We start from the raw sequence: 130,199 nt of genomic DNA, 5'->3' as shown, positions 1-130,199 counted from the left end.
GCACTTATATCCAGCCTCAACTTCTCTCCACCAGCACAGTAAGACTGAAAAAGCCTTTTCAATGCATCTTCTTAGTGTCTTCATGTCCTGAAAGTCATTCATTCTACTGCTCTCCCGAGGCCTTAGAGTTCTCGCCATGTACCGCAATAGCACATTTAGAAATTTCTGGAAAAAAGTAGTTTCTGGGTGGTCATGTGTTTACTGCGCTGTCGCTAAAAATGTCTCAGTGAAATGGATAAAAATCAACTTTCTCAGAGCAATTAACGAAAAAATAACGTTAAACATATTGAGTAAAGTTATTTATTCTGTGAAAAGCCTGACTGTGTCTCTCTCTTGATTCACACACAGCTGTACTGATCTCCTGCGTGTAGACAATTTCTCATGTATTAAAGAAGTGTAAGACTCTCTGCACTTGCTCCTAACTTTGAGTGGCCTGTTCTTTTTTTTTTTCTCTCTAAGTGGTGGCAGATGCCCGCCATGCATTTGGCCTCTGCCCAGGTGTTATTGCAGAGCTAGTGCTTCTCGATCCTGTAATGTCCACAATCACTTGCCAAACAACTTTCACAGTTATACAGAAAGAAATAAACTCTTGTAAGGAGCACAAATTCCTTTAATCTTATTCATTCTTTGTTCATATATATGGATGTGACATTTGCTCAGCAATAGCATTTATGAGTTTATACTTAAGACTAATGCTACTGCAAGTGAGACATGAGCTGTAAGTGATTAATCAAGCTGACTGATTTACTAGATGGATCATAAACACATAATTCCTGGTCTAAGAAGACCTGGGATTTCTCCAATACTAATAACTCTGCATGTGTTTATGGACTGTTTGCTGTTTTTGAGGCTAAGTGCTCGCTGTGAGCTCTTAATGTCTGGATTCTTTGATTGTTTTATTGGAACTGGCATTCTTTTTGAAGTTCATGACCAAAAATGACCTTGTTATATGGCCTGTTCCATGACTACAGAGACCATGTTACAAATAATTTTGTTTATTTTACAAATGCGATGTCTAGACTGTTACATCTAAAGCTGAAATCTACTGGCATTTGACTTTTTAACTGGCTAGGAAATCTAAGGAGACTGTGCTTTTTTTAAAAGGTACATTAAATATTTTCATCACCATGTCCGGTAGGGCTCAGGAGTAGAGTCACTTTATGTGATCAAAATAATCCGAAATTTATATAAAGTCAACCTGAAATGAAGATGTATGTTTTTCACACTGTGACAAATCTATGTTCTGAAATAGTTGGAACAGTATGTAAAATGCTAATAAAAAGACATAAAGTAGTGATATGTAAATCAACATTGACCTATATTTAAACAAAAATAATAGAAAGCCATGATATTGAAAGTTTTTTCTTCAACTTCAGTTTTTTTGTAAATACACTCTCATTCTGAAATTGATGCCTGTAACATGTTCCAAACAACTGGGATGAAATGATTTAAGACTAAGATACAGCATCTTAAACAGGTGATGCAGTCATGCTTTAATATAAAGTGTCCAAGAAAGTTAGGAGGTTGATGCTTTTTGAGCATATATGGGTCAAGGCTTGCAACAGCCAAAAATATGTGAATAAACCAACAGTTTATTATTGCAAAGATTTTAGGTATTTCATCTACTGTGCATAATATCATCAGCCCTCAGAGAGCTCTGCAATAAAAACTTACATACTTCTATGATGGAACAGAAGAAAAAAATAGCAAGAAATGGAAAAAAGCGAAAAAATCTGACTTTAAAACCTATCCTCACCTATCACTGAGTAAAAAGACTCAGCTACAGCTACAGTTTTACTATGAAATAGTCATGATAAATGATAAAAAAAAGTTATTATTTCCAATTCACATTGACTTTAAGCTTTCTCATTACACTCCTAAAACTCTCAGACTGAGTGGGTAGCCATGTCCATATTGCATGTCACTGCTTGACAAAACTAGAATCCACCAAAGAACAGATCTCAAAATGAGATAAGGAGTTGTGGTTCATTGCGTGATCATGTTCATAGGAAACTACTGTCTGAGTCATCAGGGCCTCCACAGTCATTAATGAGAACTAATTAATTCATGGTAGAAGGATGCTTCCAGTTACCATTTCCTTTAAGAGTTGGCACATCATATTGGGCTTGACTGGTTTCAATGACATTAGGGAAATAAACAACCACAAACTTGTAGATGTCACACATCCATCGGGCTCTAAACCACACTTGGTCTCCATCTCCCAGACTCCTCTGGGAGATCACCTTATGAGGTATTGTATCGCTATTTGATCTAGTGCGCTTTCTATTGTTTGTTTGATCCCTGTTTATGAACATTGTTTTCTGTTTTTGGACTCTGCCTTTTGTCTTACCCCTTTGAACTGTTTGCCTTTCTTGTTTGACTCCTGTTTTTGACCTTTTTACCTGTTTACCCTGATACTGCAATGTTGCTTAACCCTCTTGGATTGTTTGACCTTTGTTATGATCATCTGTTTGTATTTGCCACTCCTTTTGGATTTGACCCCTGCCTGTTTTGTAACTATGAACTTGGATTCTGATTCTAACTGTAAAGCCTCATTTGTGTTTTCTAACTGCGAGCGTCTTGTTGGCACATTACAGAATACCTTGCCTAAGATGCAGACAGCGGATCCAGAGGCTTTTCAAAAGGCGGAGCAACAAGCCCAACTAGTACAACTAGTAGTGAGTGTGAAAGGACTCACTAGTCAGCTGCAGAATATAACCTGGCAGAAGCAGAAGTTGGCATCATCAGTCTACCTGCTCAAGTTCCTCACGCTGTGTTTCTCCATAAGTAGGCCAGACACATTTGAGTGGGATCCTGATAAATATTGTGGGTTTTTGCTCCAGTGGTCTGTATTTTTGAGAACTCCCCAGTAAGTTCTGATCAGGCTAAGATGTACTTCATTGTTGCATGTTTAGCTGATAGAGCCTTAGAATGGGCCGTGGCCAGCTGGCCTCACATACGTCGCCTCTCGTATGCTCAGTTTCTTAATGAATTCAAGACTGTTTACAATCATCCTTATGAGGGCAAGGTCAGTGGGGAGTTACTTTTGAAATTACATCAAGGTAATCACTCAGTAGTAGAATATTCTCTTGAGTTCTGTACTTTAGCTGCTAGAAGTGGGTGGAATGAGGCAGCTCTGTTGGTAATGTTTTGACAAGGTCTAAATCCAAACATATTGGACAAACTAGCATGTAAAGATGATAACCTGACTCTGGATCAGCTCATCTCCCTTTCTATTAGACTGGATCACCTGCTACACAACCGCAACAAAATCCAGACTGAATGACCTACCAGAAGGGTGCTTACTAGAGTGAGAGAGAGTACCACAAGAATCTGTGGAACATAAGGAGTCAGAGGAACCCATGCAGTGTGAATCATCCCATTTAGTGCAAAGTCAGACCACAGAAATAGAAAGCGCCAACACCTGGGAAGCACTTGGAGTATACTCCACATGCTAATGTGGACAGTGTTCCCACAAAGGGGTTGGTTTCAAAATCGTTCCTTTTGTAACTGTATGCTGTCACCCCAATTCTGTTGTCGTTTCAGCTCTCATAGATTCCAGAAACTTCATTCCTCTGGTGGAGGAGCTACAAATTCCACTTGACCCCCTGAAAACTTTGCTGTAGTTGGCTGCCTTGGATGGAGGACCTGTAGGCACTGGAACCATCTCTAACATCACCAAACCCATCTGACTGGACACCAGCGCTCTCCACAAGGAAATTTTGCCCTTCCTACTTCTTGACCATTCTGAATTTGACCTAGTTCTTGACCAAACTGTCTCCCTTGGCTTGAAAAGCACAACCCATCAACCAACCCATCAAAAATCTATCCTCTAACCCAAGAAGAAGAGAAGGCAATGGACACGTACATTCAAGAGTCCCTTGAACAGGGGACTCTTGAATGTACCTCTCCCACAGCTTCCAGTTTTTTCTTTGTAAAGAAAAAAGATGGTGGATTATGTCCCTGTATCAATTGCCGAGCACTTAATCAGATTACGAAGACTTATCCTTATCCTCTTCCCCTAGTCCATGTGGAACTAGAACAGTTGATAGGAGCCAAACATTTTATATATATATTAGACCTCCGGAGTGCATATAATTTGATCAGAATAAAGGAAGGTGACAAATGGAAGACTGCCTTTGTGACCACTAGGGGGCACTATGAATACTTGGTCATGCCTTTCAACCTCTCTGTCGCCCCCTCTATTTTTCAGGCATTCATTAATGAGGTGCTCAGAGACATATTAGGAAAATACGTAATAGCATATCTAGATGACATTCTTGTTTTCCCCCCAGACAAAGAGCCCCATGTTCAACATGTGCGTACTGTCTTGAAACATTTATTAGAAAATTACTTGTTTGTAAAAAGGGAGAAATGCGAGTTCCATCTCCAGTCAGTGTCCTTTTTAGGGTATGCTATCAGTGCACAAAGAGTTATTATGGATGAAAAGGCAGTAGTTCAGTGGCCCACTCCCTCCTCAATCAAAGAACTGCAAAGATTCCTAGAGTTGGCCAAGTTCTATCGTAGATTCATTCCGGATATTAGAAGAATTGTGGCACCTCTAACCTCCCTATTAAAAGGCAGCCCTAAGAGGCTGAACTGGTCATTACAGGCTTTTCTAACTCTGAAGGAAGCCTTCACTATACCCCCAGTACTCAAACACCCTGATCCAACAGAACCATTTATAGTAGGTACACACTTCTGAGACTGGTATAGGAGCTGTCTTATCACAATGCTCCGGTTCTCCTCCAAAACTCCACCCCGTGGCATTTTATTTGCACAAGTTATCACCAGCTGAAAGAAACTATGGCACTGGAGATTGCAAATTGTTATCAGATAAACTGGCCTTAGAAGACTGCCGGCACTGGCTAGAAGGAGCTAATTACCCATTTGTAGTACTAACTGATCACAAACATTTAGAGTATCTCTATAATGCTAAATGACTAAACTCATCAAAAGCCAGGTGGTCCCTATTCTTTTCCCGTTTTTGTTTTAACATCACTTTTCACCCAGGTTCCAGAAATACAAAAGCAGATGCATTATCTAGAATGTACCAGAGTGACAACCACATTTCCAGTCAATTTACATCTGAACGTATCCTTCCCCTTGAAGTGTCTATCTCTTCCATTCGTGGGGAGATCGATGAGGCCATTGAAAAGGCATTGGCCAATATCACAACACCTAATCAGTGCCCTCCAGGAAAGACCTATGTACCAGATCAATTTTGCACTCAGCTTATCACTTGTGCTCACTCATCACTTACGTTGGGTCACACTGGGGAGACAAGAACATATCAGCGTCTTTCCCTTCACAATTGTTGGAAATCTATGCATAAGGACATACATTCCTTCGATGCTTTCTGTTCCATGTGCTCACAGTGTAAGACCCTGAAGACATTACCAGCCGGTAAAATCATCCCTTTACCAGTTCCAGCCTGACCTTGATCTAATATAGCATTGATCGTTTATCCAGGGGAGTGCCTTTCAAACTGTAGAAGCCTTATTTAATCATGTTTTCTGAGTTTTCGGCATACCAGAGGCTTGTGTCTGACAGAGGTCCTCAGTTTACATTGCAGGTTTGGGCTGCATTTTTTGAACAGATGGGAGTTTCCATTAGTCTTTCTTTCAGGTATGACCCTTAGTCAAACGGCCAAAGCGAGAGAATGAATCAAGAATTGGGTACATTTTTGAGAATATTTTGTCATGACAACCCCACAGACTGGTCACGTTTTTTACCCTGGGCAGAGAAAGCACAAAATTCTCTTACAAATACGCCTACTGGTTTGACTCCTTTCAGTGTATCCTTGGATAGAAACCACCTATAGCACTCTGGACAGGTTTGTCCTCAGATGTTCCTGCCATTGACACATGGATGCAGAGGAGTGAGAGGGTTTGGGAGGACACTCATCAACGCATTGAGATGATTCTACAGAGGAAGAAGGAGCAAGTGGATCATTACAGGAGTGAAACCCTTGTGTTTCATTCTGGAGACTGAGTGTTCCCCTTATATTGGCCCTTTTAAGGTAAAATGAGTAAAAGTAAAAAGAGTTAATGAAGTGACCTATAGATTGGATTTGCCCCCTTTCTTTAGGGTATCACATTCATGCCATGTATCTCTCCTCCAACCTGTCATTGCAGGACCATTGGACGAGGCCATGCTAGACATTACACCACCTCCCCTGGAGGAGATGGATGGGCGGCAATCTACGCTGTCCATAGGCTGCTGGACTCTCGGAGACGTGAAGGGATCCTGCAGTACTTGGTGGACTGGGAGGTATATGGCCCTGAGGAGTAGTGCTGGGTCTCCAGTTGGATAATTTGGATCCTGGTCTCATTGTGGATTTTCACTGTCAGCACCCTGACAAACTTGCTCCTTGCCCTAAGGGCCGTCCACAGAAGGTGCTCCCAGTTCACTCCCTGAGGGGGTACTGTCACACATTGGACTCTGAACCACACTTGGACTCACCTGACTCCTGACCTTCCCTCATGCACCAATCAGCACTCTCCCTCACTGAAGTACTGATTCTGTTCACCTGTGTTGGATGCTATATGATCCTCTTAGTTTAGTTTATAAGCCCAGGCTTTAGTATAGACAAGTTGCAAGGTATTGTATCATTATTTGATCTAGTGAGCATTGTATTGTTTGTTTGATCCCTGTTTATGACCATTGTTTTCCACTTATAAAAAAAAAAAAAACGAAAAACCTCTTTGGGCTGTTTGTCTTTCTTGTTTGACTCCTGTTTTTGACTTTTTTGCCTGTTTACCCTGACACTGCCATTTTGCTTAACCCTCTTAGATTGTTTGACCTTTGTTATGATCATCTGTTTGTATTTGCTACTCCTTTTGGATCTGATTCTAATGGTAAAGCCTCATTTATGTTTTCTAACCTCATGCTTCTGAATCTTTTTGGCACATTACAGCAGTACAGGCTGTAAAAATGACCTTTTAACCTGCTCTAAACATGCTGTTAAGTCCTACAAATAAAGTGGTGAATATTTGATAATCAAAGGAATCTTCTTAACATTTTTATTGTCTTTCTAGACTTTTTTTTCCCCAAGACCAACCATGCTTATTTCAGCATAACAAGGGCAAACCACATTCTGCATATCTTATGACAGCATGGCTGCGTAATCACAGTGTGCATGCTAGACTGGCCTACAGTCCAGACCTGCCGCTGATTGAAAGCGTGTGGTGCATTTTGAAGCATATGTCAACAAAGGACCTGTGCTGTTGCACAGCTAAAGACTTTAAAGAAATTCTAAGCTGGATCACTTATCATCAAGTGAAAATGCTCAACTACCTCAGAGACCCTCCCTGAAAGTGTGTTTTACAAAGAAACGTAATCATAGCACAGACAGAAAATAATTTCTTTTTTAATTAAAGCTTTCCCAGTACAACACGGGCATGTCACTACTTGGCAAAATGAGAATCTACCAAATAAGAGATCTCAAAATAAGATGAGCGAAATGAGCTAAGCTATTTGTCACATAAGCATGTTCGTAGGAAGCTACTGTGTGAGTCCTCACAGCCTATATGATGAGAACACATTTTTTCATAGTACAACGATGATACTAGTTACTGTCTCTTTCCACATTAGGTACACCAGACTGGATATGACAAGTTTTGATGAAAAGGAATAGGAAAATAAACAAGCACAAACTTGATTTGTTTAGCGAGAACATATTTTAGCAGTACTGACCTGCTCTTAACCTCCACTGTTAAATCCTATAAACAAAGTGGAAAATGTTTGCTAATCAAAAGAATTATCTTGGACATTTTCATTGTCTTGCTTTTCAAGGACAAAGACAACTTCCATTTTTCTGACAATATCTTGGACAGCAGTCAAGAGCAGTTATCAAGCAGCCTAGAAGAATGGAAACTTTATATAAGCTGTGCAAAACATACTGAGGTCAAAAGGTCAAAGGCAGCATTAGCACAAAAAAGTGAAAGAAAGAGCAAATGAAAAAGAAGAAGAGACAAACAAAGCAATGGAAATGGGGTGAAGAGTTAAAATTCAAACACTGAACACAACAGCCAAAAAAAGGAAGGTTTTTTCGATTTCCTTTAAAAGGACACATGCTGAGGAAGAGCATGTCCTGTGGTCCTCATCATCTGGGAAAACAGAAATGCTGTGTGTGATCTGCAGCTGAGAGGTTAGCATCCAGCGCTCTCCTGGGGTAAGCAATCTTTCCAAGTCCTATTGACAGCTGTGGTGGTCCTGCTTTCCTTCCATTTCCTTTGTGTCCATCTCAGCCTTTCTTTAATAATTGTACTAAACACAACACTCATTGACACTAACAAAAAAGAGTCAGATACTCAACGCACTGTGTGAACAGGGCTGTGTAAACTGCCTTATTATCATGAACCCTACACGGGGTGTTTTAATAGAAGCTTTTGTCACCATAGTAGTATGTAATTGGACGCCTTGCTAAATCCAGATGGTGACAGGCTGATTAGCTGGTTTTGTTGTGTAAAGTCTCTTGAGCCTGTATGTATTTATGGATATGAAGGAGAAACTGTAGGCTTAGAGTTGAGCTCCATACTGTCCATGCTGGTGGACAGCACTGTTCTTTACTCTCTAGAGAGAAGTTTGTTTGTCTGATCTGGCCACTGGCTCAACCCCTGAAAAACTTCTCTGCTGGATAACTTCAAGAAAAAAGGCAGACACAGCTAAGACAGACCATTAATAGTTAGCGGGCCCCAGACTAAATGAGCTCCATATTACACTTTCTTCCGACTAAATGACCCGCAGTGTTTCTAAATGTGCTTGCAGATGGTGGAGGAGGCCATTATTAAACAGGATGAGGGAGAAGTGATCACAGAATTAGCATTTGTTATAAACTGACTTCTAATAACTTAACATTCCACAGATGCCATGTCCATTATGCTAATCCCCGCCGGAGGAGAAGCCAGATATAGTCTCACATAGTCCAGTCCTCACACTTAAATCATTCTCTCTGTTTAGCTCTTTCTCACACCACTTCAAAAAAAGCATCCTTACACCCACTTAAGCTTGTCCCAGGACCGTAAGCATCTCAGTTTCAGAGACGGACGGAACACTCATCTCTAAGAAATCTCTGGACGAGGAAGTTTCCTCAGATGAAGAAAAAAAAAGCGTGTAATGATGCACTCCCTAAATTATTCCACTTTACCACAGTGACAGTATCACATCTGACACCAAACAGAGTACAGCAAAACTCACTGCCTTTATCAGTAGATGTGATGAGAAGTTTGATGGCACATTGGCACGGCTCAGTGCATTCCAGAGGCCTTGCAGAAGGAGGTGGTGAGAGAGTCTCACCATGTGGAGACACAGACCATGGCTCCGGAAAGAACTGCAGACTTAATCAAGGCTCCATTCAAAAATGCTGACAAAGCATACTGTTGTGATTCTGGTCTCTTAAAAACACCCAGAGGACATTATTGAGGACTCAAGGCAGCGTGTGTAACTTTTCTCACATGAACACAATTGAATTTAACTCAAAGCTTGTCGAGTTTTAACAAAATATAAGTTTAAAATGTAATAAATTAATAATAACAATTAATAATAATTACAAACCTCAACTGCAATGCAGGTGTGACAGTGTATGAAATGCAAATGAAAACAGGTGTGATTTGTGAATCTACTCTGACCTGTATTTAACTTACATTGTTTTGGTAAAACTATATACACTTATTCTGAAACTGATGCCTGTGTTCCAAAAAAGTGGGGACAGTGGCGCTTTGATACTAGGAACAATGTGAAATATTCAAAAAACATCTTAAACAGGTGATGCAATCATGCTCAGGTATGAAACAAGCATCCAGGAATGGTCTAATCTTATATGAGCAAGAATAGTTAAGGGTTCACCACAGACCAAAAATGCATCAGTGAATCTCAGGTTAAGAACACTGGGCCTCATTCACCAAACGTTCTTAAAAGGAAATCTCTTCTGAAACCAAATACATGCTTGACCAAATGTAGGTTTTAAAAATTCTTCATCTTCCAGGGCAGGGGTGTCCAGGCTTATCCACAGAGGGCCGGTGTGGCTGCAGGTTTTCACTCCAACAAAGCAGGAGGTAACCTGATGAAATGTTTGAAGACTGAGACCAACTAATTGGAATCAGGCGAATTTCAGTTTGTTTGGAGTGAAAATCTGTAGCCACACCAGCCCTCTTCTAGGGGATGTATGCTCATGTGTTCAGGTAAAGTGGCTCGATGTATAAAAAAAGCTGTGCCATGAAGTTTGAGATTTACATTATGTTTCTGAAGAATTGATATGATATGATAAGACATCAGTAAAATGTCATCCAGAAGAATCATCCAGGAACAGCTTCTGAAGGAGCCAAATCTGATTCTTTTATATTAAAGAATGTGTGGGGATGAAGTATATATAACATATAACACTATGAAAACTGAACTATATCCATACTCATGTTGTCCATATGTTGAGGTTTTCCTGGTGCAGAAACTGACTTAATTCTATTCAATGCATTTCATATCTTTCTAATTTTATTTATTTATTTATTCATTTATTTTATTCATTTATTGTCATTTCTTTGTGCATGTGATCAAAAGAAAAAAAAATGAAAGTTATCCAATCCCCGTATGTCTTGAAAGTTATCACATTTCTCAGTGAAAGTATTTGATTTGATAGCAGCATTCTCTGTTTATCATGCTGAATCCACATTACCTTCTTAACATAATCCCTCTACAGTAAACCAAAGTGTTTTGAATTGAAAGCTACATTATAACTTAATGGTGGTCTCATCTTAATCTTCTTCTTCTCCTCAGTACTAGTTTTATTTTACAGTTTATTTTCCTGAGCAGCTAAGAAGAAAGCAAGCATTTAGACTTTGCCCCCTGTAGTCAGCGTGTTTTTTTTATATGTTTTGAGAGCACATATTGTGTCTGAGCTGATGTGTCACTACCCTTATTATTATTACACTTATTCCTGGCACTATTTGCGACATGGCCAACTTCCTTTCAAGGGAGTGCATAACTGCAAAAGGAGGGGCAGATTTGCATCTAACGTACCACACAGCCTGGTTCTGAGGACCTAGAACGGGCAAATATCTGTGTCATTAGTCTGTATGAGTAAACGGCCCTATTGTACCCATCAGACTGCAGACATGAGGAAAGTTCCATACAGCAGCAATTGACTGATACTGTGACTACCCTTGTCAACAGAAACTTGCCTATGATTTTACATGCTAAAGGTGAAATAAGATGTGAATTTACACTCAGGCTGCTCCTTACTCAGGTGTTACTCAGGGGGTTTTACCTGGAAGTTACACCCATTTTACCCATTTAATATTTATTATAAGAATATGGATCTTTTGACTTGTACCTGAGGGTAACTGAAATTTCACAAGGCCAAGTACACCCTATGGGTCTTTGCCAGGGTTCAGAAACAACAAAGGCTTTGTGTCCACATTGCTGGAGCAAAAAGGATCTTCAGGTCTCTTGGCACTCATTGTTACTGAACTAGCTCTGCAACATAGTTGTGCTTTGTGGTTACAGCAAACATGTTGAACTGAAACTCTCTATGTGCTACCTTCTTTTCCATTGCTATATAAAAGAAACATGACACTGCTTCACCAGCATAACAGTTAAAAATCAACTGATGTGTAAACGTATATTCTGATTCTTGTGTTTGCTTTTGTCAGCTTTCTTTGATCATGTTCTTCAAAATAAATGTGGCATCAGCTTTGATAAATTATACAGTATTAGTAAAGGGAAAAAGTAGCTTGTGGTTCCTCAGCTTGTACTTATGCAAAGTCACTGCAAATGAGTAACTGTGTGATTCCTGCAGATAAAATGCGGGAAGAGTTGAGCAATGCACAGCTCATTACTTTTACAGGCACTTTTCTGCATTTTTCTTGCAAGTACCTTTCCTCACTACACCAAATGTGTATTTTTATGTACTAAAAGAACAGACTGTACTTTTGCACTGTAATTAGTTTTTTGTTACTTTGAGAATGGTAATTTAAAGGGCCAATATAATGAAAAAAACTTAATTTCCCTAGCTTTTTATAAAAAACATTGATAAAACTTCAAAACCATTCCATCCATGTGATCCATATATAGAATCTGAGCTAAAAATATAGTTGATGTTGAAATAATTTTTGTGATGTCGTGAAAACTAGTGCATTTGCATATATTCACCTTTTTAACCTACAACAAATTAACTTGCTCATTCATGTAATGTTTCTTCATGAATTAGACACAATACAGTGCAGCCAACCAGCACAGAGATCATTTACATATTTTTGTCTTAAAGGCTTGTTTAATACTACGAGATAAAGAATGGTTGGAAATGGCCATGTAAAATTGTGACTGTACATGAAACCACATTAATATCATAAGAATTTCACTTTACAGAAAAAATACAGCTATAACACAAAAAATACAACATAATTGTACAACATGGGCTTTTTTACAGAGTATACAGACCATGTCAGAGTCAAAATTCAGTTCTTTAAAGACCCTCACATTGACACTGCATTGCACAGGGTTAAACCTGAGAGGCAGCTGATATGAACTTGACAAACTGCCCTGAGCAGCCTGCAAAAAGGCTCTGCACAATCAATTATAGATAAAACTGCAAAAGTGAGGGTGGTTGTAAAACATCTGAAGAATATTTCTGGAATTTTAGGCAAAGATCATGGGAAAGCTTGACTACAGAGTTCATAGGGCACTTGCAAATTCCTGCAGTCTAAATATCCCCAAACAGCAGAACTCTTCAAATGACTCAAACTATAGCATGCATGTTTTTTTTTCCAGTAAAATCAGACATGCAGGAAGTAATGCTTTGGCAAGGCAAATTTGACCTACTAATAGTCCCGATTATTTTTTAGCATGCATGGGAGACAGAAGGTGAGGAAGGAAGGAACACATATACAAAAAGCACCAAGAGACAATAAGAGGACAGAGTGCAAATGCTTGTGATTACCAACTTTGTTATTCAGTCCAGAGAAGTGATTTTACTTCCTCATTCTCACGCAATCTGCCTCCTTGTGGTAGGTTTGTGAGTAATACTCAACATCTCATGCCAGACATCTTGTGCCCTACAAATGACCCTGCAAAGATTGGAGGACAACAGTGCCAGAAATGTCTCTGAGTTGCCCTGATAAGCTCTCGATGAAGTGGAGCTCTGCTTGTGGCAGATTGATTGCTGTTGTCCAGCTCTATTACTCAATAAATCAAAAGACAGAAAACTAAACCATTCCATTACAGTCCTTTCCCGAGCTCAAACATTTACATTGCTCTGTTCTTTGGAACTAAGGCTCCAAGAGGAGGGGCATGTGATAAGATGCCCACGTGGTCAGTGCAGTACAAACACTGAACATACTGTTCTATTATGATAAACACAGACTAGGCTTGAATGACACTGGGGATTAGTTCTAGTTTCTATAGTATCCACACATAGTACTACAGTGTAGTGTATGCTAGATTATATAGAAATCATGCATAGATGGGTGACAATTTAAATGAAAAACCTACATAAGGAGAAATATAAGTGGAGATGCTTCCAGACGGGTGTGTTGCACCATTCAATTAACATCCTTTCATGCTACAGGGCATGTATGAAAATGCTGAACAGGCCCAGTTTACCTCCATTTTGGATCAAGATCACTATAATAAGTGACTTAGAAAGAGGGTTTATTATTGGGGCTTGGATGGCAGGAGCTTCAGTCACAAAGAATGTTCAACTGGTTAATGTTTCAGTAGAAATACTGACTAAAGTATATAACAATGAACAGACCATATTGAAAAAAAATATGGAAATACATTCCACACACTAACATGTATTGAACAGTATATTGCCATATTAACCATTCATTAAAATATATTGGGAAATATTACAAATATTAACAAGTGCTTGGTACTACCAAAAACTGTAGAAGGGAGTAAAACCAGTAAAAGGGAGTAAAACTTAATGACAGAAGAATCCCAAACTTTTGTAACCAACATGTTTTGGCACCATGGTTGAAGAGCATAATGATTACATTGTTGTTTAAGTACACAAAGAACAGGCAGTACAATTTAAAAACAACCAATAAAATGTTTGAAACACTCATCGTCTAGTCAGACTGATTCTGACTGATTGCCTTTATCCTGTTATGAATAGTCTCTGTCCTGATGTTAGTGGTATCTTCCAGGATGACAATAACGCCGTCCACAGAGCACAAGGAGTCATTGAATGGTTTATTAGGTATAAAAATGATGTAAATCATATACTACAGTCTTCATAGTCACAAGGTCTTAACTCAGAGAAACACTTATGGGAGATTTTGAACAAATGTGTTGGACAGTGCTCTCCACCATTATCGTTAAAACACTGGTTGATCTCTCCTGTACAGTTTGAAGGACTTGCAGAATCTATTCCAAGATGCACTGAAGTTATTTTGGTGGCTTGTGGTAGCCCAGTACCTTACTAAGACACATTACATTGGTTTTACCTTTAATTTGTCACTCATCTATGCAGTCACTACAACAGCAGAGATGGGTAGAGTAGCATAAACCCATTGTGAAGTAAAGATATTGATACTTTGGAGAAATAATGACTCCATTGAGTAGAAGTATATTCCCAAAAAGCAACTTGATTAGAGGAATGAAAGTAAAGGATCAAAAATGACTTACAGAACTGCAGCAGTACTTCATATAACCAGCACCTATAAGCACAGAAACAGAAGTTTAACTATTCCTCCCCTTTTGGTGCACTCTTGGATGAAAAATAAAATATTAAAAAGCATAAAAGTCAGGGGTATGACCAATCATAAAAAAGTACAGATATTCTCACCAATGTAACACAGTGGAATTAAACACAATGTTAGGAATTAGTACTTAAATGTTAATAACAACTATAATTGTAGCAGAGACATAATTTGAAAATGCCAACAAATCCACTGAAATTTTACTTGAGTACATCTAGTATCTCTGCAAATCGGGATCCAATTACTGAGCTGAAAAAACAGTTCAAATCATACAGATAACTTGTACATATACAAGGATTACACATGACAATGTGTGAGCTAAATTGAATTAGAACCATCAAAATTCAGGTGAGAATTCCAACACAGGAAATGGGAAATTGTCTGTAGGCCATTGCAAAAGCCAGACACGGCAATAAATATTTGAAAACTAAATGGATGTAATGTCTGCCAGTTAAGTGGCCTGGCCGAGGTCATCCACATAGCATCACAGCCGAATCCGCTCTGAAACCAAAGACGACACAAAACAGGAAGTCTGCTGCAATCACATGTAAACTTCCCATGGTGTAAAAGTACATAAATGAATTCCAAGACTGGATTAGAGCATGGCAAACACCACAATGTTTGTGCTTTGATATACACAAAGGAAATTCCACATAATCTTCAATTTAAATATCCTATACAACACAATTAATCTCAGTGCTGACCCACATGAGACTTCAGTCAGGAAACCTTACCAGTTAAGTAGTTATTTGCATATGACACACTGATCAAATAAACTTGGAATATTACACTAATCCAGCAAAGTTCGAAGATTTCCCTGCTGTAACTGACCTCCAACCTGTGTGATCGAGTAGGTTTATACCAGAACCATATCTTTATGTCATATGAGCTACTCAATAACATTTTAAAAATGAACTTAACATTGTTAAGTTTCATTTCAGCCAAATTCCACACACTCAAATCTTAATCTCAGCTGGAACACACTAATGTTATTTAACACTACTCAAAGATAAGGACTACTTACTTCAGAGTCTATTTGCAGAGATATAGAAGCCATTTCAGTGATATAATTACTTTATGACACTCAAATAAAACATGTCAAACATTTCAGTTTTATTAGGCTATTTATTAATGGGAGAACACAAACTGCAGCCAGAATTGTACTTTTTCAGAATCTCTTTCAAAATCAGATTAAATTAGTTTAATCTAGGCTAGTTTAATTTTATTATATGCTTGATTTGCCCTTAAAACGGACAGTGAACCACAGAATACATTCTCTTTGACAAGCTGTAAAACGCATGTGCACATGATCATGTTATCAACGTTCCTCCTGTTTTGAGCACCAGTGTAAAATGACATCTGTGATTGGTTAGTCAGGCTTACCAGAAAGCCATATGGCCATATGTAGTGCTGAAAACTGCAGATTGGTAATTGGTTATTACATATATATATATAGAATTTGCAGTCAGGAACAGCAGTTACATCAGGGGTTCCAATCCCAGCCCCCATGCTCAACATCTTTTTGCAATCACTATACTTTGTACACCTGATCCATCCATGGGGGGCTTGTTAATTAGTTAATAAGTTGCATCAGGTGTGCTAGATGAGAGTAAAAAAGTAAAAAAAAAAGGCAATAGTAGTTTTGCTTAATGAATAAAGTGTGAAATACATACTGTGGTCTTGCAGATATATATGTGGGATATTATTATGAGAGTTATGTGTGTTTGTTTTCAAAATACTGGGATACTAATCTTAAAATTCACAGACCACAATCACACAGATCTATAACCAATCGTAATATGCAGGACCTGTAATATAAATAAAGCACATATTTTTAGTTATGAACAATGTACATTTTTTAACAATTTTATGAAATATTCTTTGCATTAAGCAGAATGATACTGACTTTTTTGCAGCTGGAACAAGATATTGGTATAATAAGTTGGAATATTATACATCTTATACACTTGATAAAGTTTGGATAATGTATGTACTTTTTTCAATTTAACAGATTCATAATTGTGCACAATATGTTTTGAAATATGTTTTATAATATTATGAAAATAAATGCATTTACATATATGTGCCCTACTGACCCTACAACAGTCTAGCTCTGTGCATTCATGTTGAAGTTGTACAGACAGACTTTAATTTCAGAAAGCAGAAGGATGTATTTCACTAAAAAAGCAAAAGAAAAAAACACATGCATGCCTCCTTTTTGTACAGTAGTATGACATTACTGCTACTGAGCGCTGATTGGTTGGCATTACTGCTACTGAGCGCTGATTGGTTGGCGTTACTGCTACTGAGCGCTGATTGGTTGGCGTTACTGTTACTGAGTGCTGATTGGTTGACATTGCTGCTACTGATAAAGAGGAGAATTACCACTCTGTAATGTCTTCCAGGTTCCTTAAATGATGGAGGGCACTCCCAAGCAAGTCCAAAATGAATGTGTTAAGATGGGGCAATTGAGTAAAACCAAAGTTTATATATGCTGATGTATATATGATAACACTGTTAATATAAAAGGATGCCTTCATATCTTGAACACAGAACAGTATTTACAACACAAAACAATTTAACACAGCGGTTATATTATTAAGAGTTTTTGATCTCAAATTATATGAGTTTAAAACAAATCCTCATGTATGTCTGTTACATCAAGGCGCACGGACAGCCAATGAGCTGCTCCAGTCGTCAGCCAATCAGCACTCAGTACCAGTAATGCTGTAATCCTGCTGCCTAAAACCTGTTTGCTGTAAAAAAAAAAAAAAAGATTAGCTTTTTATTGAAATGTGTCCTACTACTTTGTAAAATGAAAGTTCTGAGCATATGATTAAAAACTATATATAGTGAGTGCATAAGCTACCAAAGCTCTTAAATAGTAAACTCACTCATATATAAACTGAAATTAGCATCTTATTCAGCAGCTTCTTGTTTGAATTTTCCACTCCACCTTAAATGGTGCTGCAACTACACTCATTTGCCTTAAACATAGAATGAATTATGAAAGTTGGTTAATACAAAACCAACAGCAGCTTGTTTCAATAAATGCATTATTTTATCCCAATAAATCCATTCTCAATCAACAAAAACCCCAGAACTGTCAATGTTTAGTGAGCAACTAAGGTGCAGCAGAGTAAAGCAGCCGTTGAACGCGTCTCACTGGCTGATCTAATTTGCGTCCCAAACCACACACTTATGCACTTTGCCTACTACACTAATGAGTGCACTTCTATTTTTCATACTATTTAGTGTGCTAGTTTGAGGTTTGGAATGAGGTTTGGATTCGAATAAAATCAGCACAATACACTCACATATATCAGTTAATATTCTTTAAAATTTGATTTTTAAAAAGTGACCCAAAAATACATATTCTACTGTTTTGACTGGTTGGTTATAGCTGATAAATACATTCACCAACGTTTACTGATGCAATGCAATTTACAAGCTGTGACTGCCCAAATGCTCCATTTAACATATTCATTTTGGATTTGCTCGGTAGCGCCATCTAGCGTTTGATATAAGCGTTCTTTTCTATACTACACCAATAGATGACTACATTTCCCATCTTCCCATGCTCCGCTGCATGAATATTGGCTTCTCTGCCTTTCCGTAGCTGTGTCAAAACAGCTGAGATGATGAAGTTAGGTTAGCAGAGGGCTGAAGGGAATCGACCAACCAATTCAACTTTTCTGTCAGGTCATAAATCGTTTAGTTATCGATATATATAGAGACACACTACGTGTTTTTTTTAACTTAAAGTGCTGAAATCCTGACATCCTGACATCCTGACATCAATCAAGATATCCTTAAAGAGACGTTTCCTCTCTCTGTCCACACTTAGCTCGGTTAGCTAGCTAGCTAACTTACCTACTTGACTTACTACACCTTCTGTAGTCGTCTTTACAAGGGCCACTGCGACTAATGCTCGTGTTTCCACATGTGATTGTGTCCAATGGTTTCTGTTATTCATGAGTTACTACTCAGCCTAACTGTCCCCCGTTTTAAAAGGTAGCGCCTGTTGTTTCTCTGTCTCATGTCTCTGTCCGTGTTTTACGGAGTTTTGTGCGGCGTTTTTCTGGCGCTCCTGATTTTGGTTTTACGGTTAGTCACGGTGCTCCGGGCAGTTACAGACTGCAAACCTGGGAAAAAAGGCTCCGTGTGTGTTCTAGTAGTGGCCGGATCAGGTAAGAGTCTCATGAGTGAAAGCCTCTTTTATCATCTTAGCCTGTCGTTACAGAGTTGTCTGAATAAGCCTGTGGTGAACGCTAAAGACTTCGCTGTGCATCCATTTGTATGTATTGTTGAATCACAGGCGGACACACGACAGAGATCATACGGTTGATGGAGAGTTTGTCCCAAGTCTACACCCCTCGACATTATGTGATAGCAGACACTGACAAGATGAGTGAAGACAAGATTCGCGCATTTGAATCCTCGAAAGTGAAAGGCGACAGTCCAGCACAGGTAAGCTTTCTGTTCAGTTGCTCTGTAAATAAACCTCAGTGTTTGCGCAGAGCTCGTTATTGAGCTCCTACACGTGCTGCAGATTCACATTTGACCAGCAGGTGGCACGCTCTCCCTTTAAACTCCAAATGGAAAGTGGTTCTTCAGTAAAGTCAATAGTTTTAGGACCGTGACAACCTAAAAAGCAGTTCAATGTGTTAATCATTCTTTGTATAGTTAAATTGTTCATATATACAGTGGAAAACCTGTTTTAAGTTGTCTTTTAAAGAATCTTTTAAAATTGTTTTAAAATGCTTCTATATAATGCAAAAGGATTAAAATATTGTTATAAATCAGATCACTCTACTATATAGAACCCTTTTTGCTGAGAGTGTAGAGTGAGCTGCATGAAAATCACTGTGAATCCTTAGTCATCAAGTGGTCAGAGGTGGGTAGAGTACCACTGTTGCATCAGTTTAATAATTATTGTTAAATAAAATTATTTGCATTCCTATCAATATAATAACTTGTTCAGAAGAAAAAGTAGCAGTCAAAACAAGTTAAATGGGGGAGAAAGTGTAAAGTTCAAAACTTCAAGTAGTGAATTCCCTCTAGCACTGTAGAGGAATTCTTATTACATCCTGCGTCTGTCATCATCGGAAGTGAAGGCGGTTGGGCTCTATTCTTCTCTCTTTTTTTTTTTTATACCTGAAATAAAATGCTGAATTGAAAGTATGAGGTGTGGGCACTAGCACAGCAGTGCACCCACCAAACAGAATGAGATGAATGAATGACTATACGTTACAAACTAGGAAGCTTACATTCCTCAAATAAAAGTACTGTCATTTGATAATCAGAAAAGTCCCAAATCTGTTATGTAAGCTAGTATTTGTAACTGCTGTAACAGCTATAGCTTTTATCGTTGATGTTTTTTGTTGCTTTACTGGCTTAACACCTATTTAATGTGTTGTAAATGGCCCTTTATCCACTGTTTTGCAAAATCAGAAGGATTTTTTTAATCAAATAAATGCCAGCAGTTATGTTTGTCATATTAATTCTCATATTCATCTTTCTTAGTTTACCGTTCATCGGATCCCTCGCAGTCGGGAGGTTCGTCAGTCATGGAGCTCCTCTGTGCTTAGTACTCTGTATGCTCTGCTCTACTCCGTTCCTCTGGTCTTCAGGCTCAGACCTGATATGGTAGGTCTGCAGGCTCCCCAGCACTGCTCATATATTCCATAGCCTCATTAACTTTTCATTACACTCCATTCCTCAGCCCACCTAGCTGCCTCTTTGGCCTGTCTGTAATATGCTCCCAGACTAGAACATTCATAAAATATTTATGAATTTTACATTTAAGTGACTTCAGCTCTATTTTGAGGATGAAAATGGTCTCTTATTCATTTTTCCCTGGCTTTCTATGTTTAGCTGCCAATGATAGTAATTCAGACTAAAATTGTCTCCTCATCAATCCTCTTATTACACGGTTGTGCTCTTAACCAAATGTGTACATTTGTATGTGGGCCAGTTTCTCACATGATTACACTTGGACTTTAAGAGAAACATATTTTGCATATTTTGTCTTGCCTTCTTCACATATTTGAGTTCTGTTATCTCAAAGAATCACACATGCAATGTGTTATCATCACTACATGTCATGTCCCATACCATTTTATCTTTTTTTGTCTGCCGTACAGGCCATAGCTTTGTCTGGCACAACATGAAATGACATATTAGGAATGTCGGCATTAACCGTCAGCTAAATTTGAGGTCTAAAGTTCCTACTTGCAAGCCAAAGAATAAGTGTTTAAAACGTCACTGGTGTCTGAGTCAAATATTAAATTACTTTATTAAATTACTGGCTGGTTAGTTAATATCAACGTGTGCATAACAGATTGGATCTGATCTGTTTTTACTTTGATTTTTAGAGATTTAATTCCTAGACACTTTAGTAAAATGGCTGAAGGGGTAGATACTATAATCCCTTGACCCTTTATTTTATAGCACCCCAAACAGCAGAGAAGTTTTTAGTTAAAGGCCTAGATTGGTTAAAAAAATCTAATTTACATGATTTTCCACTTCTCCCAATTGCAGTAAATCAGCCAAGACATACTTAGTGTTCAAATGTTGCTTCTCTAGTTTAGACCTAGAGCTGCTAGCTGCAAATCTATTGATGCTAACACTGGAAGTACATACCCAAAAACATACCCAAAACATTTCTCAAACCACATTTAGGTCTTTATTCAAGTCATGCAGACAAGTAATCATCAGGTGAAAATGATCATTACCTGCTTAGAGATTTTGCCCAGTAACTTTACTGAACATCTCTCTTGTTAGTTTGTAGTTAATTGGCCAAAGCCACTGTTTGTATGTGTCTGAGGAAATTTCAGATTTCTTTATTCTGTTTTTGCAAAAATGGAACGCAACACCTCAGTTTCATAGGTTTATTATTTGATCTGCAACTTCTGAATTTCTTATAGGAAGCAAGTCTAAGGCTAATGCTACATACCCACGTCTGCGTGTAAACTCGATTATTCATAGAGTTAGTTATTTGATGGGGAAAATAAGACGTTGCTGTTCATGCACATTATACCGCATGTTTTTGCTTGTAATCTGTTCCTGCAGAGTGGTGCATTTAGAAAGATGCAGTCATGCCATGAGATTGTTAGCTTTCGCTTCAGTTGTTATAAAGGACTTTGTAGCCTTATGAGTAACTTGTTAAACTTTCCACAGTTTTCTGACCTACTAATTAACATCTTTCATTCTTTCATCAGTCATAGCCACACATACTGTACCACTCTGAGGTTTCCGGTTCCATTAACTAAGCCTGTGAATGTTAGAGCAGTGCCATTTTTTATTCCCACTAGATGATAAGACTATCGTATTAGAGGGTTATCATCAGTGGTTCACACAATCAAAACATCTGGGATTTCTCATCCTGTCTCCAGTTGAGTGAAAGTAGAGAGAAAATATGGAAGAGCGTGGAGACAGGAAGATAAAAAAGGAGGGAAGGTGCTGGAGGGGTTGAGTAGGAGTGATACTGAGAGCCTCCTGCAGTTGTATAATAGGGAGAGTGGGAGCGGGTCTTGTTCTCAGGATGTGGCACGGTCTGACTGGCTCCTTGGCCCAGCTGTGAGGCCGGCCTCTGCGTCCCAGAGAGGAGGGGCCAAACCGCATCGGGTTTCTTAGTTGCCAGGACGGGGTGGAGCGGGATTAAGCAGGTAGTGTTCGAGAGCTCTAGTGGGAGGGAGGATGAGAGGGAAAGCTAGAGAGAGCTTGAAAGAGAGAGTGAGCTAGAGAGAGAGTGAGCTAGAGAGAGACAGAGCTAGAGAGAGACAGAGCTAGAGAGAGACAGAGCTAGAGAGAGACAGAGCTAGAGAGAGACAGAGAGAGCTAAGCACAGTGAAGGAGCCTGATATGTCAGAAGGAGTGGCCCAACTCTTCCCTTAATCTGTAATTAGCACTCCTCCTTCAATCACTGCCATCATTTTCCACTCTACTTTTTCCATGAAGTATGTTCGGAAGGGGTGGCAGTAGGGTGGGAAAACTGTCAACACATATTTCTCTGAAGTAAAAGTGTGGCTTTTTAAAGTTTTCAACTGCACACTTTATTTATTCATTTATTTTTAATGAGATTTATTGTCCATTATTGCTAATTTTCGATGCGCATACAGCTGTTTACTTCAGCAGATATGTCTGTCCTAGCAGTCTATCTTTGACCAATATAATACTCAAAATATTTATATTTTTTAGTCGGAAGATTGTTATGTAATACCTTAATGCAGTATTTTGCATGTAGGCCTACTGCATTGTCTTTAGCCATTGCTGATTTAGAGGTGCTTCAGTTTGGGCTTAGTTGTATTTTTTCAGAGACTGTATGGGGTTCTTTATGGGGTCCGGCACCCTGGCCATGACGTCTGACGCCCAGGTCGACTCTGTGCGGCTGCATTCCTTAGTGTGACTTAAAGCTCCCCTCTTGTTTGTTTTTACCAAACTTGAGCATGTCTGTGAGAGGCAGGCAGCCGCGGGGGCTGCATTCCAGGGAGGAATCCGAGGGAAATGGGGGGTCAGGCATGGGAGCCGGGGAGCAAGAGGGGGTGGTCTCAAACCTCTGTTTGCCATAAAAGGACATGTGTGAATCACAGTACCTCTCAGCACAGCCCTCCACCTCCAGATGTGTCAGCACAATCCAACAGCCTGACGGTGTCTCATCAAATCCAGACTAATGCAATACAGCCTTATCTGAAGGCAGTGGAGTACAACTCATGCTGAACACTGCTATTGGTTTAGAGCCATTGAGAAAATGGGTTACTTAAGGGCTGTGCTCATAGTCACTTATAAAGCCTCTGTAATTATGATACTTCATGAGATTTTGTACTTTTAGGTTTCTGTTTGTGTTTATGAATTAGTTGAGTCTTTCTGGGTTAGACAGATAATTAACATTCCAGAATGTTATTTGAAAATTACTAACGTTTAGAAAGCTTACTGGAAACCTCATCAGTTAAATTTGCATGGCTTTTGACTTTTGCCTGGCCATTTTATGTGCATTTGAATTAATGAAAGATTATATTTAAAAGAATTTAGTAACAAGGCAGAAACCCACGTAGGTTTTTTCCTAGTGCCTTTCTACAGTATAATGGAGCAAAGGCTCAATTTCAGATGCTGGAATTTAGATCCACACATGCAAAATGTAGCGGGGGGGCTTTTTCTCCGTTCCATCTGTTAGAGTGCCAGAGGGGCTCAACTTTTCCTTGTGTGGAAAAATAGTGAGCAACGATAGGAGGGGTCATCCAGGTCATATGATTTACAAAAACAAATGACAGTGGCTTGAGCTCTGCACAGTGAGTAGGTTGGCTCAGTGGTGTTCCAACACGACTCCTTGCTGCTCTGCCCCACTCAGCTCCGCTTTTCACTGCTCTGTTTTTCCTTTGAACATTCAGCCCATACCTCAGTCCATATGTTTTATCTTAACCTTATTAGGAAATTGTTAAGATGGAATGGAATGGTCTGTTGATTGTTTTAAGGAAGATTCCAACATGGAATATGAGATTTTGTTCCTTTCCTTCCATGTGATGCTTGGAGTGACTGAAGGATTCCCTAGGCAGCGTTTGAAGAATGAGGCTTAACTAAACATGTCAGCCCCTGCGCCTAGTAGTAAATATGCATTTATTTTATGTCCATACAAATTTCACATGCAGGTGTGAAATGGTTTAACCAGAATATTTTGTTTTAATTTATCGTTGTAGTTTACAAATGGATTTAGCAATTTAAGTGTTTCCAGCTCTCAGCAATGACGATAATGTTCATTTAGATTTAATTCTGGCTGTGCTTAGTTTTATGTGGACAGCCATCTGTTTAAACAGAGCCACAGTGACATCTCTCTGCTAATGCGACCCAGAACATATCCAGCTGTCAGAAATAACAATAACAGAAAATTTGCGTTCGCAGACGTCTACGTAAAACAGCTGTGCAAACGCACTATCTCTCAGTGCGTTTGGGCCTTGAGGGGGAGAACAGTCATGGTGACCCAGCTCAGGCTAGATGAATTGAGATTTGTCTTTGTCATAATGAGTTTGAAGACCTTGCCCTGTTGGCTTTTATTCAAATATTCTGTGACCATTGGCGTTTAACGCGGCCCGTGGTATTGAAACAAGGGGGTGTGTTTGTACAGCTCATTCTTTGTGTTATCGTCATACCAATATGAACATACTCCCATAAATGTACGCTTGTCACCACTGTATCATTCATGTCTGATTTTCTGTTTGAGTTTCAGGAAGATTGATAATGGGTTAATATGTAGTTGCCTGAGAGCCTCAGGGTATTCCTGACTCTTTTATTGCATAACTGTAGGACAGATAAGAGGGTTTTTATTAGCCTCACAGCTGCTGTCTAGTCAGGTGTGAACTGACTCACTCTGTCTTTGAGGGCGAGTGAGGAAATGACAAAAGCTGATGGACTCATGCTCCTGGTGTCATTCACTCTGTGATGTGTTTTACCTGATAGAGGTTTGAGGTGACCTCATCACATTGTCCTGAGACTCTTTACATTCTCACCTGTGTCACAGTTGTGTCACAGGTATTGCAAGCTGTGACTTGGCCTGTGTCATTGTGAAGTGACTGGCAAAGTTGGGGTTTTAAAGAAGCATGAATGTAAGTGCATGCATTACAGCAGTTCTTAGCATTAAGAGGTCAGAGGCACCTCGTCTTTTAAAGATATTCATGAATGTTTTCTCCTTACCTTTAACATATCCGATCAGCCAAGACATGTTTGCTGCCTAAAGTTAACTTTTTTAGTTTTGCATTAGAGCTTTGAAGCTAGTGTAATTAAGTATTCGCAGCCCATACCATCCACCTGTCATTATGCAAACTGCGTGCCCAAGTCATCACTAATCTCAAACTGTACTGAATTGTTTAATGAACTTGCTTATGTGGTTTATGAGTACAAGTGTGTTTACTGTAGAAGATGTGTTCCAGAAAAAGACTTGCACAATTTGTAATTTGACCAGAGGCACCCAACTCTTTTGCGTACTTCTGTAAACTTTCCTTTGATTTTTTATATTTAATGTTGATGGTAATATAGTAGTTTTGAAAAAAAAGATGTTTTTACAGGCTACTATTTGCCTTAAAAGACCCTGCATGTACCTCTGAATGCATGAATGCAGTCAGTAAAAACATTTTAGGCCAACACCTTACCATCAAACAATCAGAAACCAATGTCTTAGATATCATACAACAAATATGTACCTATTTTAAGATCAGTTTCAAGGTAAGTTTCTCTGGAATGACACATTTCATATTAAATGGCTCTAAATGACTTTGTTTACATCTTAACAATTATATTCTGTAGGATTGTATCACTGTATTTATATTCATCACCGGTTCAGTTTTCCTCACATACTGGGAAAGTGAAACATGCAGCATTGCATGATTTTCATTTGCTTGTGATAAAACTGAGGTAATTTAGTTGGGATGTACATGAATGAGTGCCAAATCGTGTGTGAATGAGTTCTGTGGGTCTGGGCTGAAACCTCAGCTGTGAGCATTCAGGTGGGGGGAGTTATGTGAGGAATGCTGAGTGCAAGTTCATGAATGCAGAAGAGCTTTAGACTCTGTCTGCCGCTCAAGAGCTGGAGAGACGCACCAGCCCAGACAATAAAGCTTTTAAAAAAAAAAGTGTAACTAGTCCTCCACCACCACAGCAAGCACTGCATATTTTCTGATACGAGGTCATGTGAAACAGAGATGAGCATGGAGGTGTACCGTGTTTTAGTGTAGGCCATAGTTTTTGTTTATATTCATTGCTGTTACTGCCAAGAATCTGGCAACACATTATCTGAGAACACGTGTTGAATAAAAAAGCTGTTCAAACTAACATTAGATGATTTATATTTACTTATATACAATATATTTGCCCATAAACATATACGCAACACATACATACAGGTGAGTGACAAATTTAAGGGGGAAAAACAAACAACATAAAATGTGTAAGGTGTTGGGTTGCCATGAAACAGCTTGAGTGCTTGTTGGTATAGATTGCACAACATTTTTAGAACTTTTCCAGAGGGATGAAACATCATTCTTTCCGATTTGATGGTAAATGACAACGCTGTCTAATGCATCAGTTCAAGGTCTCCCATAGGTGTTTAGTTGGGTTAAGCTCTGGTGACTTCAAGGCCACAGCATATTTACATCATGATGATGCTCCTATTCCTTTGGTTGGTCCTTCATGTGGTGTACTCTGGATTGATTCCCCACCCGGGCAGAACACCACACCATATGAATTGTCAAGAAGAGTCCTTGAGCAAGACCCCTCATGCTACATTCACATTCATACATGCATGTCTGTAACATGATTAATACTTTTTCATAGAATACAGGAGATCAGCCACAATAATTTTGTATTTATTAGCAGCGACCCAAACCATCCTTGTAAAATGCTACCCACAGCATAAAAGAGATACTGTCTCACTGTAGGGGTTGTGGATCTGTCTTGTTTTCTTGGTCTATGCCACACATGTATTATGCTGCTTGTGGAGAGTATGGTTAAAGATAAGATGTGACCAGATCTTTTTTTTTCTTCATGTGTGTAGACCAGTGCCTGTGTTTTTTTTTGCCACTGAACACTCAAATGTAAATTTGTCTTTGTAATGAGAGGTTTCAGGTAATACCTATTTTTTTCTTTTCAGTGAGAATTTCTAAAAGCTTGCAATCTGAACACACTGAAATAACTTTTTCACAGCTTGGCCAGTGTCCACTGCAAATGGACACTCTTAGATCTCAGTACACAAGGCAAGACATCTTTAGAGTTGGAGTCACCTTCTCACTGTTGGGTGACAACAACCTCATTCCCAAAAGTAGACCTGCCTTGAACATGTGAAATGCAAACACCTCTCAGCCAGAGCGCTCGCCAAAGCCTCCCTTCTCCACTCACTCTTGCCTACGTTTCTACCTAAAATCTAGTAATACTTACTTTACTGTATTTACTTATCTCTACCTGGACATAAACTTCAGTTACTGCAGAACTGCACTAACCAATCCATATCATTCCAAACATTTTGGACCTTCATTGATTGCTTTCATTGGTCACAGTTGTCCCTTTTGTTACTGTCTGATGCCTCTCTTTCCTATTGGTCTTAGCTGGCTTAAGACAGAATTCTGGATTTTTCCAGTATTATTGTGCAGCTCATGGCCCTGCATTCAGTATGGTGATGAATTCTGCAGAAGCCATGGCCCCTTTCCACAGCAGTCTGACCGCCTTCCTGTGTCGCTCCTTTTCTCCACTCCAGAATCTCTCATATTTCTCTTCATTCTTAAGAGGGTTTAGGCAGTTGTCTTTGAGTTTCAGTCTACAGACCCACAAGTTTAATCTTTTTGTTTAATCTTTCTGCTCAAAAGATCACATAAAAATGTAGATATTTGCAAGTTGCAGTCTTATGTTACCTGGTGTCTGTTTGTATTTCAGGTGCTGTGTAATGGACCTGGTACATGCATACCTTTGTGTGCTGCTACACTGCTCTTAGGGATCCTGGGACTGAAGAGGGTCTTACTGGTCTACGTGGAGAGTATCTGCCGTGTGGAAAGTCTGTCTTTGTCTGGGAAAATCCTTTACCACTTTGCTGACTACTTCTTTGTGCAGTGGCAGCCTCTGCAGACCAGATATCCTAAATCTGTCTATATAGGGAGAATAGTATAACGCTGCTGTTGGAAGAAAACCTTGTATCTCCATTTTTGACGGTTTTTATTTTTTGACATAATTTGAAAATGCCTGTGACCCTTTACATTGTTTGTAAATTTCGTGATGAATGGAGAAAAAGAAACGACCCAAAATGGCTTGGAAAAATGTCTGGTTCCATTGACTTCCATTCCACTTACATCAAAAGTAAAGTAGGTTTTTTCCTTCTCCTGTAAAGTTACCATTTTGGAGATACAAGGTTTTCTTCTGACAACAGTGATAAATGAGACTTGACTGGAGAGAATGTTGTCATTGCATTATCTATGAATTAGAATGTGTTCCTCTGGATAGTTTTATTATGTAGTCGTTGCCAGACCAAAACCTCATATCTCAAAAAAGGGACTTTACAGGGGAAGGAAAAACATTTTTAACATGAAGTGGAAGTTCAGGTAACAAGGATTTATTCCATTTGTATTGGTCCATTCATTGTGAAAATACAGTGTAAAGAGCACCTGGAGTTTTCTAATTATGTCAAAAATGCACAACAACAAATATGAAAGGTTTTGTTCCAACAGCAAGGCTATATACATAAATTCAGTCATGTGCAAGTTTTGGGTTTACATGTATTGTTTATTTTCAACAAATAAGTGACGTTAAGTGAAAACAAGTTAACACATCATCTACAGAGAACACATTTCTACACATTGTAGGGCTCAGTTACTGGAAGGGATACACAATGTGTCATGTTTAGAGGTTATGGGATATTTAATATGTTGTTTCCAATATGTTAAATTTAGCACATAAAACTGCTGGCTAAAATTAGCAGAGAAATACCACATCCAAGTTTGTTTAACGTAGAGGATTTGTTCAATTAATTTCACACCAACATGTTATTTGACCAGAGTTTGTTCAAACTTTTGTGTGTAATTATACAAACATACAGACATCTGTTACTTCTTTTGAGTGATATATATTCTCATGGAGATCTTTATGGTGGAATCCACTTGTTACACACAATAGAGTGAGCCAAAGAATGAGATGTGTTCTCCTGTTTTCTTTATGCGCTGTATGTCTGAGAGTTCTCTTCATATCTGTGCAGTTGCTCAGGTATGATTTACTCAAGCACTGTTGAATAAATGTTCCTGTGTTGTAACCTGGTTTTCTGGTTTCAGGTGAAACTGAGAGCAGATGTGATGTGAAGATTCACTGCTGAAAAGTGCTGTCATGATGTTCTTAGAAAAACAAGCATTAACAAGTTGTCTGTGCAAACCTCTACAGCCAAATCAAATACTATTCACAGTGTCATGTCAAGCTGAAAAAGGATGGTATACTGCTGTGGTTTTTACTGTTGTTTAATTAGATATTCCGCTTGAATGAGTGGAGAGCACTCACATACTAGACAAAGGGAGCCTGACTGGTATTGGGTAGAATCCAACATAGACACACCTGCTTTGATTATGATTGTAACGTCCAGGGGTTTAGTGGGTGAATTAGGGTGGAAAATGACCTAACTGTACCCTTCAGATGTTGAGATGGACACTGCTGTGGCATGGTTTTCACTCATCTGCAGGACATGCGTCTTTTTACATTTCCGATACTTTCCTATGTATGTCTGGACTTTACAGGCCTACATATAAATTAGTAGCATGTTTTTTTAGGATTTTGGGTTTTCAGTGTAAGATCATTGTCACTGATTTCCACCAGACCTTTGCACACATTTGCTTAAAAATGGAGAAACACTTCAAGCTTTCTGGAAATCTTTTTTTTTTTTTTTTGCGCCACTGTCAAGGACCACTGTTCTCAGTGTGAGTGTTGTTTTGCTTTACCAGAGCTGTTAGAGCTCACTTTGGAAAGACTGGAGTGGCATTGTGTGGTGTTTCCTGTCTGTGCTGCCTCTGCTCCTGTACAGACGCTTCTGAGGACCAGAGGAAGTGGCGTGAATAATTGAAACGTTTTGTTTTCCAGCAGCCATAAGAAAAGGGGGAGGGTGGGGGTAAACAAAAATCCCTCCCGAAATGTTCTTTTTATAGCACGCAGAACCCCAAATGTGCTTGGTCTATTTCCGTTCTCATTTATAGAGGAATGGAGAATGCTAAAGCACATGAATATATGTGTCTTCATAACTTTTTTTCTTGGCAAGTTAGTGCAACTCAATTGAGTGTAAGGTTGCTTTATAGTTTCCTCTGAATTGCACATTACAGGAAGTCCCTGAGCAGAAAGAAGACATCAGTCATACACCATCTTTTCATAAGGTAGCTGTTATTCATTTTTCAGCATTAGAGGAAAAAAAGCAGAAAACATGTAACAGATAATTAAACAGAAGCATCAACAACTAATTCTAACATTTATTTTTCAGTACTTGGTGTGTCTGCCACAGCTTCAGTTCTTTTCAGGGACCTGCTTTCAGTTTTTTAAATCTGCCGGGATATCTCTTCATGCTTCCAACGTTCAGTCTTAGAATTTAATTGCGTTTTGCTTCTCACAGTCAAGGTAATCCTAAACTCATTCAGTGATATTGAGGTCTGGACTCTGGGCTGGTCAGTCCATTGTTCTGCATTGTTCTGAGACCAGCAGCTTTTTTGTTTGATTAACATTTGTATTTATATTTTTGATTTATTTTCCTTTCTCAGTAAGTGCTTCCTGACAGCTTCACGTCCTTTCAGACTCACTATGTTGTCTTCTCACAGTGGAAGGATGGACAGAAACACCAGTGATTTATTATTTTTATTAATTATTTTTTTAAGCAAGGGTGGAGCTAAATTTTGTCTCTTAAGGATAAAAGCTTTAAGCACTGTTCGTCTGTTGGTGACACTTTTGGTGGTCTATCGTGTATGGCATGGTCCTTTTTCTCTGTATATTTTACTTGAATTATTTCAAACAGTTTTGTAAACTCACTCATATTTTCCTTGACTGTCCCCTTATTTATGTAAGTGACTTGTCTCATGTCTAATCTTGTCAGAAATATCTGCAGAAAAAATGAAAAGCTTGTATTTAATGGGCATTTTAACTGAAAATTAAATTAATGAAGGATGGCCTGTGACTCTGTACAGTGTGCAGAATTTGCTTTTGCTGTAAATGTAAGCCACCACAAATAGCAATATGACTTGCAAAGAATTTCTGACTGTAGATACAGGAATGCTACAGTATTGAGAAATGGTATTCATGCTTATATACTGAGCAAAAGTTGTGTATGTTGAGTAGGTAGCATGGGTAGTGAGTTCCATTTACTCAGTTATATGTACTTATGTAAAGTTTGAGTGAAGAAACTGCACTTTGAGGGCGTAAGCTATTCTACCCACCTCTGGTATTGATTGCTATCATGGCTGTTGGTCCTGCAACATCATAATGAAAGCTGACTGTTGTTATTGGCAGCTGGTTGCAGTCATTAAGTCAGCGACAGTAGGATGAGTAGGCCCAGTCTGCTGGTATGGCAGAGCTCCAACATGCATGGTGAAGTGACCTAACTCAGACTGATTTAAAGTTGTCTCCTATGTGTCTGGTGTGGGAGAGATCAGGATTATACATCTGCATAGTAAGCAGCAGACCTTCTTTATTATGAGATGCTGCACACAATCACTGTGTACACAGTTCTTCTCAGCACATGCATTTAAATTGTCCTCTGTGCATCCCTTCAGCTATTGTAGTTTCTCAGAAAACTTGAATGTTACTTTGTGTTACAGGGACCTAGCTCTACTTTTAGCTGGAGAGTCTTCTATGTGTCTCTGTTGTTTCTGACACTGTGTATTGATAGAGAACAGCCATGTTGTAGGCTGCACACAACCCAGTAAGGGTTACAGGTCCCATTGAACTACTGTTAACTCATTCAGTCTGTGACTGTGTTGATGGGCTATATTCCATGTCCTTAATAATGTGAAAGTAATTAGCATGAGCACATTGCACATTGCACATTCTCTCACTGGGTGGAAACAGATGTGCATCTCAGCAAACAGAGTTTTTGCATTGTAGGTTTTCATTTTTGTCTGTGTATACGTCATTGGTATACTCTAATGTCCTCTACTGATAGATGCTGGATATATTGAGAAGCTCCACTGCAGTTCTGTAAGTTACTCAGAACTCAGAGGGAATTACACTCATTTTTCAAAACGTCTGCATGATTCAAATGTTGAGACAAATATAAATTTATGTGGAGTAGGTGGGTGTGAAATACTCCTTTCTGAAGAATCCTACTCATTCTTTTACTGTGGTGGTGGTGAGAGGAATCAGTTGTCTGGATGTCTACAACACATATAGGTAGCTAAAATATATTTACTTTTTTTAAGGTGAAACATCTGGTGAACTTACATCTGGGTTTTGAAGTGTAATATTGATAATAGTAAATCAGTGGTAAATCTGAAAAAAAAAAGTTTTCTTAAGGAACTGCCTTGCCATATAACCTCTGCATGTACCTCTACTACGGATGGATTTTAAAACATACGTTTGAGGCCAAAACTACCTATTCTAAACTATTCTAAAACAGCATCTCTGGCATCAGACTGCATGTTTAGTAACCGTTATTATATAGTTCAGCCTTTGGAAGAATTAAACACCTCAGATGTCTTGTTCCTATCACCACTACTCGAACAACTTTTTAAAATAGAAATTCCCCTTTAAAATTTCACTTAAGTACCAATACTTCTACATGAGTGTGAGTTTCGACGAACCTCCGCAGTTCAGTACAGATTTAACTAGGAACTTAGTTATAACTACAATTCATTTAAAACGGGTAAACGCACTAAAAATTAACTGTAGCTCAATGAAAAGTAGTTCAAAAGCAGTCCTGTCACAGATATTCTGATTAAGTAAGTAGCCTGAAAAAATGTGAAAGTACTGAAAAAGTTCAAAACACATCGAAACGGTCCTTTAACTGATGCAGTGCCGGTGAAGATCAGTAACAAAAGATAGGCTGCCTATGCAAATCCGGCCGCCGTGATTGGCTGAAGGAAAGCCGTCAATCGTCTGGCGACTCTACTATTTTTTCCCCCTCTCTCCAAAAATCAGCTACTGAAGCAAGAACTTTCCGAGCGAGCGGCGAGGAGCAGAAACTGACCGACAGGGATTTACCGTGCCTGGACTGAGCAGCAGTGGATCTCCGATTTACCGCCACTGTGGTTTTAACAGAAATCTGGTTAAGTGAAGTCTTTGTTGGCAGACCTGCTTTATTTCCAGATACACGGACACAAAGAAACTTTAAAGCGAGAGCATCATGACTCAGTTCAACAAGGGACCAGCCTACGGATTATCAGCTGAAGTTAAGAGCAAGGTAAGGTGGACCTGCTGTGAAGGTCATCAAGTATAGAATAAAACAAAATCACAGACACGGGGGTCTTTCTGTACTTTAACGTGCCCGTGTGACGTCCTTTCATCCCCACGGCGGCAAACAGCGAACCTAGCTTTCACCTTCAGATGTAGCGGGATACTTTACGAGGTTTCAGCGCTTCGTGTTTATAAATGTTCTACTTTCTGAGCACTTTTTCCAGGCGAAGCGCTGAGTTACACTGCAGTGAAGTGGCAGAGGAGGACTAACTGATTTTCACACTGAGGGAAACTAGAGAGATACAGAGGAAAGTAGGCAGCTCGTTCTTTCACTGAGACTGCTAGCTTTAACGGTGCCACTCACAAATATACATCTAGACAGAAGTCTCGTCTTTTTTTTCGAAGCTTGGGGTTCAGTTTCAGGGCTAGCAGGGCTGCAGTGTCGATCCATATGTCGATTTTTCACTAGTAACCTACTTTTTAATGTGAAGGTCGAAACCTCAGTAGTTTTATTTCAGTGTGGCTTTGGTGATCTTAAGTGTCAGGGTTTTTTTTTTTTAATGAATGGAAGAAGACCCAAATCTCATTGTCCATGTCCATGGGAGGAGCCGGCGGGTGCCCCCCCCCCCCATCCCAGTATCCTAACACAGAGTGCTAGGCCATAGAAAAGAGCTGCACATCAGGAATTTAACACGTTCGGCTTCACATTCCGTGCTTGTGTGAAAGTCATGGTCGCCGTTTATCAGCGCTTTTCGGTGTAATGTATCTGACAGAGCCTTTGCCTATGTGCCCCACCATAAAAGCGCCGCTGCCTATATGCCCCACTGTCCTGTTTCTGGTTGGACTTCACATGTTGGCTACTGAAGAATATGATCATTCAGTTAGCACTGCAAAATGGGGGTCAGTACACTGACTAAATGGGCAGTTTGTTGAGAAAGAGAGAGGAATGTCTTCTAGAAGTCCATAAAGATGACCTCATTGGCTGGTTCAGGGCTTGGTGAGGGAAGAGGTAAAGCACCAAATTATGGGTTCTCTGGAACTTCATACACAGAACACTGATCAGCTTTACTAGTAACAGTGAACATTTCTCAAATAACTTGCTCACTCAGTATTTTACAGCCATTGTTCTGCTAGCTTCCGAACAAAAGTCTGCAGTATTTTAAGCACAGGAATGCTCTGCATTCCTGAGATGTGACGTTTACTGGAGCCTAGAGGTTAATGGCTCCATTGACAAAAGGACTTCCATGTAGGGGTGGGTGATATGGGAAAACATAACAAAAATACGAAAGCCCACCACTAGTGCCACTTTTTAAAAGTGCTATCAGAAACTATGAACACAGTGATTTTTTTTTTTTTTTTTTTTTTTTTAATTCAGTGCTTCACTACATTAAATACAAATAAACAGGACTAATTATTCTGTCTTTATAACGAAACATGTAATTTGTCAGTGTTCCTTAAGTACTGATTATAACCACGTCATTCTTAGTGAAGCATAGCGAGTTGTAATTTACCACAATACTGGGGCATATTGTCACAGTGCGCACTCCTGCGTCCGTACACGTCAGACCAACGCTAGACCCACACTGCCAGACCACCTTTCATTAACACACAGTAAATGAGTCCTAAGGAAGAAGTAACTTCTTGATATGTAATGATTTATTTTTATTTTTGGGGAAGCACAGTTAAGCTGTGTAAGCTGTGGCTCCACTGGTTTACCTCGTGTGGTATCTCTGAACCATGTGGTCCAAGTTTTGCTGCCAGGCTCTTGGCACACTTTAGTGTTACATAATGCTAAGTAGAAAACCATTGCTTTTGTGTTTCACTCTTTTTTTTTATGAGAGCAGAAAGCTCACTCTCGTAAAACCTCTGTTAAATCTAAGGATAAAGCACCATTTAGTTTAGCCGAAATGTTTCTTGAGTCACAATATTTTGTATTTGGGGGGGAGGGAGGGGGGGGGAGGTTTCATATGGGTAAAGGTTAACTAAATCAGCCACACGTCTACAAGACTAGATATTTACTTTTTTTGTTTAAACAAATGTTGGAATTTGTAAGAAGCCTAAGCAATGTGTAACATTTAGCTATTAATGGGGAAAGTAGTAAGTGTTGTGCTACAGTTTATCGAGTTGTGTCTTTTGGGACATTTTTAAAGAGAGAGCTTTGTGAGTAAGAACTTTGGTAAAACCTGGATTCATTAGCAGCAAAAGAACATCCTTCACAGGATTTTAATGGGTCAGGAGTTTTTCTGAGACTTATTGGTCTCGTTCCTCTAGTTTCAGTACCAGCTTGCTTTGCTGAAAGCCGAGTACTCATTGGTGCCTGCGTGCTCTGTTTTCTGACTTTTTGAAAGGTGGGAAGTAAGCGGAGGAGGCTAAGACTGTTTGACATCGAAGTCAGATATTATTTTGTACAAAACTTCTCTAATGGTGCTAAATCTCATCCCTGCCTGAGCATAATCACTTCTGTCTTTCTAATGCTGTTGTTTCTTTTATTAGTATAAGATTTCAAGGATGACTGAGATGGGAAAAGGGGAAAGGATGCTTGCAGCGTAATCATGACCTCTTGCCCCCTTCTCCGGTTATGCAATAATTTAGTTAAGGGTCAGTCATAACAGGCTTATTGCCAACACATCATAGCCAGTTAATCACTTAACACAACTGGCACACTGCTGGTATTATTCTGCCAGATTTATTTAAGAGGACATTAATGTTTCTGCTTTGTCACAAGTATTCCTCTTATTCCACAGTTATCAGCTCTCCACACACCAGGGGGGCTCTTTAGGCGCAGGCTTGCACTAATGTTTGCCTTTTGGTGGGTGGGTTGTTGAGACAGTCGGTACACTGTCCAGAGCAATGCATAGTGTCTGTCTGAAGTGACAGTGTTTTAGAGAATAAAGCCAGATGTGAAGGAATTAAAAGTGTATACTGTACCATTATGATCATTAGTTTCTAAAAAATTAGTATCTTAGTTCCCCAGTTTGATCATTTGCAACCCTCCAAAAACTCCTCTAAACAAAAACTCCTCTCAAGAAAAATATCCAGTTTGTTAACCGTGTAGTCATTAACATTTGAAGGCAGTAGCAATTAGATTAATTTCACTCTCAAAGATTTTCCCAGATTTATGGTATGTATCAACAGGGATTTCAGCAGATATTCTTGGATTTGTCTCAAAAATCAATATACCTTAGTTTGTCTCTAGCCTGGGAAACTGCTCTTTCTCCCTGTGGTAAATTTACATGTATCATTGGCATGCTCATCCATCTTACTCTCTGACTGTCCTCTGTAAGCATGTTCCTCTTGAGACTGTGGAGCAGAGTGCCCTGGAGAAGAGCCAAAATACAGCTGAATGGGCCTCTGAAAGGTTTCATGGTTTTCATGTAACCACACCAGGTTAAGCCGGCAGCCATGGCCCATTTCTCCCTAATGCCACATTCCAGCCAGGACTTTGCCGTAACCCACCTTCGTTGACACACAGTTTGTGCAGATGGGGAGGCAGGGCAGGATGAATGGTTGCTGCATTCCCTGCAATGTGCTGATGAGTAATATTTTTCTAGATTGGTTCAGTAGAGGGTTGCAGCTCTTAACCCTGTATTGCCATTTTGGGTAGGACAGGAAAGTCAGTTTCCTGAGGCCATTGTTGAGCTGTTTTTGTCTCCCACATCCCTTGTAGTACCCGCTGCCTTTTTGTGGGCTTTTTAAAAGATCTTGGGGCATTAGTTTTGAAGGCCAGGTACTCAACGTTATCTTGAGAATATGTTTTTTTTTTTTTTTTTTTTAAGTTCCTCACATATATCTGTTCAGCCCTGACATTCTGGGTGTTTAAGGACTTTTTGTTTTTGTGTTATCATTTATCCACTGACAGTGCAGGTCATGTTATGTCTTTGAGTTGCATTCATGTGTAAACAATGCTGTTTGACCTCACAAGCATGGTATGGCCAATCTCCTGCTTTACATGCTCTGCTGAGCATTTCGCTCACTGACTGGTGGTTAAATATTAATGAATACCAGCTGGGATACTTGAACAAGCCAAGTTGGTCATAGTTTCCATTAAGGATTTCTACATATCAATTTGTATGTGTTTTTTTTTTCCCGGGATCACCTTACTGTCTTTTAAAAAGGATGCTGATACAGAAAAGAAATATATTCTTTTCACCACATCTTGTAACTATTATTTTATCCTTGAAAAAGATGTGAGAACCCCAGTTAAAGGCGAGTTCTTGGTACGCTACACGTGTATTATTGATCTTTGTTGTTGAACTGATCATAGTGCAGACAGAAACTTCATGCTTCTTGAGCCCTCTTTGTGCAGATGTTTGTCCTGTTTTGCTCAGTCATCAGGAAATGCTTAGGATTGTGAAGGAGAAAAGTGAGTGGGAGGTCTACTCCTGCAGGACTGAATGCTAGTTTTCCTGATTTTTCTTCAATAACTTGCTTTAATGACTTGGTCAAAAAAGAAGAGCTAGATTGTGTTGTCTTTTTTTGTTTTTTCCCCCCTCCTCAGTCATTGGCATCTTCCCAGAGGACAACTTCTGGAAGAAGTTAGGAGAGACACAGAGAAATTCTGCCCCATGTTTTTTTTTCCTCTGCTTTTGAGAGGAGTGTCTTTCTCTGCTAGTCTCTTCACCGATTAATTTCTAAATGAATTGGCTCTGCATGTGCACTGTAATTGTCTGAGATTCCAAGTTCATGTTGACGTTTCACAACTCCATATTTGCCCTTTTGATGATGAGAGTTTATAAGGTTTGCCCTTTTGTCTATCATCATGTGAGAAAAGACTTTTTGACTGACCTCAAATTGCACAGAGGGAGTGACTGGGCCTATAGTGTGTTTTATTTTTTTATTTTTATTTTCCTGGTGACTGGCCTCACATTCCAGCTGCCAGGCTTTTGCAAGGGTCCAGAGATTCATTGCACTCCAGGCGTCTGTCCATTGAAAAGTGGGAAACATTTTCATGAAGGCCTCTGCTTGTGTGGGACGAATGTTTTGCATTTCTTAATATTACTCTCTTGGCCTTCTTGTCCTAGCCCGGTTGGTTGCAATAGGCCACTATCTGCACTGACAGGAATAATTTACGTGTGACCAAAAGGAAAAACTGAACAATGAAGTGAGGTGGAAGCCGGATATTTTCTCTCATGTCTTCTTTTTCATCTCTCTTATCTTGTGATAGTTGAGACAAATAGAAGGTGCCACTGACTTTTTTAAAAAGGACTTTCTAACAGGAATTTTATTCCTTACACCAAACATAGATATTTACATTGAAAGGCTTCATTGCATTATGTGTACAGTGTAAGTTGATTTAGCTGCACTCCTAGGAGTGTATGGATATGCTTGATGTCTCTGTAAATAAGTGGCAGCTGAGAGGGACTGGGTAGGAGTAACGCTGATGACAGCAGGCAGTGTGCTGAAGGCCATGTGGAGTGCTCCATATTTAATGAAGGCTCCTGCTTATCATGTTTAGGCTGCAGGGAGTGTGAGGAAACTGCTCCAGGGTAGGGGCCTTCAGCTCATCTACTTTACTCCCAGGGATCTGGCCCAATCTCTAATGCTACAATCCCCACGGGCCCTCCCTTTCACTCTGGTCTGAGGCCTGATAGCTGTATCCGCTTTGTCAATGGAGGAGCCGACTCTGAAAGCTGTCCTTGAAATGGCACACCAGAGATAAATGTCATTTCCTGGGTTTTGTCTTGAGGCTGACTTTAGAGTAATGTTAAGTTAGATTCAGTATGCATTCTGTTGTACTGGGGTTAAAACGAATTTCTTTTTATTATTTACTACTATTGTAGTAATTTACCCTGTGTTATAATCCTGTCTTGAATTCATATCCTCCTGCCTGAGAAGAGCAAGTGTAGTGCTCATAGCTGGACTGCAGACCTTCACAGTTTGTAGCATTAATTTTTCATTTTAGTAGTAAGATCAAGTGTCATACATGCATGTGAAACTATTAGAAACAGAACCTAGCAAACAACCTTTCAATGCTTATGATTCACCATCAGAATTTACATTCTGTTGTTAAGAAAAACAAAAGAACAGGCCAAGCATTGCCATAATTTGATGAACTAAATAGCACTGAAAGTGAACCTGTAGAAGGTGTAAGAAGTTTGATTTCTGTGCCAAATCAACATTTTTTGCCTTTAATGTTTCTCAAAGGCATTTGTGTCCTGAATTGCTACATCTGGTGCTGATCAGTGGATGTGATTTTGCTGAGAATGAATGATAAAATGCAATTGTGTAATCACCCTCTGCAAGCTGTGGGTGAATACCAATGCTGGGATCATGTCTTGGCTGCATCTCCACTGGAGATTCAATGTGTGTAATATATATTTATATAATAATAATTACACACTTTGAATCTCCAGTGGAGATGCAGCCAAGACACACACATATATATATATATATATATATATATATATATATATATATATATATATATATATATATATATATATATATATATATATGTGTGTGTGTGTGTGTGTGTGTGTGTGTGTGTGTGTGTGTGTGTGTGTGTGTGTGTGTGTGTATGTTTCAGCTCTAGGTGTAGTGACTAATGTGCACGTTTTGTCACTTTCTTGTTTAGATTGCACAGAAATATGATCTTCAAAAGGAGGAGGAGCTTCGTTTCTGGATTGAGGAGGTGACGGGCATGCCCATTGGAGACAACTTTCAGAAGGGCCTGAAGGATGGTGTCATTTTGTGCGAGTAAGTTCATGTGATCATGTCATTTTGAAAGAATTTGAGAGTTTGTATGTGTGTGTTTTGATCCCAGTGCACTCGGTGTCATAATGTCCCAGGGGACTGCAGCACAGCTGAAATGAAGACTGCCTTTCAGCTCAGTGCTATGTAATCTGCCCATAGCTTGTGGCATAGAGAGGGCGCTGACTCAGCTTGCATGGCTGACCGATCGGTCAAGCAGTCATTCATGCTGCAGTGTCCTATATGTGTAGAGTTAAAGACATTATGATTATGCTCATCCTATTATGATTGTTTTTTGTATAAAATAGCTTGTATTTTGCTTTGGTTTTGGAAGTAATAAGAATGCTTGTGTAAGGTTTATCTCTGTCATTGTTTCCTTTTAGGTTAATAAACAAGCTACAGCCAGACTCCATAAAGAAAATCAACCACTCACAATTGAACTGGCATAAGGTAGAGTGACTGCTGCTGCTGTGTTCCACCCAGTAGAGATCTTCTGTTGTTAAACATGTGCAGTGTCCTGGAAAGTGGGGATATAGGTCTAGAAACAGTGCAGTAATGGTCATACAGATCCAAAGCCCAGATAGCTTTGCATGGTGTTATGGGAACAGATAGACCCATTCATCAAGTCTTTACCTCATGCGCTAACACCAGTCTTTCATCTGGCTATTACATCCCGATGGGGTTACTGAGAAACAGCCCTTACTGAGAAATGCTCTGTTTCCTTCCCTTAGCTGGAGAACCTTGGGAATTTCATCAAAGCCATTTTGAACTATGGCTTGAAGCCCAATGACATCTTTGAAGCCAATGACCTCTTTGAAAATGGGAACATGACTCAAGTCCAGACCACACTCCTCGCCTTAGCCAGCATGGTATGTTCTGACCATTTATCATTTCTCCGTTGCCTTTTACTTTAAAGGCCATGTTTCAAACACAAGGGCCAAACTATTTTAATTTTCTGTTAACATTCGCCCATTTCACAATGTGCTGTACTACAATCCCCAGCATGCACTGCAATGTAATGTTCACAACCCACCCTGCCCACCAACAACAGTCTAAGGGACCACAATTCCACCACACCAGTCACATCACTAAACACACTAGCTGCATTGAAGCTTCAGTTCAACATATATAAACACTTGGCTCAACAGCATAGAAAGTGGTCCCAAGAATTAATCAACTTCCAGCAAAGAAAAGATTCCAAGTGTCTAGTTCAAGCCTATAAGTATATTTCCAAAAGTATTCACTCACCCATCCAAATAATTGAATTCTGGTGTTCCCGTCACTTCCATGGCCACAGGTGTATAAAACCAAGCACCTAGGCATGCAGACTTGCTTGCTTGCTTCTACAAACATTTGTGAAATATTGTGTCACTCTCAGGAGCTCAGTGAATTCCAGTGTGGTACTGTGATAGGATGTCATCTGTGCAACATGTCCAGTCATGAAAGTGCACAAATCAAGGTCCATAAAGACATATGTCCAAGTTTGGTGTGGAAGAACTTGACTGGCCTGACCTCAACCCGATAGAACACCTTTAGGATGAATTAGAGCAGAGACTGCGGGTCAGGCCTTCTTGTCCAACATCAGTGTCTGACCTCACTTCTGGTCAAATATTTCCATAAACATACCCTAAACCTTGTGGAATGACTTCCCAGAAGAGTTGAAGCTGTTATAGCCGCAAAGGGTGGGCCGACATCATATTAAACCTTATGGATTAAGAATGGGATATCACTCAAGTTTATATGCCTGTGAAGGCAGATGAGCGAATACTTTTGGCAATATAGTGTAGGTAGGTTTAAAAGAGGTTTAACAGTTAGGTATACTACATATGCCTATGTTATGCTGATGACATTTTGACATATTTTAAATAACAAGTGGCCAGTTCAGGTTACAGCAAGATGTTATGTAAAAAATGTTATAATAACATGGGAGTTCTGTGGCCCATAAATTTGTTGAGATTTTTTTAATATTGTCCTTTCAACGGTTATGTTTGACACCTGCTTCAAAGGGGGGTTGTGCTGTATTTGTGTTGCTTGCAACTATACATGTTGCTGTGTTATTAAAAGTAGTTTTATTACCATTTTACAGGCAAAAACCAAAGGCATGGACATGAAGGTTGACATTGGAGTGAAATACGCAGATAAGCAAGAAAGGCACTTTGATGAGGAGAAGATGAAAGCTGGTCAGTGCGTTATTGGACTGCAGGTTGGACATGTACCTTTTTTTAAAAAATTCTTATTCTATCAGATTGATCTCTATTATGTCATGTTATTCTTGCAAACATGGAAAAAGTTATGCTGTGTGACATGTTTTCAGATGGGAACTAACAAATGCGCGAGCCAGGCTGGCATGACTGCTTATGGCACACGGAGACATCTTTATGACCCAAAGACACAAGCAGACAAGCCTTATGACCAGACCACTATTAGCCTACAGATGGGCACTAACAAAGGAGCCAGCCAGGTAGGCCTGCTTAAAAAATCTAAGAGATACAGTTGCAGTAGAAGCAAAGGTGAAAAAAGCTTAATGAATTGCACTTCGTTACTATACTCAAGTATTATTTTGGAAGATTTGCAAATACAAAAACATCTTGGCTCCATTGCTCCATTGCTCCATTTTAATTTCATTTCACAAAAATACAGTTTCTGTTTGCACCTGTGAAATGCAACTTTATTAAGTTTATATTGTATCTGAGCTCTGTCCTGAAAAATCTGAGCATACTGCTCAGTTTTGATCAAAATATCTGATTTTTAAAGTTCATTACTAATTTCAAATGGAATTTGTTTAGTATGTGTGTTGCTGCCCAGTTTTGATTCATCGCATTAGAATAGTCCTATAATAATACTCAGCAGCGTAGCATTTTAAACTGAAAATTTTGGCATTCCTCTCCTGGGTTTGACTGCTCTTGTATACATGCATTTTATATGTAGAGTATCTTCCTTCTAGGCTGGCATGTCCGCCCCAGGCACCAGGAGAGACATTTTTGACCAGAAGGTTGCAGGGCAGCCAGTGGACAACTCCACCATCTCCCTGCAAATGGGCACCAACAAAGTAGCCTCTCAGAAGGGCATGAGCGTGTACGGGCTGGGCAGGCAGATCTACGACCCCAAGTACTGTGTCAACCCCACAGATCCCATCATCCATGCAAATGGAAGCCAGGGCACTGGCACGAACGGCTCTGAGATCAGCGACAGTGACTATCAGGCAGAGTACCAGGAAGAGGAGTACCAGGGTAGCTATCATGATGAATACAGCAGCCACTACAATGACCAGGGCATCGACTACTAGGGAGAGCTGCACTGTTAGTCGAAGCAGTATTAATGCAGTATATATTAACAGAGCAAGTCTTTTGCTATCCTCGCTAGTCTTCCTTTTGTATTGAGGGATGAGAGAAAAAGTGTTATCCTTACGCTTATCCCCGCCAAACCCTTCTCGGTTCCTTCCCTGTTTTTGAGAGGCAGAGTTTTAAATCAGTCATAGTTAACTAGCAATGGCAAGATATCTAAAATCTGCTGTCTTAAGATTCAGAACATTCATTTGAAACTCTGTTTATATGGTTTTTTATGAAGTATGGAGAACTGTGAAGAAAAGATTTCCCATTTTTACTATGCAGTGTTTGACCAGTACAACTCTATCTTTTTAATACCCCGTGAGGCAGATATTTCTTAACGGATTGATTTTTGTGCATCTCAGAGTGAATCAGTCTTACCAGATTTAAGGTTCACCAGCCAAACTGAGCTCTACTCCAGCCTAAAAGGGCTGAGGATGATATTAAAGGTGTGTTAGAGTAAAAATGGGCAGAAAATGGACCGAAAGCCTTTTCAAGTCATTCCATTTGCCTTTCTGTATCACTGGAAGCTTGTACTTTTTTCCTAGTTTTGAAACGGCAAGGCTTTGGTGCTTTTTAAAGAGTTACTTCATTAGACTGGATGACCAAAAAGCCCTTTTAGTTTCCTGCTTTTATCAAATAATTTTATTTGTGCCATAATCTCTGAAATGTTCTTATAAATTCCTCTCCCACTGTATTTATTGCCATTTTTTCATATAAACTGTTCCTCTGTTGTATGGTTCTTTTTATGAATAAATTGTATGTTACAAATAAAGCATTTAATGACTTGGTTCTCCAAGCATTTCTATTTGTAGAATGGTGGTGCGTTTTTTAAAAATATTTTCTTGAATGTTTTTGGTTTGTCAAAGCCTAGTGCTTTCAAGACCTTCTATAAAATTGCAGTTGATACTGACGAATGAAATCAGTTATTTTTCCAGTCAGTAAGTTAGAGTGATGGTCTACAGTTGTCCTGTAATGCTGAAGTGTGGCTTCTTGAAGGGCCTGTGATTTCATTAGCTGGCACAAAGCTTTTATATATTTTATGAAGGCGATTCAGAATGGCACAGAACCTTAGATGTGCATTCAATCTGTTTAAAGTAGTACAGTAGAGTCATAAATCTTCTGTTTTTGAGGCTACGCTCAGAGGATGTTGGAGGGCTTTTGGAAGCTGGCCCTTGAGCCTATCGTCCATGGTTTCTGGAAATGGTTATATAACTTATTTGAGTGGAAAACCAGATTCAAAAGTAGAGAGACTGTGCATAAAAGTCAATGGAGATAAAATTGCATCGTGTGCTTATACATGCATCATACTCTGACAGTTTGAGGTTTAAAATGAATTACTGAAAAGTTAACATTTTGGCTTGTGTTTGTTTATACATTCTAGAAGTATACTTTCTGTGCTGCGGTTCTTCACCAAGATCTTTCAGTCGTGTCGAGTAATGTGCTCAAAATGCTGTATTGATGGCTCCAGAGATCTGAGCCGATAAACAACTATAGGGGGGCTGGGTTCAGCCAATATCCACAGCATGATCTGGAATGTCCAACAAACCAGTGAATTTAATTAAAGTTGCCAGGCCTTATTTTCCAGCTGTGGTTTTGGTGTGATGACGAAAATGCTGAAGGAAAGAAGGAATAACATTCCTTAGCTGTCAGAAGTGATGGATGATGGCTTTCTTTCTTTTTGTTTAGGCACCTTCAAATTCTCTTTCTAGAGGTAACAAGACATCTGCAGTGGACGTGATATTTAGAGACATTACATCATAGCATCTTGGAGTGCATGTGCAAATCTGTTTAGACTATAAATAAAAAGCAAGATCAGCTAAAATCCCTAGCTATTAAACTGTCTTGGAACGTTTAAAGTAATGTTTATGGATAAATGTCACTATCCAAAAGAGTTCTGTTCCTCCAGGGAAATGTTCTGCCTTTCACATCTTCTGTTAACATCAATGTCAGATCAGATTTACCAGGACCTGGTAGTCAGCGAATTTCCCAAAGTGAAACCAAATGAGGAGAGAATCTGCTGGGACAGTGGCTGAATGACCACTGCGCTTCATGTAGAAGGCTATGGCATTCATTCAAACACTGCCCCCCCCTTCACTCCACAGCCGAGGAATAATCAGTGCTTTGTGCAAGCTGTGGAATCCGGGACGAAAACGCAAGACTCAATTATAGGGAAGGCCCAAAAAAAAAAAAAAAACAAGCCTGTAAGCCTGTTACCGCAGCAACCACTGTGGGCCTTTAAAGGGAGACAGAAACCTAACCAGTCCTGCTGCATAGCACACAGTACAAAGCATTCAATCCCAGTCCTCCCTCACTGCTCAGGGCCAAAAGCATGTTCAGCCTCCACTGCACCAAAGCCTGCTGATATACAGCGTGTACTGAGCTGTATTCCAGAGGAATCTATCCCCAGCACTGCATCTGAGCAAAGACTGGTGATACGTTATCCTTTGTGCCTCTGGATATTTGCGTGGTTTCTTCATTAATAATAATATAATTGCTCTTACTGCTGAAAACCTGGGGTATGATTACGCTAAACCATTCCACAGGACAACTCTGAACATCAACAGATACGGGTTCAAAATTAGACCAAAGGCCTCTTTAGAAAAGACAAAGTTTCTCCTATCTGCCGTTAGTCAATTGATTTCACATTTCTTCAAGTACTCTCTTCTCTCTGAGAAACATGATAAAGGCATTCAGCAGCCTAGCAGCACAACATGGATCCAAAGACAATAGTGAGTGGGACTGAACTAAATCTGTGAAAACAGTTTCAGGGCTGCAGTCTGGACTTTATTAGCAGATTGCTCCTGCTCGCTGCTCCTCAGGCCGTAACTCACAGCACCTCAACCTAAGCTGAGAAGAAGGGATTTGGATGGGAGTGAGGAGATGAGAGAAAAGAGGAGTAGAGGACAGGGAATGAGGATATATTTGGCTTCAGGCAGACACACAGAGAGGGCGGAGGGGGTGAGAGGGAGGGAAGTAGGGGGGAGTGAATTTCCTGGAGCTGACGGCTGCTGATCACAGTGAGATAGAGGCCCCTTGCTGGCCAATGCTGGGCCTGATCCAAGACCTGTGGAAATGCCTAAATGCCTGGAGGAAGCCTCTTTGTCTCTGAGAGACTGCAGCCCCAATAGATGCTGGTACAGGCTCTGGCACAAAAAAGACTTGCTAATATCTTTGTAAGCGAAACTATTTGAAGCTAGTTTTTTATTTGTTTTACTGCTTTATTACGTCTATTTTTGTGAGTGCTGCCATGTCCTCATTGATGTGTTCAAAATGTATTAACTATTCCAGAAATCTTTGTCACTGATGCTATAGGTTTTTCCCTTTTCAGTAACATTTTGTTGACTTTGATTTGGTTTTTAATGTTCACACTGAACATTCTGTTGCTTTTTAACAACAACCAAAGATCCCTGACATCCAAGACCTCCCTGCATGCCTGTGGACATCCAGCAGGACACTTAAATTCCCTTGTCTCAGAAAGTCTACAAATTTCTCCATAAATAAGGCACTCTGTGGTATAGAGTACTCTCAACTCCAATTCCAAACCAGAGGCCTCTGGCTATCCTCCCTTATGGCCCAGATAGCAAGCGAGGGAAATGGCATTGTCTTGTTTATAGGAGGAGCAGCTTCTGAGAGGTTATACAGTAGAGTGGTATGCCAAACAGTTATTATTAGCTGAGAGGTGTGTCTTCGTGCTTTATATTAACCTGAAACATCTGGGTGTTGAATGAGAGTCGTTGTGTGTCATTATCTATGAATTGCATGTTGTTCAGGCCCAAATTAGACCTAATTATCTTGGAATTGACATCCAGTTAGACAAGGCCACATTCATGGTCAGCGTGGTCTCATGGCAGGGAAGTGAAAGAGAACATAAGTTCCACACTTAGCAAACACCATCCAACAAACAAGTGACATCAGCCTACGAACAATGGAATGTTTCTTCAGAGTGTTGTGGAGCTGTGGATATTTCATCTCAGCTACTAAAAAGGAGAGGTAAGAATTCCACTGTTTTACAGCCAATTAGTCAACTAGCCTGTCCTCTTCACATAAAAACTCTCCAGCAGGCCTGAGACATAAACACTTCTGGAGGTTACGTCACAGTCCTGTGGAAGCACACAGCAAAACCGACAAAAGGAAAAAAAATCCTACGATTTAATAAAGAACTACTCGTTTTGTAAAGGGCTCTGTAAACTCTGAGTGGTTGTAATCTATCAGTGGATGTCATCTTATAGGGTGTAAATGTCAGTTTTAGGACAAAAGCAAGTGTTTGAGACCTGGGGTATTATTGCAGGCACTCAATTGTTGTAAATGTTGTTGAGGGAAACCACTAAACGGTGAGGAATTTTCAGCAGAGTGCACATAGAAAATTCATGGCTCCTGTCCAGCAAGAGAACCATAGATGTATACAAAGCCTGAGACCCAGTCAGCCATGGTTAAAAAAGCCATCAATCTTAGCTCTTGCCAAAATAATCCACAGTAAACAGTAGAACCACCACTTGTGTTTTTTCTTGACACCTTTCAACAGTGGGCAATGTGTTCCCTCGCACAAGAACCTTCTTGAACAGGTTTTGTTAATGAAGAATTCTGCTGGAGCTTTGCGAGCTCAGGGTTCTGACTAACACTGTGGAAACATTAAGTAACTTTCCTCATAATGTGTATTCTTTTTTCCTTTATTTCTCTTCCTCTTTCAGAAGCACACAAATACTCTTAGCAAACATGGTTCTAAAGAACCGAAAAGTTTTGCAAAGTACCAACAATGGCAAACAAACACACACAAACAAACAGAAATGTTTGGATTGAGTACCACCTGTGTTTGTTTGCTGGGAGAATCTGCAATGTCCTCCATTCACTCTGGTTCAGTTGACTTGCTGATTCTTTTTCCAGACATTCTTAATACAACCGTAAACTTTAGAATGTTGAGGTTTGTTGAGTAATGTTTATTATAACAAGATTATAATGGGTATAAGATTATATATATATAAGATTCAAATATTGGTACCACTGGTAGTCATGAGCAAAATCAGCTGTAAAAGTATTTTTAACTACTTAACTTTTTGATTATTCATTCAAAATATGAACAATCGAACCTTTGTTTAAAGTATAATGATTGAAAGAAAATTATATATCTTGCCAAGAAAAAAAAAATCTTCAACCTATGTGTGCCACAATTACTGGCACCCCTTGAAATTCTTTAAATTTCACCCCTTTAAATTTCCATTTATAATTTATGTGTTTCTAAGTTCACCTGAGTGATTAGGGACGTTTAATTGGTCAGTCATGACTTCCTGTTTCACTGGGGAATGTATAGGAGATGACACACAGGCCAAATGCTTTCAGCCATCCATCATTATGAGAAACACCAGAGAAAGAATGACCACCCCAGTCCCCTGACCTAAACCTCACAGAAAACCTGTGGGATGAACTGAAGTAGAAAGTTTTTTTACAGCTTGTTTTGCTCATTTTAATCAAGGGTGCAAATATTTATTTTGAAAACGTACCTTTTTCACAGCAGCCATTAAATGCAGTTTTTGGAGGTGCCTCAGTTGATTTACAAAACTGGTAAACTTGCTTTCATTATTATGCAAAAAAAATACTATTTTTGGAAGCGGTACACAATTTTTCTGTATGAATAAAGCTGCAGTTGTGCTGTCTGTTTTATCTCAGTATGGCTGTCTTTGTGGAGAGCTGCAAATTGTTTTCAGCACCTGGAGGGGGGCCTCCCCTTTCACCCCTCATCGCTCACTAGCAGTCGCTACATTTCACATAAATGTTTGTGATTAAAGCTATCTATTTCTTTTCCATCTGCACTAGGGGATCTGCAGAAAGAGGCTACTACAGAACCCTGAAGAACCCTCTTTTAACAAACTCACTAATATCCTCTCGATCCTTGAAAAAAGTGAGTTAGACTAAACAGTAAGCTGTCTATAATTCTGGACCTGTTTTTATTTTATAGTGGAGCATTCCACTGACCTAACAACGACACTTTAGAGGAGTTGCTCATTTACCAGACTCTATTTAGTCACCTGCCCTCACACGTCAATGAAATAGTTGGACCAGTAAAATGAGTCACGTACAGTGCAAGCCAATGAATCACAGACAGATCCATCCTAAACCTTTTCTAAAGCAGGTTTTCAGATAAAAACGTACCATATCTAATTGATTTTGCACCAGGCCCTTTTTATGAGTGTTGTACAGCCTTTTTGATGCTATATAGAATGTAAGAAACAGTATAGAACAGATTCTCCAAAGAAATTTGAAGTTTTCTTAATTTTGCTGGACACCGACGAAAAGGTCATGCAATGATTTAGCATCTAACTATTAGCCATGTATCCGCGGATAGGCCAGTGCCCTCACTCTCATTTCTCTCCACTGTCATCCACTCAGTAATGTATGTTATTGTATATGGTGTAAACCTTTCAACCTCTATTCAGTTAAATTAAACAGACCTGAGCTAAGCTATAAAGCTAACTGATTTAGCATTCACAGCAAATTATCTCTGTACTTTTACACCCACACCAGTTGTGCAAAGTCTTTATGTAAGTTTGCATGCATTACTAGACATGACACAGCAAAGCCTGTAGATGTAACATAATGACAAGTTCCTCTTAATCAGAACCATGAATATCTAAAGAGAAAATAAATTGCAGAGGCTTTAGGCATCACTCATTTCAGAAAAACACCACCACGCACCATGGTAAACACAAAGCGTCAGAATAGGCATGGAATTAAGCACTAGCAGAAAAAGATTCAACTTCTACACTTCCAACTCAAATAAATATATAAATAAATGAAATAATAATGATACATATACAGGTATCCATACACAGTGCCTTTCAGTATAGAGTTGGCTATTCCTTCAAGAACAAATACAAGAGTTAATAATTTAAATACGCCCTCTGTGTCCTAGAGTTTCTTGTGCGCTGCCAAAATCTCCATCTAATCCAGAGATTAAAAGTGGGAGATGTTAATCTTTTGGTTTGAGGGAAAACGCAGAGATCCAAAACAACATCAAAACAAAAAACACCTCTCCATTGCTCACAGGCGTATAGCCGCATCGTCCCTGTCGGCCCTTTTCCAGAATGTTTGTGCTATTCGAGGTCACTGTCTGTTTCCTCAGGATGCTTCTGGATCAGGGCGCGGAAGAACAGAGGAATGAGTAAAGACAGAGTGTGGAAAGATAAAGATGAAACACACATGTGACCATGAAGATGTCTCCGGTTTACAGCTGTGTTTCCGTGGCATCTGGCCTAGAGGGAGTGGCTAATCAAAATCTATTTTTTCTTGAGGTTAGTTGGAAAGATTGCTATCAGAGGGATATTGCTGTGTTACTGGGAACAAGGTAGTTTCAAAAGTATTCTCCAGGGCATTATTCATGTTATCTTCTGTAGCTCAGACAAAGTAAGAAATGGTTTTCTTGACAGATTGTTGATGATCTGTTGGGGTTCAGCATATGGCATCAATAGCAGAACCATCTCCTCCCGCAAGGCTTGAAGTGGTATGTAGTCTCTAGACTCCTCCTTTCTATAGACAAAGAAGCAGCTGACAAAAAGTCAGGCACAACACATGAGTGTGTGCAATGGTTATGACCCTCCAGGTAACGTTTCTGTTCCTGCCCTTTCCTATTAGGAAATTACAAGTAGACAAATGGATCAATGCAATTTCTGACTCTTTTCATGGAGTAAAAACCTCAGTAAAGCAGTTCTGCTAAATCTACACAGCAAGACTGACTGGTAAAGGGGCGATGCGACCTACAGTTAGCACTGAATATGTTATTTGCCTTGTTACGCAGTATGCAGCAGTGCAGCATTGCATCCCTCAGGTCCAGCAAATTCACAGAATTTACCATTTTGTATCCTTTCTATGTTATTGGCTATAAGTGTTCTCTCTCTCTAAAATATCCAGTGTGCATTACATGAATACAGCATATATCTCTGCACCCCCCTGCTAGAGTAGCCACTGACATAGAAGCTAATAAAAACAAATATGATACATTCGGCTTCCTAGCAGCAATCCTAGCTATCATGTTTCTTTCAGAAAAAAAAAAAAAAAAAAAAAAAAAAAAAACAGGTAGCCCGCCTCCAAGTATCTGCTCCACAGCAATTTAACTAAAGTTCCTCCCACCTTCACTACACAGCATCTGAAGGACCCACCAATGACAAAATAGGTTTTTATTTTTTTCTTTTAGAAAAATAAGCTGTTGAGATTACTTGTAATTGAGTTTTAACCTCTCAAAAATGATCTTAATAGAAAGTTTTAGTTATGAAACTGTTTCACATTAGTTGTGTTTGAGTGTAACAGTGAAAGCTTGTGTATAGAAATAGGACAAAGGTAATAGATGACATCTGATATGAGAACATCATACTATACAGAGCTATAGCCAGCACCTTCCTTAGATCATGTTTTGTTGTGTTTATGATTAGAATTTGTATACGGCAAGGACTGGATCACTGAAAAAACAAGCTTATATAATCTTCACCTTTAGCACTAACATAGCTGATGAACCAAGACATAATTAATGTCCAAAGTTTGCTTTTTAGTTTTGCAGCAGAGCTTTAAGGCTGAAATAATAGAGGCCTGTGTCATCCAGAGATCTTTTGAGTGGCTTAGACGTCCATTACTTATAAGCTTTAGCGTCGTAGCTTCTGACAAAGAGGAAAGGTTCAGCAATCAGACACGTTTTGGGTGATCAACTATGTGGTAAATGAGAAAATGCAAATGAGATTTTTCGGTGAAGCATTCCTTTAAATGCCTTGAGCCAGCTTTTTTATTTAATGTACACTGTCTGCCCTCTGGTGGTCGGCAAGAGTAATTAGGAACTGTGGCCATTGCCAGGATGACCAAGTTTCATCAAGTTTCAAGTTTATTTCACATTTGCACAACATGTCAGGACATTTATGCATTGAAATGCTTGTGGTGAGGCTCAGATAATCACTCTACAGAAAGTTAATAAGTAAAAGTAAAATATAAAGAACAAATTGAAATATATTAAACATACACAATATATAGAGAAAATATACACACAATACAGAGAAATATAGAGAATTATACACAAAATATAGAGAAAATATACACCAAGTATAGAGAAAATATAGAGAAAACATACACAAATTATAGAGAAAATATACACAAAATATAAATATATATATAAACAAAATATACACAACATATAGAGAAAATATACACAAAATAATATACACAAAATATAGAGAAATATAAACAAAATATACACAAAATATAGAGAAATATAAACAAAATATACACAAAATATAAAGAAATGTCACGATTGGCCCCTCCTAGTCCTGTCCATGTATTCATGTTTTGGTTTAGCCCATGTGAGTTTGTTTTGGTTTAGCCCCCTAGTTTCATGACTCCATCCCTGATAGGCTCCACCTGTTCTCCACCTGTCCTTTGTTACCCTTATGTATTTAAGCTCTGTGTTTTCTGGTCTGGTTACTGGTCTTTGTTTGAATCTCTGTCTGTGATTGTTTATGCCTGTGGTCAATTTGTCATGTCTGTCTCTCCTGCTCTCAGTATTGGCCGTTTGAACCTGGACCTTTAGACTATGACCCTGGATTTGTCCATAATAAAACCCGCTTATCTCAGAGCATGCGTCCGCCTCCTCACTCCCCATCACAAGAAAATATACACAAAATATTGAAAAAATATAGAAAAAACACAATTATAGAGAAAATACACACAAAATATAGAGAAATGTAAAAAAAATATACACAAAATATAGAGAAGATATAAACAAAATAATATACACAAGATATAGAGAAAATATACACAAAATATGGAGAAATATACACAAAGTAAGTAAGTAAGTAAGTAAACATTTATTTATATAGCACTTTTCTAAGCACAGCTACAAAGTGCTTCACAAACAACAAGTACTAAAAATAGAATGATAAAACAAAACAGATACATATAACTATAAAAACAGTACAGCTATATTCATAAACAACATAAAACTGACATAAAACCATAAAAACAATGCAGCACTATCCAATAAATAACAAAAGCATCACCTGTGACCAAAAGCTAATGAATAGAGATGCGTTTTGAGTCTTCCTTTAAAAATGTCCTTTGATTCAGCTAGTCTAACATCCAAAGGCAGAGCATTCCACAACTTGGGGGCATACACAGAAAAAGCACAATCTCCCTTTCGTTTCCGTTTTGTCCTAGGGACCACTAAGAGCCCCTGACTAGATGACCTTAGTGATCTGGTACTAGGATACGGTGATAATAACTCTGAAATATATTTTGGCACATCACCGTGCACCGCCTGGTATGTTAAAACCAAAATTTTGAACTGAATTCTAAAAACAACAGGCAACCAATGTAGAGATGCCAGTACAGGGGTAATATGCTCCCTTCTTTTAGTCCCGGTAAGTACCCGGGCAGCTGCATTCTGAACCAGCTGCAGCCGTGCCATTACCCCTTGATTAAGACATGTAAATAGTGCATTGCAATAATCAAGTCGTGATGATACAAAAGCATGAATGATCTTCTCTGTGTCCTGGAAGGAGAGCATTTTCTTGATTTCATACAAAACATACACAAACTATAGAGAAAATATACACAAACTATAGAGAAATTATAAACTAAATATGGAGAAATATATACAAAATATGCACAAAATAATATCCACAAAATATAGAGAAAATATACACAAATATAGAAAAATATACACAAAATATACACAAAATAATATATACAAAATAGAAAAAAATATGGATAATATATACACAAAATATAGAGAAAATATATGCAAAATATGGAGAAATATACACAAAATATAGAGATAGTATACACAAAATATACACAAAATAATCTACACAAAATATAGAGGAAAATATAAACAAAATATAAAGAAATATACACAAAATATCCACAAAATATAAAGAAATATACACAAAATATAAATAAAATAATATACACAAAATATAGGGAAAATATACACAAAATATAGAGAAAACATATACAAAATATATAGAAAATATAGAGATAATATACACAAAATATAGAGAAATAAACACAAGATATAGAGACAATATACATTTTAAAGTGACTTAAGTGAGTCTGTGTCATTGTTCTTTAATGAAGACTTAGTGTTAAAGTGTTATTGTCCATAGCAGAGATATGATATAATAATAATGCTGACTGAGTGACTGAGTGACTGAGTGAAATGGTAGTTGGGGACGGACCCAGAGCTTCACAGCTTGTTCAGAAGCCTGACAGTCTGTGGATAGAAACTGTTCAATAACCAGGTTGTTCTAGCCTGTATGCTACGAAATCTCCTGCCTGATGGCAGGATGGTTAACAGAGAGTGTGCTGGGTGATGCTGTCTGACCGGATCTTTTTGATCTTCCTGAGGCAGTGGGACTGGTAGAAGTCCTGTACGGCTGGTAGTTTGTTGCCTATGATGGCTTCTGCTGTCCTCACCATGCCTTTTAGGGCCTTGTGGTCACAGGCAGTGCAGCTGCTGTACCAGAAAGTGATGCAGCCTGTGAAGATGCTCTCTACGGTGCATCTGTAGAAGTTGGTGAGGGTCTGCGGAGGCAGACCAAACTTCCTCAGCCCATGCAGGAAGAAGAGATGCTGACGGGCAGACCTCACAATAGTGTTGGTGTGGCGGGACCAGGTGAGTTCATCAGTGAGGTGTATGCTGAGGGACTTCTGACTCTCTCCACTTCAGCTCCATTGAAGAATAGGGGAGAGTGACCACACCCTGCTGCTTCCTGTAGTCCACGATCATCTTCCTTTGTTTTGCTGATGTTGAGACAGAGATTGTTGTCATGGCACCACTCTGACAGAGCGCTGACCTCGTCTCTGTAGACTGTTTCATCTCCATCAGTGATGAGGCCTAGGATGGTAGTGTCATCAGCAAACTTGAAGATGATGTTAGATGTGTGTTTGGCTACACAGTCATGTGAGTGCAGGGAGTACATGAGGGGGCTGAGCACACATCCCTGGGGAGCCCCTGTGCTCAGAGTTAATGTGGAGGAGAAGCTGTTTCCAACTTTCACCACCTGGGGTCTGCTAGTCAGGTCCAGTATCCAGTTGCAGAGATGAGAGTTCACCCCAAGTCCATGAGCTTAGGAATGAGTTTGGCAGGGATGATTGTGTTGAATGCTGAGCTGTAATCTATGAACAGCATTCTTATGTGCTCTTTCTGTTCAGGTGTATGAGAGCCGTGTGTATTGTTAGTGCAATGGCATCATCTGCGGATCGGTTGGAGTGGTATGTAAATTGGTGAGGGTCCATCCTCTGAAGGTCATATCTGGCCTTCTTGTAGCTGCCTGGGTCACCAGAGTTGTAGGCAGCAGCCTGAGCTCTTAGTTTGGCTCAAACCTCAGCATTGATCCAGGGTTTCTGCTTAGGAAATTATCTGACATTAGATTTTTGGTACAATGTCTTCAGTGTGCCAGCCGCATCAACGAACATCTTCCAGTCTGCAGATTCAAAATAGTCCTGAAGTATGAAGATGGCCTCCTCACTCCATTTACAGACTGATCTGAGAACTGTTTTTGCCTGATTAAGTCTTTGTTTGTATCTGGGCTGGAGAAGAATAGAGGTGTGATCAGCTTTGCCGAAGGCAGGGGGTGGGGAGGGGAAGGGGTTTGTAACTGTCCTTGATTGCGGTGAAGCAGTGGTCAAGAGTCTCTTCTTCTCAGGTGGGAAATTTAATGTGCTGGTAGTATTTGGCCAGAACCTTCTTCAAGTTTGCTCTGTTAAAATCCCCAAACCACAATAAAAGCAGCCTCAGCCTCAGGGGTGAATGTTCTCAAGTCCATTAATGGTCTCGTACAAAACTTCGAATGCACGTGACTTATCTGCCTGAGATTGTAGTGGGAATGACTGAGCTAAACTCAGCTTTGACTGTTATGATTTCACTGTCTGGAGAGCAGTGACTGGCAAGAACATCTGTTCCCCATGGAGAGTTCACCATAACACGTACCCCGCCGCCTCCGCACTTACCAGAGTCCAGAGTTCTGTCCTGGCGGTAGATGGTAAAGCCGGCCGGTGTGGTGCAGTCGTTTGGTATCGCCTCTATGAGCGCTAAAACACAGCAGCTCTCGATGTCGTGCTGGAACCTGATCCGTGAGCTCAGCTCGTCTATTTTGTTCTCCAGCGATTGAACATTTGCGAGCAGAATACTTGGAAGCGGAGGGTTGAAGACCAGTAGACAAGTCTTGCCTCAGGAGGGGGCCAAACCGCTTGAGCAGAAATCTGTCCTAGTCCAAGTGTGGGAGACTACAAGAACAAGTGTGAGGCAATACAGAGCAATGCAAACCTAAAAATACATTTTTTGGCCTAGCATTTTAAAATAGAAGGGCTTGATTAGCCCCTTGGCACTGCTGCAGATGCCAGCTTACACCGTTCACTGTCCTGCTTGTCCCAGGTGGAGATCAGCTGTAACAAGCATATAAACAGTAGATGCCAGGCCCTGTTACTGAAACATGAGAACAGCGCACATCTCACATGACGCCGAGGAGAGAAACATGGAGTGAGAGCCAGCTTGTGCTGAGATGCTGCAAAGGTACTTGATGGGTTATATTTCATCAAGGGACAAATACGTAAAAATCCTTTGTTACTAGGGTTGAATTTGAGATTTGTTTTGCTGTGTTGACAGGAAACCGTATCAGTGTTTATTATTCAGTAATACCACATCCACATTTACTGGTCAGTGTTGTATGTAGAAGCAGTGTTGGGCTGTGTGACACAATTCATGCACATTCCTGAGATTTCAGATTGCCTGCCATGCAGTGAGTTTGACTGCACCAACCAGTCTAAATGCTATTTTCTTGCCCTCCCAACTTACACAACACACACACACACGTGCTGTATAGAGGTAGGTTTGTGCTGCTGTTCGTCTCACATGACGCCGAGGAGAGAAACCTAGAGTGAGAGCCAGCTTGTGCTGAGATGCTGCAAAGGTGCTTGATGGGTTATATTTCAACAAGGGACAAATACGTTGGGTGCCAGTGGATGTTGTTTTGGAGGACGGCCCCTTTAAACCACACTTATTGTAATAGCTAATAGAAAATGTGATGCAGGTAGTCTAAAACAGTCGTTTAGATATTGTACAGTCAATATAAAAAGGCTGGAGCTAACCTTTTAGAGCAGAGTTACCCGGCTCCAGTCCTGCAGGCCAACCTCCACCACACATTTTAGAGTTTTCCTTCTGATCTCTCAACATTAGTTAATGATCAAACCCTTCATGGGCTGAATCAGGTGTGTTCATGCAGGAGAAACACAGACTTTGTTGTTGTGATGGTGGATTACAGGACGGGAAGAGAAGTGATGTTTTTTGAAAACCCTTATGTTACTTTCTGTTTTCTGTTCTTTAATCCAACCCAGCACTCACAAAAATAGATCTATAGTGTTGTGTAGTACTTCTATTTTTGTTTCCTCTCAACAATCTTGTGGTCTCAAAGTAGTCTGTTGTGTAGTATCCCGTAGTAAACCTGTCTGTCTCCTCTCTTTATGCGCTCTAATTCCAACCTCTTTCCCTCTGCACTACAATTCCAATCTTTCTTTTATTCCTATACTATAATTCCAACCTCTTCCATTCTTTATGTAAAATTGTTCCAACCTCTTTCTCTCTTCATTCCAACCTCGTATCAACATGTTGGTTCATTCATATGATTTAAATCGAATGAAACTAGTTTATTTACTTTTTATCACATGAAGTAATTTGTTAGGTTGAACCGACAAACCATTTTTACAGCGTAGCAGTCCCTGGAAACTGAGTCACCACTGCGTAGCCTCAGAGCCCACTCATGAGTGTTGGCGTTTGTGGCCTACGTACATCAACAAAATCAATCATTGGCCACTATCAGCGAGCCTGCACGGTGCAGACGACTTCAGCCCAGCCTGTTTACATGTAATTCACACACGCAGCCTGTCTGGCTGTGCGCAGCTGTTTGCTGGGGGTGCAGTCAGTGTCTGCGCTGTCACTAAACGGTGTGAGCGCGGTGTCGCTTTAAGAGTGAAAGTGAAATCCGAGACAGAGAGAGAAGAGGAGGCGCCTTGCCCTGCAGTAACCTCCTCCAGCCCTGTCGCTGCTGCAGCATCTTGCTAGCGCCTGCCTGCTAACTCCACCGGTCTGCTTACCGAGCTCCGGAGCACCGCGGACGGGCCACACGGACCGCGGCGGCCCGATGACGGCGTGTGCCTCACACTGTGGATGGAGGAGGAGGAGGAGCGACTAGATGCGCCGGCCGTGGATCTGTTTTGGCAGCCTGTGATGTTTTCATCCATCATCATGCCCAACTAGCTAACGCGTACAGCAGCAGCGACGGAGCTAGCTCACACTGTTGATGATTGACGAGAGGTAAGTTAATGTGAAGCTTCTGTGTTCATCTCAGCCTCTGTTTATGGCTGACAGCACCCATATATGCCTGTGTGTTGTGCTTTTTTAGTAAATGCGACGGAAGCTGTTGGCCTGAGGAAACCCTCAAAATGTTGGTAACGAAGAGCACATTTCCGTTATGGTGTGTTTTCAGTATTTTTGTCTCCCTGAGGGAGATGACTATCAGTGGTTTGTAGTAATACATGCAGAGCTCAGCTCCATAACTTCCACATCGTGACAACATGTAGGCTTGGGATAGACGGAGGAATTTGGGAATGCTGTGGGTCTCTCCAGCACTGGGCGATATTGCTGAAATTCAGTATCACGATATTCTCGGTATATCACGGTACGGTATCTGGTAATATTTGAGTTTGCATTCATGAACACACGCTTAATGGGTGCTGGTACTGTGTTAAAAGAGTGTCTTACAGCCTGACCTAGCTTGTTTTGGTTGAACTGTTTTGTTCTATTCAGCTTTTTACAAAGTAAATGATAGTCAGTCACATTTGTAGAAAGTACTGTTTTTCAAGGATTTTAAACTGTTCAAAACAACCTGAAGCACCCAAACAAATGAAGTACACTATTTATTTCATTCTGATTCATTTAAATGGGCCTCAATATGTATATATTCTTGTAATATCTTCTTGTAAGTCGCTCTGGATAAGAGCGTCTGCTAAATGCTGTAAATGTAAATATTGTTGTGTGAGTAAATGCTAGTAAAGTGCAAATAATTGAGTTCAAAATATAATAAATAATAAAATAAACCACTTGGCAAAATGCTGTTTTATTTTATGAGCATTATGTCATTGTTATAATGCTCATTGTCTTTCAAATATATTGCTAAAACATCACTAAAACTGAATATCACAGTATGTCAAAATCTGTGGTGTACAATAAGTACTAACACTAACCACATTTTCTGAAACACTGAACTTGCTCGTCAAGTTTGGTAACTTGCTAAAATCCTTTGTTACTAGGGTTGAATTTGAGATTTGTTTTGCTGTGTTGACAGGAAACCGTATCAGTGTTTATTATTCAGTAATACCACATCCACAGTTACTGGTCAGTGTTGTATGTAGAAGCAGTGTTGGGCTGTGTGACACAATTCATGCACATTCCTGAGATTTCAGATTGCCAGCCATGCAGTGAGTTTGACTGCACCAACCAGTCTAAATGCTATTTTCTTGCCCACTCAACTTACACAACACACACACACACGTGCTGTATAGAGGCAGGATTGCGCTGCTGTTCGTCTCAGTTCTGTTTTTTTTTTTTTTTTCAGTTTACTTTTACCTTCAGAAACAGTCAATCGTGATGAGTGAATTAGTTACTGTATTTGCTTAGGCCACAGCTTGTCGCAGCATTGCTGTGTTCAGTTATTTGAGCTGGACCTCATATTTAGGAACTGGGGAAACTGACACCTTGCACACTGGAATGGGTGTCTTTCAGCTAAATCAAGGCCTCCAGGAACTACAGGCTTAGAAATGCTGATATCTGACACTGACATCTCCAATGTTTGCCGCTGCATGTACTTTCACGTCAGCCTGTGTGTTTAAGATACAACAGTGCTTCAGCATTTGCTGTACAGAGGTTACTTGAATGGGTGAGTCCAGATTGCACTGGCTGGCTTTAAATCACGTTTCCACCAATAGCACTGCAGAGTCCTCATGCAGGCCTCCATATGTTGCTATTTGACCTCTATAGTCACTTGTCCTTGACAACTGGCATGTGTATCCCCATATAAGGAGCAACTTCAAATACACCTTCTATGGTACTGACCTGTGTGCTTTAGACAGCCTACTAGGCTTACATATTAGTTGGCTAGAAACAGGATATGGATTTGTGTGCTTTGGTTCTCTAAGCAACTGTCATATTTCATTGTTCAGTCAAAGTCTTGTGGAGAGCAAAACTGAATATTTCATTAAGCTAATAGCTGCACACTTATATGTATTAAAACTTGTGGCTACACCCTTTAGTAGTAAACCTTTTGGACTCGTGGAGTAGCATTTCCTGCTTTGCAGCATGGGACAAGTCATAACATGCAGGGAGCAGGACAGTCTGTTATTAACTACCTGTGACACACAGCACACATGCAGGCATAGAGGTAACACTGTCAAATCTGTAAAGACAGAGGCATGCAGTAAGGTTAGTTGGGCCAGCCCACGAACAATAGGCTGACGCAGTCAAACCAGAATGCATACAAATCTGAGTGCGACAGATCACTTGACCATGAACTGACTGTACATATTACAGTGCTGTAACATGCTCTATTGACCTATATGGTAAACATAGAGCATGTCGAAACTGTATGCATGTGCAGCATACTCCACAGAAGCTCTGTTCAGCAATGACATTATGGGCCTATTTACGCCTTGCATTAACATGTCTTTCTTGTCTGAATTGTATGTGGATAAACTTTGGCTGGATTCCATTTACGCTTTTCTTGAAAAACCACCCTCAGCTAGATCTGATTGTTTGATTAGCTCTGTGTCCAACCAAATAGGTTTGTGTAAAAAAAAAAAAAAAAAAAAAAAAAAAAAAAAAAAAAAAAATATATATATATATATATATATATATATATATATATATATATATATATATGAATATGAATGCAAAAACATATCCAAGGCATAGTTTTGACTGCAGGCATGCTGACTTGACTAGCTATGTTTTATTTCAGAAGAGTTTGATAAAGTCAGCACTATTATTGTGCAGTACTAGAGATGATACTTCTGCCTCATCTTTCTACTGTAGACAGTTCAGAGCAGACACGTGCACTGCCCATGCTCTGTCTTTTGAGCACTTATAGCCCTAGGTAAGAACACTCTTAATGTTTTCCATTAGCTGCATGTGGTTGTGAGCAATGGTTTTACAAACTAGGTCAGTCAGACGTGTGTATATGTGCTGGGAACTCCAACCTAGGGAAGATAGTTTATGCAAATTGGAGGTGCTGAATTATTTGTGCATTAACCACATTCTGATCAGCTAATTGTGTATTAGCCACACAGTTTTGGTCTTAGTTATTAGCACATGGTCAAAGCATCATAATCAAGAAATTGTAAATTATAATGTCGATTTTATATATATATATATATATATATATATATATATATATATATATGTATTTATGTGTGTGTGTGTGTGTGTGTTTGTGTGTGTGTGATATATATATATATATTGCTGTAGTACATTCAGTAGTAATACTAATGAATCACTGACGTTGATTGTCCTTTGACTTCTCAAAATATATAGTTTCTGCTCATTCTGGCATTCAGTTAAAAACCTGCCGTTCTCTAGCAGAGGAATGGTGTAGCTCCAGATGGAGGGTTTCCTGATTGAAAGGCATTCAAAACTAGCAATTATACAATTTAAAACAGCACACTTACATTTTCATTACATCACAGAATCCTTTACAGGTGGCGTTTTTTGGGAGCAAGCAGACAGCAAAATCAGCGTGTAGTCTAGTCCATAGATGTCCCCAGTTATATTTTAATCTCAGTGGTGACTTGCTGAGTTATACTTTAATCAGATTAGTCAGTGTTTGCCTGGGCTGCTGCCACTCTAACCATGCCTTTGGGTAATTAGAATTTATGCCTAAGCATCCAGCATCTAGAGAAGATTTGCACGCAAACTGAATCAGTCTCACTGAACAAGGTAAATTTCTTATATGCAGTTATTTGCAACCTTGTGTGGACCAATGAAACTATCAGCTCTCTAAGCAATTTGTGGGTATTGAGCAGACCTTGAATTAAGCTAGCATTTTATTAATGAAGCCATATGGCAAGAACAGAGTCCAACAATAAGGGTTGTCTGATTGCCAAGGACATGCGTCTGCCTAGTGAAAACTGTCACTGGCTTGCAGAGTCAGACAACGGAGTATCCTTATTCCTTCCTCTCCCGTTAGTTAAACATGATATAAATATGTCTTGATTCTGTCCTATCGAAACCTTTTATGTCTATTTTCTTTGTTTTATTTTATTTTCATTCTGTATTTTTACATCATTTGAATGTTACCCTATTGTGTGAACATTTTGTGATGAATGGAAACAGTCCAGAAGTAAGTAATGTTTTTCCTTCTCCTATAGTTACCTTTTCAGAAGTACAAGCTGACAACATGCCTTCCACATTTTTAAGTACCATTCTGTAAATTAAAACATAATATAATTTGGTGCTTTAATCTTAAATCTGCCAGATTGCTAGAATTTAGAAGTGATGGCCCATCATAGAATCAGAATGCAGAGAGTCTTGCTGCTCTCGAAAGAAAACAAAGTTTTCAGGAAAGAAAAACTAAAGGATCAGCCTAAAGAAATGTGTAAATACTGCCCAGCTACAATAAAGGTCAGGCCCTCTGGCTCAGTGAGCCCTTTGCTGGAGTAAGGGCAAGTTCAGCTTAAGCTATCTTTGTGGCTTAAAGTTCTTTGTCACTGTGCCAGAATTTCCACATGAGACTGTGGCTGTTTTAGATTTAAAAATAGATAATTATAAAACAGATAGTTTCTAAAATTTAACTGAGCTTCAGTTCAATGCCATTTTAAAATACTTGATATAAGCTCATCTTTGACCGCCACGCAGCAACTGAACTGTGTATTACTGCACCACATCACAAAAAAATCCTTGTACTGTTAATGGAATAATCTTTGCTCTGATTCTGCTTGCGTAGACTGCTGAGTGTATTGATGAAGTATGAACCCATTTTTTGTTTAAAATGAGGGGCTGACAACTTATTTTCTTACCTAGAACTAGGCCGGTCAGCTAGCTATCAGGCTAAACTATAGCAAATATTAATATATAATATACTATTATAACTCCATTTATAAACAACTCCATTGTTAATATCATAGTCTTGAATTAAAGTACTCAATATAAAACTAAATGAGAACAGCAATATAAATGTCTAAAGAATGTGACTTGAATAGCAAAGTGTGCTATGTAAGTTTTGAAATTCTAATGTCTGCAGACAAATAATGCGCTATTTTTTTCAGAATTTGGCTAAATTCCAAATAGCTATATAATTTAGCTATATTACGCACTGTTGGGGTGCAGGAGCCATTATGTATATCATTGCATAGCGCATTTGATGTATAGCCCTAATGGGGAAATCATTACACCTGCAAAATAAGACTTGTGATGGACCTGATGACCTGATGACTTGATGACCAAAAAGTACTAATATAGTGATATAATAATAATATAATATATCTGTTATTACAAAAAGTTGAAAAGTTCAGTATACAGTGATCCAAATGCTCTTTGCTTTGCATCATACCTAGAGCCCCCTTTCCTGTGATTAATTGCAATAATTGAGGTTTATTGCTTTATTATCTGACTGTGGAATATACTCTTGCATATTTTTTAACTGTTGCATAGCAAGAAAATGGGTGTATATGTATATATACAGTATGCAGAACCTTATGTTCTGTATTCATAAAATAGACCTACCTTTTATATATATAAAAAAACAAACAAGCATTTGTTTACACTATGACTCCGTCAAATGTTAGCCCTTGAGACCACTTGAGACTGGCACTTTAAAAAAGCACTGCAGTTAATAGGTTATTTGTTTTGTTTTAGCGTGATCACTGCAATCTTTTGAACTAACTTGGCAATTGTTTGACAACAGTATGTAGCGTATGCTGTTTAGAAACCAACAGAGGAAAAAAAACGATGACATGTTTGAAGGATGGGTGTATTGGATATTCTTTATGGCTTTGAACATTTTGGACTTGGTTACAATTACCATTCATTGTTAATTTTGTACAACATGTTATTTTACAATTTGCTATTGTTTATTTGTTTGTTTTATTAATGAACATTCAATAATTTCTTAATTTTATGACCTTCATCCTTTTTTCTCCCAATCCCTGAACACATTTCAGGCTTTAAGCCCTGCACCTTTTCAGTTTGTCTCGTTAGACAGAATGTGCATGAAATAAATGAAAATGGCTCATGTGAAAGGATTTTACTCAGACTTCAGAAGGTTGAGGTTGTTTGTTTCTTGTTTTATTTAATGTTCTATGCCATGCAGCAGGTTTTAAAGCTTGGAAATGCAGAATGTCGGAATGAAATTGAGTGTGTGTAGTATCAAAATAACAAAATAAATAACCACTCTAAAACAATCGCTAAGTATTCTTTCCATGCTCCATGCTTTTCCAATGCTTTTCCCAGTATCATATGGGTGTCTAGGCTCTGCTACCAGTTCCAAAAACAGCGATTTGTGTAATATTTTGCCAAGTAGAGACATATGGCTCCCAACCATGCTTAAAGTTAAACACAGCTTTGGTTTAAAGATTGTTACACTGAGTTCAGTTGCACTAGATATTTTGGATTGAGCTCAAGGCTGCTTTAAACTGGGCTCAGTTTTTTTTTACTTCTCCCAAATGTTAGTAGTGAGTTACTCTTGGGTGACTGACACCCCATGAAAAATAAATATAAATTTAGTTTCTACATCACACACTGGAGCTTTATAGATTGGTCACAAATGTGCATGTTAAAATTACAGAATGCCTTTTTTCAAATTTATTTTTTATTATTTTAATATTTTAAAGAAACACATTGGGAGAACAGAATGATCCTTGTTAAGCTCTTGTGACTCTTCATGAATTTCTGAAATAAGCAGACAGGCTTGATTTGCTAACATACAGGAGACTTAAACTACTTTGAACAGTGTTGTTACTGTAGGATAGATTATCGTTTAATATCTAATAACTTTATGCTTCAGCACTTGAGGCAAAACTGACATGTTTGAGAAATATGAGGATGTGTTAAAGGCGTAGAATAATTTGGGTAAAATACATACACAACAAAAAAACTTGGTCTTGACCATGATGTTGTGTATGTGCTGGCAAAAATAAGTACTCCTTAAGACTTTAAGTATTGGTTTCTCAGATATAAGCCTAGGGTTTAAGCCTAGTCATGGACGACACAGCATTCAGAATGGAGATTTTTCTCAATTGAAAGGCTAAATGTAGTCCAAGACTAGGCTTAATCCCTGTCTATGAAACCAACCCTAAAACTAATATCATGTTATCATTTCTTCAGAAAACGATAATATTAATTACTTAGTAATATTTAGTACAATCATTGTATTTATTTATGTATTGGTTTATTTTTACACAAATGAAAAATTAGGCCAGGATTGCTTTGCTTGACAGACTGCATGTAATAAGAGTGCCCTCCATTTAGGAAGTGAGTTCAGTTATACCTTGTTGGCTTTTTTCCACCTAAAATCTTATCTATGATAATCACTGATCTTTGGCTCAGTGTGCCACTGAGGGTATGGACTTGTATTATAACTTGGGAGTCCCTCTGTTGGAGCTGGGTTGGGGTGTGGGGTGTTGGTCAGGGACAGTGTATGATGGATGGTTCCACATGGCTCAGATTTATAATTTGGGATTCATACTCACTGAAGTCATTATGTGGACCACCTATGTGCATGGAAGTATCAGTGTCATTCTTAATTAACTTGGATTTGCTATCTTACCCTCCCCCATTAAAAAAATACTGTACTTAACTGAAAACTTTTGCAAGTTGTCCTGTGTTGTGATATAGGTAGGTCTACTTATAGGTCCCAGGCTTGTGCCACAGCCTACAGTATATACTGGGACATACTTGGCAGCAGAAATCTATAAAAGGACTCTGAATGGTTCTTTAAATAAAGTTTGGATGGTATACAGAAGTGTGCAATGATGGTGGTTGAGTTTACTGGCTCTGGAAACTCAAGCTAAACTTCATGGCCCATTTTACCCTGCTACAGGAGTTTTAGAATCCAAAGCTTAAGCCTATTAAACATTTACTGTTCTCTTCTTCAGTGAGTGTGTCTTTGGGAAGAGTCCCCAGAATTGGGGCACAGGCTCTATTTACTCATTGGTCTGTTTATCATTGCACAGAGTCTCCTCATTTGCCTCTGTTCTGTTCTGTCTGTCAGTGGGCTCGGGTGGCCATGGACGCCTTCACCCAGCTGATCCTGCTCATCGCCGTGGTGAGTTTCTGTACCTTCCAGTGGCTCTTCCACAGCGTGAGTCCCTGGGTATCATCCAGGATCAGCCCAGGCTTCCTGAAACTCAGCCACAAGCAGCAGATTGAGTGGAACTCAAGGTAATACACACATATCAGTGACCTACAATCTCCATGTGTTTTATTTTTCCCAGTATGTTTATCTGTCAGGGCTTGACTTTAACAAATCCCAGTTCTAGGATCTGATAAATACTGGAAATCGAAGTCATGTGATGAGGCAATAGAAGCAGTAGAGGGCACACAAATAGGGCCACCCACACATTTGTCAGTGGGTGCAGTACTGCAATTTGTATAATGAAGACTAGCTACACTGATAAAACACTGTTATTTTGTCTGCCACTCCAGACTGAAAACCTAATTTTCCCACAGCTTTGTAAAGTATCTGATGCAGTGTTTTTGAGAACCTAGGCCCAGATTAAGCTGGCCATATATACTTTCTTTGGTCATGAAACATAATATTTTAAACATTCTTTTTAATAGTCTGTCTATTTAGTTGAAAAATCCCCCAAAATATCAGAAAACCTTTATATAGACATCTAAATTGGAATAGTTATCCATTCATTAATCCAAATGAAACTTCCATCTGATCAAAAGAACTGGTGCACACATTTATTAGTCTGTTATGAGGAATATAAAATTAAATAAAAATTTTGGAGAGATTGGATGACTGTAAGGTTCATAACAAAGATCTATTCAAGCAATTGTTTAAAACAACGAAAGATGGTAGGTTCTGACAGGCTGCGTCACTTGTATAATGAAAATTTCTTAGCATATTGTTAAAAACAAAGTTAAAAATCACAGAAGTGACTCTAACCCACCCACTTCATCATTTTACAACATCATGGATGTCTTCATGGAAGAGCAACCTCACATGTTAATACTAATATGAAATATGAAAATATCATTAGTGTTGAATTAACCAACACATACAGATACATTTTGTGAGGACTAATGTAAAATACATGTATTTTTATCAGATTGCAGAGTTTAGGGTACATAAAACTGTAGAAATTGGAACAGGTTCAGGTTCAAGGGGTTAATGAACTCAATTATGCAGTAAAGCATGACCTTGTTTCATCAGAGAATATGTCTTAACACATTTGGATTTGGTTATTTACATCACATGTCTCCAGCAGTCACTACTCTGTAACAGTTCTATTTGTTCAGTTTTAGTATAATTGTTTCAGTTACAGGTATTAAATTTCCACGGATGGCCACTGCAGTTATATAGTTTGTGAGAAAATTATTGTGCTGACTTGATGCACTTGTAAACTAATGTTTTTTTTTTTCTTTCTGATAAATATCTTATGTCTGACACAGAAGAACAGACGTCTGTCTTTCTTCTTGTACTTTGTGTTTCCTCTTGTTTTACTTGTTTATCCATGGTAACTGCTGCTTAGTGGCTTTCCACTGTGATTAAGCCAGCCACTACCTGAGTTGAGTTTATACCTTTTTCATCAAATACTGGCAGGGAGAGTCCAAATAGTATCACTGCTCCTTGACTGTGAGGAAATTGCCAAGATATCAGCTCTCCGCATATGACACTGACATGGCCTTAGTGAGGGTAGACGCCATAAAAGGGAAAAGGGGCATGCAATAAAAATGCTTGTTTCCATGTTTCATCACATTTAAGCCATTGTCTTCAAACAACTGCTATGTTACACAACCATTTAACAGGTTTTAAAGTAAGGTTAAATTCACTATTCAGAAATTTTGTTCTGAAAGGAAGTGTGCAGAAGTGTTTACTTTCAGACTCTTAGTTCTGTCATTGTCTTTGGGGTAGTGATCTGCAAGTAACACACTCTAATCACAAGCTTTGACTGTTTGCACCTTGGGTAATTGCAATTCTCATTCATGCCTAAGTGTTACAAGAGATCATTGTTGTCAAAATGTTCCGTAGTTGTCTTTCTGCTGCTTTAAATGCTATCCTGCCAAATGTGTTAATGCGACTGGGCAATACTCTTCTCCCAGCTGTCTTGCGACAACCAGATTGCACAGAGCGAGCAGGCTGTAAACTGCCACTCAAACTGACGTGTGTGTGTGTGCCTGTGTGTGTTTGTGTATACGAAAGAAAGACAGATGAGTTGTAGATGTCTGTGGGAGATGGATGAGAAAATGATTGCAATATGTAATAAAATTAGCAAAATTTTCACTTAACTGTAATCAGCAATGCAGTGCAGTAGTCATAGGGACTCTATAATAGGCCCTGTTCATAGTCATGTGCAGTTTTGGACGCCCTCAACAAATGACATGTTTTGTTGATTATCTGTTTGAAAATAAGTTAAAATATCCTTATAGAAACATAGATGTGCACATTTTAATACACCATTACAGTTTATTTGTTGTAAATTAACATACTGGGGAAAACATATTAAGTGTGTTCTATGCGAAAGTTGTGGTACTATTTAGGATTTGTCATTTTCTTTTTCAATACATTAAACTCAGCAAATAAATGGAAATTTGCAGAAAAATGTAAGTTTTCTGTAATTAACTTAAATTCACTGAGATGTACATGTAACATGTAATTTGACCTGGGACGCCCAAAGTTTTACATATGACTGCACCTACTAGTCATGCTAGTCCTGGGTGATATCGAACAGTAATTAATGCAATATGTGTTTTAATGAAAATATTATATAATATTATATAATATTATATAATAATAATAATTATTATTATTATAACCTTCAAATATTTTATAATATGATGGAGAGATTCAATATCTTTAACAAACTACCAGTGCTGATTTTCTGAGGAGCCTGGCCTCTTTCTGTTTCTCTCATTATATCAAAAACAGGACAGCGAAATGTTAGAGGGCACTCGCGAGCGGGTCCTCAATAAATGGGGGTGAGTTGAGCAAAAGTTTAAACAGAAAAGTTAAAAAAGAAACAATCAGTTGCTCAGGGCTTTCCTGTATGTGGCCTTTTCTCTACAGCAAACTGGTTTTGGCCAGCAGGACGCTAGCGTTACTGGTACTGAGTGCTGATTGGTTGGTGAGCGGAGCAGCTCATTGACTGTTCGTACTCACTGATGTCATGAACATACATGAGGCACTGTTTTTAAACTCCTATAACTGGAGTTCAAGAGCTTTTAAAATATAACAGCAGTGTTAAAATGTTTTAAGCTGTTCTGTGTTCAGAAAGTGAATGTATTTTTTGTATTAAAATCATGAAAACTATGGTTTTCTTCAAATGCTCCATCTTAACCCATTCCTTTTGGACTTGCTCAGGAGTGCCCTGCAGCGTTTAAGATACCCAGAAGACATTACAGAGTGGAAATTCTTCTGTTTACAAGTTCTCTGGAACTACTTAATCCGTCATTATAATAAATGTTCCTGCAAACACGTATTCCTGAGCTTATTCTGTGGCAGATTTGTGGTAACTTGCATGTTAATGGCTGGAGAACCTTTACACTGCAAGTGATTTCCCAAGCCATGTCCATGCGCGTTCTGCGTTTAAAAACAAGGCATTCTCTCTTGTTACAGCAGTGTTTTCATAATTCAGCTAAGCACCGGGACACTTAATGTGTACTGAAAATACTGCACACCGGCGTTGATGAGGATCAGAGGAGCTTTGTCTCCAGGTTAGAGTTAACTTAGCTGCTCTATGCTAACTTTGTTATTTTAGCTTGTTTTTTGCTGCAGCAAGTGACTTTGAGGAGAGCTCAAGTTCCAATGCATGTTGGCATTCAAGTAAAGTAAATTAAGGGGAATCTGTGCAGTAAAGCTATCATCACTTAATTAACTAACTAACTAACTAACTAACTAACTAACTAACTAACTAATTAATTAATTAATTAATTATTCATTATTTAGTTAATTTCTTAACAAACCCCCACCCCTCTATCTCTGTGAAACAGACAGACTACAGACGCACACCACTTTTTAAATGTGAAAACTCAGTTATCCAACATATTTTCAAGCACTTTACCAGTAAATTATTCTTCTCTAATTCTTTCTCAGTTCTTTTACTGAAGCAGCAATTATCACCTTTTACACATTGGCATCGGGTTAGCTGTCCATCACCGATAATTTCCAGTTACATCCCCTTTTGCCCATGTCTGTTACCTAGAAATGTCATTTGTCTGGACTGATCTCCAGGTGGGCCGTGAGATATGTATCAGTTTGCACCTGGCATGTGTGCTCATGATCAGGTTTAAAGACTGGAGAAATGTACCACCTCTATTTAATATGTCAGTCTCTTAATGTAGTTGTCTTCAGAAAAAAATGTTTGTGGTTGTTTACATGTAATGACTGTTACGAATGTTTAGGCTGTATGGATCAGTGTTGACAAATTAAGTGAATTTTGGTTGGATTTGTCTGGTGAAAGAGTCTTTTTATTGTTTTGGCAGATTTTTAAAAATGCATGTATTTGAAAAGGCCTAACATCTTAGTCAATCATGACATTTTTAGTTAGTCCGTGTTTAATGTACCCAGAGTATTACTGATGTAAGGGATGTGTGTTTGGGCTGAGCATGACAGATTACCCAGTTCACATGGCATTACTCACGGTACATAGTTCTATAGTTGGAAACTGAAATTGTTTATTGTTAAAACTGTAGTATACAGATGGATCAGACAGCGTGTGGTGTTTGTCTACACGCTTTAAGATATGTTAACATACAAATCAAATCATTTTTTTTCTTTCTTTGTAGCAGTGATCAATAGTGCCATCTAGTGACAATTCAAATATTTATCTGCTAATTTTTGGAGGTAAGATGTCAGCTGTTTGCATACTCCGATGCTTATTATTGATGTCATGCTGGAAAATAGTTTTTTGGCTGAAAACTATAGAAGCAACCTGGTGTGGACTGCTAAACAAACAAACAGCAGAGGAGACAAAAAAAGAAGCTACATTGCTGAATTTTTCACTGATGTGGTGATGCATTTGCCCTTCCATGTTGTTGGGGTCACTTTAGGACTCTTTAGTGTTCACATCACAAGGTGTCCCTGAACACCTCCAAATGTGGTTTAAATGACTGCATCACATTGCATTTTCAACACACATTGGATCCTTTGGACACATGTACTTAACGTGTTGTTTTGCTTATGTATTTTTTTATTTTTATTTTTAAAATTTTATTTGTCTCATTTGTTTTTCTAGGACGGTGTCCACACTCCATGCGATTCTGGTTGGGCTCTTCTGCCTCTACATCCTCTGCTTCGATGAGGCTGTCAATCAGGACCCTGTGTGGTGAGAGCATTCTGCTGTCAGGCCTGGACTGTCACAATGCATGCAGAGAGCGCTGGGAGGACGCTGCTCTGCAGGAATGAATGTAGCTGCAGCGTGCTCTCGGTCATTCTCACCACAGAGCTGTAGCCATAACTCATTTGCCTTGTCTTTAACCTTACAGGGGAGATCCTACACTTGTGAAGATAAACGTGGGAATAACAACAGGCTACCTCATATCTGGTGAGAGTTGACTCATATGCTGCTTGACTAGATGACAAGGACTGGCTTCAGTGCAGTCTGAAAACACATAAAGCTTTACTTTGTTTTATGATTTTCTCTTAAAGATCAAAGGGCTGTTTCTGATGGTTAGGATTTCCATTTCCTTTCCCTTTTTTATTTTTTTGACTCCAGTTTTGGAAATTCTTGTTTTTTGCTTATTTTCTCCAAATGTCCCCTTCCTTATCTAATCTCCTCAGAAATATGTAATGAAACATACATAGCTTAATGGCTGTTTGACTAGGTATTTTAAAAAATGAACGGTGGTCTATGACTCTTGCACAATACTGCAGTTATTTGAAACGGGACCCAACTGTATATGACATTCTAGTCTTAAGTGTATATAATCTAAAAATAAAAATCTTGACTGACTGACTGACTGTTAAGTTGTTTGCTTTCTTCATCTTGCCCTGTCCTTCTTTCTCTTTTTCAGATCTGCTGCTCATATTTTACTATTGGAGGGCGATAGGGGACAAGTTTTTTGTAGTTCATCACCTGGCAGCGTTGTATGCTTACTACTATGTACTGGTGAGTTCCCTATTGTCCAATAGCAGAATGTGCAGGCAAGATGGGAAAGAGACAGCCAAGGGTGAACAGCCGTGCTGCTCAATCGGAAGCTGTGGCCCGAGAGGTGTGAAGCTGCTGTTAAAAGCTCCCTGTTCTCCACTAACACTTTGAAGCGTTACCAGCTGGAGTGTGTATGAACACGAACATGGTGCTAATTCAGTGTAGTACATGAGAATCAGACTGCTTTGCCTTATTTGATCTTCTACTCTTACAAAAGGTAGATCGCTGCTCTGGAGTAGAATTAGTTTGAAATGATAGGCTATAGTCAAAGGGTACTTTGTGGTGTTTCAGTGGCTTTGACAATGAGATTTTCACACTAACCCCCATCTCTCAGATAAAATATTCTTAGACTTACCGGGTCTGCCACGTTAATGCCTGCCTGACTTTAGCGCAGGATGAAAGAAAACAGCAGTTTTCAGATTCGGGATGTGCATTCTGAGTAATTTTAATATTTGGCTAACTGTAAAGCTGGGTTTTATATGTCAAATGACAAAAGAAGTAAATGAAACCAAAGTACTGTAGGGCTGTAGGCTTTATTCATGGTCCTGGAGGGCCCGTGTCCAGTACAGGTGATTTCCCTCTTTAAACACAACATAAAGCTGGAAAATGACAGATCAGTTGAACCATTTGTGCTTTAACAGGGAAATCACCACCTACTGGACTGGAAGTGAATACCTCTTAAGGAGAGGGTAGAGTAGGAGTTGCTTTCTCTTACAAATGTCTGTACTTATCTCTAATTAATTTTTCACAGCCACACACACTGAAGGCTGCTGCTGTTCACCTTTGGCTCTGTTGGTCTGTAACTCTCTACATGGCCAGGTTCTTTTAGCTCACTATGGCTATGATGACAATGGTATTTTTTGCATGGAATGCTCATTGATGATAATGGCGGAAGCCCCCGTCCCCCGTCCCCTTCCCCCTCCACCCTGCTTCTCTCTCACAGTGCCCTCAATAAGTGGTCCTACTCTGTGCTGAGCCAGGCCGGGCTGGGTGCATGCAGAACCAGCTCACAGCTCTAGTGCTGCTGCTGGTGGAGGGGCTGCTGTCTGCATGCTCTGATTACCTTCCTCTCCTTTGTGCCAGAGCTGAGCTCTCTATTTATCTTTTTCTCTCTTTCACTGTTCTCTTTCCCTCTCTCTCTTGCGCGCATTCTCTCTGTCTTTCACTCTTTTCTTCTGCATCTCTTTCAAAACCTAATAGCCACATCCTGGCAGGCAGGGCTGATGGTAGCCTGAAATAATCTCCAATCACTTTGCTTTAGTTTTTGAAAAATGGATGCAGTTCATGAGGAGATTCATTGCTTCTTTGTCTGCTCTGGAGAGAATGCACTGCCAAGCTTTATTTGGATGCTATGTGATCCGCACTTACAGTATGGGTTTGAATTTGACTTTGCCTTGCATTTCGCCAAATGCCCACACTCGAAATTGGCACGGAATTTGCATTATGTTTTCAGTTCAGGGGAACAAAACTAAAACATGACTGTGGCTGAAATCCGGCTTGGCATTACTGAACTGTCAGGTCACCTGAACGAAAATGTTAAGCAGCAATATTGAATTGTAATCCGACATGCAGTAAACAGCATGAGAGGAAATGCTTAGTCTGTCAGAAACAGCTCGCTCAAAATAAGGAGTGCTCAGCTCTGTGGCATATTGGTTTTGCTTTTCATCAGTTGTTCCTAGGGAGGATTAAAAGTTCTGTTTATAGAAAGCAGCAGAGCATACATATTGGTAGGTGAAAACATGCTAATGTGGTGATCTACATATCACTCCAAGTACATTCTAAAAATCTGAAAATCCTCCAGAAACATCAAGTGAATGTTGTTGTAGGGCCATACTGTCACTGGACACTTTCATGACTGCCAACCCAAACCAAGTAGAACATGAAAATTCCTAAATGAGAATGGATTTAACGTCAAGCTTTTAGTCTCTCAACTTTGTTTCATGCCTGTTGTTATGAGTAAATTTGTTGTTCGAAAAGTCATAAGCGTTATTTGTTGTTACTGTTTCCTGTTTTATTTGAGAGTTTGTCAGTGTTACAGATATACAACCTGGCAAAAGGCTGATTTTTATGTATTTGTTTGATTTTGTAACTGCGCAGAAGGCAGGTACTTATTCATAATTATTTACCCATGCTGTTATTGTCAAATGTTAACAAGAAATGATTATATTTTTATGAGACAGAGTACATCTTTGATATGTTTGATGTACATATAATTATTATGGATCGTCTTGATGACCAGATTCAAAATTGAATCACAGGCGCATCATGGCCTATAAAGGGCTAGTGTCCTGTTAGCTACTAAAAGTTCTTAGCGTATATGTGTGTGTTGTGTGATTTTTATCCATAGTGCATGTCCAACAAAACCTAAATGTTGGTGTTGCAGCTTTTCTGTTGTTTTTGCTTTCGATCTGCTCCTTTTTTCAAGAATCTGTCTGTCTGTCTCTGTCCTCACCTAACATGACTTCTTGAATAATGCAGTCCCACTTCTTCTGACCAACAAACCCTTCATGCAAAAACTACCAGAGCTAAGTTAGTTGGTTTTTAAGTAAAAGGGGCCAGGCTTGAATGTAGATGGACTCCTTCCTGTCTTGTCTGCTGTTGTGCTGTTGCAGAACACTGAGCAGCTATGAAGCCCAGTTACAGTATGGACTTACCAGTGCCTAGGGGTACTAGCATGCATATGCTGGTGTTTCTCTGTTTCCTCCTATGTTTTCTCTTTGTCTGTGTCCATTGTTCAGTAAGTATTATAACCAGTGCACTTCTTTTCAGCTCCCAAGGTAAGTGTGCAATTCATATTTGCCAGTGTTTGGCCAGGAATGAAAGGGTGAACACAGACACAGGTAGCAAGAGACTTCCTGGAAGGCATTATGCTACTAGCCAAAAGTGCTGAAAAGTTCTGATTTTTGAGTTTCTCTTAATTACAACCCTCTCGCCAAAGAATGCTGTTTATGTTAAGGAAAATGACTGAGCTATCAGAATTGTACTCTACTTAATCAAGTTTGAAGTACAGTAAAATACTTGAGATGGGCTGGTTTATGTGGTGGTATAAACTCAGTAACTTTGAGCTATATTTTCTTAAGGCAGACTTTTGCTCAAGTGAACAATGGGCTAGAATAACGGGGTTTGCCAAGTCAGCAAAAGTGTGCAAGATTTTTACTTTGTTACCAGTGTAAACTCCTGTACCTTGTTTTCTCAAACTTCCTATAAATTGAACCGCTAAATCAGCAGATGGACTTTTTTTTTTGCCATTGTGGTTCTTATAGCCTATAAGAATATGTCTTCTGGGTCTTAGCATGTTTCTGATACTTTTGATTAGCCAAACTAGCGATGGGTAACAGACAACATTTTTGGCAAAGTCTACAATAGTATTCAAGCACAACACATGTAGTTAGCTAATACAGATGAAACAAAAACAGCCCATTGCCAAATCGCATATTTGAAGCCGTAATTGGTTGATTCCAATCCTGGCTAATTCTCTTTGTTTACCCTTCATTTTTGGCTTGCTGTAATGATTTACTTAAAGGTATGTTAGCTTATCTTTTTGTAGTTTGTTATTGTGAAACAGTGTAAGGGCTTGGGAAGCATTTTGTGGACTGGACAGATCTCACTTCAGCTGCTGTATCCAGCTGCTGTGCTAATGTGGTATGAAGGCCTGAAGTATTTGAGAGCTCATGTTCAAAAGAATCTTAGGCAGCAACTCAAATGACATTCTTGCGCATTACATGTGCAGTTGGTACACAAAAAAGGTTAAATGATGCTTAAAGTTTGTTTTAAATTTACTTGATGAATGAAATGTTACAGTGAGGATTATCTGTAAGTGATTGGTTATCTTATTTAATTTAGGTTAATGTAACATACTTCTTTTGTGTGGAACCAGTGTACACATTTGAATACAATTGTTTTCTACCTGTTTTGTATGTCGATTTCTCCTACAGCAGCAGTGTGACACATTGTCAGCTTCTTGTATGTTATGTGAAGCCCATGTTCTCAAAGATTTTTCATTTTGTATCGATGAATGTCAGATCATTTCAGTGAATGTTGTTTTGAAAGACTTTTGAAAATGTGAAATATTGGTAAAATCAATAAGCCAGTGTAACAGGATGTTTTGTGGTATAGTGTTGGAAAGGATTGCAGTATGCATGAAGTACAGGAACATTGTCTGAATTGTTGATGAAACCCATTTTTTCTTTTTACTGTGCTGGTTAATTTCTTCCTTTTGTATAGGTGGTTTACAAATGCCTCCCCCAGACTGTTGAATGTGCATGAGTTTTGTTGTTTGGCACAAAGTGGAATTCTGTGGACCTATTACCTGAGTTTACTTAAGCTTGGATCGCCTTATCTTCATCATTTATATTATACGAGTCATCACAAAAGTTGTTTGTTGACTACAGTATGGTTTATAGAATATATCTCTAGTCTTCTCAAATAAAGGCAGACAAGAGAGTGAGCTAAATATAGACAGAAAAACTGCCAGCTAAATTTCCCTCCTGGGGATTTAAAACTTTTTTTTTTATCTGAAAATAAGTCCCATATTTATTAAGCGAGTTTAAGTATGAAATGGTGCCCATTCAAATCATCTCCTTAATATCCACAGCTCTTGTTCAGTAAAATTGCTGAATTCTCAAGGGAGGTTCTCAGTAGGATCAGGATTTCATTTGGGTTTCTTTGAAAATGAACTTCTTTAATATGCCGCTGTTGTTGGAGAAAAACCTTGTATCTCCAAAATGATAACTTTACAGGATAAGCAAAAAACATACTTTACTTTTAATGTAAGTCAAAGGAACCAGACTTTTTACCAAGTTATTTTGGGCTGTTTCTTCTAGTCCATTTATCATGAAATTTACATACAATGCAAAGGTCAACATGTGTTTTCATATTATGTCAAAAAATGACAAAAATGGAGATCCAAGGTTTTCTTCCGACAACCGCGATGTGCTCATGTGGACATAATGGGAGTTTGGCTATGTATCATTTTATTTTGTCTGTCATTGTTTTTTCTTCACTTTTGCTCTTCCAGGGCCAAGGAATGTTGCCTTATTTTGCTAACTTCCGTCTGCTTGCAGAGTTTTCCACCCCATGTGTGAACCAGCGGTAGGTTTTCTGCTGCTTCCATTAAGAAACTTGCAGGGTGTTTTTAGCTTGATTACACCGAGTAGCTAGATTTTAAATCTAAGATTATTGCTTACTGCATACTGTACTTTGATTAACTATAGAATTTCAAAGCCATATGTACAGTTTGTACCTTTTTAAAACTGTCTCGTCTGAAGGAAGTTCTTGTGCCCTGTCACGTCAGTGTGCTCACCTGTGTTTTGCAGCTGGTTCTTTGAAGTGTTAGGTTACCCTAAAACCTCCAGACCCAACATTGCCAATGGGGTGCTGATGGCGGCAGTGTTTTTCATGGTACGGATTGCGGTCATGCCTGTTTACTACAGCCGTATGTACTCTGTATATGGCACGGAGGCCTTCTACCGTGTCTCCTTTGGCGGCCGCAGTGCCTGGATCTTCTCCAGCATCTGTTTGGACATCATGAACATCATGTGGATGCATAAGATTGCTCGTGGCTGCTACAAGGTCCTGCGCTCTAGCCAACGGCTCAAAGCCCAGACTCAAGAGAATGGAAAAACTGACTAAGCATGATGAAACATTCACTCTCTGCAGTTGGGGGAATTCGAGGAAGTTTTTTTTCTCTCTCCGTGCACTCTCCCCCCCCAGTGACAATTTGTGAGTCAGTCAGCCAACAGAAGCGTGCTGCTGCCGGACGTTTTGAATTGTCCTCCTCCCTCTCTGAGGCCAAGCAGGGAAATGAGGCTAGACATCTTGTGACAGCAGAGGGAAGCAACTACCCCTGAGCAATACTTACAGTACATGGCCAACACTTTGAGCAAGCTTCATGCTGTAACAGGACCACTGATGTCACATTGAGTTGACCACTGCTGGTAAAGACAATGAGGTCATGACCCACAGCGTCTGTAAGGAGAGAGGGGTACAAAAAATGCTGTACAGCTGCTGAAGCACCAAGATTTTTATTTTTATTTCATTTATATATATATATATATATATATATATATATATATATATATATATATATATATATATATATGTAAATTGTTTTTTGTTGTTGTGTCTTTTTTTGAAAGCCTGAGGCTCTGATTTTAACCTTCATTTGTTAGTTCTTGGTAAGAGGACCATGGCGTTGTGAAAAAATGTGCCACATGCTTCTAATTTATTCATCAAAGCCAGAGCCTGTCTGAAAAGAGGGCAAAAAATGTTGTCATAGTGTCATAGGGCCATCATGTTTACTTTGAAGTTAAACTTTATACGCCGACTGTGAGAGATGCATCCTCTCACCTGCACTGCACTAAACCAGGACTCGCTCAGATCACATGCCGTACCTGAACAGGACGCAAGATGCTGTGTACATGTCAAAGAGGCTGAGAAGGTGTAACTGTGAATCTGCATGCACATTTTAAATCGACATGTATTTTATACTGAGATTGTAGTGATCAAGAAGAGAAGTACAGTTTGCTGATGTGCTGGAGGATACACTACAGATTTTTTGCAGGCAAAATCATGTCAGAAGGGATTTTATGTAATGTTTGCTAGGTAGCCACGATGTTTTTTCCCTCAGATTTGATTCATAGATGTCAGGCGGAATCGGACAGTTTCTCACTCCACTGTGCCGTGATGATTACAAGGTTGTTTTAGATTTTAAGTCTGAAATCGGGATGCGGTTTACACACAATCAAGGTCTTTTGAAGGTCTCTCCGCAAAACAGCTTCATCTGTGTCCTCTTTGTACAGTCAATAGGTGCATGCTGCAGTGTGGTTCTCTGAATGTTTGCATTGTAGATAGAAACTGGACATACAAAAATACTCATTTGAATTAATTTTGTGTACAGTGTAATACAGTCAATATAGAACATAAATGATCTAATATTTTGGATTTTTTTTAAAGGATGTCTGTGTGTTACGATTAGGGATGGTAGAAGTTCCCTGTGTGTTCAAACAAAAGCAGGAGTTGAGAACTTTTTCTGCATCATACCTTATTTATTTGAACCAGTCCAGCACTGGAACAGCATGTACCTGCATATTTATTCTTTTTAAAGGAAATGTATGATATATGGATAAAAGGTGTTTATCTAAGTAGATATATAGAGTATCAAGAAGGAGTCTACGACACAAGGACATATATTAAAATCATTTTAGGCTGCATTATGCGTCACTTTGTAGGACATTTTAGTGTAGAATGTTCATACTATACACAAACTTGCATCCAATGGCAACTCACCTTCACAAATAATAGAAGTAGTGGATGCCACAAGTCATTGTCTCTTTTATTAACAGAAAAAAAGTATTTATTATGTATGGATGTGAGAAGGACGATGTGAGATTTACAAGAATGGTTTGCTCTTTTAAAAATTGCCAGAAGTTCTATTTTTTAATGAATATACTACTTGAATCCTTGCTCTACCTTATTGTGAAAGGCAGACACAGTGAATTCTTTTAATTACAGTATGTGCAAGATGATTCCAGTCGTAACATTTTGCCTTGTTTTGCAGACATTTGTTCCAGATGCCTTTCTAGGAATGTTTCTTTTACTATTTTTACCATTTTCCATGTATGGTTATCATATCTTATGGTTTGCATTATGTTTGCATGTCTTTCATTTCTCTTGTGCTTGCCATAGGCCTAATGTAGGAACATTGACCTTAACATTTGCCTTTTTTTTTGTATTGTTTAGTTTGAAATTTCATCAATTCAGGTACACCAGCATAAGGCAAGTCTTAACATGATTTTAAAGCCTCGCCAAATTACAACAGGTTACCCCTCTATTACGCATTTAGAAGCCATTGTTCCTGATTCTTCCATTCCTTGATGACTTATAAAACATGAAATGTGTTCATACTACATAGCATTGTAAGTTTTCTTTTATTGATTTTCTTTTTGAAGAGCTTAGTGGGAGTTTGGCTGTTTAGCAGTCAAATTTAAGTCTGTGTCTTCAGGCGAAACTTGACTGTGTGTTTAATTACTCTTGAGAATTAAACCTCCAAGCATGGGCTATAAATTGATATAAAAAAGACTTGTAATTTGTTTTTCTGCTTTTGCGATATTAATTGTTACATCTTACTTAAATTCAGGATTTTATTGTAGAATTCTTGATGCATTCATTTGGCTCTTGGAATTTAGTCCAGTAACTTCATGGAAAAAACCTAAACAACTATTTGTGTTTGCCTGGCTGATGAGCTGTTTTGCTGCTGGAGTAAGCTTCACTGAGCAAACGGTCTCAGCATGAGGCCAGGTATGCCCGGCTACCTCTATCACTTTTTTCTCAAGTTCACTTTCCTTTTCTTCATATTTCACTTAACGTTTCTACAGTTTGTATCTGTTAACCAAAGTGTGTAGAAGAGTTTTTATGCTCACATACTCATTGATAAGGGATTCATGAAGAAGGACCAGGAATTTTATTTGTGAACATCAAATCTATTTTTAAAATCTTCACATCTGTCTTAATTTTCTGTCATAATGCCATTTGCCTCAATAAAGCAATATGTTTTCATTTTGATTCTGTAAAAAACTTGTCTCTAATGGTGATCGCCAGCATCATTACTACTTTTTCTGATATACTGATGATACCGACTTTCCACTTTTTCTGCAGCGTACTTCAGTGTGTGTGTGCTTGTGTGTGTGTGTGTGTGTGTGTGTGTGTGTGTGTATCATATGAAGAAGTTCACTGCACAAAAAGTGGAAAGTCGGTATCATCAATATATAAGGTTGATTTATGTGACATTTATACATCGTTTTCAATTGTACTGTCATGACCAAATAGTTTTAACAGATTTGTCAAACAGTTGTTTATTTCCAAAGAAATGGGAAGTGACAGGGTAGCACATGGTTTCCATGTCAGAAGAGTCATATTTGAATGGTGAGAAATGTAAGTACTTTTGACCACTCTCTACACCTACTATCACAGATTTGAGACAGAGAGCTACTGAGTTTAATAAACCTACAGGGTTTCTGGAGCTGATGTTGCTTAGTTTAAAAACATACAGGGGTTGTTGGGTGAGATAACTGACCTTTCTGTCAAAAATAACAGTGCTAGAAAGGGGATGATCAAACTTTTCTTGTTTGGAAGCCACTATTTGGCTTAACTGAGGTGGAGGTAGAGTGCTGTGACGATTAGATTAAGGCAGAAATGATGAGTGTAGTAGCAGATATCATATTTAGATGTAGAAAACTGAAAATATATCAACGTTTGGTTGTCGATGAGCTAAATGATGATTCACTAGCAGTGAGCAGCTAACCAAAGCTAAACTTATTATTATTATGTTATATCATAGGTGACTATTTCATGTCTGATTTTTATTGTTGTACTTGCGTTTTTAAGTTTTGACTCTTCACAGTCCACTATTGCTCGGCCTGTTGAAAGTGTTGAAGGTTGAGGGAGGAAAGAATAAAAAAAGGGGAAAGAACGAATGACAGGAAAAAAGAATGAAAGGAATAAGGAATGAACAAAAGAATAAAATGATGAAAAGAAGAATATGGAGTTAATTTTGTGCCAAATGTTTGAGAGAGTAATGTTCACAGCGGTGCTCTGAGCGCAGCTAATGGATTTGAACGCACTGGTCAGCAGGACGTGCGGCAGGTAAACGCCTCGAATTTGCTCAACAAAACACTCTGGTTTCATTCAGACCTTGAAAATCTGCGCAACAACGCGCCGCTTTCAGAGCGCAAAACACTGGTTTTCACTCAAAACTGGACAACGTGCTCAGTCGCGCGCAAAGCATCTCCGCTCTCAACTCCCAGCGCGCGCTCAGCTTTCGCGTCGCTCGCTGTAAAAAAGTCTGAACGAACTCCAGCCAATCAGCGCTGTCGGGGGGGCAGCGCCTGTCATGACATCCATTCTTAAGCAGCTTTACGCCAGTTGGTCAAGTTATGTTCGTTTCTAGCTTTCTAGTATCAAATGAGTAGAAATGGTTTATCAGGAATGCCAGAGCCGGTTTATGAGGAGCGCGGCCACTCCCTCAAAAACAGGACGACTGATCAGCAGAGGGCGCCCGCGAGGGACGAATGGGAGTAAATGGACTCAACGGCTAAAAACGAAAAGTAAAAAAAAAAAAAAAAAAAAAAAAAAAAAAATATATATATATATATATATATATATATATATATATATATATATATATATATATATTAGAAAGTATAAGGATGCATTTCACTTTAAAAAGCAAATAAAATACACATCTATTTATATTTCTTGGGTTTTGGGCAGTGGGAGGCGGGCATTACTGCTAGAGCGTGATGATTGATTGGCAAGCGGAGCAGCTCATTGGCTGTTCACGCTCACTGACGTCATGGACATACTTGAGGCGCCGTTTTATAGGGTTATATAACAGCAGTGTTGAAATGTTTTGATATTCCATGTTCAGGAAATGATTGCATTCTTTTACAACAAAAATGTTTCAGTATTAATAAACTATGGTTTTGCTCAAATGCTCCACATCAAACCATTCATTTTGGACTCACTCGGGAGCGCCCTCTAGCGTCTGAGAAAACCGGACGACGTTGCAGAGTTAATCCTCCTCTCTACAAGTTCTCTGGTAATACTCGGTCATAAATAATAACGTATTAATCTAACATCGGTAACTAGGCCATTTGTTTCCTACCAGAGGCTTAACGTGAGCTAACCTCAGATAAATAGCTTAACATTAATCGACTAAGCTGACGCTAGCAAGGTTTCTTCAAATGTAGCTAACAATGTCTAGCAGTGATGTACTGACGTCTTAACTCTCCTGTAGCGCTGGTCTTCATAGGCTCATCTTCTTAATACTGTATATTTATCTTGTATAATGATGTCATCAAAAAACAACACTAACTATCTGCTCTGAGCATTTAAAAGAAATAGCATGTGCTTTTCAAGTCTTTAGCCATAATGGCACAGGCTTTTAGCGTACACTGCACAGTTCGCGGTAGCGCGTTGTCTTGTGGCAGCAGTAACGTCCTCTCACCTGCACACATCACCCTTCTGTGTGAGTCAGTAAAACTAGAAAACAGTTCAAAAACGGGTGCCGTGGTTGTTAAACTGAGGCGATATTCCCTGGTTCGTTTGAGGCTTCGTAGTCAGGAGTGTTTTACATTAGTTCAGCCTAAGGGTGGGAATCTCTGGGCACCTCACGATTCGATTCGATTACGATTCAGAGGGGCGATGCGATTATAAAACGATTATCGATTCCAAAGACATGCAGTCAGGCCAATTGGACATGCTAAATTACCCCTGGGTGTGAGTGACTGTCTGTGTCTGTCTGTCTGCCCTGCGATGGACTGGCGACCTGTCCAGGGTGTATCCTGCCTTCCGCCCGAAGACTGCTGGGATAGGGCTGTAGCTGAGCGAAAGCTTGAAGCAGAGCAAACCAAGACTGTGTTTTCGTTTATAATTTTCTAACCTAACTTATACTAGGACATTATCACACACTGAGACATACTGGACATAAATGTTGTGACTACCAAGGTGGTTTGATTTTTGTTGAAAGGACAAAATGTCTCCTCTTAACATTTGTGTTGTGACTCCTGATGTAACCCGGCTTCAATGTAGAGGGAGCCGGTCGGATTTCTCGCTCATCCAGCTGTGTTTTCGTTGAATCGTTGACGTCCGCATCGCGATGCATCTAAGAATCGATTTTTTCCCGCATCCCTGGTTCAGCCTAATTTATGGGTTTCTTAAGGTTTGTTACAACTAAATTGTTCTTGTCCACAGATCTTGCAGTTGTGGAGTTCTTGCCTCGTTATTCTGTTTCTTCAGTAAAACCCATCTATTCCAGACAAGCTGTCATTTGAGCTCTGTGACTGTTTTCAGCAGAAGAACTTCCAACATGGCAGAGCACATTCAGTCTGCAGAGTTCTGACAGAAATGCTGATGTTGGTGTTATTCCAGATTGTCAAGTAAAGGGTTTGTTGTACAGTTTGACCCAAAACCTATCTGGAAATCAGTTAAAGCGGTACCTAAATGATAGCTGAATACTTTGCCTCTTTCCTAAGGCACCAGGAAGTGGACAGGTTTGGATTGATGTAAACCTAGCAATGTTTATAATACCAGATAGTGAGTTATTCAGCAACCTTAATAATAAGAATAGTAAAAATAATAAAGCTTTCAAATTAGTTATTCAAAGGTAAAAACATATCATATATAATTAGATCTTTGAAAAAACCATTTAAAACTTGTTACTTATTTTACTATAGGATATATAATTGACAGAAAACATACTATGATTATTATACTACCTACATTTCTCCCTTCATTCTTGTTGGGTACATTTTTTTTGCTTGTTTTTAACTTGTGTATTCACTGGCCATTGTATGAGGTTCATATACACTATACCAAAACATTTCAGTTTTGTGTGTTTGCTTTTGTACATTAATATTTATTGTTTACCTTTGAAAATGTTTAGTTTTAATGCACAATACACAATTTGACTGCATTCTGAATGTTTTTGCTTTTTGTTTCGTTTAAAGGATTCTGCAATGCTGAAAATGCATGTATGCAAAACAAAGCATTATAATCATAATATGCCCATACTACACTCCCCAGAAAGGGTGCATATTTAACATATTATAAGATAAAATTATGTATTTATAATTTGTGAAATGGCGCTTTATCCAATTTTGAATTTGTTTCCTGTGAAAAAAAATCCTCTAGTAGTTTAAATTGCGAAAGTGTCCCATACACACACTTGGCTTGATCACATGTATGCATGTATTTTAAAGAGGCACCCTGAATGGGTTGACACCTATATTTCACAGACATCAACAACAGTTTTTATTCCACAGACTGCTTAAGCGTAATTTTTCAGACATTTTTGTTCTCACTAATTTAAAATAAAATGTCTGAAAAATTTCAAGCTGGAAGATGCCAGATTTAGCCTGTATGTCAGTGGTCTCTCCACTTTGCTCAAGAGATGTTCGTCCACCGTGGTTTAAAATCTGTGCAGAAATATTGTGACGTGTATTTATTAATGTGGAAGTAATAGCACACTCTGTGGAATGGGCAGCATAAGTCCTTAAAGATGTACACGCAAAGACTACAGACAATCATCTATCGCAGGGATGGAGGCTTATTTCTTCATTAAGGTACTTTTTATTTATTGAACCAAAATCAAAACGGAGTTTTCATTTTACATTACATTACATTACATTTACATTTAGCAGACGCTTTTATCCAAAGCGACTTACAAATAATGAGGTACATAGAACAAGCATAGTCAGGCCTTAAAGGAGGCCAAAGGGTAATAGCGGGGTAGAGAAGGGAAGGAGGGCAAGAAGGAGATGAGGTTGGTAGTGGTTAGATTGCAAGAGGTGATTAGAGTAAGTGCTCCCTGAAGAGCTCCGTCTTCAGGAGTTTCTTAAAAATAGCGAGGGACGCCCCTGCTCTGACAGTGGAAGGTAGCTTGTTCCACCATTGGGGAACAATGGAATTTTGAAACAGTGGTTTATTAAAAAGTAATTATTCATTTTTTGCATGTTCTGCAAAAATGATGTTGCATATTCAAGGCCACATCTGGGCCTGGGACCAGTGTGGACGCATAACTGTAAATGGTCCGCAGATCTGGCTCACACTTTTTAGATACACTCACTTTACAGTGTGTAGGCCATATCTGGACCACAGCCATTAAACTTAGACATTTTACAGTATATGGGCCAGAGCTGGGCCTGATCCCTTACTTCTACTCACTTTACAGTGTGAGATCCAGAGCAAGGCCACATCCATTAGTTCTTGCCATTTTACAGTATATGGGGGAAAAAAAAACAGTGATATGACCCACAAGTGGGCCAAAAAATGTTTGCTAACTTGGACATAACAACGTTTTTAGACGTGGATTGTGGCGCCAACGATTTCCCTGCTTTGATTAAGGTAAAGATGGATCTCCAGAATCCATTTTTATTCACTTTAAATTTGCCTACGTGTGTATTTTACAAATTCACAATTACGCACGTCTGCACTGAACACCTCGTAAGGACAGTTTGTTTCTGAATGAAAATGTTAAGTGTGTGCTGTTGAACTTGTTGTCTGTTAGTGCAGTGGTACAGGAGTTACCGAGTAGGGTTTTTATCGTACCCTCAGCCGAGGTCGTCTGAAGAGTAAAGCGAGTACTTCATTTCACCTGTAGGTGGCAGTACCGCGTTCTGCTGTTAAACCGCCACAGAGGAAGAAGCAGGAGAGGCGCATGCTGACATTGGGGCTCGGACTGCAGCGCTTGGGCGAGTCGCTGAGGCGCCGAGGTAAGACTTTAGCGGATTAGTAGACCAGATTTGTTGCCTTTGACAGGTTATGATACACTTTCCATAGAAAGGTTTTCGTTTATCACGCCGGTCTGAGCAGAGGTCTGAGCGCTTACCCGTCATGACGGTGTGGACGCTGCGTCATTGCTGAGTGTGTCGCTCCGTAGATGAGCTGAATGTTGATACCTGATGAGCTTCATCATGTTCACTCCTGTTTTTCTTTATGTAGAGAGTCAAAATACGAGTATTCTGTGTTTTCGGCGAACGTGTCAAACTCTCTTAGCCTGTTAAGTAGCGTTAAAGCTAGCTAAGCTAACCACTGTCCTACACGATGTGAGTTTGGCAGAGCACTGAAGGTGATGGAAATGCTGAGTGTAGGTCATTTCCCCAGTTGGTTAGATGTTGGTTGTTAGTGAGGCAGAGTTTGAGGACCTTTTGTAATTAGGTCTACCTGGATTTCCGTATTGGTGTGTCTTCAAATGTGATCTGAGCTTCATCAGTCATGTGACCTAAGGCTTGAACAAAATCTTAGTGCCAAATCTTTACTAAGGTCATTACTTTAGGTCATTTATAGTATAAGTCTAGCACAGGACTTCTCAGAAAGAGGGAGGTAAATGCAGTCAGGTGTTTTCATTACAACAAGTGTAGATCTGACCACCTGTATCAAAGAAAAAAAGTCTACCTTGTCTTCCAAACAGAATAATGTTCAAGTCCTGTGTGGCTCGATTAAAAGAGATTTCAGAGGACCTCAGGAGAAAAGTTGCTAAAGACAAACGCTTACAAGACGGGAAAGCATTATATAAGTTCGCTCCAAGGGCTGTCAAACAGTGACAATGTGACAAAGACATCTATGCATGCATCTATGAATCCGTTCATGCCAAAGGGTTCACACACTTTTCTTCCTCTTAAAATTGTAGATAGCGAGCAAGCAGCACCAACAACAAATTAGTGAGCTTTCAGGCCAATTGTTTCTGTTACACTCCAGTGTTTGCTTAGACATACTACACATTTCCCTTAAAATAACTGTGTCATTATGATTTAAGTATGGACGTATGTGGTCTGTTGAATAGCTATTTAAGGATCCTAATGAACTTTGTGATTTTATTTTGTTTTTAATATACATTCACAGAAAGGCGGAGGATTCAAGATGGGTGCCTCAATGACTACTTCTGCTACCACTGTGAAAGCAGAGACAGTGACATTGCCGGCTCAGTTTGGTAATGGCTCCTTGCCTCCACAGGGCTGCCCAATGCATCAGGAAAGCCAGAAGAGTAAGTTTAAAATCAACCTGAAATTAAAATGGGCCTTTTTATTTATTTTTTTTACCTTGTTAGTTAATGTCCCTGGTTATATTAGCCATAATTTCCTCACACCATTTAAAAGACAAAATTATTGTTCTCTCATAAGATGAGATTGAAGTGCTGTGATTTATTTTGCTTGCCTCTAAAACATCTTTTGATTACATTATGGTGGGCTGGAAAAAAAAACAAAACATGATCAAGATCACATTTCACTTCCTACTCTCACCATCCCCACCCATAGTATCGGGCAAAAATGTTTTTAATTACTTTGTTTCAATCTGAAATATGACACAGTATAGAAGGAAATGTGTTGTGATTTCTGATTCATATAGACTTTAAGTACATCTCAAACACTGCTCAGGTTGATATGTTCTCTGTTGTACCATATCATCCAAATTTTAAGGTTCTTATCCATCGGAGTGCCCCATGCATCAAGCTGAGCCTCCTGCCGGGCCAGTGCACCAAGACCGGGCCTACGAGTTTGTCGAGTGCCCATTGAGAGCTGCAAAAGCAGGCACACAGGAATTATCTGACATTGATCCAGCAAATATGGTACTTGATCTATCACTGACTGATAGGACGATGTTGTTCATATTTGATTGCATAAATTTTGAAATTATGAATTGGCAGTCTTACCTATGTGTTTGTATTCTCATTTAGATGCCCCCACCTAACCAGAAGCCGGCTCCTGACCAGCCTTTCTCTTTATCAGTTAAAAGAGAGGAATCCACCATCCCCAGAGCTGGAACAGATAACAACTGGGTTTATCCCTCAGAACAAATGTTCTGGAATGCCATGTTGAGAAAAGGGTAAGTGTTCCTTTCTAAATAATACTAGCACACTTACTGAGTTAATCCTAATCATTTTCTACAGTAAATAGTTTTTATAGCATGAAGAATATACAAAATCTTGCTTGTTTTGTGATGAGAAATAGGATGTTTCTAGTAGTAACAAGGACGCAGAATTCTTTAAGACTGCATGAGAGCCAATTGTCCTACATGGAAATGCATAAAGATTCGGATGAGCTGAAATGTTGGAATGCCGAACCATCTCACATTCCAAATGCGTTAAAATTTCTGATACATTTTTATGTATGAGACAGTGTGCAAATGATGCTGTCTTTTTTGTGCAGATGGCGTTGGAAAGATGACAGCCTTTCCCCAGATGACATGACAAATATCATAAAGATCCACAATCGCAACAACGAACAAGCTTGGGAGGAGATCCTGAAGTGGGAGGCACTGCATGCCGGGTGAATAAAGCTCTTCTTGGCTTAAGCCAGCTCATTTTTTTTCTATTACCGTGCCAGTAGTGCTGAATTGAAAAGCTTATCCTAGTCATTCTTCTGGCACACTTGTGAAATTTTATATATAGCTGTGCTTCCTTTTTTTTTTTTCCTTTTTCTTTTTTTAAATCATCATGCGTTGTGTTTGTTTTGTAGTGAATGTCCATGTGGTCCATCTCTGAAAAGGTTTGGTGGTAAAGCAAAGGAACTTTCACCCAGGGCTAGGATACGTCACTGGATGGGGTATGAGTGTTTTTCCTTAAGATCAAATAGAAAAGATGCCTAACATCCCTCAGCTTTTTCTGAAGAATGTGTTCTGGCTGTGCCTTCTGCCCGATGACTGCTGGGATAGGCGTGTGTGTGTGTGTTCTAGCTATCTTTATGTCTCAATGTATTTTTTTTTTTTTCCCCATTCCCCTTTTTTTTGCAGGTATGAGTTACCTTTTGACCGACATGACTGGGTAGTAGATCGCTGTGGAAAAGAAGTCAGATATGTGATCGACTACTATGAAGGAGACATTGACAAAGACACACATCAGTTCTCAATCTTGGATGTACGTCCAGCCTTTGACTCTCTTGGAGCGGTATGGGACAGAGTAAAGGTGGCCTGGTGGCGCTGGACATCTTAAACTCTCTGAAATCGCATGGTCATGCAGAGTTCTTCAAGCATATAAACTGATGGCGATGTGAAGTGGTAAAGCAGATTCTAATACATGCAGATTGCACGCTGGAGATGAGAGTTTGTTTGAACTCTGTACTGGAGGCGTGAATGTCTTTAATTCTCTTCTGTTTTTGAATGTAACTCATGTATAATGAGCTTTTCTGAAGCAGATGTGAATATGAACATCTTCTTTGAGAATTTTTCCTTTCCTTCGTACAGTTTAGGAGACAGTTTAAGGGAGCATTTCACCCCAAATCTGCAATTTCTTACCATTTAGAAGTGAACTGTCTTATTGCTTTGCTGTTTAGTTTGAGGGCATAGTCATTGGAGAATTACAGAAACTATTACAGAAACTGTAATATTTTTCATTTTTTTGGTATCCCTTGTGAAATTAATGGTGCATCCTGTTAGTTGAATGGCAGCAATGTATTAGGGCTGTGTGTTTAGCCATTTAAAGACAAAAAAAATGAAGCAAAGTCACACAAGTGAGTGGTATTATTAAAATTTCATACCACTAGCCTAGGGTTTTCTCTATGGATTTTTGGTGTCTGCAGTGTCTCACTGAGCATTTAGGCCCAGCCAACAACTTGTTGCCCTTTCTGCTATGCTTTTGGTGAGAGAGGCTGAGCTATATTGTCATTATTTGAATGAATTATTTGAATTCTTCATTCAATTATTTAAATTATTTGGTCATTAAAACCAGTGTTTCATCTTTTTAGTATTTTTCTTACAAATTTGAAAAATACTATTAATCAGTGGAACGTAGAATGGATCAGTGCTAACGGGGATTTTTAAATCATATAAATTGTTTGTTTTCAAGGAACGAGAAGTTCTGCATCTTTTTTATTAAATGTGTATCTCCTTTTTTCGTGCCCTTCTGATGTCCATGTGCTGGTCTGGTTTTGGTGTTTAGAAAGTGACGAGTGATTTTTATTGTCTGTGAAGTTCATTATATCCACAGTACTTACTGAAATGTTAGTGTCTGCACCAGTGGGTAAAGTTCCTGAATTTCCAAAACCAATGAAACTTGTAATTGACTCACCAACATGGTCTCTTTCTCTGTATCCAAGCTATTTTGGTTTTTAGAAGGGTGTAATAATGAGCTCAAATATTACTTTTTTTTTTTTTTTTTTAAATAAATAAAGATGTGATTTGCTTAGGCCACCACCAGATGGCATCCTTTCTACAGGCATACATTTCCCTCCTTTCAGTTTTACACAAATGTTTCAGGAGACATGTTGACTTAGAGGTAGGACCAAGGTAGAGCAGGGCTGCAACTGGGAGGTACTTTGTAACAGTCATGCAAGTGTATTTTTTTCCCCTTTGCAGTTCTAGTTGGAGGTTTACCTTCCAAAAACCCAATACAAAGCTAACTAGTAGCACAGCTTATATACAATTAGCACCATCTTTGAGCAGAAAACTTTTTGAAAATAGTTGCATACATATAAGAGCTGGCATGAGCATAAGATGCAAGTTATTTAATGCAGATACATTTCAGATGGGCCTGGATACTTTACCTCTTCATATCTCTTTCATATATTTATGAATTTGCATCTGTTTGTTATTGTAGACTGTATTGGTCACATCTCTACAGCAGGATAGCCTACAAAATAGAAATCTATTGGAATAATCCAACAGCACAGTTGTTACCGTTCTATGGTCTGTCTTTCTTCAGTGTGTAATACTTGGTGTGTGCCTTGCAAGCAGATAAGCATCACATTTCATACAGCATATGCACAGTGTTAAAAGAAATCATGCAAATAAAACTCTAAAATACATAAAACATAGCTTAATTCTGAGGGTAATGTGGTTGAGAATATGTGGTGTATTAAGCTACTCTTAGTTTGCTAGGATGTTACTATGCATAAACCCTGTCCCAGTTCTCATATGAATACAGCCTGTTTAATGACATTCTGGCTCATAAATCTCATTAGAAGCAGGAAAGTGCACTCGCATTGTACATAAATAGTACTTCTACGTCTATAGCAAAATGTTCTGTTGTGTTTCATGTGTTCACACTGTGAGCTTAGTAAAGGTATGGTAGATCCGTACATCTGCCATTAATAAAATGTATTGGCATTTTGGCTGAAAAACATCTGAATCGACCAGAAAAGTGAGCACCTCTACTGGAAATGTGTTGAAAATTTCATAAGCTGTTTATGCAGTGTGGCCAAATCACAGTTTTTAAGGGTGTGAATCAAAGGGCGCAAACTGGTACACAGCTTGTAAAGAATTTTCAGGAACAAAGATAGCAGTTATGAATGCTCTGTGCTTGTAGAATGTCAGAAGGGAGAAGAATACTCCTAAATAAGCCTGAGACAAGAGTGGGTGGGCTATCAGGCGCTTGTGTACTTCTACTGAGTGGGTGTGGGAAAAAGCTTTTCTCACAGCAAGATTAAGCCTTGAGTTCCTGTCTTCCAGCCCACTTAGGATGTTGGATTGGCACAAGTTTGACATCTCCCACTCACAGAAGCTTCCTAGAGACCTCGTTTTGACTGGTCCTTGCTGCTGCAGTATTTCTGATTATACTAAAGGATGTGGTGGATCATTTCTCTTGTGCAGACTGAAGGCCACGGAGATTCATGCACAAGCTCAGATATGTGCATGTTACATTTCCACTAGGGCTGCTGCTTGGCAGAGCGCCAAGTACCCGCGGTGTAGAGCACATAGCGGCTATACAAACAGCCTGTGGCAGTTCAGTCTGGCTGGCTGATCCCCTACATCCCCCCACCACACCCCGACTACTGCTATCCAGACTGGGCTTTTTTACATGCTAAAAGATGCTGAGATGTGCCAAGAACAATAACAAGGCTGTGTGTACATTACAGCTGTACTAATAATTAGCCTAAGAAGATTTGCTGCATCGTGTGATTATTGTTGTTTAAGTATGGATGTGTGTTACTTTCAAGGTGTTAGTGGAAGATAATGAGCATTTATACATAATAAAGACTGTACTGTACAAAAGCTGTACTGAAGCAAACCTGCACCTAAAACAATACAAATTGAGCTACTAAAGGTGAATCAATTTCCTTTTAGTGCTATGATGTCATCACTGCTTAAAGTGTGGTTGATAGGAGTAAAACTACACAACATATTGCTTGTTAACTGTTATCACATTGGCCTCTCTGATTCTGTGAGCATCATGAACAATGATCTTTGGGTGTTTCATTGAATGAATGCATTTAGCAATCCAACATATAAATAATATGGGTCAAAATAATGAAGGCAGATCCATAACTTGACCATATCAAGGGTTTACTAATGTGTTTTTAATACATAAGGCATATGTAGTTGTCATACATAGAAATACTGTGATGTGGTATTTTGCTCATGTTGTGTAGCGCTGACCAGAACTCCTACCTTCATTTCTCCTCTAAATGGATCCTTTCTGTTACTAAGTAATAATTTGCTCCGTTTGGGGATGGTTTATCTGGATACATTTCTGACTTCATCTTTTAATTTTCAACATTTATCGCAAAAATCTAAAATAATAATCTTTCATTTGTCAGGACCCAGAGCTCCCCGCCTCCGCTCCAAAGTCTCAGACGATGTGGAAAAACGTTACTAATTAATTAAAGTTAAATCAAAGTTTTAGTTTTAATTTAATCTGTTTTCTAATTTTAAAAGAGTAGGAAATTAAAAGAATTGAAAAAGCGTTCTTGCAAAAGTTAAAGAAAAGTGAAGAATCAATCTTTGCAAAAAAAGTCAGATGAAAAACCAAACTTCAGCCGCAGGTTCGGTTCGAAGGAGAGAGAAGGCCCTCTTCATTTATTAGTTCCAGTGTGACAAAATGGCGCCCGAAAACCACAATGTACAGACAATCCAAACACATTACATCTTATACCCAAAGCTGAGCAAGCTCATCACCCCTCCCTGGGCATTTTTCTTCACCCCTCCTTTTTTAATGTCCCTGGACCAAAGTTGTGATTCGCAATGTGTCTCATTTTCCTGAGAAGTCTAGTAACCCTTATTTCTCACCCAACTCAAGATGTGTTTTTACTAAATTTTTCTCTGCCTTGTTTTTATCAGGCCTCTCTATCCTCCCTGTGTCCGTTGTTTGTAACACTTTCTTATTAATTTGGCTCAAAGACCGGTTCTTACCAACCCTCATCAGTTAGCCTTCCTATTCCCCGTTAGCATCTACTGTACATCAGTGTTTCTCACTGTTTCTGACCTTCCAGGTGTTTTTCCTACCACAATGGCTCCTTTCATTACAATACCCTGCTTTGTGTCTGGAGTGGAGTTCACACCATTTCATATATGGAAATGTTAGGCTTGCTCTTCCAGTCCCAGTCTGCCTGCCTCAATGCTTATAGGCCTATCTGTCTCAGTTTTAGTGCTTATTTAGTGCTTATAACTAAAATATTAAAATTTTTAATATTTTCCAAGCTAATGATTGTTACAAAACTTTTATTAATTAGGGTTCAAGGAGATTTTCTTCAAAAAACCCTGACATTTCCCTCCTATCTCATCAGAAACTTATAACGAGATTACATACTTATCAGCTCATTTACATAGAGGACATAGATTACAAGTGTAATGGTTACAAGTGACAAAAAATATAAAATTATAAAACTACTTGTGAAATTAAGTCAAACTATCATCAAACCTGGTTAGTTAAGTAACATTGAGCATATAAAACTGATTAATACAGATTAATAAACAACATTAACGGAAGTGCTCAAAGTCAAATGTCAAATAATAATGAAATCAAATAAAACTTCAAAAGCTATAAACAGTTCAAAAATGTTACTCACTCTACTCGTTATGGACTGCTACATCCATATAAGTCAAATGAAAAGTGTAAAACAAAAGTGGTTCTAAAAAAAACTAGTCTTAAAATCAAGAAGAAAACGTTCAAAAATTAGAGAGTAAAATTTAAAAATGAAAAAATCAAAATTAAACTCATACCTTTATTTTAACAACTTTACCATTTCCCTCCTGCCGGGAAAACATGACCCAGGACCCACCTAATAGCAGTGAAAACATTGCCATAATATCATTATAATATAGAATAAAGCCAAAGTAGGAGTCTGATAAACCTTTAAATGGGGGCGAGAAATAGTCAGATGTGACGGGCATAGCATAAATCAGTCAAACGAGGTCATCGTAGAGTCTCGCAACTTCATTATATACATAACAGGTATCCCAAATAGCCATATAGCCCAAAAAAGGACCCTTCTAGTCCTAACTCAAGCCCCCAGCATGTAACAGTGACCAACCACAACTCCTCGTAATTGGGCAACGTGTGTTAAACTGAAAAAGCAAGTCAGACTCCATCCATCCATCCATCCATTTTCCAAGCCGCTTCTCCGTCAGACTCATACATATGAAAATAATTTAAATCATGAGATGGGTGTGAGTCCATAAACACAAAGCAGTGAAATCAAAGTAAAAGCTAAGGCAAAGCCAAAAACTTAAAGAGTAAAGTTAAAAGTTAAAAAAATGAAAAATGCAAAAATATAAAAAAACGTAATAAGGTAAAAAACAGAAAACGTAAAAAATGTAAAAAGGTAAAATGCAATTATTGTGTAAAAATAAAAAAGTGGTGTGTGAGATTAAATCTAAGAAGTGAGAAACAAACAAAGCAAATGTGAGAAAAAAATAAGTGCAAGATAAATGTGTGAATAGGTAATGCATTACAGTAAACAAAGCAATGTAAAAGCCGTGTAAAGGATAAAAATGTCGTGTCAGGTTAAGTGATTACAAGTGAGAAAATAAAACAAGGTGAATGTGAGACTAGGCACTGATAAAGGATAAACAAATCTAATATTAATAAGAAAAAAACAAACTGAATAGTAATAATGAAAAACTAATAAGTGCAAGACAAACAAGATAACTGTGTATACTTGTAACATACAAGACAAACAAAGGATTACAAAGTTTATAGACAATGTGGAGTGTCATGTTCTGCCCTATTGACTTTGTGCCAAGTAGAAGGGCTAGTTGCAGGTGAGAATGAGAGGTCATTAATACATCAGTTCTGCCTGATCGATCATTGGAGTTAGATGTGAGAAGTGTCATTAAGACGATCTGGAAGATTGTCATACAGGGGCAGATTTTCATACGGTTTGTCATCTGGTGCACATGTCTAGAAACCTTCCTTGTTAGGGCCATTTCAATCAGCCTCTCCATAAGTCCTCAAACACATGGAATAAAATAGCAACCGCATGCTGCCTGAAGTGCTATAGCTGTTGTCAAGGACTCTAGTAGTGATTTAGCCAAACCGGACGATTTCCCGAACCAGGATTCCATTATCTTGGAGAATGGATGATCTATGCCGGAATTCTCAGCCAGTTTGTTAGCTAAAGCAGTTAAACCTTTCAAGGCCTTAGTGACTGAACCATCAGGGGCAGGATTGTTTGGAATAAACGTGCAACAGGTGGTGCCAATCATAACACAAACCCCTCCTTTTTCTGCCAAAAGCATATCAAGAGCAAGTCTATTTTGCCATGTCATTAAACTAGTGGCATCAAATTGTTCAGAAAGTCCTCCTATAGCATCTCTGGTGAAATTAATAAAACGTTGCTGATTGTAATAGATGTAATTGATCCAATCAACATTTTTATTGATGGTAGACCACCAGAAAAGGAATGATTCAAGCCCTCCTGCTATTTGATCTCTTGCCTTGAACTTATCAGGGACCCCTATGGCATCAAAATAGATGGTGTTGTCAAAACTACCCAGAACGGATGCTGATCTTTTTGTTCTGTGGTGTGGTACATTGTCATGTTCAGTAATTATGGCAATTGGCATTGTAAGTACAGTAATGGCACACGTGTCTGTCCAAGTCCTAGGTAACGTTGGTCTTAAGGTGGTGGATAAACAATGCCACCAAATATCTGCTCTAGCTACTAACATAGTTGAAAAGTTAAGTAATGGAAAGTCAGCCACTTGGTAAGTTTCAGCGCAATGAGGGAAGTCACCCACAAAGCGTCCATTAGCAATATGTTGAGTAAAACATGTAAAGTTACCCTTTTCAGGCTTAAAAACAGGTGGTGGATGAAAAACCTGTGGGGTTATGTGTGTGTGTATGTATGTGGGGATGTGTGTTCTGAGCATGTGCTAGTAATTTTTGTATACACTACAATTCCTACATAAAACAAATCTATGTCCCACTTTTCACACACCGCTGCAGTCGGTCACGTGCTTACATGGGCATTTTCAGAACTTCAAAAAAAAAAAAAAAGGCCACACACAAACAAAAATCACAGACAAACATTTAACTTCAGCGTTTTTTCTCTCTAGCATGCTTTTTATTTTTTCTCATCACGTGGCTTAACAGACTATTTATTCTCACGCGTTGTCTTTTACTGTTTTTGGTTATCTGACGGCCTTAGATCAATCACTATATTTTATTCTCACAGCATAAAGCTATTTAATTTATCTGTCCAACCTTTTCTAGATTGTTACTCCTTTTTATTAATTTTTCTCTTTTATCATTTTCTCCCTTCCCGTTTGGCTGTAAAAATGATCTTATTGCAGGCTGAGCAAGCTCATCACCCCTCCCTGGGCGTTTTTCTTCGCTCCTCCTTTTTTAATGTCCCTGGACCCAAGTTGTGATTCGCAATGTGTCTCATTTTCTAGTAACCCTTATTTCTCACCCAACTCAAGATGTGTTTTTACTAAATTTTTCTCTGCCTTGTTTTATCAGGCCTCTCTATCCTCCCTGTTTCTCTCTGTTGTTTGTAACACTTTCTTATTAATTTGGCTCAAAGACCGGTTCTTACCAACCCTCATCAGTTAGCCTTCCTATTCCCCGTTAGCATCTACTGTCAATCAGTGTTTCTCACTGTTTCTGACCTTCCAGGTGTTTTTCCTACCACAATGGCTCCTTTCGTTACAATACCCTGCTTTGTGTCTGGAGTGGAGTTCATGCCATTTCATATATGGAAATGTTAGGCTTGCTCTTCCAGTCCCAGTCTGCCTGCCTCAGTTAAATGCTTATATTCCTATCTGTCTCAGTTTTAGTGCTTATAACTCTATTTTTAATATTTTCCAAGCTAATGATTGTTACAAAACTTTTATTAATTAGGGTTCAAGGAGATTTTCGACACATTATAAACTGAAACATGAGTATGAAGCATGCATTAAGGCATCTACAGCCACATTTTGAGCAAGCAGTTGAAATGTCAGGTGGTTGTGTAATTAATATATTGCACACCACCATCTTGTTCAGTAATGGAGAGCATGCATACATGATTTCGAGTTTTAGAGTAATTACACGTTTATCAGAGAATGTCTCAAATAGTTGATTACCATTGGTTCCACTTCTCTCAGATCAGCTGTACATGTTAAAAAAACGTCACACAAAAGAAGTAAATTTGCTCTCTGTTTCCCAGTGGCATGTAAACAAAAAGGGAAAATTACCATTATTTTTAAAACTTCCATTAAGTTAATGGAGGCAGACTGCTCTTAAAGGACTGTCAATCTATGGACTCCAGGGGAGAGTAAAAAGCCCTATGGGAAGCACTAAAGGCTGCCTCCAGTGTTGTTTGAGGAACTGAGTAACACTTTTATGGCTGTAGCAATTGAGTGGCATTGCCTGCTAGTGAAGTGCGTGATGAGCTTGTCACAGCACTGGTACTGGTCAGACCAACATATTAAAAATACCAAAGAACTACTCTTACCTGCTATTAGCACTGAACTGATCTCTAAAACCTTAATTATTTCAGGGCATATATCATAATATACAACCCTGTTTGCAAAACAAATTGGGATGCTGAGCACAGTGTAAATGAAAACAGAATGCAATTACTTGCAAATCATTTAAACTTTATATACATGTATATTTAATTGAAAACAGTACAAACACAGTATATTAAACAATAAAACTAAGAAATTTAATTTTCAAAAAAGTTATGACGGGGCAACAAAGGACAGGTAATGTTCTGGAGGGGTTTATAACTCTGTGAAAGACTGCACAGCTGTGCAGCAATTTAAGAATAACAATTCTTAACATAAAATAGGAAAAATTATTTTTCATTATTTGCAGTACGTAATATGATTAAAAGATTCAATGAAACCAATATTTGCTGGCTGTGATCTTCTGGCTCTCAGACTGCGCTGCGTTAAAAACAGACACAATTCTGTAGTGGAAATCACTACATGGGCTCAAGAACACCAGAGTCTGTGAACACAGTTTGTCACTGCATCCACAAATGCAAGTTAAAACTTTAGCTTGCAAGGAAGAAAGTGTGTTAATACACATTGTGCAATATATCATAACTGCTACTGTAATAACATTTTCACTGTGCACTTTACACTCTAATCTGTCTGTCTGTCTGTCTCTCTAGCTATCTATCTATCGATCGATCCATTCACCCATCCATCCATCTAAGAAACCATATATAAATAGGATCCAGAAACACTGCCATCTTATTTGGGCCTGAGTTTTCTTAGCTCGAGCACAGAGAAGGTGGCTAAATGAAAAAAATCCTGTTGTCTGACTAATCAAAATTAAAAAAAAAATTGAATTCATGAAATCATGAGCTTAGCCTGAGCTAAAGAGAAGAGAGACAGTCCGGGTGGTATAAGTGCACAGTTTAAATGCCAGTGTCCATGATGGGGTGGATCTTTCTGATCTTTAGTCTACTGAAGATTTTTTTGCTCAGAACATCACACCACAATGAAGAGAATTAAATCATTTGCTATTGAGAATTTTTTCACTTGTGGCATCCCTGTCCCTCACCCTTTATTTGCAAACATGCTACAGTATATGCCGTTTCAAAACATTTCACAATACCAGAACTGCACACATGGCTGGCCCCCTGAAAACATCAAGGCAAATGCACATGGTCTCACAGCGTCCTCAGTGTTTTCACAACAAGGTGAAAAACCCTTGCTCCCCATGCTTACTGTTGTGCTAGCTAGCACCTTTAAGTACTTGTAATGTTGTTAGTGCTAGCATCTGGCTATATGTGGAAGTAAACAATGCTTAACAAGTGCATTTCTGTCAGGATTTATTAACTGTGCAACTCTCTCTGTTTCCTCTCCTTTTTTCATGCATGGCAAGCTTTTGGCCAGAATCTTAGCCCATTATTTTAATTTCTATTTTCACACTCAATATGATATGCTATACTGCAATCACTTGAGCCTAGCCATAGCTAGCTGTGCCAACTTGATCTTAGCATGGATCACGAATAGATTTCTTAGTTAGTTTGTTTTTCCCATTTTTTGTCAAGGCTAATGCTCACCTATTACCTGATACAAGACTAGCTGGAAGGGTGAAGGCTAGCACATTTTCTTCAAGACACATGAAGCCAGTCACATCTTTTTTAACTAATGCAGCTGGACAGCTCAGTGTCCTGGGAAGACGATGCAACTGTCAATTCTATTGCATCAGCTAACATTGAGGTTCGAAAACCAGTTCTTAGGGACCCCCAGATGGTCCAGAATTTTGCACCAACCTATCTTACATAGATAAAGAGCAAAGAAAAAAAAAAGTGGACCAGAACCAATAAGCTAACAGATACCTGTGTTGGCTAGCACTGTGGTGAGTGATGGATAAAGGGGAGGGCCATTCTACCCAACTTTGAGGAAATCATTTTTCACTGTCCTGCGCAATTCTTGGGCTGTGATGAAAATGGATCAATTGATGTACGTCAACCATCTTTTTTTAGTGTTTACAAAACACTAGCTGCTCTGTGCAGATAAAAACAAAGACTCTAATGCTGCTCACACAGCAAGACACTGGTAACTGCAAATAACTGCATTCATAGACCAAATACTAAATTTGTACTTCTAGTTCTCCCCCATCCCCTTTTCAAAACACTACACCCATCTACAGCTACAAATAAGAAAACATCTTCAGCCTCTTACGCAATACGTACTGGCCTGTTTATTTATGTGACTGGTAAATACTGATGCTGGCTGATGAAAAAGTGCCCACATTAATTTATTGCTTCATGATTTTAGTGCTATTTAGTAAATGAAACACTTCTGCCATATATAGTGCTGTACTAATGAAGGAGACGGATCCATTTCATTCAAAGTCTCTCCTAATGGTTGGGCCCACTTTTTGCCTATATCATTTACTCTGACCCTCACCCAAGAAAAGATTAGACGATTTTCCCATTATCTGCTATAGACAACTCTGGATGACCACAACTGCCCAGACATTATTTGGCCTTATCAACTTCCATTGATTGCCCCACTTTCTACAGCACGAAGTCTGACTTGCCTTCATCTGATCTAATCAATAAACAAACAAACAAAAAAGGGGGTGGAAAAAACTCGCTCCTCTTCCATGTCTCGTTCCTCCCGCTCAAGTACTGTTTAATAGTTTTGGTGAAATCTGGCAGATCAAAGGTATGCTTACAATCTATTAAAGAGTCTTGTATGAAAAATCCTTGTATTTATTTGAATAACACGGTGTATTGGTGACAATCATATGATGTGAGCCCAAAGAGAATTAAAGGATAACAATCCAGGTTGCTTTTATTCAAGCTTGTCTGCAATCTGGTTGGAGTACCATTGTGACTATCCATTAATGTGTGGCTGTACTGGAATAATATATTAAGGAGCAAACAGGTGTAGTATCATTAATGAGCAATTAATCAACAAATATTTTCCAATAACTTTCACAAATCGTAATCATAATCATAAACTTAGTTTGAATATAAAAATAACAATACAAAAATACAACAAATATAACCATGACCAAGTAATGAAATTGCACTAGTTTGCAAGTGCTTCCTACTCAACCCCATTTGGTGACTTGCAGTGAAAGTACAGCTGCCACCCCTTTTCTATGTTGGAGAAACCCACTGATGTTACCATTCAACAACAAAGCCAATCTCATTCTCTCATCCAACTTAATTTATGCACCCACCACACTGCCTGGGGGCTTTTAAATACTTTAGGAGTGGACATCACACTGTCAGTTTGTTGTGGACGCCTGCATATGTGTGAATGAGCACCTCACAGATCGCGTTCTGAAAGGGCCTCAGTGAGACCAGGCTGCAGTTTTTCGTGAGGCGCTAGCTTAAAGTCATACAGGAGAGAAGCATGCACAGCCACAGAGTGCTGAAGAAGGAGATAGAGTGCAAGAGAGAGAGAGGGTGTGAGAAAGGCAGAGGAGGTGAGGATTTTTTTTATGTCTACAGCAAGGGATAATCAAACCAGTTCCAATTTGTGTGTGGGCTTATCACTCAATTGGGAGTGATGAGGTCCTGACTTTTATGGTGCAGTCAACCAGCAAACAGCAAGATAGGCTCACTCCAGCATTGTTTTTTAATGAGGCCTGATGAAAACATGAAGCTGCTAAGTGAAGAGGGATATCAGTCTATGCATAATCACTATGGCAGCAATTGCACCATCCCTTCCTGCTCTACTGGATCAATACTGGAGCCAACCCCCAATTGACTCACTGTCACTGTGATCTCATTTGAATCTTTGAAAAGTATGACGTCATTATAGACTGACAATGTTATGTATATACTTAAATATTTGCACTGCTGGAACAAAAAGTCCACCTCCAAAATGATGACTTTATGGGAGAAGAAACAAAACATTCTCACCTTTTAAGGTGAGTTAATGTAGCAATAATATAGCTTTATTTTAAGCAATTTTGGACCATTTCATCATTAAATTTTCTTGCAGTGTGATGGGTAGCTGCTGTTTTTGAATGGTTAAAAATACATCCAACTTCTGACTGAACTTAATATGACATTACATGGTGTCAAAGATATCACTGCAGATTTCTTCAAAAGCCTGAAAACAAGTCTCCCAAAAAGAATGGAAGCTGTATTTAAAAAGTTATATTTAATTGTTGAGGCTTCTGTATAATTTAGTATGAAATGTTTCCAGCTCTTTCATGAACTATAAAATGAAAAACTATTTAATTGCTGTGTTAACTAGAAATAAAAAATTGAAAAGGCTGTCTTTGACATTTGCACAGTACTGTACAAGGTCTGACTATGACAATATATATATATATATATATATATATATATATATATATATATATATATATGAACATATAGTGCGGGGAAATATCACTATACAGACATATACATGTCATATACACAGGTATACAAGAGTTAATGTCATACAACAATACCAATTTTTAGTTTTAGCAGTAAAAGAGTAAAAAAGGATTTTAGCACACCAGTAGAAATGAATTTTATAAGGTTGTTTAGGACTTTCCCTCAGTATAGATGAATTGATTTAATTAAAATACCATGATATGTTTGGAAAATATTGTGAATTTGACTTTTACATGTCATTGACTATATGTGTAGTATGTACAAATGTGTATCTGCATGAGTTGCATGTCTTCTTATCACAGTTTAGAGAAACATCAGCAGCTGTGCCTCAACGTTAGCATTTTTTAAACCTTCAATTACTTGTGGCCCTCATGACCTCATTTGCTGCTGCTGTATGCTTTATGAAATATTTGTGCACACATGTCCCCTTGCATCATTGTTACCCATTGTTCCTCCTGAACTGAAAGGCACTTGCCTTGCAAACACTAATTGTTTTCCAGATTAGTTGCTGAAGCAATTAACGATTGTTTGGAGTATGGGCTGTGAACTCTCCCCACTTCCACCAGCTTCTCTACAATGAACATCTTGTCCATGTGACCAGGCATTTGTGACTAATACGGATTGAAATGGACACGTCATGAACATCTGATGTTCTCAAGTGCTGCTGAGATGAGCAGCCCTCCTAACTTAATCTGGCTACGGTCGTAATCAACATTTGCATTCAGATCCCAGTAAAGTGCGTGTCCATTAACCTGTCACATAGGCCGTCTAGACTTCGCTTCACTGGACCATTGCTGAGAGTTGTGGTGAGCCGGGGAACTGATATGTCATTTTAGTTAATTCTCAGGAGAATGTTGTTTGTAAAGTGGTATCTGGCCTACATGTTCCATACTTTATTTAACTGAAAACAATAATTGCAGCCAAACTATTATATCAACTTATACTTGTGATGATAACTGTCAAGAACATCAACAGACCTAACTCAAGGAACAGGGTGACTTTTTCTAATACAAATTTGTTTCTGACAAGAACACTGCACTACTATGTGTAATCTAGAATTTTATAGCCAACATTTAGGGATCTGATTAAACTGAGGAGGGGGGATTTCAGTTTAGAGTGCAGAGGGAAAATGCCTATAAAAGTTTCCTTTCCATTTGTCTCCATGCACAGCCATAAATCTAATCACACTGAGCTTTGCTTTCCTGCTCCACAAGTGTTTTAGTGGAAATTAATTCTTAATGTTGAATTAAAATGAGCTCTTTTGGGCATCTGAAGTGTGTGCCGCAGCTTAATTATGCTCTTCTCATGGTGATGGCTTGGCCGTGATTTTTCATATCAGGCCATGTGTGGTAATGGCTTTTGAGGATTATCTTTTATCCAATTACGGGCGGGTGACCTGGGAGGCCTACCTGTGTTTGCGGGCTTAGACTGGATTCATTAGTGGGCTAAACCCTCTCCTGGCCTGTTGGATTGGGCTGGATTTGGGCCATGGAGGCACTGACTCTCTGCGATGGCACAGGCAGGAGAACTTGAGATTGACCTCTGCATGTGCTAGCTGCTGGGGGCTTGTGATGGATGATGGTAGGTGAAGGAGCCCATGGCCTGATATGAGGGGGAATAAACCAGAGGGACAGATTGAATCTGAGCCACTAAAATACAAACACTGAGTGTGAGCAGTGGAGTTTTGTCTCACACTCTGCTCCCTTATTCTCTCGACTCTCCCTTTCTCTCTCTTTCTCTTTTTCCATGTGCCACTGAGGAAAAAAGAACGCACAGATAGTGATTTCTTAGCATGCCTGTGATTATCACGGCAGGTTTCTAATAATAACAGTTTGTGTGTGTGAGGAAGTGTGGGTATAAATGATAGTAATCAGGAGGTACAGTAGATAAATGGACTCCTTGTGGCAGGCCGGCATGTGGGCTTGTGGCATGCAAAATGGATGCTGTGTGCCAGGAGGTTTCAAACCCAAACATTTCTGCTGAGATGAAACACACACTGCAAGAGAAACTCAATCAGTCACAGATGAACTGACTGTCATGTGCAATTGAGCATGTGCATCCTGAGACTTATCATTCATAAATCAAAGCTTTTAAATGGAATTATACCACAAGCAAATGTTCTGACATAATGTATGCCAGTGTCTCACAAAGATCCAGTTTTCTTAACAATGCTCAGTACTTTGCAAAAGAGGGCACCTTTCATTTGTTTTCAGTCAAAATGGGCATAAAGTACAAGTTACTAATTTTTCCGTGTCAGCAAAAAAATATTTTAGGGATAAAAGTGCACAGAAGCCTCAACAAATACATATTATGTGATTTTTTTCAGTATTTACTGCATCCACTCTTTGCATTTTTACAGCTTCTATTAGAGGAGACTGGCCTTTCTACTAGGAGACTGGCTTTTTTTTTTAAAGAAATGCACAGGGCTATTTTTCCACACATCTAAAGTTCAGTTTTTTTTCCTCATCATCAGCTTTTTGACTGATCTGCAGTTTTTTGTGTATTTTCTCAGTAACAGCTTCTTGACAGCTACACATCCTTTCAGACTCACAGAGTTCTTCTCACTGTTGAATGATGGACAGAAATACCTGTGGCTTTTTTTTCAGATCTGAGGCAAGAGTGGAGCTTGATTTTCTCTTAAAGATGAAAGAATGTTTTGGTTGTTTAGCAGCTATTGAGCAGTTGTGAGTCCCATTTCCTCTATATTTTCAAATAATTCTCCAGTTTGGAAACTCCTTTTTTACTGAGTGGATTATCATCTATTGTCTAACCACCTTAGAAATATTTCCTGAAAATACTGACTTAATGGCTGATTTAACTGGCAATACAATAAATGGAGGGAGTCCTGTGACTTTTACACAGTACTGTTCTTGTTAGCTTCCATCAACACCACACAGACAGCCCTGGTGTCTCTCTTTTATCTCTCTTATTCATAATGCATGTTATCCATGGTAACCATTTTCAAACAGAGCCTTCACAACCACAACACTATACATATTTATTATTTATTATTATAAAGTCTTATGTAAGTAGTGTAACATAAACATTTATATTGACCTTAGATGGTAGAGGAAGGAGTAGCATGCTTTCACAGCATTACCTTGTTTGAGATGTAACAATAACAAGTAAACAAGCAAATTCCACTGTATGTGTACTGCATGGTGCATCCATTGGTGTCGTCACTGTTGGTGTGAATCATATGTCCTTTATGTAAAGCACTTACTGCTCAACGTATTACATAATGCATTACAAGAAACACATTCATCTGAGCTACCAAACCTGCTGTTCTTCCACTAACGTTTCCAGCACTGCCTGTTCTCTAAAATCTAAATAGCTGTAATGAGGGGTGGTTTTGGGGAGTGACAGTTCCAACCACCTCTCAGAAACAGCCTGGCATTCACACCCTGCCCTCCATTACTGAGTGTACTCTCTTAATTGCAGTAGCAGCAAGAATGCATTAACTCATTAGCATGCACACACACATGCTCTTGAATAATGCATTAGAAGTATGCAGTCTTTACTTTAATTGCACAGGAGTAGCAGGGTTTAACCTGAGATATAAGTCTGGTTTTTGGAAGGGCCAAATAAAGAGAGTTACCAGGCCATAAACCATAAAGTGTTCTGTTATCTGCTCTGTCATTCTCACTCAGATAAATAAGCATACACAAATGCACCAGCAGCTGGGGGATCCAATTATGCAACTGGAAAGAAACCATCCCAACCCCTCTGTTATTATAATGGGTTTGATTTAACTACACTAGCTTAACAGAAAAGCTTTCCAGCAGCTGGTTAAGTTTAGTAAAATGAAAAAATGTACGTCACACTGTATTATTCTCAGTGGAACAGTTATTACCTCCTTACAGGCAAATAGCAGCAATAAAATGATCCATAACTCTGTATATAGTTTCTCTAGGAAGTGGACCCTATAGGACTATTTAGATTGATGTTACTTGTTTGTCTTCAAAAATTAAGGTGACCAGACATCCTGTATTCCAGCTTCATTGTAGGTGTCTCGACATCTCAAAAATTATTGCATATTTCAGATAAGAATGTTTTTTTCATTGCTGGGACAAATGCACCATTTGTAAAATATGCCCTGTGTACACTGATGCATACATTATATGAGCACATGCAGCTTAGGTTATGTATTGTGAAAGCATTTTTTAAGCAGGGTCATTCATGTCTTTGAACCCCAAGCCTACTCAGTTCTTAGTCATAAGACGCATTACCAGTAACTACTATGAATTATTCAACTCAGTATTTGGGTATTATGCAAGGTATGTTGAAATGAAAGTGAGGAACCGAAGTGTTCGACATGCAGGCTATATCTGGAGAAAAGTGCATGTGCAGAGACTATACATTCCTTCCCCAAATATTGAGAACTACAAGAATAGAAAGTTATTGAGAAGCCTATGCTTAAATAAATGAAAACATATAGGAATTTTCCCAGGAAGGTAAGGAATCAGAGGAATCAGGATGAACATTGATTTGCTTACAAACACTGCTGTTATGTTTGTTCGGGCTTTCAGATCATCAACACAAACAAGGAGAAATCCCCTCCACACTATGCACATGTGGACTAACAAGGCTTTTGCAGCCCAAAGCCACATTCTCTCACTTCAAACTGGACTTAACATCACCTCCTCCAAAAGAAAACCCCAAAACTGTACATTTAGAATGTTTTTGAGCTTTTACATCAAAAGAGCAACACACACTCTGTTAATGTGTTAAAATAGCATGTCACTGAACAATTGAAATATAAAAGATTAACCTAAAAGTGAAGGCAAAATAGACTCTATCTAGGTAAAGCACAAATTAAAACCAGAATTTCTTTATTACTCCTAGATTGAATTTATATATAATAGCCAGATAAATAAATATGTTTTTTGACATTTTAATGGCTCTGAATAATACATCTGTACTATACTAAAATACATACACCTTCTAAGCTGCTTCTCCTTCACAGGGATACTAAAATACATTATTATAAAATGTTGTTTTGATAGCAAAGAAGCATTTCAAACTTTCAACCAGTTGTATATAGTATATTGGTATGCAGCCATGTTTATACAGTATATTGGTATGCTGTCATGTTATGTATGGTATATTAGAAAACCACCAGTTACATACACTATATTGGTGTGCAGCCAGTAAGAATTTAGAATTTCTAGAATTTAGAACCATTTTGCCAACTGCGTTTGCACTCTGTGGAATTAGATCTCTGCATTTAACCCATCTGTGCAGTGAAACACCCAGATGCACGCACACTAGTAAACACACACACTAGGAAGCAGTGAGCACGCTTGCCCGGAGCAGTGAGCAGCCCTATCCACAGCGCTTGGGGAGCAATTGGGGGTTAGGTGCCTTGCTCAAGGATACTTCAGTCATGGACTGTCAGCCGAGGGGATCAAACCGTCACAGGGCTGGTTCCCTAACCTCCAGCCCACAACTACCCCATTATCTTATGTATGTTATTTATTTACATTATATTATACATAATAACATTATATTACATTAGTTATGTACAGTATATAGTTATGTACAGTATATAAAGTTATATGACCCATGAATAAACAATGAATGCTTTCGACAGGAGTTCTGAAGTGATGCTAATGTCCAAATTCATTTTCAGCTCATATAATAAATGGTAAAAATAGGCCAGTGAACAACAGGCATGAGCTGTGGACAGTAGAAGACATGGGAACAGGTAGAAACAGATGATTTTAGACATTGTTAAATTTTTATGCTCTAGGTCTTTCTCTTTTCTAAATTTCTCTTATTGCATAACTTGACATTTGTCACAGGTCATAAAATGCCCAACTGTTTTATGAGGTAATAAGAACTGTTCTTGCTGTTTTATAGTTCATAATAGAGCAAAAGAACGGTTACTTCCACAGATTTTTTTAAACACATACTTGAAATGAGTTTGTCATGTGGAATGTACCCGTAATTCAACTCTTAAAACAATGACCTGTTTCTGGTGTCTGAATTCCTGCCGATTATCTAGCAGGTGCATCCTCCAGTTGCTAATCAGCATACATAACGCTTATTCTCACTGAAACCAGCAATGCCCTTTTTCAGATGTTTGAAAAGCACTTTAATATCTGCTTAAAAGAGCTGTGGAAAAAAGGTGAGACAGAAAAAAAATAGTGGTGTGCTTTCTATAGATATACCCCGTTTTCCAAAACAAACCTGTCCTCTCTTCTCAGCTCTGCCAGGGGCAACAGCTTCACAGCAATAGGCGTTTTTAAAAGGCCGAGGAAATGCAATTTGCATGTGGGCAGGATTTTGTTCATCTGTTTAGCTGTATGGAAGAAAAGGCAACACAAAGCAATTTTGCCACTACAAAGCATTTATTCACCACCTTGAATGCAAGAAGCAATATTATTGTTCTTTTTTTTTCTTTCTGTGGGCAGAGCAGTCAGACACCAGGGAGCGCTGTTGCCCTGCTGAAGAACACCCACCCCTGCGCACTGGTAAACTGTTGTCATTCCTCATCCCAAGTTCCTTTAAATATAAACTCAAGTTAATGAAAGTGGATAGACAGATTATGTTGAGAATTATGCATAATTGGACTTCTTTAAATAACACTTACTGTCAGAGCATATTTAAAGAGAGTGAGAGAGTGAGAGAGAGTGAATGCTTGTGCTTTCTGCTGCTTTTGCATCAAGCCATGATTTCACCACAGGGTGCTAACCATGCTGACACATTACTACTTACATCTAACTGCTTTTTGTAGATGTACAGGTTTACAGCATTATTTTTTCCTCCAAGTTGTAAATGTGTCATAATTCATCTGGATGATATGCTTCATAGTTCATTTTTTATGTTTTATGCTTGTTCAAACTGTGTAGCAACTGAAACTTTCTGATCGATGCACTTCTACATCTACTTCTACAAGCTCAGACTCAGTTTGGCCTCCAAAATTTTATTTTCAGCTCAGAGTAAAGTACTCGCAGGACCCCTCATTTACATGACCAACATCTTCAACCTCCCTCCTTGAGTTTTTCATTCTCTGCTCTCGCTCCTCCAGTCCTGTACTCCCCCTCTTTCTGCCCTCTCTTGGCTTGTATGGGTGATGGCCTCTGGTTGGCTGGCACGGCGCCCTCCTCTGCTCTGGACCGGCTCTGGCTCTGCTGCATTCGAGGCGGCCTGTAAAAACCCACAGCCTGCAGGCGTGACTGGGCCAGGAGGAGCGGCTTTCCCTGCAAAAGCTTGCCTGTCCTAAAGCCCTCTCCCTCCTGTTGCTGCTGCCTCAGCCTGGTCCTTCTTCAAGCGGACGGCCGGACGGGTGCTGGGTTATCCGTCCTGTAGCTGTGGGGGGGGCTGTGTAAGGGTGCAGAGTGTAGCAAGAGGCTTTTGGAAATCACTGCAGGGACAAAGGGAGATGCATAATCACAGGCCCATTCTGATTTATATTCGGCTGAATAGTGAATGCTGGAAAAAAGGCTTCAAGTGAGTAAAGCACCACCAACACTAGCCAATGCATGATAAGAGTTATGGGGGAAATTTATTTTTTGTTTTTGGCAAACACACTCATAATCCTCAGTAATATATACACAGCTACTGTACATAAAGTACAGTCTTAAAATGAAGGGCTAAAAAATTTCATTGAAGCAATACCATAGAGGGAACCACTTTTGGTTACGTACAGAACTTTTCAGTGGATGATTCTTCAAATAACTTTTTGTAAAGGGGATTTAAGAATGAAGAATCCTTTTAAAGTTTCTCTTATAAAAAGGTCACCACTCTTAAAAATGTTTTTTCAAGAGTTCTCTTGTAAAGGTTCTATATCTATTTAAAGTTCTGTGTCACATCAAAATAATTTCAGAACATTTTAATATTTTGCTAAGGGTGATGTAGTAATACTACACTCACCTGCCACTTTATTAGGTTTACTTGTTAGTAAAAGGTGGGACCCCCTTTTGCCTTCAGAACTGCCTTAATACTTCGTGGCATACTTTCAACAAGGTGTTGGAAACATTCCTCAGAGATTTTGGTTGGTTATTTGAGTTACTGTTGCCTTTCTATCATCTGGAACCAGTCTGCCCATTCTCCTCTGACCTCTCACATCAACAAGGCATTTTCGTCCACACAACTGCCGCTCACTGGATATTTTCTCTTTTTCGGACCGTTCTCTGTAAACCCTAGAGATGGTTGTGTGTGAAAATCCTAGCAGATCAGCAGTTTCTGAAATACTCAGACCAGCCCGTCTGGCACCAACAACCATGCCACGTTCAAAGTCACTTAAATCATCTTTCTTCTCCATTCTGATGCTCGTTCTGCACTTCAGCAAGTTGTCTTGACCACCTCTACATGCCTAAATGCATTGAGTTGTGGCCATGTGATTAGCTGATTAGCTATTTGTGTTAACAAGCAACTGAACAAACAATAAAGTGGCCAGTGAGTGTATATCTATAAGTAAATTTAAGAATTATTCAATATATTATGATCCATCTACAGTAATCTGTTGTATTGTCACCTGCATATAAAAAGGGGCAACTGGATTGGTTGGCACTATGTTAACTTCTGGGTCAGGAAGGGGAAATCTCAAAAAGTAACACAAACTTGATTGCCTTTTTGATTTTTTTTTTCATTTTGTCAAAAAAAAAACTGCACTTTCAGTCTGTGAAGATGGGGTGTAAACATTTCTCCCTGGGTAAATGTAAAAGAAATAGAAATCTGCTATATTTTGTTATGTGACCTGAAAGCCAAAGATAAGTCATTCTAGCTAGCTAATGTAAAAAATGGGACCTGTTTATTTATTTGATTGGAACATTGATTTTGAGGTTGATTGAGGTTGATATTTTAATTATACCTTGCACACATTAAATAGTATGTTAAATAACACAACTAGAATGTGGTGTTTATTTTAAATATCACATTTATTTACCTCTAAGCTTCAGGTCATTTGGTGATAAGTAAGTATCTCACACAATGAAAATAGCATTTCTGAACTCAAACTACTTATGTATTGAATGCATTTTTCTCTACTTTTACGTGAGTAATATTTTATTTTATCGTTGTGGTACTGTGAATTTTTAAAAACTTACTTGGTCTGATAATCTCTGTTTCTTCATTCTTTGAAATTGTAGTCTTTTGTGCCAACCACCACCATATGTTGTATGATATGCCTGGGATAAAAAGCAGAGAGTGAAAACTGTGTCAACCAGCTCCCTATTCCTGCACGTCCTATAGTAATATATATTATTACTGTTGAATCCTGTAGTAAACTTTAGTAACTGTCTGAATTGATTGTAAGAGTCTTATAGGCATCTTGTAAAAATACCTGGAGTATTATTATAATATAACTAATACTATTTCTGTATATTTCCATATTCACATGTGTTAAAGAACCACCACATCATGTATGTGGTGTATACACCAATTAAAGATTTTTTTCCTGGATCTATTAATCAAACTCAAGAACCATTTAGGAACCTTTATTTTTTAAGGTCATGGCACTTTCTAAAGTTACCGATATCTGTGGAGACCAGTGAGGATAATGAATTTTCACAAGATTTATCAGAAGACAATATAGCTCGCTGAAACTCTTACAGGTCTAAATGTGTCTTTTTGCCCTTTTCTGTTAGTGCAGACTGATGGTCCCAGCTTGTGGGGTCAGCACCGTTCCCATCATGCATCAGCCACCTGACAGAGGGCTGCTGAAATAATCAATGACAATCCAATCAGGCCTGCTTCATTTGACTATCTTGCTGGCATTTTGCCTGTACTAAACTGGCTCAGTCAAGTCTCTCCCAAAGACTACACTCTTATGAATAAAGGTTTCTAAAGGGTTCTTGGCTTGAGTTTACAGTTCTAAAAAAAAAACAAAAATAAACCCCATAAAATTTATGTAGAATATTTACATTAGGTGGAGATATTTATGTTCTTCACACTTGGAGATATCCTTTACAAAAGCACCACTCATTGAAGCATCAACTGGATCTTCTAGGGCATCACTCCAAGGATCTGTTGTTGGCACCTTTATGCTTTTTCAAATTTTCAGTGTATCAACTTGATTGCGTGATTATCGGAGACAGTCTCATTATTCTGAGATTCACTGTAAGAACAAAGATGAGCATTCTCCAAAGTAAATCTGAGACCTCCAAAGAATTATTGCTCCATCTGAAACACCCCCGCCCCCCACCCCCAACCCACTGCTCACTCTTCCTTTTTCTTTCCACAGCCTTCAGATATACAAGTTGTTTATTTTTCAGCACCAGATTCATTACTTGTCCCTGCATAGAGGTAAAGTGCAGGGTGCGTGCAGCTTTGTAACCCCAGCAGCATGGTTTATAGTAAAGCGTGCCTGTGGCTGCTTGAACAAAGCAAGAGTGTGTTCTAAGCGGGAGCATGTGTGTACGTGTGTGTGTGTGTGTGCTGTGTTTCAGGAGCGCTACTGCAGAGCTTGATTAATCAGCCTGCAGATTGTAAGAGCTCCCATTATCCCGCTGCTCCGCTCTGCTCTGGTTGTACCCTCCCAGACCTCGCCGCTTTATTTCCTTGGCTTTACATTATCTGGCTAACAAGCTTATTCTGAATAGCATGTTGTTAATTCCAGAATGAATAACACATCTCGCTGTCGACTTTCTGTATGTGTGTGTGCATGTTTTTTCCTCCTTTTCCTTTCTCTGAGTTCTCAACCTCTGGTGTCACCCGAGGCCGGTATCTGATTCCCACTTTAGCCCTTGGCTCTCCTCATCCTCTGGCCATGCAAGGGTGGACTGGAATCTTAAGGCTGAACAAGATAGACCAATACTGATTTAACAAGAGAGACAGAACAATGAGTTGCCAAAAGTCTGCTGAAGGTGTAGGGATGCATTCTTAAAAATAAAGGTTCCTAAAGGGTTCTTGGCTTGCATGCACAGTGCTACACTCTTAAAGAAGGAGCCATGCAGTAACACCAAAAAGGGTTCTTTGCACAATGGCATAGAAGAAAAACTTTTAATCCCTAGTGGACCTTTCAGTGGATGGTGCAAGTGTGACAAACTGTTTTAAAGTATAATAATGTAAAGGTTCTAGGAAGAACCCTTAAACTGGTAAAGGATTTTTACATTATATGAACCTTTGGAAAGTTATATGAATGTTTAGGTTCTTAAAATTAATGTTGTTTTCAGACATGGTTCTGTAGGGAACCAAAAATGGTTAATCTATTTAATCATTCAGAGGAACATTTTGGAACAATGTTCTATATCAAATTAAGAATTCCTACTAATAACCCATTATGTGTAGTTTCTGTAAACTTTGAAAAAGGTTCTTCATACTCACGCATCACATTTACAATAATGGCTCTTTAAAGAACTCAGGTTCTTTATGGAGCCAAAAGTGCTTCTATTACTGCATCACTCCAAAGATTCCTTTTTGGCACCTTTACCTTTAAGAATTCTTTAAACCATAAAAAAATGTAAAACTGTGAAATAACAATGCAGTTTTTCTTAAGTTATGGCAAGGGAACTTCTGCTTGCAGCTTTGTTTACTCATGAGGCACGCTCACGATGGAAGCCATTATTCATTTCCTAATTACTCATCCCCACCCCAGATAGACGCCACCAAACCCAAAGTTTTCTGCCTGAGCATATTTACTGAGTGCTTATTTTTGGCAGAGCTCTTGAAGATGTGCCGTGTTTAATTGGCGTAAAAAGAAATAATGGCACTCTACACCCACCTGCTTAATGGCATGCTGGCGTCTGTCCTGTTTGCCTCTTTGTATGCAGAAAAATCTCTTGATTATAGTGGTGGATAAGGATGATGTGGTCTGTATATACAAAGAAATGCTACAATGAATAATTTATTAGTGTGTTAGAGTGCCTTCAATTGTTGGTGGTGCTGGTGCAAGAAGCTAGCCACAATTTGAAGATGTACAGTGGTCGCAGTCCTCATTTGAGAATAGCTCTATATATAAATGTGATGTAGATACATTGTTCCTAGATGTCTATCCAGTTCTGCTTATTTCTGTAAACAGGCATATACCTGGGCAGAGTTGGTGGTGGTGAGGCATTATTTGATGTCTTGGCCCTTGAACAATGGCTAACATAGGCACTGCAGGTTTATCCAGTCAGTTAAAGAAAGCTCTTGGAAAGATGAGGGAAGGAAATTCCATACAACAACAGTCAAGAGAACCAAGCCCACCTACTAGCACTATCATTTCCAGTGCTATACGTCCAGAAGGGCTGGACTATTGCCTGCGCAGCACATTGTTTATGAGATAAGCTCAATGCTAGCCACATGTATTTATGTATTTCTATTCTAACATGTATGTATTTGTAGAGCTAGGAGGCTAATTTCTGCACTCAACCCTGATTTAAAAGGGTACTCCACTTCTACAATACACACAGACACACACAGACACATAGTGTAATGGGTTTAGCATGCACTGCACTGTATTCTGTATTTTTTTCTCCTTTATTTCTTTTAGGAAAAGAATGTTTCCTCTCTATGTTCAGCTCACATGAATAAAAATGCGCTGGAGGGGAGAGAGCGAGAGGGAGAGAGAGAGAGAGAGAGAGAGAGAGAGAGAGAGAGAGAGAGAGAGAGGGAGAGAGAGAGAGAGCAGGATGTGTCAGCTGTGCAGTACCATAGCTATTTCCCCCTCCTCTGCTCCGCTGCATGTAAAGATGATGGATTTTGATTATGATTGGGCGAGACTGGTGCAGAATGAAGCTCTCTCACTGCTCTGTGACATGTGAGAGGAGGTCGATCGGCAGTCCTCACTGATCTAACAAATGAAAACTTGACCTTCCCTATTCAGCCCTGACAGGAGATGTATGTGCTAGGGAAGGAGGGTATATGACTTTAGGATATGCATGGATGGATTCCCTCACCCAAAACAAAAGCCACAAGATTGATCTGAATATTCATGGAAAGGCATCTCCCATGAAGCGCAATTATTTGCATAAATTTTGTCAGTGTCGAAGATGGTTGTGGTGGGTGGAGAAAAATCAGTTTAGAATCATCTAGAATCAATTTCATCTTGTCTTATTTCATAATGTATTATATATATATATATATATATATATATATATATATATATATATATATATATATATATATATATATATATATATATATATATAATTTTTTTTATATGTATTGTGGCATGCCAAACAGGAAATATTTAATGAACATTGATATATAAGTCACTGTTGAAGGGTTGAGGATGGCCAATAAAAACTGGGCATCAATAAATGGGCATTAGCAAACTCCAGGTGGAGCTTAAAGGAAGGGAATTCTGATAAAGTGACCAGTATGTATACACAGTGATCCCATTGACAGAGTGATCTGAGAGTGGCTGATATATAATGTGAAGCTATAGATGGGTGGAGCTTCAATATGTACGTAATTTGATATGGTGCAGAAGAAGAGCCAGATGAGGCCATCATTTCTGTTTGAGAAATGCTCTTTTATTGAGACCAAGGGAAACAATGCCATTTGAAAAGCAGCTGAAAACTGAAGTAGGTCACTCCTAGCCCTACTCTTTCTTCTGATGGTCACCAAACACAAACACACTCTCACTAACTCTGAGCTGGACATAAAATAACATAGTAAACACAGACACACTGTAACTGAAGAACAACAACATAACATTAAATAACAGCGTAAATAATCTGATTAGCAGGTGGGGGAAGGCCAAGGCTACAACACATACAATCTCAAAAGTTCCTCCCTGTCTAAACAAAATATTTTATGAATTATACTATTTTTTTTTTAATCTAAATGTTTGATCCATGTATATCAAGGTTCATTCAATATATATCAATGTTCATTACCATGTATGTATAGGATTATATATACACACACACACACATATATATATATATATATATATATATATATATAAATAATCCCAAAATATACCATACATTTCTCTTTAGAGACCCCCTTTCATTTATGTAATATTTATTTTTCAGGAGATATGAGCAAATTGGATTTTTTTGCAAAAGGAAAATACCTGAAAACAAATCTGACAAATGTGCAAGACCTATAAGAACACCAAACTCATCAACATCAGATAAATAATACTTAAATCTTTGAAAGAGAGGAGAAAGCAAGCTCCACTCTTGCTTGGGATCTGAAAAGAGCTACAGGTGTCTCAATGTAAGAAGACAATTCAACACTATGAGTCTGAAAGGATGTGTAGCTGTCAAGAGGCTATTACTGAGAAAAGACAATGGACAAAAAAGAAAATATGCAAAGTAAACAAAGAACCTGCTGGTGTTCTCAGAACAACAGACTGACCAAGAGTTCAGACCTCAACATCACTGAATGTATTTAGGACTATTTGAATCATGAGAAGCAGAAAATGCAACTAACTTCAAAGACTGAACTTTGAAGGTGTGGAAAAATTACATATACATTGGGGCAAAAAAGTATTTAGAGACAAAATGAGAAAATAAAATCCAGGAAATCACATTGTAGGATTTTTAAATAATTTTTTTCTAAATTATGGTGGAAAATAAGTATTTGGTCAATAACAAAAGTTCAACTCAATACTTTGTAACATAACCTTTGTTGGCAATGACAGAAGTCAAACATTTCCTGTAAGTCTTCACCAGGTTTGCACACTGTAGCTGGTATTTTGGCCCATTCCTCCATGCAGATCTCCTCTAGAGCAGTGATGTTTTGGGGCTGTCGCTGGGCAACACAGACTTTCAACTCCCTCCACAAATTTTCTACGGGGTTGAGGTCTGGAGACTGGCTAGGCCACTCCAGGACCTTGAAATGCTTTTTATGGAGCCACTCCTTCGTTGCCCGAGCGGTGTGTTCGGGATCATTGTCATGCTGGAAGACCCAGCCATGTTCTATCTTCAATGCTCACACTGATGGAAGGAGGTTTTGGCTTAAAATCTCATGATATATGGCCCCGTTCATTCTTCCCTTAAAACAGATCAGTCGTCCAGTCCCCTTTGCAGAAAAACAGCCCTAAAGCATGATGTGTGCACCCCCATGCTTTATAGTAGGTATGGTGTTCTTGGGATGCAACTCAGCATTCTTTTTCCTTCAAACACGACAAGTTGAGTTTTTACCAAAAAGTTCTATTTTGGTTTCATCTGACCACATGATATTCTCCCAGTCCTCTTCTGGATCATCCATGCTCTCTGGCAAACTTCAGACAGGCCTGGACACGTACTGGCTTAAGCAGGGGGACATGACTGGCACTGCAGGATTTGAGTCCCTCTCGGCGTAATGTGTTACTGATGGTAGCCTTTGTTACTTTGGTCCCAGCTCTCTGCAGGTCATTCATCAGGTCCCTCCGTGTAGTTCTGGGATATTTGCTCACCATTCTCATGATCATTTTGACCCCATGGGATGAGATCTTGCATGGGGCCCCAGATCGAGGGAGATTATCAATGGTCTTGTATGTCTTCCATTTTCTTACAATTGCTCCCACAGTTGATTTATTCACACCAATCGGCTTGCCTATTGTAGAGTCACTCTTCCCAGCCTGGTGCAGGTCTACACTTTTCTTCCTGGTGTCCTTTGACAGCTCTTTGGTCTCGGCCATGGTTGAGTTTGGAGTCTGACTGTTATAGGCTGTGGACAGGTGACTTTTATACAGATAATGAGGTCAAACAGGTGCCATTAATACAGGTAATGAGTGGAGGACAGAGGAGCTTCTTAAAGAAGAAGTTACAGGTCTGTGAGAGCCAGAAATCTTGCTTGTTTGTGGGTGACCAAATACTTATTTTCCACCATAATTTACAAATAAATTCTTTAAAAATCCTACAATGTGATTTCCTGGATTTTTTCTCTCATTTTGTCTCTCATAGTTGAAGTGTACCTATGATGAAAATTACAGACCTCTCTCATCTTTCTAAGTAGGAGAACTTGCACAATCAATGGCTGACTAAATACTTTTTTGCCCCACTGTATATAAAACCAATATCTCTACAGTAAGATAAGCTCCTTTTGACATTGCAATTAAAAACACAGGGAGAGTTCCCAGGCAAACACAGGCTCATTCATTAGAATGAGGCATGCACCCCAGTCCAACTTGATACTGTGGAGAAATGAGCTGTTTGAATTCTTAACAAATGTAATTTGTCAGTGTGTATTATGAAGAGCAGAAGGAGGGGTGCATGAGTGTGGTGTCCCGCCTGGGCTCACGGCGGAGCTGCAGCTAAATAGGTACATCCACTCGGATTAGTGTTAGAGATGCCACACCAGGTCTAAATGCTGGAACTGACACCGCCCTCCCACTGCCTGACTATGAGCACTGCCAGAGACAGAGAGAGGAAAACTGTGAAAAAAGAAAGAGATATCACAGTGAGAGAGAGAGAAAACAGTGAGAGAGGAATTGAAGAAGTGAAGAAAGAATACAGATGGATCTGTTTGGTCCCAAAGCTGAGGTAGTGGGCAATTTCTATTTCTCTCTCTCTCTCTCTCTCTCTCTCTCTCTCTCTCTCTCTCTCTCACTGGTCATCTGGCACAGAGATCTCTAAACAGTTTGAGACTTCAATCACCAATTGGGGTGGGGGGTGGGGGGATTAAGCCTAAGTATAATCCTTTTCTTAGTCATGCATAGCTCTGTGTGTGAGAGGTGTGAATGTGTGTTTTTGAGAGGCTCTGTATGTGTATGTGTGTGTATATCTGTGTAAGTGTGCTTGTGCATAGAGGGGGGTTGGGATTACCACACTTTTTCAATTTCCTACTTGAAGCATCATAAGCTATTTCTGAAAGCACACATGGGCCGCTTGAGGAAGCGGGCTTTGGGGAGGCCAGCTTTTGCTAGGTTGAATAGCAATCAGGCCAGGCCCCTCTCCGCCTGCTGCTGCTGCTGCATTAGGACTTCCAGGGGAGCTGGCTGGAGAGAACTGCTCATGTAAACACGCTGCGTGCTGCTCAGCTCCTTATTACACACTGCCTATTACCGCAGACAAAGCCATCCTTAGGGTCAACACCACACGACAGCTGCCACGCTAAAGCCGTGGAGAATAGAGCCATAGATGGGAGAGCATCCACGAGAGAACAGGATTATGAACAACAGGCTTGAATGTCACGATAATAGTCTTATTTACAGTGTGCTTACACATAGCCTGCACAAGACAGCATGTTGTCTGTAGGTCCTACCCATGATATAATGTCTATAATGAGTGCTTCATTCAATTATGTGTTGAATTGTTTTCAGGGGACATCATGATGGCCTTGTATGACCCTATTGGATTAGGAGTTGCAAATGTTTTGCATTCAAATGAGGAAAAAATGTGCAAAACCTTCCCCCTGAAGAACCTTGCAGTTGGTTGTTTTTATGGAACCATTTTTGTAAATGTACTAGTGGGAAGCACTTTTAAAAATTGTAACATTTTTCCTACAACCCTACGTCTAACAGGGCTATAAATACAGTCAGGTCCATAAGTTTTTGGACAGTGACACAATTTCTGTAATTTGCCCCTGTACACCACAACAATGGATTTGAACTGAAGCTATCAATATGTAATTTAAGTGAAGGCTCTCAGTCCTAATTCAAGGGGTTTAACAAAAAATATTGAATTAATCTTCCAGAGATTTTGTACATATTCAGAGGCTCAAAAGTATTGGACACTTCACTCATAAGCTGTTCCATGGACTGATTTCAAGCGTTGGATATACATTTGGTAGCTGTTATGCTGAACAAAAACAAAACAAATATATCAGAGAGATAGCAGGAACTTTAATAATGGCCAAATCAACAGAAGGCCTGGAAGACCACTAAAGACAACTGAATTGAATGACCACAGAATTCCTTCTATGGTGAGTTCACAATATCTAGTCAAGTCAATGACATTTCGGAGATTGGTGCATCATTCACAAAGTCTGAAATCAACAGACACCTTTATGAAAGTAAATACAAAAAACATTTTCCTCAAGATTTGAGTCACTGGTAACATTCAAAAGCAGCAATTTGTTAAACATGGTGGAGGCAGTGCTATGGCATAAGCATGTATGGCTGCCAATGGAACTGAGTCTCTGGTGTCAATTGATGATGTGGCTGCTGATAGAAGTAGCAGAATGAATTCTGAAGTGTGTAGAGACAAACTTTCCACTCTCATTCAGTCAAATGCTGTAAAGCTGATGGAAAAATGGAATGCTTTTAAATGGCCGAGTCAGTCATCTGACCTCAATCAAAGCTTTTCACTTACTAAAAACAAAACTAAAACCAGAAAGTCCCACAAACAAGCAGCAACCGAAGGCGTTTGCAGTAAACAGCTGCTATAGTATCTCAAAGCAGGAAACTTTTTGGTGATGTCAATGGGTTCAGGCCATCATTGACAAACAAACAACTTGCATTTATAATTGTATTTATAATTAGTTATTATAATAGTTTATATAATAGTTTTTATAATAATAATAGTTTGTCCAGTTCATTTTGAGAACGTGAAAATAGAGGAACTATGTAAAAATCACTATAATAAGCAGTTAATACTGTTGTGAAACCCCTTGAATCAAAGCTAAGTCTAGACTTCAATCATATATTAACTGCTTTATATCAAATCTATTGTGGTGGTGTACAGAGACAAATAAAAAAAACTGTGTTACTCTCCAAATACTTATAAATAAATAAATATAAATTTTCTGAGAATGAACTGCTGGTGCTAGGAAACATGTAAATGTTTTGGTACACATGAAAATATAGAAAATAAAAATAAACAATAATAATTAAAATTACAATTAAAATAGTGGAACAATTTATAATGTGTTCTGTAAAAAAGTCTTAAAAACATTGAATTTTAATGTTCATTTTGTGAAATACAAAGAATTTATTTTCTCAAGGGGAATCTAAAGAGAAACTGTTTTCAAGCATCATTAAAAGAGATAAAGCCCATGCATGAACCCACAAGAGCAGGATTTTGTGTATGGTTGCTTTTTCAAAATGTGACTGAAAAGAATACCGAAAGGTAAAACATGGATATAGGCTAAGGATACCAAAGGTTATAAGCACAGTGAGGTGGGTCTCAGCCTCTGAATCCAAATACATCTTTGGAATTTTTTCAGCATGCAATTTGTAAAATCACAAATTATTGCTGAATTTACAAATAGCATTACAGCCTTGACCTTAACAACTTTTGGACATTTTGTACTTTGTGAGGCTCATTGTTTAGGAACGTTTGGATTCATTCTTTAGTGTTTGAGCTACTTGATGGACTACAACTACCATAATCACTAGAACTGCACATCCTTCACAGTCCGCAACATTACGCTGAGGAGATAAGGGAGGTTGATGTACTGTATACCTCTCTCAGCTTTAGGCATCGTATTAACATTAAAAGTTAATTGTTTTGCCAATATCTTCTGGTGTGGGGCTGAGGCTGCTGGAGCCTGTGTTTTAGCACTCATTCTGTCAAGCAAAATTCCAGCACCCCTCTCTGCATGAAGTCACCTCTGACCCCTAGAGACAGACCAAAGATGAGAGCAGGGATGATGCAACAAACTTAAAGATTCTCTCCTAACCCCGAGGTTCCCCCACGACCCTGTTGTTTAAAAACCCAGCCGAGACTGACATTTGAAATTTAGCTCTTAGTGGGATGACTACACCTGATTCACCCTCAGCAGGAGTTGTATACAACACAACTGAAAAGGACTTAAGTTGAAAAATTGTTCAGAGCTGTGACCAAAGGGGGATACATCATACACTGCAGTGGCTTTGATGAGTTGTTGCTAATGCCTGAGTGTGTATTAGAACATTGCTAACTACATTTAACATCTGTTTTAATGTCAGCCCCCCTGTTAAGACTTGAGCATTTCTCTGGACTGGATGTCAGTCCAAGATGTCAGTCTAGGAGTTGCCATCCTACAACTTTTTATAATATATATAATATGAATCATTAACCTAAATTAAGTTCCAGCTCCTGAACAAGGTGGTGAAACTCTCTATACCATTCTACCAGGGGTGACAGGGAATTTTGGCAAAAAACAAGAGGTTCATGTGGCATCCAAATGTATTTTGTGCAGATTTATATAGTAAACTGTCCAAACAACCTCCTGGTTCCTTAATATCCTATGCATGAACAAATCCTTAATTAATACTCCATTGTGGTTTGTCACTAATGTGTTACTTGTTCTCAGGGTAGATAACATTGACTAAAATACATTTACAGAATAAATTAACAGAAAAATGTATATAGTAACTAAGATTAACTAAAGTAGTAACTAAAGTCAACTGATATAACCAATATAGTAGCAACTGGCAACATATCAGAAAGGAAAATATTAAATAAATCATAGAGAAATGGTAAATATTAGGAACAGAATATGTGACATGATACCTCATAAATGATTAACCAACACGGGCTGAAGGAAAGGTTATGAATAAAATCATGGAAAAAGTGAAATATTGACCAATATTGTAACAGTCAAGATCCATGTGTTTCAGAAGTGACCTAAAAAGCAAACTAAATGACCACATTTTCATGTTTATGCAGACAGCATAGAGCTCCAGACGGATGTCAGAACAATCAAGGAGCATGTCAGGCTTTTTTCTACTGTGCTGATCATTCTGGTGTCCATTTCCCAAAATTACTTCATTAACTTGTTCTTAAGTACATGTTGTTTTTAAAATAGCAAGTTTTTTTTCCTGAAACTGCTCTAAACTAAAGTACCATGTAAACTTGCTCCTAATTGAATGGCTAACAGACATATTGTTTGACATACAAAGTGCTTTTTATTAGTTAACATTAGTTTTATATCATTTAACTTGTAGTTACTACATTGGTTAATGTTATGAATGTACTTTATGTGAAATAAAAAGGTTACCAAGGTTCTCATCAACTCTTCTTGGAAAATTATAGTTTTTCACATGGATTTAACTGCTCCAGAAAAATGTCTATGGACCATTTCATCATACCTTTGAGGACTTTATGCACAGATATTTGCTTTGATATTTGACACAACTATTCTAGCTTTTGTCATAAACAAGCGACAAATTATAACTCAAGCAGACGTTTTTGTAAGCTTGTTACTGGCTTTGAGAGAAGACTTGCTAATTTGTATTCATTCTCTTGGAAAATCTTTTGACCTCAGCTTTAATTTCAGAATACACAAAACACCAGTGTACCGCTAAAAAACTAAAAGCTTGATAGCAACAGTTGCTTAGCAGTGGTTGGAGGTCTAAGACAATAAACCTTGCAATGAATTTAACTGTAGTTCAGTATAAGTGAACACTAACTGATGAACAAATTGGTAGCTGACAGGCCGAAACATCTAGATAGCTAATGACAGACAGTTTTCTGTGGTTTTGTCACTACTTCTGAACTGCTGTGTATGTAGTAGTGTTATGATATTGATATGGAATTCAATGCACTATATATCAATACTTCCCTTTTTTCAGGTGAAACTTTACACATAAAAGATGCTGTTTCCATCTGTACTCTGTGCCCTTTACTCAGTCTCTGCCCAAACCAAAGCTCTATAGCACTGTGTTATTTAAAGCTGGAGTATTTAGAGCTTGGTTTTCCTAACCAAATATCACAGCTCTACTTAAATCCAACAAGCTAGGCTCTAACCCTTAGAGCTATGCACATATAAGTTACATCATAAAACTATTAATAAATGATCATGTAGTTAATTACATATTTAGATAATATAATGAATTAAACATACATTCACTTTACATTCTGTATGGATAAATGCTTCCTGTCTTCTCTTCTGACTAATTTTGTTGGTCAGAAAATCACCAAAGCAAAGTGTAAAGGATGTTTTTCTTCAAAAAATTTTTCGTCTTCACTTTCAATTGAACTTCTGTTTGTTTCACTGAGCAATAGAGAAATAATTCAACAAAATGTAAGAGGAGGGTTTCATGCTATATATGCCACGAGGAAGCAGGAAGGAATGAAGATCTATTGAACCCGCTGGGCTCTTAGTGATGCCCTTCAGGCTTCACCTCACTATCTTCTGTTTGAACTCTACCATACCTGGCATACCAAAGTGAATAAGAAATCCACACCTGTATACTGATAATTCAGCTTTGCAGTCTAATACATTCAGAGCATTTGTGTTCTGCTCAAACACACATCATTATGTTATAAGGCTTCTCTTCTGGACTTGCATTGAAATAATTCATAATTCAATAGGATTTCTAAAGAGTGCACCATTTATAGGCTCCATTGACCAGACAGCATTTCATGTTTCAGGATCATCTTTAATCTTGTTGATTATTCATTTCAATTAATTGATAATTTATACTCTTTCTGAAAAAAAGGTTCTGTATCGTACTAAAAAAGGGTAACTTTTAAAAATAGTGTAAACATTTGGTGCTATATAGAGCCACTTAAAAAAAACTTTGATGAATCATAGAAAAGAACCATTAAACTATGCAAATAACTATTGAAGCATTTAAATTGTTGTCATACCCATTGCATTTACTAAAGAACCCATGAAGAATCCCCTTAGGTGTAGGTATAAATTAATAAATAATATGGATGGGAATGTAAAGCTGAAGATAAAAATGGACAAAAAGGACCTAAACATTAACTCTGAGTTGCTGAAGTTGCAGTTGCCACTATTAATAACTATAAACACATTGTAGAGAATTACCATGTCTATTTCATGCTCAATACACTGAATAGACAAAACTAATTATTGTACATCTTACACTTTGAATGATATTTGCTGTCACTGAGTAGGTGCTTCAATTACACTTGCATTTTTAGACATTAATAAGATGTGTAGGATAGGATGCTATGCTTTGTACACACACAAATGCCTGCACATAACCATTTATCAACTAAGAACATAGCACTTCTCAGTTGCTCCACATGCATTGACCTGAGAGCCATCTGGTGTGATGATTAGATCATGGATGAGGGGCATTTCTCTCTGTCCACTTCTATGTCAAATCTGCACAGGCTTGCACTGTCTGAAAGGTTGGTATCAACAAGCAACAATTTTGACAAATTCCAAACACAAAGCAATAGCAATTTTGTTCTTTAATGTAGAGACAAGTGAGATTAGTACGCTACAGCATGAGAAAAGGCAAATTTCATTTCACACTGATAAATGAGCCCCCATTGTGAGATTGACTTTTGAATATTCACATAGCGAACACATTCATTCAGCCCCAGTGTTCTTTACAAAGAGAAATGCTTGATTTTTACGCTGACAGGAGAAAATGTGTCAGGTAAACTCTTTATAGTGTGCTCTGACACAGGAGACTGCAGGGGGAGAGTGAGAAGGAGAGAAAGGTGGAATATATACACACATCCACACATCCACACACACACACACACACACACACACACACACACACACACACACACATATATATATATATATATATATATATATATATATATATATATATATACAAATATTCAGAAATATATTTTGTCTACATAATCAATTTGAGGAGTTTCTGTGGTCCATTACTGGCACACACACACTGATCTGTTCAGTGTGCTGGGGGGAGCAGCGTTGAAGAAGCCTTGCAAGCTCTCTACAGAGGAGCTGGGGGTGGGTGGGGGACTAGTGGGGAACAGACTGATTGCACAGATGGCATGGTCCATTCCCAGCACCAATTAATCCCCAGCTAAATGTGACACATCTTAACCTGCACTGGGTCCCATTCAGCACTCTACAGCAAAACCCATATGGCAAGGAGACACTTTCAGGCAGCAATTTGGACCTGGCAGGGAACCAGCCTCTGTAGGCTGCCCCCCTCCCACTAATAGACATGTTTGTTCTACACATCTAGCCAGCATGCGTCAGGACTGTCCTCTTGCTTTAACGAGGGCCAGCGCTGATATCACCTTGTCTTACATTCTTACTTGCAGCACAAGAGCAGAGAGAAAAGACTCTTCTCTACCATGCTGATTGGGTGTGGTATTTTTATCTGCTGTTCAGGACTAAAGAAAAGTGAATGTTTCGTTTTAGGATTATTATGGCCAGCATTAAGTGTTTTATTACATATATATTTTGTATGCTGCTATCAGTAAGTCATCATGAATCACCTTGATGCTGATTGGTTTAACTTTCACGCTCACTGAACCTGCTGACCGGTCATTATCTTTAGCAGACACTCTTACTCAGAGTGACTACAAAATGTACAGACAGAAGAAATTACCCTGGAAAAATTAAAAGATTTATAACTTCAAGACAAGAACTTAACCTTGTTTGTTAAAGTGCAAGCACAACTTCAAAGGTTGTGAGACCAAGTGCTTAATGAGAATTTTGTCTATGTACTGTAAAACAAACAAGCGCGAGTGTGAGAGCACATGAATAATATTGGATAGCTTGAAGAGCATTAAACTGTGCAAGAAGGAGAGAGAGACTGATTCAAGTGCATACAGCTCATCATTTATGAGGAAGAGCTTTAGCAAAAATGATCAGACAAAATGCTTCACATATCCCCCTCCCCCACTCTGAGTCTTTGACATTTTGAAGATGCTTTTAAGTTTGTTACTGAAAACTGTTGTACTTATGAGCTGAGTGAAACTGACTGGTGAGGCGACTTTGGTCCCCCACATACCTCTGTAATACTATAAAAGAAAAGCCTTAGGTTCCCTGTAAATATGATACATGAGTATGAAGAACCCATTTAAACTATTACTACCATTCAAAGCCAGAGCCATTTACAAATACAGGAGTTACATTTGCTTATTATTGTCCAGTTGCATCTTACGAAAATTTGAAACACACAGTCCCAGTTAAATATCTAGATTTACCTGACTGAAGACAGATGTAGCTAATTCTAAAGACATTTTGATCTGAAGAATTACACATAAATGCAAATGAAATGTGTTCATACTTGTGTTCATACTCTCAGCATACTTGTATATTTAGTCCTATTGGAGAGACATCTCTACTGTCTCCTGATGAAGCTGCTTAAGAGAAAGGCAATAATGTCCAAAGCTGCAACAAGATCTTTTTTTTTTAAGATTTAATTTATAAAACAATCTGTAATATTTTGGTGTCCTTGTTGTTATTCTAAACCATGACAAATAGTACAAAAAAGGAAAAAGTTTTGATTATATGTATGTATGTATAGTACTTATCATGCTTCAACAGACAGACAGGTGAAGGATCTACTTTATTCCATTCTTAATAGCAATGATAACTTTAACCTATTATTGGTCTACCAGTTACAACACTGCACATGTGAACACTTACATAAAAAAACAACAAAAAAAAAAAAACAAAGCAAAAAAGCAACAATAACAAAAAACCCATGTGATTAACTCTTGATTTCAGTTCGTAAATGGTAATAATTAACAGAGCTTGTTAACATTTAGTCCTTTAATTACTCAACTTAGATGCTGTTTGTGGTTGCATGATTTTCAATGACACTGCGGGAATTCATGTCCTTAAAACAGGGCATTTACTGTTGTTGTCTTATAATGGTGTCTGGCACTGCTCAAAAGAAAGATAGGAAATCTGGGCCCAAAGCAAATTTTGCAGTTGGCTCAAAGCAAAAAGGTGCTACCTGACTGTCTCCTACACGATTTCTTAAGATTCTTCTGTTTGTCCTTGGCTTGAGCAAAGCACTGTTAAAAGCAACTGAAAGAAGATGGATGAAAACCAAAAGAAACTGTGATTTAGGCACTTATTAGACACTCCAGCAAGCCAAATCTGTGTTTTTATTTTTTAAACAAAAGTTCAAGCCACAGTCAAGAACCTCTGAGAACTCTTCAAGACTTTCACATTTTTACTTTTTTCCACCATCACGCCATCTGCTCTCACAGCACAGGATTATGTAACCTCTTAAAAAGGTTCAGTTTTTTACTTTTATGAAACATACCATACAACTTTTGGATTTACGCCACAAATAGCACATATAGAATAAATAAACTAGATCTTATAGCTAGGCTAAATAATGACATTACTATGATCATTTCAGACATCATTGCAGTGTTTCTCAGCTCCAGCCCACATCGACTTTGCTTTAACAGGGAGGAGGTTTATTTGAAGTGTTTATGAGATTTGGATTGATGAAGAACACTGCTTTTGTTCATCCAAACTGTAATTCTGCTTTAATCAAATAATTTATTTGACTAGAATAAACCCAGTTAAACTGCTTGCATCCACACAAAGTTCATTTTTCAACTAATCAACTAATCATGAAGCCCTTTGTGAAGCTCAGGTGTGTAAGAGGTAGGAATCATAGAGCAGAGGCTCCAAGTGCTGCAATAGAGAAGGGCTGTCATATAGTACATGCAAAATTTAGAGACCACCCTTCATCCTTCAGGAGATATTTTTGAGGAGTTTAGATATAAGACAATCCAATCAAGAAGTGTAGCTATCAAGAAGCCCTCACTGAGAAAAAGAAGGTTTGGTGTTCTTAGAACAATGGACTGACCACAACAGAGTCCAGAAGTGGTGCAGATGGATCCTAAGACACGGAAAATGCAAACAACTTCTAACAATGAACTTCAGAAGTGTGGAAAAATAACCACATACCCATAATAACATAAACATATAACATTCACATTAAGAATAATCATTCAGGATCATTCAGTGATAACCTTCCTTGAGGAAAAGAGCTCAGCCTTAGATTTTCAGTGAAATCTCCAGTTTTAGACCTGAAACATTCTTCCTAATCTCAAACAGCCTTACATAAAAGTTAGTCTCTCCAAAGAAACTGATCAGATGGCCCATCAGGCTGCAAACATGCTCTGGTTCATTGTGTTTTAATTTTAATGGACATTCCTGTGGAATGTAATAAAGTAGAAAAAAAAAGCAAACATCAGATGTTGCGACAAACTCTGTTGTCTTTTGGTATCTTAGAAACAGAACAGTTTGTCTCTTAT

General features: G+C 38.8%; 4 protein-coding genes across 4 annotated transcripts; all 4 read left to right on the top strand.

The window, feature by feature from the left end:
* The first annotated feature begins 18,314 nt into the window (after nucleotides 1–18,314).
* On the top strand, nucleotides 18,315–28,465 carry alg14 (ALG14 UDP-N-acetylglucosaminyltransferase subunit). The gene is made up of 4 exons (XM_017700311.2): nucleotides 18,315–18,889; nucleotides 19,018–19,169; nucleotides 20,226–20,348; nucleotides 28,113–28,465. Exons 1-4 carry the CDS (start codon nucleotides 18,739–18,741, stop codon nucleotides 28,341–28,343), a joined length of 657 nt encoding a protein of 218 aa, XP_017555800.1. The 5' UTR covers nucleotides 18,315–18,738; the 3' UTR covers nucleotides 28,344–28,465.
* Nucleotides 28,466–33,315: 4,850 nt separating this feature from the next.
* Nucleotides 33,316–44,399, top strand: cnn3a (calponin 3, acidic a). The gene is made up of 7 exons (XM_017700375.2): nucleotides 33,316–33,582; nucleotides 40,150–40,271; nucleotides 40,649–40,715; nucleotides 40,997–41,134; nucleotides 42,352–42,468; nucleotides 42,580–42,726; nucleotides 43,210–44,399. Exons 1-7 carry the CDS (start codon nucleotides 33,526–33,528, stop codon nucleotides 43,549–43,551), a joined length of 990 nt encoding a protein of 329 aa, XP_017555864.1. The 5' UTR covers nucleotides 33,316–33,525; the 3' UTR covers nucleotides 43,552–44,399.
* A 14,033-nt stretch (nucleotides 44,400–58,432) lies between these two features.
* Nucleotides 58,433–78,919, top strand: tlcd4a (TLC domain containing 4a). Its single transcript, XM_017700376.2, has 7 exons — nucleotides 58,433–58,931; nucleotides 66,874–67,043; nucleotides 72,065–72,154; nucleotides 72,315–72,373; nucleotides 72,843–72,937; nucleotides 77,994–78,067; nucleotides 78,292–78,919. Exons 2-7 carry the CDS (start codon nucleotides 66,889–66,891, stop codon nucleotides 78,605–78,607), a joined length of 789 nt encoding a protein of 262 aa, XP_017555865.1. The 5' UTR covers nucleotides 58,433–58,931; nucleotides 66,874–66,888; the 3' UTR covers nucleotides 78,608–78,919.
* An 8,226-nt stretch (nucleotides 78,920–87,145) lies between these two features.
* LOC108428970 (cytochrome c-type heme lyase) lies at nucleotides 87,146–91,648 on the top strand. Its single transcript, XM_017700377.2, has 7 exons — nucleotides 87,146–87,246; nucleotides 88,376–88,517; nucleotides 88,951–89,099; nucleotides 89,208–89,356; nucleotides 89,680–89,799; nucleotides 89,989–90,075; nucleotides 90,263–91,648. Exons 2-7 carry the CDS (start codon nucleotides 88,394–88,396, stop codon nucleotides 90,459–90,461), a joined length of 828 nt encoding a protein of 275 aa, XP_017555866.1. The 5' UTR covers nucleotides 87,146–87,246; nucleotides 88,376–88,393; the 3' UTR covers nucleotides 90,462–91,648.
* The last annotated feature ends 38,551 nt before the right edge of the window (nucleotides 91,649–130,199 follow it).

This window comes from Pygocentrus nattereri, chromosome 3 (assembly GCF_015220715.1).
Source record: "Pygocentrus nattereri isolate fPygNat1 chromosome 3, fPygNat1.pri, whole genome shotgun sequence".
Classification (NCBI taxonomy): Eukaryota; Metazoa; Chordata; class Actinopteri; order Characiformes; family Serrasalmidae; genus Pygocentrus; species Pygocentrus nattereri.
The sequence above is the reverse complement of the archived record's forward strand: the minus strand, read 5'-3'. Positions and strand labels throughout refer to the sequence as shown.

Coding starts and splice junctions, on each gene's coding strand:
- cnn3a (XM_017700375.2), top strand. CDS start 33,526: ATGACTCAGTTCAACAAGGGACCAGCCTACGGATTATCAGCTGAAGTT. Junction 40,272..40,648: donor GATGGTGTCATTTTGTGCGA/GTAAGTTCATGT, acceptor GTTTCCTTTTAG/GTTAATAAACAAGCTACAGC. Junction 41,135..42,351: donor TCCTCGCCTTAGCCAGCATG/GTATGTTCTGAC, acceptor ACCATTTTACAG/GCAAAAACCAAAGGCATGGA.
- alg14 (XM_017700311.2), top strand. CDS start 18,739: ATGTCTCTGTCCGTGTTTTACGGAGTTTTGTGCGGCGTTTTTCTGGCG. Junction 19,170..20,225: donor AAGGCGACAGTCCAGCACAG/GTAAGCTTTCTG, acceptor CATCTTTCTTAG/TTTACCGTTCATCGGATCCC. Junction 20,349..28,112: donor TCAGGCTCAGACCTGATATG/GTAGGTCTGCAG, acceptor TTTGTATTTCAG/GTGCTGTGTAATGGACCTGG.
- LOC108428970 (XM_017700377.2), top strand. CDS start 88,394: ATGGGTGCCTCAATGACTACTTCTGCTACCACTGTGAAAGCAGAGACA. Junction 88,518..88,950: donor GCATCAGGAAAGCCAGAAGA/GTAAGTTTAAAA, acceptor CCAAATTTTAAG/GTTCTTATCCATCGGAGTGC. Junction 89,357..89,679: donor AATGCCATGTTGAGAAAAGG/GTAAGTGTTCCT, acceptor TTTTTTGTGCAG/ATGGCGTTGGAAAGATGACA.
- tlcd4a (XM_017700376.2), top strand. CDS start 66,889: ATGGACGCCTTCACCCAGCTGATCCTGCTCATCGCCGTGGTGAGTTTC. Junction 67,044..72,064: donor CAGATTGAGTGGAACTCAAG/GTAATACACACA, acceptor TTGTTTTTCTAG/GACGGTGTCCACACTCCATG. Junction 72,938..77,993: donor ATGCTTACTACTATGTACTG/GTGAGTTCCCTA, acceptor TTGCTCTTCCAG/GGCCAAGGAATGTTGCCTTA.